The 144,179-nt window shown below is 43.3% G+C and overlaps 2 protein-coding genes and 1 long non-coding RNA gene across 10 annotated transcripts in view; 2 read left to right on the top strand and 1 right to left on the bottom strand.

Moving 5' to 3' along the window:
- The first annotated feature begins 18,012 nt into the window (after positions 1 to 18,012).
- On the top strand, positions 18,013 to 73,118 carry KLHL6 (kelch like family member 6). The gene is made up of 7 exons (XM_080655614.1): positions 18,013 to 18,306; positions 40,433 to 40,598; positions 58,524 to 58,973; positions 63,219 to 63,456; positions 68,577 to 68,779; positions 70,298 to 70,511; positions 72,014 to 73,118. Exons 1-7 carry the CDS (start codon positions 18,014 to 18,016, stop codon positions 72,313 to 72,315), a joined length of 1,866 nt encoding a protein of 621 aa, XP_080511740.1. The 5' UTR covers position 18,013; the 3' UTR covers positions 72,316 to 73,118.
- A 28,193-nt stretch (positions 73,119 to 101,311) lies between these two features.
- LOC308240680 lies at positions 101,312 to 120,359 on the bottom strand. 2 transcript variants are annotated; one of them, XR_013959822.1, is made up of 5 exons: positions 119,863 to 120,359; positions 111,525 to 112,031; positions 105,017 to 105,116; positions 101,849 to 102,092; positions 101,312 to 101,746 (listed from the first exon to the last, which is right to left on the bottom strand). It is a non-coding gene; the product is annotated as an uncharacterized lncRNA (long non-coding RNA). The 2 variants fall into 2 exon arrangements; XR_013959823.1 differs by having other exon boundaries at positions 104,986 to 105,116.
- Positions 120,344 to 144,179, top strand: part of MCF2L2 (MCF.2 cell line derived transforming sequence-like 2) — a 204,964-nt gene continuing 181,128 nt past the window's right edge. For 6 of the 7 annotated variants that reach the window (XM_080653993.1, XM_080653995.1, XM_080653996.1 and 3 more), the window contains exon 1: positions 120,344 to 120,715. In XM_080653993.1, coding sequence (XP_080510119.1) covers positions 120,640 to 120,715 — 76 coding nt within the window. In that variant the 5' untranslated portion in view covers positions 120,344 to 120,639. The remainder of the gene's footprint in view (positions 120,716 to 144,179) is intronic. The other variant, XM_080653998.1, reaches the window with a different exon arrangement.

Raw genomic sequence — 144,179 nt, forward strand, 5'->3', positions numbered from 1 at the left:
TTCTTCTGGCACCCCCATAATTCAGATGTTGATACGCTTGAAGTTGTTCCAGAGGCTCCTTACACTATCTTCAAATTTTTGGATTCTTTTTTCTTTTTGCTTTTCCGGCTGAGTGTTTTTGCTTCTTTGTATTTCAACTCTTTGACTTGATTCTTGCGGTCCTCTAGTCTGCTGTTAGGTCTCTGTATAATATTTTTTATTTCAGTTAGTGTATGTTTAATTTCTAGTTGATCCTTTTTCATATCCTCGAGGGTCTCGCTAAATTTATCGGCCTTTTCTAGAAAATTCTTGAAAAACCTTATAACTGTGGTTTTGAACTCTATATCCAGTCATTTGTTTTCCTCCATTTCTTTCATTTGTGACCTGTTTCTTTGTGTCCACATTTTGGCTGCTTCCCTGAGTTGATAGAGTAGCTTTGTGTGCTAGGTGTCCTCTAGGGCACAGTGGCACAGCCTCCCCAGTTACCTGAGGTGGACACTCTTGGTGCACCCCTTTGTGGGCTGTATGCTCAGCCTTGTTGTAGTTAAGTCTTGATTGTTGTTGGTATTACTGGGAGGAATTGACCTCCAGGCCAATTGGCTGTGAGGATCAGCTGTGTCTACGATGGGAGAACTTCTGTTCTGGAGACACTCTTATGAGACAAGACTTGCAAAATTGCAAAAGCCTCTGTGCTTAGCTTAGATGTGGCAGAGTCTCAGGGCGGAGCAGACAGCCTTGGTTTCTCGTCAGCCCTGCCTTATGAGGCCCATGTATCTCAGTGTCCCATGGTAATCGCTGCAAGCACCTCTGAGAGAAAGCTGCCCTCGAGTTTCGCTTGCTGCCAGACAGTCCAGTTTCTCCCCGAATGAGTCGGGGTTCCCAGAAACTCACCCCGAACTTGAGTTCAGCACAGTCGGGAGCTTCCGTCTCTCTCCCGCTTTAGAAAGCCAGCCGTGCACTCAGCCTCCTGTGCATTCAACAGTCAGTCCTACTGCACGCGCGCGCCTCCGGACCTCTGCCTTCCGCAGCTCCCGAGTCTCAGTGTGCTTTCTTTTTTCCTGAAAGTCCAGATTCCCCCCCAAATGAGTCTGGTTTCCCAGCGTCTTGCCCAGAACTGGAGTTCAGTGCAGTTGGGAGTTTCCTTCTTCCTCCCACTTTAGAAAGCCAGCCGCACACTCAGCCGCCCATGCACACAGCCGCCCGTCCTCTCGGCATGCGAGTCTCCGTACCTCAGCCTTTTGCAGCTCCTCTGAGTCTCAATTTGCTTTCCTCTTTTCTTCTAGTTGTAGAATTTCCACTCAACCAGCTTTCCTGTGGTTCTGGATGGTGTCCGTTTTGTCTTTTAGTTGTAGTTTTGATATTGTGTGAGACAGCAGTTTAGGTGTTTACCTATGCCGCCATCTTGGTTTCTCCTCTAGTTGACCATTTTTAAAAATTATCTAGTTAAACATTCTCTATATTAAATTCTCTGTTAAAATAATTGGAGCCTTAAGGGCAGATTTGCTGCTTGCAGAGCCTTGGGGTTGACCCTGGCCTGGCAGAGCTGCACAACGAGATAGCTCTGGGTCTGGAAGGTGGGGCATTAACCAAAAAGGATTATTCTCAAACCTTAAGATCTTTGGAGTTTGTCTTGCTAGGTTTTGGACTTGCTTGGGACCTATCACCCTTTCCTTCTTTTCCATTTTTTCCCTCATGGAATGGGAATGTCCCTCTTATGCCTGTCCTACCATTGTATTTTAGCAACATATGACTTGTCTGGTTTCATAGTTCACAGCTGGAGAGGAATTTTGCCTCAGAATGAATCATACTTCTAGTCTCACCTACATGTGATTTAGATGTTAGATGACAGTTTGGACTTCAGACTTTAGAGTTGATGCTGGATTGAGTTAAGATTTGGGGCTGTTGGGATGAAATGAATATATTTTATATGCAATAAGGACATGGATTTTGGGGGGCCAGGGGCAGAATGCTATGGATGAATTGTGTCTTCACAAAATTCATTTGTTGAAGACCTTAGTCCCCAATGTGACAGAGAGATCCTATCCAGCATAGCCTGTCCAGACTGTATTAGGTATCCTTCCTCTGATGGACAAGAACCACAAAATCCCAAACTCAGCACAATGGGGACAAAGACGGCAACTTGTAAGCAAACTGAGAGAGGTGGATTTTGTTTTCTCACTTGGCTGTATGTTGGACTTAAGCCTGTTTGCTGACTGTTCAATTGTTAAGGAAAATAACTCACCTGAAGAACAGAATAAAATGTTGAAAACATATGAAGAGTGGGTCTAAAAGGCTCCATATAATTCCAGGAGCCTTATTTTCTCACTAGAGACCCAGTGCATGAATTCGTGCATGGGTGGGGTCCCTCGGCCTGGCAGGTGATCAGGGCCAATTGGGGCCCTCTCGCCCAGTTCCGATTGGGGCCGATCGGGGCTGGCCAGCCAGGGGGAGGGACCATGAGAAGTGGTCGGACATGGGAGGTTGGCTGTGGGAGTGCACTGACCACCAGGGAGCAGCGCCTGCATTGAACATCTGCCCCCTGGTGGTCAGTGCGTGTCATAGCTACCAGATGGTCGTCCGGTTATCTGGTCATAACAGTTGCTTAGGCTTTTATATATCTATAGATAGTAGCCTGCATGCTCCACATTCTGTTCAGAGTTTTTCTGTTCACTTGTTGGCCTCGTTAGGTCGGGAGTTCCCTGAGGGCAGGGCTGGGGGTGCATTTCGTCACCTTGTATCTCCTAGTGTCCAGAACTGTGGCTGGCCCATGCTTGGCATTTAATAATACTTATTAAATTTAAACAAATTTTGGAAAAGGGCTTGTTTCAATTCCCCATCATCAGTTTCATCTTGAACCGGTCAATGGCCCAAGACAGAGCTCGCAGAGAAAGGGGCAACCTGATGAAAGGGTGAATTATGGCCAATTTAGACATAGAAATGACTTTCCATTAGGGTGGGTTATTTTGAGAGGGTTAGACATGATTTACATGTCAGTCAGTCAGTGGCCAAAATGGTTCTCACGTCTAGAGGGAATTTATGTCTGGTTTTTGTTTTTTTTTTCAGTAGAGTTTGAAACTTTCGTTATTTAATAATAGTTGCTTTTTTATTTTTTCCACTTCTGTAAGTCAGGTGTGGTGCTAAGGACTTTACATAATGAGTTCTCATTTAATAACTGTAGCAATGCCATGAAATGGATAATCGATCTTGTAGAGGAAGAGACTGAGGATCGGCAAAGTTAAGCAAATTGCCCAAAATTGTGGGAACTGCAATAACTGGGGTTAAAATTCAGCTCTCTCTGACTCTGGAGTTTGGCCCTTTCTGATGGTCTTCTGCTTTCCTGCTCAAGCAGAGCCCTAGACCCTGAGAATAGGGTGATGGACTTCCTGACTCTCTCCATTCTCTAGGTATAAGCATTCAAACCTCAATTATTCCTCTGAGAAAGCATGGCTAAGTTTTTCAGCTCCCAGTTTGAATTAGCTAATACACCTTCACCTTCTCACACACCATGCTGAAGGAGGCAATTTACATAGTGGCAATGCAATTCAGAAGTAAGCAAGGAATTTTATTTTGAAGTGCCGGCCCCTTCAACATCGCTTGCCATATTTGGACCTGGAAGGGTTAATGTGATGAACTATGTTATGAGTAGACTATTGGTTACATAGGGTATCTCTTAACACTATTTTCTCTTGTCATTTATGTACATCCTCAATGCTGAGCAGCAGTGTTGTTAACCCAAACAAGAGATCATCTGAAAGTCCTTCTTAAATGGCTTTGAAATGTGCAAAATGTTTCTACATATTTTTAAGGAATCATAAACGATCAGAGCTATTGGATTATATTTATTGTATCAAGTTTCTAGCATGTTAGTCTAGAACAGTGGTTGGCAAACTCATTAGTCAACAGAGCCAAATATCAACAGTGCAACGATTGAAATTTCTTTTGAGAGCCAAATTTTTTAAACTTAAACTTCTTCTAACGCCACTTCTTCAAAATAGACTCGCCCAGGCCGTGGTATTTTGTGGAAGAGCCACATTCAAGGGGCCAAAGAGCTGCATGTGGCTCGCGAGCCACGGTTTGCCGACCACTGGTCTAGAAGAACTCAGGTTAATTTAGGAATCTCTGCATAATTTGGGCGATACACCCATGGATATACAGAAAAGCTTCTCTGGAAACGGTGATGAAGAAAAAGTAGATTTTTTTTAAACCCAATATTTTTATGTTTTTCAGTTCTCATCTAAAGATGTATTGATGCCTAGCTGGCATGGCTCAGTGGTTGACCTATGAACCAGGAGGTCATAGTTTGATTCCTGGTCAGGGCATAAGTCTGGGTTGTGGGCTTGATCCCCAGTATGGGGTGTGTAGGAAGCAGGTGATCATGATTCTCTCTCATCATTGATGATTCTATCTCTCTCTGCCTCTCCCTTCCTCTCTGAAATCAATAAAAAATATATTAAAAAAAATAAAGGTGTATTGAAATTCTATAGCTTGAAATTTCAAACAGACTTGATCACATCTCTTTACTCTGAATGAAGTGTCTTAAGGGTAAGAAGGCCACCTGGCTGTTTCAGAATGAGATTGATTGGAAGTCCCCGTCTTGGTCTTATCCTCAGCTGATCAAGTTTCACACTTTAATTCTAATGGGTCACACAGAGGTGACCACCTCTATTGGACTTATGTACTCAACTGGAGGTTGTTATAAGATTGAGGCCCCGGGGAAGGGGCGGCAATGGCACGGGTGTTGCAGTGGCCTGTACTAGCAATGCCAGCGGTGCAAGCTGCAGCATCTTCTACTCAGGAAAGTGGCATCCTGACCAGGCTGATCCTTCACACTGATTTTCAGCCTGTTCTTGGCTTCATCTTCCAAGCCTTGTTCTCTGTCCAAGCTAGAGAGTTTGTGCTCCCCATAAATCCCCCAGCATTTTAAATTTAAAACATAAAAGAATATGCCTCGCTGGAGTGGCTCAGTGGTTGAGTGTCGACCAATGAATCAGGAGGTCATGGTTTGATTCCTGGTCAGGGCACATGCCAGGGTTGCGAGCTCAATCTCAGTGTGGGGCATGTGGGAGGCAGCCGATCAATGATTCTCTCTCTCATTGATGTTTCTATCTCTCTATCCCTCTCCCTTGCTCTCTCTGTAAATATAAATGAAAACATATTTAAGGAATTAATATCTCCAACACAAACTTCTTTGAGCTCCAGACTGTGTACAAATATCTCACCTGCGAGCACCTATATCTTGAATGTTTCAGACTCCAGAGTCAGCATGACCAAGAATAAACCCATCCTCTTCTCCCCCTAACCTGCTTCCTTTCTAGTGTTCCCTATATTAGCATGTTGATACCTCCATTCATCCAGCTGTTCACACTAGAAACCTAGACCATTCTTGAAAATTCCTTTTCCTTTATGAAGAAATGGAATGAAAACTCATTTAATGTGCAACCCATCACCAAATCCTATTGATTTTAACTTTCACATATGCTTCAAATTCATCTGCTTGATTCTGTTCCCAGCACTACTCCCTAGTCCATGCTGCCACCATATGCCATCTGGATTACTGTGACAGATTCCACACTGGCCCCCTTCTCTTCTAGCTCATTTGTGCTGGTCCCTAGTGATCTGTTCTGCATGCAGAGACAGATATGTTCAAAGTGCAAATCTATTTATATCTTCCAAACCCCACCCTCACTTGCTCCCCCAGCCTCTCAGTGGTAAAGACAAAACTCCTTAACCTGGTTTGTAAGGCCCTGGGTGATCTGGCCCTGCCTACCTCTCCAGCCCCAACCCACACCAATCTCTGCCCAACTTTCTTTACTCCAACCACATGGCCTTCTTTCAATTCCTTATACGTGCTGTAGTCCCTCCTACACTGGGCTTTGCCCCTGCGGCAGCCTCTGCCTGGATGTCTTCTAACTGTACCATGTGATCTTTTGAGCCAGCTGTACGTGTCCTTGAATTAATCTCTCTCTCTATGCTTGACTGTCCTTGGCTGGGAGCACTCATTCTAGTCCATTTAACAAGGGGGGAGCAGCAGAGTCATGAAGTACCAAAAATGGCTCCCTGAGGGACAGGGGATGTGGGCTGGGAACTTATCATTAGAATAGGGCATGGGCAAATCAAATACTATAACTGACGTATCCAATATAGCCAGTGTGACCTGGCACAAAGCACCCAACTTCAGCTTTGAGTCTTGGTTTCCTCAATTGTAAAAACAGAAAAGTAATCAATTTTCCAAGTTATCAGGATAAAAGGAAATAGGATGGGATAGAGCACATAGCATTTAATGATACTCTTTATAATAATCATATATATATATATATATATATATATACAACATATTAATATATTTTTCAAATTGCCTCTCTAATCTGGTTACTTTTGGGGAGATTTTCTCAGATAGATAAATTCTTCTATGAACTGTTGTGACTCTGAGTAGAATAATATTTCTGATGCACAAGGTGGGGTGATGGGAATGTTCATTTCTCTGGGGACATGGTGGTCTGTGGGCCCCTCTACACTAACTATTTTGAAAGGATTCAAGATAACATGGAACAATTGACAGCTTGTTGATACTAACAAAGGCCATTGTAATGAAGGAGTTTTTGGTCTGAAGCCAGAAGCCAGATTTAGACTGAAATACACATACTTTCTTTTTTACAGAAAGGTTTGAATAATAATAGCTAATGCTTACATAGGGCTTAATATATGCCAAGCATTGTCCTAGAGGCTTCACATATATTCACTCATTTCCTCCCTCTTTACAATAGATTGAGGTAGATAGTATTATTACATTCTAATTTACAGATAAAGAAACGGAGGCATTGACCTGTTTGTAAAATCCTTTCAATAAACCACAATCAATTAACCTGATGCCCATCTCTGGTCCTTGGTCCTCTGGGTACCATGGTTGATATTACTGTTCCTCTAGGCCTGGAGTTTTGCCTTGCACCTCCAACTTCTTCACACACTAACATTCTTCTCTGAAGACCAAACCTGAGGGCTGCCACCAGAGCCCTTAATAGCCAGGTGCAAACATTTTACAGTTTAACCAAATGTCTGTGAAGCATTTTCACGTGCCTCATCTCATCCTCACAGAAGTCCTGGGGTAGGTAGATAGGAGACTTGGTAGAATCGTATTTTCTTTTCATTAGCTGGAAAACGGAGATTTAGAAAGTTTAGAAACTTGACCCAACTGAAAAGAAGAAATGGTGGAACTTGAAAATGACTTCAGGTTTTCTCATTGCACAGAATAGTCAAACACTGCTACAGTTAAATATTTCACCCTTTCTTCTCCCTGAGTGATCTACAATAATAATCTGCTTCATGTTGATATTTACTGCTGTGTTGCTGACAATTACCTGAAAGAGAAGTTGGGGTGCTTCACTGGGCTGGAAAAAGTTTAGCTAAATCAGAAAGCAGGTCTAATTAAGCAAGTTTATACGCGTGTGTTTCCATCTGCCATTGTCGATTGTGAATTTGGTTGACACTTCTATTATAGGGAAAGGATGAATAGTGATATTAAAATATTTCTTCTAATTAATTTCCTTTTAATGTGCACGAATTTGTGCTTTGAGCCTCTAGTTGTTTATAATCATAGAAACATAACAAAAGTTATTTTAAAAAGGAAATATAAATAAATATATGGGTGAGGTGTAGTGCATTAAGGATGAGATTCCCTGACTTCTCCATTTGTTGGGGGTCAGTCTTAGCTTTTGTTAGTGGTTACCTCCATTGGCCCTCGAGACCACCTGAGGGCTTGAATCAGGTTTGGTTGGCTGCCTCCCAGAAGGCACTTCCAAATTTTGACTCCCTGTTTTGTGGACATTATTTCAGAGAGAGATTGCTCAGAACCATCTGGCAGAGATCTGGGAACACCTGGCTTCCCTAAAATTCAGATCTGTAGACTTGCTGCCTCGCACAACAACTTCAAAACTACAACTAAAAGACAAAACGGACATCATCCAGAACCACAGGAAGGCTGGCTAAGTGGAAATTCTACAACTAGAAGGGAAGAGAAAAGCACACTTAGACTCAGAGGAGCTGCAGAAATAAAGTGCAGAGGTATGGAGGCACGCCCACGTGGAGAGGGCTGGCAACTGAGTACGCGGATGTCTTCTTCTTTTTTTTTTTTTTTAAATATATTTTATTGATTTTCCACAGAGAGGAAGAGAGAGGGATAGAAAGTTAGAAATATTGATGAGAGAGAGAGACATCGATCAGCTGCCTCCTGCACGCCCCCTACTGGGGATGTGCCCGCAACCCAGGTACATGCCCTTGACCAGAATCGAACCTGGGGCCCTTCAGTCCATAGGCCGACGCTCTATCCACTGAGCCAAACCAGTTAGGGCACGGCTGTCTTCTTTAATCCACAGGGAGACACAAACTCTCGACTGCTCTGAACTCCAGTTCCGGGCGAGACTCTGGGGACCCAGACTCATATGGGGAGAAACTGGACTGTCTGGCTGCGGGCCGAACTCAAGGGCGGCTTTCTCTCAGAGGTGCTCACAGCAATTACCAAGGGACACTGAGACCTGGGGGCTTCTTAGGGCAGGGCTGATGGGAAGCCATTGCTGTTTGCTCTGCCCTGAGACTCCACCCCATCCAAGCTGTGCGCAGAGGCTTTTGCATATGAATGGCCTGGTCCTTTGAAATCTAAACTTACCTAACAAACTGCAGCTGAGTCAGAGAGACCCAGAACATCAAAAGAAGGCCCAAGGCCCCACAGCAGCTTGCATTGCTTCACAGCTGGGCCTCATCTGGGCATCTCCAAAACCCAAATAAGAAGAGGAATCTGCAGATCTCTCTGTAGCTCCTGCTGGGTGGCCTCAGGCAGAGGCTAAATTAGTACCTCCTTGGAGATCCAAGAGCCAGTGTACCCAGGGGTCAGAGTGGGACCATCCAGATTACAACTCCTCAGATCCATAAGGGACACACTCAGGGGGCAGACTCAGTGAGCATTAAAGCCCCACTGAAGCAAGTCTTATCTCATAAGGGTGTCTCCAGCACAGAAGTTCTCCCATTGTAGACACAGCTGATCCTCACAGCCAATTGGCCTGGAGGTCAATTCCTCCCAGTGATACCAACAACAATCAAGGCTTAACTACAACAAGATTGTGCACACAGCCCACAAAGGGGTTCACCAAGAGTGTTCACCTCAGGTAACTGGGGAGGCTGAGCCACTGGGCCCTATAGGACACCTAGCACACAAAGCCAGTCTATCAACTCAGGGAAGTAGCCAAAATGCGGAGACAAAGAAACAGGTCAGAAATGAAAGAAATGGAGGAAAGCAAACGACTGGATATAGAGTTCAAAACCACGGTTATAAGGTTTTTCAAGAATTTCCTAGAAAAGGCTGATAAATTTAGAGAGACCCTCGAGGATATGAAAAAGGACCAACTAGAAATTAAGCATACACTGACTGAAATAAAAAATAATATACAGAGATCCAACAGCAGACTAGAGGAGTGCAAGAATCAAGTCAAAGATGTGAAATACAAAGAAGCAAAAAACACTCAACCGGAAAAGCAAAAAGCAAAAAGAATCCAAAAATATGAAGATAGTGTAAGGAGCCTCTGGGACAACTTCAAGTGTACCAACATCCGAATTATGGGGGTGCCAGAAGAAGAGAGAGCAAGATATTGAAAACCTATTTGAAGAAATAATGACCGAAAACTTCTCGCACCTGGTGAAAGAAATAGACTTACAAGTTCAGGAAGTGCACAGAACCCCAAACAAAAGGAATCCAAAGAGGACCACACCAAGACACATCATAATTAAAATGCCAAGAGCAAAAGACAAACAGAGAATATTAAAAGCAGCAAGAGAAAAACAGTTAGTTACCTACAAGGGAGCACCCATACGATTGTCAGCTGATTTCTCAACAGAAACTATGCAGGCCAGATGGGAGTGGCAAGAAATATTCAAAGTGATGAATAGCAAGAACCTACAACCAAGATTACTCTACCCAGCAAAGCTAACATTCAGAATTGAAGGGCAGATAAAGAGCTTCACAGATAAGAAAAAGCTAAAGCAGTTCATCAACACCAAACCAGTATTATATGAAATGCTGAAAGGTATTCTTTAAGAAGAGGAAGAAGAAGAAAAAGGTAAAGATAAAAATTATGAACAACAAATACATGTCTATCAACAAGTGAATCTAAAAATCAAGTGAATACAAAATCTGATGAACAGAATAAACTGGTGAATATAATAGAATCAGGGTCATAGAAAGGGAGTGGACTGACAATTCTCGGGGAGAAAGGGGTGTGGGGGGTGTGGGAAGTGACTGGACAAAAATCGTACACCTATGGATGAGGATAGTGGGGAGGGGGTAAGGGCAGAGGGTGGGGTGGGAACCTGGTGGAGGGGAGCTATGGGGGGAAAAAAGAGGAACAATTGTAATAATCTGAACAATAAAGATTTATTAAAAAAAGAAAAAAGAAAAAAAATTCAGATCTGTAGAGGACATTCCAGGGGGTGCTCAGGGACCAGGCTAGCTGACCCTGAATAGAAAGTTTTGAAAAACTATAACCCATATATGATAAGCCTTTTGTTATGTGGACTAAAAATGAAAAGAGTGTGTTGTATGTGGAATTTATTAGAGAAAACAAAGCCTTGGCACAGATCTTTTAAAATTAATAGCCTCTACATTAACTAATGAAATGGGTGGCCTGGATTTAGCCCTGCACTCAGGTTTTGGTGTCCGGTCTTCCCACTTAGATCAGCATGTGCTCCTTTTTAAAATCCTTACCAGAGGATATTTTTTCCATTGATTTTTTTTAAATTTATTTTTTATTTTTTTTTTTAGAGAGAGTGAAAGGGAGAGAGAGGCACACCTTTATTCTGGAATGTAAACAAATCCTCACTAGGGAAAGGAGTGGACAATCTCTAATCTCTACTTTTCCTTTATTACCATGCAATGCAAGCAAATAGCTTCAGGGAGAAGTAAGTTCCTAAATGTCATTGGAGCAATACACTATCTCTGGCTTCTGAGGCATGTTTTTTTAATTTAATCTCCCTTTAGCCAAGTGTGCCAGTGCTCTTTGATCAGAAAGCCCCAAAACATGCAGAAACATGAAAACATTCTTGGGTAATTATCTTCCAGAACTGTGAGGGTTGAAACCACAAATGCCAACTTGTGACCTGTTCATAGCTCCCAATATACCCAGAATTTAGCTCAGAGGATGCTGAGTAAGTACTCAAGAAATGGAAATGTAGGTGTGAAAAGATGGGGTGGGAATGAGATGAGGGGAAGACAGGACTATTCCTTCCCATCAAAGAACATCGTTACTAATTTCTCTTTTCTAACACTAATTGGGCAAATGTTATTTAATACCTATGATAGGCAAGGTGTTTGGCACATGGAGGACATAGAAATAGGGTGGCCAAATTGTCTGAATCCCAGTTTTAGCCCAGAAAGTTCAGCATCATGGGAAACCCCCCAATCTGGGCAAAGCAGGATGGTTGGTCACCCTGCACGTGGGAGGCACCTTCCTTCTCTAAAGAACTTTATGATCTAAAAAGAAATCAGCTCCACATCATCAAGAAATATATATTCATGCCTTAAGAGAGGTGAGAATATAGGGAAATGAGAGAGAATATACAGCTGGGATGTCAGGAAAAGTTTCATGGCATTAGTGCGGTTGAAGATGACTAATAGTGTTTTTACAAATCCCAACACTAGGTATTTCTGGGAGATGGCAGTCTGGACTCTTCTTTTTGCTTTGTATTTTCTAAATCTTCAGTAAGCATCATTACTTATGTAATAAGAAAAACATAACATTACCCACCACCCCCACCACAAACAATTTAAATGGCTTAAAAATATACATTAAAGCAAAAAAGGATATAAGAGCATTGCTAATGTTCCTACCAAGAGATAACTACAATTTAACCATTTTCATAGATATATATCTAGGACAGTGTTTCTCAACCAGGGTGATTTTGCCACCTGGGGGACATTTGGCAATGTCTGGTGACATTTTTGATGAACACAACTGAGGGAAGATGCTACTTGGATCTGGTGGATAGTGGCTAAAGATGCTGCTAAACATCCTACAATGTACAGGACAGCCCCCTCTTCCCCAACAAAGAATTATTTAGTCCAAAATGTTAGTAGTGCCCATCAAATTTACTAAAGTGGTACCATACCTATGTATTGTTCTGTAATCTGAATGTGTAGTATTTCCTCAGGCGAGAAGGGGACAGACAATAGGCAAAGGGAATAAACACGTCTCAAAGACAATAAAACTTTGAGCATATTTAGAGACAAAATATGTAGTTATAACATCACGGTGACAGAATACAACATTGCAGTTAAGAACCAGGCTTTGGAGAGAGCAAATGGGATTTGAACGCTACTTCATCTCATTGGATGAAGGAGCTGAGTGAGAGCAAAGGAAAGATCATATGTGAGCTGTGTGACCTTAACAAGCCTTGAGCCCTCCATTAGCCTCAGTTCCCATAGGCTTAAGTTGAAGAACAATGATACCTACTTCAAAGGATTATTGTAAGTATTAAAAGAGCTAATGATTGGCAAAGCCCTTGCTTCTTGCTTCTGGTAGATGTTCAATAAATGGTGACTATTGTTACTATTATTACTGTTACCTTTCTTTGTTAAAGCATAGATATAGGAAATGATAAATAAAAATCTATAGCTTAATGAATTATTATAAGGCACACACACCCTTATAAACAACGTACAGCTTAACTCATGCATGTAATATATACTACACTTTTATTTTAAATATATTTGGTGGAAGACTGGTGATAGTTTGGGATGGAGAGAAAGTGTGTCACAGTAGAGGTTTTATTCTTTTGTTTCCATTTGCATATTCCCATTTGGTATATTTATTTAATTTTTCTTTTAAATCTCTTAGTAAAGTTTGTTAGTTTTATCTTACATTCCTTGTTGAGGCTATTCCTAGGCATTTGTATATGCTTTATTACCATTGTGAATAGCATTATTTTTCCATTATATTTTTAACTGGCTATTGTTGGTATACTGGGAAACATTTATTAATATTTTTATCTTATATCCAGCCACTTTCCTGAATTATTTTGTAAATCTTTCAGAAGTATCTCTCACTGCCCCCTTATTTACAGACTGTGAATCAGGAAAGAGAGGTTTCTGTGTAGGGGAACAGAGGACTTGTTTGGCTTGTATAGGGCAATAGAGGGCTCCCATACAGTGTGTTAATTCCATATGTAGTGATAGCCCCCATATGGGGGCGTGGAAGAGCAGCAACCCAAAGATTCTGAGAAGCAGAAAATAAAGGATGTCAAGATGAGCCCCTTTGACCTTTCTACTAACATCAGAAAAGGAAAAGGGGGTTCCTCTGCTTCTCTGGGAGAGAGGAAATGGTGGTGCTTAAGGCAGAGTGCCCTGGCAAATGTGGCAGGCAGAGGCCCAGAGGCACTGCAGGGGCAGCTAGTGATGCTTTGGTGCCAATGAAATTGTGACTAGAAAGGCAGGCAATGGTCTAGTTGGCTTTGTGAAGTCCTTATGTCAGTGATGAATCCAGCCTTGGGCAAACTATGGCCCGCGGGCCAGATCTGGCTGTTCTATCCTGTTCTCTTGCTCTCCCCTCCGCTCCTTTACTTTAAATTTATATTAGTTCACACAAACACTCCATCCATGCTTTTGTTCCGGCCCTCCGGTCCAGTTTAAGAACCCATTGTGGCCCTCGAGTCAAAAAGTCTGCCCACCCCTGAATTAGCCCCTTGAGAATCACGGTGTGTAGCAAAGAGCAGTAGCCAGAGCTGACTGGACATTGTTAGGTTGGTGGAAAGAGATAAATCCCGACTGTGATGGCTCAAAGTCACAGTAGCCTTAGAGTGTTTCTGGGAAAGCCTCTCCTTGGGACTGGGATTCTGTTGGGGTCTGAAAAGCATGGGTTTTAGAATTAGCCAGATCTGAGTTCAAATCTTGATTCTGCCACTGAGTAGCTATGTGCCTTAATTTGCACCCTCATCCTCCACCCCCAAGCAGGCCTTAAGACAAGGATTGGATGCAAGTAGTTTATTTGGGAAGCCCAGTGATGGGGTGGGGAAGTGAGATGGAAAGGTTGGGAAGCCCTGAGAGCATGAGTGGATCACTACTATGGGCAACTGGAGCTCAGCATTCTGGGAGTCCTCTGATAGACAGTGTAGAACACACTTCATGGTCCCACCTAGAGACAAGGAAGCTAGCCTACTTATCTACCAACTCCTGGCCCGCAGTTGAAGGTCACTGTTGGGGCATTAACTCTTCAGCACTTCTGGTGAACTGACATTTTCTTGTAGCCAGAGAATGCTCTCAGGCAGAGTGATGCTTTTGGAACGTATGCTTTTGAATTCCAGGGTGGGCTAAGGGGATATGGATGTGACACTGATATTTTGTGCTACAATTATGTGATTTGATCTGCTTTCCTGTCTCTGAAATAGAGATCATAGCACTCAATTGCACTGGATGAGTGGGAAGACTAAGTGCATTAGTGTTCCTAAAGTGACTCTCATAGTTCCTGGAACACAGCTGATGCTCAATAGATAATCATTGTAGCAATAAGTTAACATGAGGCAACAGCGGCTCTTCCTCTGTGGCTGACTTAAGGCTTGTTTCTATCATTGTAATTTGTATTAGAGAAGACAGTTGACTGGAGTTAGAGGGAGCAATCCATGGCCTTAGAAATTAAGATTTTCCTTGAGTAAAGCTATCCACTTGTATGGGGACAGAATCTACAGCTTATAAGCATCATAAAGCTAATTAACTTAGTAAGATATAATTAAATAGTTTTCTCATTAATAAAGCTTTTTGCCAATGGCTTGTACATTTTGTTGCCTAGCAGGGAAAATAAAGCTTTCACAGAGCAGTTATTTTGCCTGTAGCTATAGAGAATATTTACCAGTTCATGCCGAATTTTAGAGCATATCCAGGTTGACATAAATGCCCATCCAATTGTGTTTTTTACCTTTGCACTAAAATATATTTGTGAATATCTTATACCACAGGTGTGTGCTTGCTTACTAGGAAATGGGAGGTTGTGGGGAAGGTAACAGTTATCTGTTTGTATCAGGGGATGGGATGGGTGGGCTTGGGAAGTATATGGAAAATAAGAAGGGAACGGATTCATCATGAATAAAGAATTGAAGTTTTATTTTTAAATTTGCTTTATTTTGGGTGATTGGGGTGGAGCTGAATATGGCCAATGTTGTTTACAATTTGAGTTCCTCCCAGCCAAGACCTGCAGGGAGAGTTAAGGTTATGCATGTCTTTGTGGCAGGCACAGGAGGTTAACTGCACACCAGCCTTTTCCCCTCTTCTGTGCTAAGAGACCCTAATTTTATTCAGCTATTAGATCTTAGGGAAGGTGCACTAGTCTCAGTGGACAAATCAAGTTTGGTTCAAGCCAATCATGGTATTGCATTTATATTTCCAGGTGTTTGGTGTGAGGTGGACAAGTAGCCTAGAAATCTGATGAGGATTTAAGGACATATTTTCTCTCTGGTAAAAAGAGAGTGATGGAGGAGAAGAGGCCTGCTCTTGATATTGGATTGGATTGGTTGTATGAAAACATGGTGTTTGGTACTGATCTCACCCAGCATCTATTGGTCATACATCTAGTAGTGGATCACATTGAGGGTGATAGAATGGAAAGATGAAAAAATCTTGTGTCCTTGATGCATTACTAGGCTTCTGGATCAACTTGGGACTCCAAACGTCTGGCTTCCTGTAATGTGAGACCCACTTTAAAAATATCTATACTAATAAAAGGGTAATATGCTATTTAGACCGGATGTCCTTCTGGACAAAGCCACAGTGGTGGGGGCCAAGGCAGAGGTAGTCAGGGGCAATCAGGCCAGCAGGGGAGAGCAGTTAGGGGCGATCAGGCAGGCAGGCAGAGTGGTTAGGAACGATCAGGAAGGCAGGCAGGTGAGCGGTAAGGAGCCAGCGGTCCCGGATTGCAAGAGGGATGTCCAACTGCCGGTTTAGGCCCGATCCCTAAATCTGCAGACGGACATCCCCCAAGGGGTCATGGATTGGAGAGGGTGCAGGCCAGGCTGAGGGACCCCCCGCCCCCATGCACGAATTGTGCACCGGGCCTCTAGTGTGTATATATACACATACATACATATATATGTATATGTCCAGAAGGACGTCTGGTCTAATTAGCATATTTTATATATATACATATATATATAATTGATTTCAGAGAGGAAGGGAGAGGGAAAGAAAGACACATCAATGATGAGAAAGAATCATTGATTGGCTGCCTCCTGCATGACTCACACTGGGGATCAAGCCTGCAACGCAGGCATATGCCCTGACCTGGAATCAAACTGTGACCTCCTGGTTGATAGGTTGATACTCAACTATTGAGCCATGCTGGCCTGGCATGAACCCACTTTTGATGGGATACTCTATTATTGAAGTCCAAATCATCTTGATTGTCAGAGCTCTAAATAAAGAGCAAGTTTGGTGGAATATCAAAGACCCTGATTTTTTAAAATATATATTAATGGGAATGTGTGCCTTTAAAAAATATATTTTTATTGATTTCAGAGAGGAAGGAAGAGGGAGAGAGAGATAGAAACATCAATGATGAGAGAGAATCATTGATCTGTTGCCACCTGCACGCCCCCTACTGGGGATTGAACCCACAAACCAGGCATGTGCCCTTGACCAGAATTGAACCTGGGACCCTTCAGTCCACAGGCCAAAGCTCTATCCACTGAGCCAAACCAGGTAGGGCCAAAAATCATGATTTTAAGAGTAACTATCTATGGGAGAGAAGAGCTGAGGCACAATCACGACTCCTGGAGCAGGCTCAGGCACCACTGAGCAGGACAGTGAGAGGACTGAACTCCTGTGGATCAGGAGGCCTGGTAGTGCTCCCCACATCTAGAAGGCTAGTGAGAGCAGGAGTGAGACAGTAAGGCCACTTTGGCAAGGCACCCGGATAGTGCAGCCATGGCAGGCAGGCCTTGCAGTTCTCTCTGTGGGACACTCAGGAGTTAGGGTCAACATGATGTTGCAGCTCTGAGAGCCTTATGGTGGTGGAGAAAAGAGTGGCCTTGGAGCCCAATGAAACGGGGCCCTGCCACTCACTGGAGCAGAGCTTCAGTTTCCTTAGCTGTAGAATGAGGAAAGTCATATCTACCCCCAGTGGGTTGTTACAAAGATTAAAATACACTAACTTCTAAAACTGTCCTAGGATATAGTGGAAGTTGAATAATAAGATAGTATTAGTATTCAATGGAGACCTACAGAGGTAATGGAAATGCTTCATGATCCACAGCTAGATGCATGACCAATAGATGCTGGGTGAGATCAAGCTGATTAGAGACTTGCTAAGGCAATCCAAAGACTTACCCTGATTGGTCTTCTATGAGAGAAGACCCTGGGGATGGAGTTTCTGGAGACGACTCCTCGGCCCTGCATATCTGAAACAACAGATATTTTGGAAAGGGGGGTGGGGAATGTTAATATTTGTCATGACATTGTTTTCCCCTGAGCAGGGAGGAAGGCAAAGACTGAAGATGTGCAGAGCTGATAGAAATGAGAATGCCAGAGATAAGCATGCTTTCCAAGGTTCCCAAGAGACTCTGTGGGGCTCACCGTGGGGTCTTAGACTCCTGGGAGGATGGCGAGGGAGAACTGTAGAGCTCCCCCTGCCCATCTCCTCATGGACAGCTTCAGTTATAGAAGCACCAGGAGCACAAACGTAATAACCAGAACCAGAGGCTTCCTGCTTACGGATATGAGGGGGGAGGTGGACCAAAATAACTGCACAACACTAATAGCTGACTTTAAGAAGCCACCCCTCCTCTCCCGGAGCCCCTTCCTACACACTCCATTCTAAGTAACGTCTAACCTTGTGAATATTCACAGAAAGAAGAAGAATAGACTTATTGGCGTTTGTAGTAACAGGATGAGAAAGTGCGAGACTTCCTGTTATGCGTGTGTGACAGCTGGTGATAAGTGCAGGGCCCTACACAGGAAATCCGCTCAGCTTCTGCAATGTGACCTGCCTGAAACTTGGGCACTTCTCCAGTCTGGATGTTGATGGCAGGACAAAGGCGCATCTGGACTATGGGAGACGTGGTAGAGAAAAGTTTGGAAGAGCCACTGGCACCTCCTACAGATGAACCCTCCCAGAAAAGGGGAGACCTGGTAGAAATCTTAAATGGTGGTAAGGCAAAATTTGACGACACGGGACTCTCCTTAATTCTGCAGAATGGCCTGGAAACCCTCCGAGTGGAAAATGCTCTGACAGATGTCATCTTGTGTGTGGACATTCAGGAATTCTCCTGCCACCGCGTGGTGCTTGCAGCAGCCAGCAACTATTTCAGGTCAGCACGCCTCAGACCAGGATCAAATTGGGGTGCAAGTTATCAGGAATCTCTGTATTCATGTGAGAGCCCAATCTAACGAGTTGGCTGTTGAATTTATGGTTTGTATATCTATTTAGGCTTGTGTGTCTATTCAAGATACAAGAAAGAAAGCTATTCAACCTTAGATTTTAGAATTTAAGCCATATTAAGAGATTAGTATTACTTAAAAGCAATGTTTATATATTTTGGTAAATCTTCTGTGTGATATGTCCTTGTTCCAAAGGATGGAAAATTACTGAAGTCATGGGGATTTTCCCTCCTTTGGTCTGACTAGTATGTTGGAAACATGATGTTTATTTTTCACCAATAGAGGTAGAGAAAAGGATATGGCCCCTCTTTTGCAGTTTTCAAATGACTTGCTGAAAATTAGGGATTTCTGTTTGTGCTGAGGGGGTGGGTGAGAAGGGAAAGCTGTTACAAAGGTGCTTTAGAAGAGAGAGGCTCCTAGTTACAACAAACTCGGAGGCCTGGGCTTCATGCCACTCTGCCCCTTCCTGACTATGGGACTTTATGCAAGTCACTCAGTGCTCTAAGTTTCTGTGTTGTTGTCTGTCAGATGGGATTGTTGTGATAATGAAATCTGAGACACACACGCCTAGTATATAGCAGATGCTCACAGTGGAAATTTGTCACCTCATTCTGCTTGGTGAAACTAAGAACCAATTATTGAATGGTTACCATGAGCAAATGCCTAGGGTAGGAATGTGGGAGAATCAGGAACCCAGTGAATACAGCTGGATCCAGATTAATGTAGACATGGTGGGAACCAGTCCCCAAAGGAAATATGGATGAAGAGATATTTGGGGAATTTGAAAAAGAAATACCCTTATAATTCTTCTCAAAGAGATTGTTCTTAACTCTTGTTTCTGGCTGAGGAAATGAAAAACTATTTACATATCATCAAAGTGTTTCTTTAAAAAATTTTTTTTTGAGATGCTTATGGGAATATTTTTCTTTGGAATTCAAAGAACAGGGTCAGGAGGTTGTTGTTGAACTGATTAAACCCCATATGTAGACAAGGCAAGGGGAGGGCTGGGCTTGTGGGAAGTGGTGCTTGCTAAGTGCCAGACAGACAGTTACCTGATTTTATTTTTGCAACAACGCAATGAAGGTGGCTGATATGCCCTTTTACCGAGGAGGAAATGGCAACCCAATATTACATGTCTGGTCATTGTTGGAGCAGGGATTGGGCACATTCTGGAAATACTTGTTTTTACTGCAGTACAAACTGCTACTAAATTTTGGGCTTCATTCCACAGGAAGCATATAAAAGGTAAAGCATGGGTCCAGCTATAACGATGGGTTGATATGATAAACACATTACTTACTCCACCAATATGGACCATATGCTTTCACATTGATCACAACCCCGTTGAGAAGTAAATGAAAGATAACTTAGCTCTGTGGCCTGAGTACTCACTTTTAGAATTAGTCTTTTTCTTTTGAATCACTGGAAAACGCTATCATAAAATGTATACCCGATTAGCGGTTCCTCTTGGCTGTGGAACAGGACTGCGGGCTGTGTGCTCTCGAGTACATCAGTGGCTTCTCTGATCCTTGGGATTCTCATCCTAAACAGAAGGTGTGTGTGCTCAGTCCTCCCCATCCTGCTGTGTAGGCTTCTTAGGGAAGGAAAGACTTCGCCAGTCCCCTGAGGAGGTGGAGGCAATGAGAAGCTGGAGGTGCCCACATGGTGCACGTTTCTGCCTGTGGTTGAAGAGTCTCTTCCCAAACTGCCTGGTCATGAAGGGAAATTCCTTCTATTCTTTTCTTCAGCGCAGTGCCTTGACTCTTATCTTGGTATTTCCAAGATGATTGTCCTCTTCTCCTGAGCACATTAATCCTGGAGACAGGACTCCTTTTTCTGGTACTATTATTAATAACAACTTCTTGAGTTGTTGAGCACTCATTGTGGGCGAGGCCCCGGTGTCCCATACACTGTCCCACAACAACCCTGGGAGGGAGAGAATGTCGCCCTCGTTTACAGATGAGGAACCAAGGCCCGAGTGTCTCAGCTAACAAAGTGCCAAGAGGGATTTGAACCTGGACCGACGTTAACTCTGACATTGCCTCACTGCCCGTTTTGCTTTGTTTCTAAGATTTTGAAAGGGGTTGAGAGCCAAGTTCCCTTTATGCTCAGCCTTTGAAAGGGCAGAGAGTTTGCTTTGTCTGAGAGGCACTGACAGCCCTCGGAGCTGAGGTGGGCCTGGAAGCTGCTTGTAAAATTATGTAGGTTTTTAAAATAAATCTTTATTCATTGAGAACATAAATATGTTCCACTAAGTGATGGAACCATACTTTATTTAGCCAGTCACCTACTGACAGGCATTTGGGTTGTTTTCAATCCTTTGCTTTTACAAACAGTGTTGTAATGAATAACCTTACACACATGTCATTTCATAGGCACTCAAGAGTGTCTGGGGTACGTTTCTAGAAGAGGGTTTGCTGAATCAAAGAGAAATGCATCTGCAGTTTTAGTGGCTATTGCCTGATTCTATCATTTTATACTCCCCACAGCCTTGCCAAAAAAGGATGGCCTCAAACTTGGATTTTTTTTCCCCAATTTGGTTGATGAGAAACAGTACTTCAATTTAGTTTTAATTTGCATTTCTCTTATTTTAAAGAAGTTCTTTTTCTGTGAATTATTTCTTCACTAGAGCCCGGTGCACGAAATTCGTGCACGGGTGTGTGTGTCCCTCAGCCCAGCTTGCACCTTCTCCAATCTGGGACCCCTCGAGGGATGTCCAACTGCTCATTTAGGCCCGATCCTACTGGGATCGGGCCTAAACGGGCAGTCAGACATCCCTCTCACAATCCAGGACTGCTCACCTGCCTGCCTTCCTGATTGCCCCTAACCGCTTCTGCCTGCCAGCCTGATCACCCCCAAACCACTCCCCTGCCAGCCTGATTGATGCCTAACTGCTCCCCTGCCAGCCTGATTGCCCCTAACTGCCCTCCCCTGCAGGCTTGGTCACCCCTAACTAACCTCCCCTGCAGGCTTGATCACCCCCAACTGCCCTCCCTTGCAAGCCTGGTCCCTCCCAATTGCCCTTCCCTGCTGGCCATCTTGTGTCCACATGGGGGCAGCCATCTTTGACCACATGTGGGCAGCCATCTTGTGTGTTGGAGTGATGGTCAATTTGCATATTACTCTTTTATTAGATAGGATAGAGGCCTGGTGCATGGGTGGGGGCCAGCTGGTTTGCCCTGAAGGGTGTCCCGGATCCAGGTGGGGGTTCCCTTGGGGCATGGGGCGGCCTGGGTGAGGGGCCTGTGGTGGTATGCAGGCCGGCCATGCCTCCTGGTGACCCAAGCGGAGGCCCTGGTATCTGGGGTTTATTTATCTTCTATAATTGAAACTTTGTAGCCTTGAGCAGAGCCAAGCCTCCTGCTTGCTCGGTGGCTGCAGCCATTTTGTTGTGATTTATTTATCTTCCATAATTGAAACTTTGTAGCCTTGAGTGGAGGCCTAGGCTGGCCAGGGTGTACTGAAAGCTTGGCTTCCTCCATTACCGGGGAAACCCAAGCCTCCTGCTTACTCCGTGGTCGCAGGCATCTTGGTTGGGGTTAATTTGCATACTTGCTCCTGATTGGCTGGTGGGCATGGCTTGTGGGTGTAGCAGAGTGATGGTTAATTTGCATATTACTCTTTTATTAGGTGAGATAGCCTTTCAAATTTTCACATATTTTTTAAAATTAAAATTTATTTTTATCAAAGTATTGTATGCAAATAGTTATCAGAGTCAAATAGTATTTAAAGGCTTATAATAAAAAACAAAAATTTATCTTTACCTCCTCTACTTCAGTCTTGCCCACCACACCCCACCATTTTCAACATTTATCTGTTTATTTTGATATTAAATTTACATTTCTACCAAATATGCTTATATTGCTCTTTCTTGATTTCTCAGTGTTAGATGTTTATGAATTCCTAGTATGTCTAATAAGGACTTAGCACTTATACTTAATTCTTTTACCATATACTTTTCTTCTTTATAATCTCTCAATATAATGTTATCACCTTTTTTGATAAATTTGTATTAAGAGTTTACATTATGTCCTTAAAAACATTCTTTCCTGTTGAGCCAAATTGTGTGATATGATTACATTTCCTTTCTTGTAAATCTTTTGCTTTTCCTGAAATTAGCAATTCACTTTTTCCATTTGCTTTGGGGATGTCATTTGTTCATAGCCTCTCCATAATAATCTTTCACGTGGTCCAATGCACCAGAAAATCCAATCTTCCTCACTTCCATCATCCTATACATGTTCTCTGGGCCTGCTGCCCAACTATTATCTAGTGGCATATGAAAACCATGGTGGCAGTAAACAAAGACGATGTAGTTCCCTTTGAGAGCCTATTTAAAAGTTTCAAGTGGAATGAGGAAGTTGGGAAAATATGTAGAGTTGAGACTGAGAAAAGGGTGAGGGTGAATAAAGCTTCGAAAGTAGCTCATAACATACCTTAAATGTCAAAGAGCCAAATGCCAAGGAGTCCAAATATGTTCATGGCAGAAAAATTGAGGGAAGCATAGATTTATCACTCATTAATGTTTTAAAATGTTTTATAAGACTACTAATAAAGCTGTCATTTGTGCTATGTTGAACAGGTCCCCACATCAAAGTCATTGGAGGGGGCCACCTTCCAAAGGATGTCAGTTTAAACCAGTGGTTCTCTCCATTTGGTGGGGGAGCAACTCACTGATGACTATGACACACTCCATAAATGATGTTGACCTGTGAGAGCAACCATGTTATGATTCCCAGAGTGGACAGAAGGAGAGGAGTCCTGGTGATAAAAAGAGGGGTTCTGAGGCTTCTCTCAGTCTTACTGAAGACTGGCTTCTCTTATATAAATATAAAAGCTTCTAGGCTGAGTCTGAGTCAATAGTAAGCTCCTTTGTTGAGGCCAATGTTGAAATCCCTGCCTGGTCTTGGTCCCTGCCTTGTACCTCAGTACCTGTCTCTGGGTCTGGTTTCCTGAGGATATGATGAGGGGACTTTGACTACTTGCTACAAAAATCAAACATGAGGCTAGGAATGGGGAGGGTATTGTGGACACAATCTATTAATCATTATTATATATTAACCAACTACTGGATGGCAGGAATGTGGCTGAGAGGTTATTCTTAAGCTGTGTTTAGATGTTGTAATCCTTTGGTTTTTCCTCCATAATGTGTAAGGTGTCTAAAAAGGAGCCAGCAAGTGTAGGTGATAGAATTAATGTAAAGGAAAACAAGAATGGGTTAAGGCCATCTGGGTCTGGATTAAAAACCTCAATAATGGCAAAAGTGTTGAGAATTGCTACTGCCACAATTGGTATGCCTGGTAAACTCCAGTGAACTATTGTTTGTACTTCTAGCATTGGGCTCTGTATTTTATACTTTTAATATTTTCCTTTTGGCAGAATCACTAAGGTGGTTATATGTAAGTACTATAGATCTATGACCCTTGATCTGCCTTCCAATCCTAAAAAAGGTCTTCTCAGTGGGGGTTGCAGCCCCAGGGTAGAAGTGCAATCAGGTCCTTTGAATTTTCAATAAAATGTCATCTCTGTCGTCTCCATCCCTGGTGTATAGGGCATGTGAATCTTCTTTCAATTAAGACCAAAAAATCTAGTCTTCTCTCTTTTTTTTTTTCCCCTCAAAATTTTTTATTGATTTCAGAGAAGAAGGGAGAGGGAGAGAGAGATAGAAACATCAATGATGAGAGAGTATCATTGATCAGCTGCTTCCCGTACACTCCCCACTGGGGATCGAGCCCACAACCCAGGCATGTGCCCTTGACCAGAATTGAACCCTGGACCCTTCAGTCTGTAGGCCGATGCTCTACCCACTGAACAAAACCAGCCAGGGCAGTCTTCTCCTCTTTTGAATAATGTTCCATGCAGCTCTCAACTACAACACAACAGAGAAATACTTTTGTCATTAATATATCAAGTTCTGAGCTTTATCCCTGCATCAAGGGCATGGATATGTACCGTCCCTACATGAAAATGCCTTTACAGAACTAGATTCTAATATAGTAAACATCAAACAGTCCCTGGGAAAAGCTGGCCAATGCAGAACATCTGTGCTTTTGGTAAAACTGCCTTGGAGCTCACCATGATCACATTGTTCAATACTCTATATTAGTCAGCATTCTTTTGGTTGTAAGGGATAGGAACTCAACTTAAATCAGCTCAGGCAAAAGAGGAAGATATCTGGTCACATAACCAAACCATAGGAAGGGCCAGGATGCAGCAGAGCCCAGGGGGAAGAGGAACTAGGGCCTTGAATGCAGTCAGGGGCTTTCTCTCCACCTTCACTCAGCTTTTCTTTCAGGTGGCATTTCTCAGATGGATCTGCCACATGTTTGGGAGTTTGCCTGTTGGCAGCTCTGAGACTTTGATTCCAGAGAGAAACTGGAGGGCTAGCTTCAGTTTGAAACCCCTGGGAAAGACTCTGATTGGCCCAGCTCCTAGACCCAATTACCCAATCCTAGACCAATCACTGTACCAGGGAGGTGGGGCATAATGATCAGTCCAGCTTGATTCAAGAGTCCACCTTTGGTCAAAGACTTGAGGGTGTGTGTGTACGCCATTTGAACCAGAACGTTACCCAGAAGGGGAAGGCACTGGACAAAAGGAAAACAAATGTTCTTTAAAGAGGGATAGCAAATCCTGATTTATTTTCTTTTATTAGTCGACTTACTGTATTTCTGTTTTGCTTTGGCTATCAGGAAGCTCATTGCATTGGCTTTTTTTTTTTTTTTTAGCCTAGGTTTCAGTGTTATATTCTCCTCTTACTTTAATTACTTATTTCTTATGTTTTAAAAATATCTTTATTGATTTCAGAGAGGAAGGGAGAGGGAGAGAGAGATAGAAACATCAATGATGAGAGAAAATCATTGATAGGCTGCCTCCTGCATGACTGGGGATCAGACCTGCAACCTGGGTATATGCCCTGATTGGGAACTGAACTGTGACCTCCTGGTTCATAGATCAGTGCTCGACCACTAAGCCACCATGGCTGGGCCTTATTTCTTTTTTTTCTAAAATATATTTTATTGATTTTTTACAGAGAGGAAGGGAGAGGGATAGAGAGTTAAAAACATCGATGTGAGAGAAACATCGATCAGCTGCCTCCTGCACACCTACTGGGGATGTGCCCATAACCAAGGTACATGCCCTTAACTGGAATGGAACCTGGGACCCATTAGTCCGCAGGCCGACGCTCTATCTACTGAGCCAAACCAGTTAGGGCTGGGCCTTATTTCTTATCTTATTGTTTTGTATTTTATCATACCTCTGCTGCTTTAGTATAAGCCATCTTAAATTCTTTTGGAGAAGCTATTTCTGTATACAGATAAGTCTCCCTTACTTTGAAGGAATATTACTTAGGCAACCTATATGTTCTATACCAGCTAAGGGTAAGCATTCTTTTATTACATTAAACTTTTTTATGGAAACCTTTAAAGCCACAATAATTAAAGGAGTGTTTATACTCTATGACTTTAAAACACAATCAACCCTAGTGAAGATCTGGGGAGGTGGGTGGGCATGGACTGGAAGGAGTTGAGGTAAAGGGGGAAATGGGAGATAATCTGTAATACTATCAACAATAAAAATATATTAAAAAAAACCCCACAATCAACCCAAAAATTGCATCATAGCTCTTTCTGGTGGGCTATAAGATTAACTACCAGCAGGTTTACATATAATGATTTAGGTTCAGGGACAAGTAAGAGCTGACTGGCATTCTAGAGATCATGATGGCCCTAGCTGGTCTGGCTCAGTAGATAGAGCATTGGCCTGTGGACTGAAGAGTCCCGGGCTCGATTCTGGTCAAGGGCACATGCTTGGGTTGTGGGCTTGATCCCCAGTAGGGGGCGTGCAGGAGGCAGCTGACTGATAATTCTCGCTCATCATTGATGTTTCTATCTCTTTCTCCCCTCCCCTCTGAAATCAATAAAAATGTATTTTTTAAAAAAAGAGATCATGGGGAGGATCCAAGATGGCGACGTAGGTAAACACCTAAACTGCTGCCTGGCACAACAATTTCAAAACTACAACTAAAAGACAAAACGTCTATCACCCAGAACCACGGGAAAGCTGGCTGAGTGGAAGTTCTACAACTAGAAGGAAAGAGCAAACAGCATTGAGGGGTGCACAAGCGCGGAAAAGCTGAGGTACGGAGACGTGCGAATCGGGAGCACTGCTGTTTTCAACCCGAAGGGAGATAAGCTCCCGATTACTCCGAACTCCAGTTTCTGGGGAGACGCGGGGGACCCAAACTCCTATGGGGAGAAGCTGGACTGTCTGCCGTGGGGTCGGAAAGTGAGGGAGGCTTGCTTTCAGGGCTGCGCTCAGGAATAATTGTTTACTGTGCTGGGGCGCGGGACGTGGGAACAGGGTTGGAGACGCAGAGCCTACTTCTGGCAGCCATAGGTGTTTGCCACGCCCTAGCCCAGTGACGCCCTGAGACCCCGCCCCGCACAACCTACAAACCCACCCAAGCTCTAAGCAGCGGCTTTAGCATATGAATGGTCTGCCCTATTGCAGCTTAACCTAGCAAACCTGCAGCCAGGGTCAGACAGCTCCAAAACCTCCAAACCCCAAGCAAAGAGGAGAAAACTGCAGTTCTCGCTATAGCTCTTGCTGGGTGGCCTCAGACAGTAGCTGACCTGCACCCCATTGGAAATCCAGAAGCCAGTGTACCTAGTGGTCAGAGTGAGACACCAGATTTCAACTCCTCACATCCATAAGTGACACATTCAAGAGGCAGACTCAGTGAGCACCAAAGCCCCACTGAAACAAGTCCTGCCCCATAAGCGTGTCTCCAGCACAGCAGTTCTTCCATTATAGACACAGCGGGTCCTCACAGACAATTAGCCTGGAGGTCAATTCCTCCCAGTGTACCAAAGGCAATCAAGGCTTAACTACACCAAGACTTTGCACTCAGCCCACAAAGGGGTGTACCAAAGGCGTCCACCTCAAGTGATTGGGGAGGCTGAGCTACTGGCCCCTATAGGTCACCTACCACACAAAGCCACTCCATCAACACAAGGAAGCAGCAAAATGCGGAGACCAAGAAACATGTCACAAATGAGAGAAATGGAAGAAAGCAAACTACTGGACGACATAGAGTTCAGAACCACATTTATAAGGTTACTCAAGAATCTTCTAAAAACCGCTGAGGAACTTAGTGAGACCTTTAAGGATCTTAATGAGAATGCCAAAAAAATGGAAAAGGACCAGTCAGAAATTAAGCATACACTGTCTGAAATAAAGAATATACAGAAACTCAACTGTAGATCAACGTACCCCAAGAATCAAACCAAAGATCTGAAATATGAGGAAACAAAAAACACCCAACCAGAAAAACAAAAAGAAAAAATCCAAAAATATGAAGATAGTGTAAAGAGCCTCTGGGACAACTTTAAGCGTACCAACATCCGAATTTTTGGGGTGCCAGAAGAAGAGAAAGAGCAAAATATTGAAAACCTATTAGAAGAAATAATGACAGAAAACTTTCCCTACCTGGTGAAAGAAATAGACTTACAAGTTCAGGAAGCACACAGAACCCCATACAAGAGGAATCCAAAGAGGACCACACCAAGACACATCATAATTAAAATGCCAAGGGCAAAAGACAAAGAGAGAATCTTGAAAGCAGCAAGAGAAAAACGGTTAGTTACCTACAAGGGAGCACCCATACGACTGTCAGCTGATTTCTCGGCAGAAACTATGCAGGCCAGAAGGGAGTGGCAAGAAATATTCAAAGCGATGAACAGCAAGAACCTACAACCAAGATTACTCTACCCAGCAAAGCTAACATTCAGAGTTGAAGGTCAGATAAAGAGCTTCACAGACAAGAAAAAGCTAAAGGAGTTCATCACCACCAAACCAGGATTACATGAAATGCTGAAGGGTGTTCTTTAAGAAGAGGAAGAAGAAGAAAAAGGTAAAGATAAAAATTATGAACAACAAAGTGACATCAAATGCATACCTACCAACAAGTGAATCTAAAAATCAAGTGAATAAAAAATCTGAAGAACAGAATGGACTGGTGAATATAATAGAATCAGGGACATAGATAGGGAGTGGACTGACAATTCTCAGGGGGAAGGGGGTGTGAGGGGTGCGGGAAGAGATTGGACAAAAAGTTTACACCTATGGATGAAGACAGTGGCGGGGGTTAAGGGCATGGGGTGGGGTGGGGAATCAGGTGGAGGGAAGCTATGGGGGGAAAAAAAGAGGAACACCTGTAATAATCTGAACAATAAAGATTTATTTAAAAAAAAAAGAGAGATCATGATGTGTTTTATGTAGAGTAAGTTCAGGTTTATAAAGAGCTGGATATCAAGGGCATTTTGGTGTCAGGGAATTAAGGGAGGGACAGATGTCCAGTGAATAATTCCTGGAAGGTGTGGTTAATGAATACAACACACACACACACACACAAGACAAAGAGAATGGAGATTAGAAAATTTAGCAAAGTTCTAGGTGACTGGCAGTATCCTCAAAGCCCAGGATAGCAGGCTGGGTTGGCAAAATATGTCTATCTCATTAATAAATTAACTGGAGATGGAGGGGAAGAGGATTCTTAGTAATTGCTATGAAAACCAGACTTCTTCAGTATACCACCAGTGATTTGACCTTTAATTGAGGAATAATGGGTCATTTACACTGAGTGGACAGATTATTATGATCTCTGAACACATAATAATCTGGCCACTCAGTGTATATCCTATATAATAAAAGGCTAATAAGCAAATTGTTCCCTCAACCAGGAGTTTGACCAGCAGGCAGGCCGGCCAACTGCCCATGTCCCCTCCCCATGACCAGGCTGGCCAGACCCCACCCATGCACGAATTCATGCATGGGGCCTCTAATATATATATATATATATATATTATATATATTTGTATTTATATATAATATATATATTTGTATTTATATAATATATATATAATATATATATTTGTATTTATATAATATATATATAATATATATATTTGTATTTATATATAATATAAATGTATTTTTTTAAAAAAAGAGATCATGATGTGTTTTATGTAGAGTAAGTTCAGGTTTATAAAGAGCTGGATATCAAGGGCATTTTGGTGTCAGGGAATTAAGGGAGGGACAGATGTCCAGTGAATAATTCCTGGAAGGTGTGGTTAATGAATACAACACACACACACACACACACACACAAGACAAAGAGAATGGAGATTAGGAAATTTGTCTCTTTGTCTTGTGTGTGTGTGTGTTGTATTCATTAACCACACCTTCCCGGAATTATTTACTGGACATCTGTCCCTCCCTTAATTCCCTGACACCAAAATGCCCTTGATATCCAGCTCTTTATAAACCTGAACTTACTCTACATAAAACACATCATGATCTCTTTTTTAAAAAAATACATTTGTATTATATATAAATACAAATACACACACACACACACACACACACACACACTGAGTGGCCAGATTATTATCCGTTCAGAGATCATAATAATCTGGCCACTCAGTGTATATAACCTCTCTTAAGGTGAAAATGTCTGGGTGGAGGGAGTGGCACAAAATATTAAGCTTTCAGTACTGTAGTGCTGAGTGGGGTTAGTGAAATTCCATTTATCTATCCATTCATGTATTCATTCAATTGACATGAATTTATTAAGTGCCTACTCTATGCCAGGTAATGAGTCTACAAAGATGAATGAGTTATGGCTTCTGCTTGACCTTGAAATCACAGACACTTAGTGGAGAAGGACAGGTATAAATCAATGTTTCAGTCAAAGGTGATAAGTGCTATGATGGAGCTTTGCTTATTAAATCAGACTGGAGAGAAAGCAGTCAGAGAAGACTTCCTGAAAGCGGTAATAGCTGAGCGGAGTTTTAAGGGATGAATAGGCATTGGCCAGAAGAGACCAAATGAGGTAGAGAAGGCAGGCAGCATTCCAGGCAAAAGAATACACATCTGGGAAGGCATCATGCAACATAAACATGGGAACCAGAAGCAGAAGAGTAGGGTTGGAGTAAAGGACATGTCTGGACCAATAAAGCTGAAGAATGGGCAGGGTCAGACCTTGAAAGATTTTGTTGGGTCAAGATGAAGTGTTTGAAATGTATCTTATAGGCAGTGGGAAGCCATGGAAGAGTTTATAAGCAGGAAAGTGATCTGAGATCTTGGTTAAAATTATTGAAAGTTCTGTCTGGTAGGACCAATTAGAAATAGAGACATTATGGTGCAAGGCTTAGTGAGTGTAGCAGGCCCTGGCCTGGGCAGCTCTGAATGTAGGCCAACCTTGGTGGCTGCTTCTTCACCTCTGACTTTAAAATTCCTCCCTGGCTGGAGGATCTCCTGTCTCCCTCCCCTTTCCCTCTGGATGAAAAACAGGCCTGCCAGTCCAGACTCCTCTGTGGCAGCTGGCAGAGGGATAAGTCTGGAACACATGTATCACAATAGGGATAACATCTATGCCTGAGGAAGTGTCAACATTTGAATACTTGGGGGAGAGGATTGGGACTAGTGTAGGTTCACGCGTTCCTAAGTGGTCAGAATCAGGGAATGCTCATAAAAATCTTTAAGCAGAGGCTGGTCTTTGACTTCTGGATAATGAATGACCGAGAGGTCATAAGGAAGCCAGCGTGGGGGCGTGGCTGGGGTGAAAAAGACGGTGATAAGGAGCCTCCGGGGCAACAGCCTGGCCAGGATGTGGCAGTGGACAGTAAGCACAGTGCTGACCCAGCTCCCTGCCTAGTGGGAAGTGAGAATCAGACCAGACATCACTGAAGAGGCTGTGAGGGAAGTGGCGTTTTGTTAGGGGAAGCCAGGTTTCATCTCCAGCAAGGAGGTGGAAGATGCACAAAAGCAAATTAAGGTGAAGAACAACCCCATGTTTTATAATGTAAAATCTCAGGCAGGAGGGCTTGGGATAAACATCCTGGGCCTGGGGTTCCAGTTTTGAGAATCACTAGATAATACAGTTCTCCACACATATGCTTCGCTCCAGGTCACTCAGTCTTGGAGCTCCTCATTACTTATTCTCATGGTAGTTAGAGGAGAAATGTGTGGATGGAGAGTGTGGGGTAAAATAAACAAATCCGCTTGGCCTACTTGAAGTACAGGACTGCACTGCATGTGTAGTTACCTATCCATCCATCAATCCATCCATCCATCCATCCATCCATCCATCCATCCAACAAACATTAAGTGTATACTGTGGCCCAGTAAATAAGAATTAAGAGAGAAATAAAATACAACCCTTGCCCTTCAGATGCTTTATAATCGAATAGAAGAGGAGACATTAAAAAATAGACTCAAGAGAACGTACATGGAAAAACCTATCTGGAGCCCAATGGTGTTGATGTAAACAGAGGCACACGATGGAAACTGCTAGTCATTCAGTGTAGCTACTCATGGGAGGGGAAGGGGACAGACAAGACTGTGGAGGGCCTTATATGTCAACACTGAGAGTATTTTAACATTTCCTTTCCTGGCACTTTTTAGACCATCTTCTTGGCATTTAGGCCCATTTGTTGTTCAGGGTTTCTCTTGTCAGTTGTGCCAGTCAGGATTCTGCATTGCAAATGGCAGATATTCAGATCAAACTGGTTTAAGAATTAAAACAATTATTTGCTCACCTAATTTAAATGTCCAGGAGTATTGGTTTCAGGCCTAATTGGATCCTTGTACTCAAATAATGTCACCAGGACTCAGTTTGTCTCTTCATATCTTGACTCTACTTTCCTCTGTGTTGATATCTCTCCCAGGGAGGGTCCTCACACATGGAGGCAGGAAGAGATTCAGCAGCTCTAGACTTTTATTTCTCCCAGCTCAGCGATTCCAGTGGGAAGAGACCTTCTCTTTCCCAATAATTCCAGAGAAAGTTCTAAAATTGGCCTCACTTGGACCAGCTTTTTCCTGTGCCAAAACATGACTCAATCACTTTGGCTTGGGAGGCATAATATGTGACTTGGACCATGCTCATCCATGGTCTAAGAAATGGGGCCAGCTCCATCTAAACTCCCCAGACTGATATTGGAGGAGGGATACTTCCCAAAGGAAAATCTGAGTGCTCCTACTAAACAATGAGGAAAAATGTTGGGCAGGCAAAACAAGAGGTGCCCATTTATCTTTGTGGCTGAATCATTGTGGAATCCTAACCACAAGCTTTGTTGTGATTGATGTTCTATCCTAGGCTTGCAGGATAGAACAAGCCCTGCTTTCTCTCATAAACTTGGATGGGCTGAGTTACATGGCATGCTGAAGCTTCAGCAATGGGCCAGTGGGTGAGAGGGACTCTGGTTCTAGAGAAACATGGCTAGAGTTCTGGTCCCCACAGGTGCATGAGCAGTGTCCTTAAAGGATGGTGAAGTTGGGCAAGGAGTTTGGCAGAAGGCAGTTCTTTGGAGGTCTAATGGTGTTTAGAGTCAGATGGGGGCAGCTCTGGAGTTCCAGCTCCTCTCTCAGTTTGGAGCAAAGACTCAGCCAGCAGCAGGGGTTCAAGGAGCTGCCTCCAGACCCTGGAGAGAGATGGCAGAGTGCTGTTAGTCATGTCTCTGGTGTATGAAAGAGAGATGGCCATGAACCCTTAAATGCTTTTCTGAAGGCACCCTCCAAGGGTGTGGAATTTGCATGTGCACAGGCAGTAAGAACAGAGAATTGCACATTATTACTAATAAGGCTTTGGCATGTCATCCTGTTTCAGAACTAGCTCTAATGAACTATGTTACTTGAATATAAGCTGCAGGGGTTCTGTTTATGCAGCCAAACTAGAGAAAGACTTAAGAGGCCAGGACAAGGTCTGCTTCCATCTGAACCCCTTTGCTCCCCGCTCCCTACAATTTGTGATGCAGCCCTAGGCCTGGTGAAATTTTAGGAGTGAATCTCAGAAGACAAAAGGGACAATCCACAGGGAGGCAGGGCTTTCAAGGGCATGTCTGTTCCCTGTCCGTTGTTCCCTTGAACCTGGACCTTTGTCTAATTCCCTCATTCTCAGGGTGAGCCAAGGGGCCCTTGTGTTGGGAAGTGAGGTGATCTCTCTGTAGGGCAATGGTTCTTAAATTTTGGTTTGCAAACAAATTATGAGTGGGGTTTTGGTGAGCTTAATAAAATTCATAGTCCTAGCTTTCAGATTAGAGGTGCTGAGATCATAGACAATGATGTCAATCCATGGTAGGTCACCCTTGCATCTGCTGACTCCTTGCTTTCTTTGCAGTGAAAACCCTTTTGATCCGTTTTTCACATTAGGTTTATATCCAATAATCCTTTCTTAACGATAGTGTTCATTAAGCAGCACATTAATTAAAAAATTTTAACCATTTGTATACATAAGGACACATATTCTTAAGTAGAATTTGTCTCAGTTTGCAAACAATGGTACAGCCACTCCAACCCAGGATATGTCCCTGATGCAGAGGAGTTATTTCCCCTGGGATGGTAAAGGGCTTGGAAGAAGAACAGAGCAGGGGGCAACGCGGGTGGAGCCAGTCTAGGAATGAGATAGTGGGGGTGGTGGAGGTGGGTATTGGTTTTTAGGACTGTGGTGGGGTTAGAGGTACAGGAGGCAGAGAGTTCAGAGGCAGGTGTGGAGGCCTGGGGAGGGTGAGCCATAGGGCATTTGGGCTGGGTGAAAAATTCTGAACTGGTGACATTTAGGAACTGCAGGAGCATGGAGAGCTCATCAAAGTTGTAAGTGGAATGTTCCAGTGTGGGCGTGTCTTCTTCAAGATCCAGGCCTTGGACCTGAGGGTATGATGCAAGTTCTCTGTGGGGGTGGAGAGCACAGAAGGCAGGCCCCCTCAGTCTCATCCTTCAAAGGGTGTTTGCTCATTTTTGGAGGTGCAGATTCCTGGCACAATCAAACACCGGGGGCTAGGAAAGACAAGTTCATTCATTTAATCATTCATTTTTTTAAAAAAAAGATTTTTATTGATTTCAGAGAGGAAGGGAGAGGAAGAGAGAGATAGAAACATCAATGATGAGAGAGAATAATTGATCGGCTGCCTACGGCACGCCCCATACTGGCGATCGAGCTTGCAACGCCAGCACGTGCCCTTGACCGGAATCGAACCCGGGACCCTTCAGTCTGCAGGCTGATGCTCTATCCACTGAGCCAAACCAGCTAGGGCAGTGGTCAGCAAACTCATTAGTCAACAGAGCCAAATATCAACAGTACAACGATTGAATTTTCTTTTGAGAGCCAAATTTTTTAAACTTAAACTTCTTCTAACGCCACTTCTTCAAAATAGACTCACCCAGGCCGTGGTATTTTGTGGAAGAGCCATACTCAAGGGGCCAATTCACTTATTAATTTATTTATTCAGTTATTCATTTTCCCCCTGAATATTTACTGAATTTCTACTAGGTTACAGGCACTGTTCTAACCCTAGGGATACAGTAGTGAGCATGGCACCCATGTCTTCACTCAGCTTACATTCTACTGGGAGACAATAATTAAACTAGTTAACAAACAGATATGTAATATAACTTCAAGTTATGACAAAGTTATGAAGAAAAGCAAAAGAGATAAAGATGTTAGGGAGTGACTCTTTAGATGGGGTCAGTGTCAGTGAGGGCTACTCTGAGGAGGTGATATCTGGATGAGATAAGAAGTGAGGCCTGCAGAGGTCAGAGGGGAGTGTGACCCAGGCAGTGTTTGGGGCCCTGGGATGGCCCTGGGGCCATGGCTGTTGTGGGAGATAAGCTCACTCACCCAAGCTCTATTTTGGGGTCCGAGCTGACTCAAGTATTGGGCAACTGGCTTCCTACTACAAGACTGTTTCTACTGTAAAATGAGGATTTTAATAGCTACCTCTGTTTTACAAGAGTCTCATGATAATTGGTCATTGTCTGGCTAGAAAGTATTTTTATTGCACAAATTTTTTATTTATATCCTGTATAAGCTAAGGGGAAAATGGTCAGCAACTAACTCAGCTGTGTTCTCAGAGAGCAAAGCTTGGTCTGGTTCACTCAGTGCTGAAACTCGGTTGACCCCTAAAGATGACCTTGAACTCCTGCTGATTTTCTTGGTTTCATGCCCTGTTGAGCTCCAGACGAAGAGCCCAGAGTCCTAGGTTCTGACCCCCATTTTATTGCTGACAACCTATAATGTCTTGGGCAATTTACGTAACTTCTACCTCAGTCTATCACCTATAAAATGGGTGTAATATTCAAAGAAAATAATGTTGTTTGCCCTACAAAGTGCTATAAACGTAAATGTAAAAGATTATTGTTATTAAAGGGAAACTTAGGGGTGGCCCACCTTACCCAGGTTATGCACATTTCATGGGGTCCCAACTTTGCCCAAGTGTTTCCATGGATCTCCTGGGAGAGCAGCAGAGGCCACAGAGTTTGGTCCATGAGAAATACATAAATTTTTCCTTAGTTTGGCCTTATCTATGTTCGGCCTGATGCTTGTGGCCCAGGAGAATGTATTTAAGTGGCAGAAAATCAGTGAAAAAGTCTCAGAGGAGAGCAGAGAAATGCTCCTTGGGAGCTAGAGCAGGCAAGAGAGGGACTATTTTTAGGGCACTTCCTTCCTCTCTCTTCTAGGAACATCTATTGAGATTCTATGTGCCTGACACCAAGCTTATGTTTCTAGACCAGTTTGTGTGCAGCCTGTACCAAACTCTACTCTGGATGGGTGGTGGGCAGCAGTGCAATGACTGACACCCACTTACTGGCCTGGACTTGGGCATCGAGGGCTGTAAGCCAGAATGTGATTGACCCACCTACCCCAAGAATCCCTCACCAGCCTGCCAAGAATCCTCTCATCTGGTCCAAAATGCTTTCCCTTAGTGAGTGTTGGTTACTTTGTGTACATTATCTTACTTATTCTTTCTAACAAGTCTCTGGCATAGGGACTATTTGTAACCACTAGAGGCCCGGTGCACGAAATTCGTGCATGGGGGGGGGGTGTCCCTCAGCCCAGCCTGCACCCTCTCCAATCTGGGACCCCTCGAGGGATGTCCGACTGCCTGTTTAGGCCCGATCCCACCCTAAACGGGCAGTCGGACATCCCTCTCACAATCCAGGACTGCTGGCTCCCAACTGCTCACCTGCCTGCCTTCCTGATTGCCCCTAAACCACTTTTGCCTGCCAGCCTGATCACCCCCTAACCACTCCCCTTCCAGCCTGATTGATGTCTAACTGCTCCCCTGCCAGCCTGTTTGCCCCCAACTTCCCTCCTCTCCTGGCCTGGTCACCCCTAACTGCCCTCCCCTGCAGGCTTGATCACCCCCAACTGCCCTCCCTTGCATGCCTGGTCCCTCCCAACTGTCCTCCCCTGCTGGCCATCTTGTGGTGGCCATCTTGTGTCCACATGGGGGCAGGATCTTTGACCACATGGGGGCAGCCATCTTGTGTGTTGGAGTGATGGTCAATCTGCATATTACTCTTTTACTAGATAGGATAGAGGCCTGGTGCATGGGTGGTGGCCAGCTGGTTTGCCCTGAAGGGTGTCCAGTTGTAGAGGTGTTCTCTCTTTTCCGCGTCCAGCACGGAAAAGGAACAGGTCTGGTTCCTGAGTGGAGGAGCTGGGGATTAAGAAATAAAAGAAAGAAAGAGACCAGATAGAAAGATAGAAACAAAGCTGGGAGCCAGGTGGGACGCCATCCTCTCTGATGGAGAGGCAGGGACCCCGGAGCCCACGCAGCACATTTATTTTATACCCCCAAATACCAGGAAGTATCACCAAAACTTAGGATCAAAGGAGCTTATTTGCATTCTTGAATAGGCCCTAGTATTCCTGGTGCTTGCCTGGATTTACATATCAAAGCCCGCTCCCTGGCACCTGGACAAAGGTAAAAAGTCAGTACTAATAACGCCCCCCACCTTCTTGGGGAGGGCGTAACCTAGACGCAGCTCTGCCAGTCGCCTCGGGCTCAGCTGACAACAACTTAAAGAAATGCCCATGTGCCTTCCCAGGCAGCCCTCTACATCCAGTATCAGGGTGGGGGTTTCCTTGGGGTATGGGGCGGCCTGGGCGAGGGGCCTGTGGTGGTTTGCAGGCCAGCCACGCCCCTGGGCGACCCAAGCGGAGGCCCTGGTATCTGGGATTTATTTATCTCCTACAATTGAAACTTTGTAGCCTGGAGCGGAGCCAAGCCTTCTGCTCCCTCCGTGGCGGCAGCCATTTCTGTTGGGATTTATTTACCTTCTATAATTGAAACTTTGTAGCCTTATGCAGAGGCCTGGGCCAGCCAGGGTGTGTGGAAAGCTTGGCTTCCTCCATCGCTGGGGAAACCCAAGCCTCCCTCCTTTTCTCTCGGTGGCTGCAGCCATCTTGGTTTGGGTTAATTTGCATACTCACTCCTGACTGGCTAGTGGTCATGGCTAGTGGGCGTGGCTTGTGGGTGTAGCAGAGTGATGGTTAATTTGCATAGTACTCTTTTATTAGATAGGATGTCACAGAGGAGGAAACTGAGGTTGGCTCACTTGTACAAAGTCGCACAGTGAGTTAGCATTAGAGCCTGGACCAGACCACAGCCCCCTCTCCACCTGCTAACAGCCACTACTGCAGTCTTCTCTCCACCCTCCCAAGGCTCCCAGAGCCCCTTTGCTTGTGCACATGAACACTCAGCCACTGAAAACCAGAAGTGCTGAGAATTTACCTCCTCAATTGAGACTGCCAGCAGGTGCTGGTATAGCACAGTTCATCCAGCTTCTCTGCCTCTTGTTGGAACAGCTCTGGAGAGTATTCTTCAGTGGTTCCCTGCAGAATAAAATGACTTTCTAGCCCAGCTGGTGTGGCTCAGTAGTTGAGTGTCAACCCATGAACCAAGAGGTCCCCAGTTCGATTCTCAGTCAGGGCACATGCGCAGGTTTCAGGCTCAATCTGTAATTGGGGGGAAGGGGGACTTGTAGGAAGCAGCTGATCGACACCTCTCTCATTGATGTTTCTATCTCTCTATCCCTCTCCCTTCCTCTCTCTCTAAAATCAATAAAAACATATTAAAAAATAAGATGACTTTCTATACAACGTTTGTCTTGCTTGTTCTCCTCCTCTCCCCAGTCCTACTCCCCTCATGCCCCTAAAACATCACTAGTTCACAAAGGTTGGCTCCTGGGGGACCCAGTTAGGTATGGGCTGAGCTGGGGCAAAATATTATTTAGTGACTGAGTCCAAGAGAGAATTCAGAAGCTGGGTCTGGGTGACAGCCAGATCAAGAGTCCAGATGACCCCAGTAATTGTGTCACATGGGAAAGGCTTCCTTTAAGAGCCCTTCAGAGTGCAAGGCACTGAATTAGATAATTTTCATATCTACCTCATTTAATATTAAAACATCGCCCTATTAGACTTTTCCAGTTTTCATTGAATTTTTTGAGATTATACAGATTCAATGAAATTCAACTTTCACTAATCTTAAAACCACATTCTAGGTGAAGTAGCATTTCTAAATTTCACCTTGGTGGGACTCTGGCAATATGTTGCCTCAGTGATAAGACCCTTCATTTGACCTCATCATCACTGCCCACCCTTTCCTGTTAAATGTCCTGTTTCTCACATATTCATGTACATGGCACTCATGTGGGTGACACTCACTTTGCCCTCTGACATGATTGCAGATCTGGGTGTCTCAACCCTAGAGTTCATGATTGATGCTCTATAGCTGCACCATCTAATACTGTAGCCACTAGTCACATGTGGCCACTAAGCATTTGTATCATGGCTGGTCTGAATTGAGATGTATTATAAATATAAAATATACAGGAAGGATTTTGAAGACTTAATATGAAAAAAAAAGAATGTAAATTATCTCATTAATAATTTAAAAATATTTATTGCATGTTGAAATGATAATATTTGAGGTATATTAAATAAAGGATATTAAAATTAATGTTACTTCTTTTTACTTTAAAAAATAAAATTACTGGAAAATTTAAAATGGCACATATGGTTCTCATTATGTTTCTATTGGGCTGTGCTGCTCTACAAACTCAAATAGAGGAGGCTTGGGGAGTGAGCTTGTCCAATGCCTCTGGGGAAGACAGGCTGAGCTGGGAAGGAATTGTGTGGTTGCTTTGATGGCAGGGTTCTTTATGGAATCAGGAGGCAGCAAGGTAAGTCCTACGTGACATCACTTTAAAAGGTGTCTGCTTCTGTAGACAGCTCTGTGCCCCTCTGGCCAAGAGGATTTATGGCTGAAGAGAGTGGCCATCGGTCCAAATGACATCACTGCACCTCTGGTTCCAGGCTGGGGTTTGTTAACATTTCAGAATTCACATCTGCTCTTTTTTTCATATGATCATATTCTGTGAGGAGAAAGAGGAAAGGAAAGCCCTAGCTGCTTTGGCTCAGTGGATAGAGCATCCGCCTGCGGACCAAAGGGTCCTTGGTTCGATTCCCATCAAGGGCACGTACCTCGGTTGTAGGCTCCTCCCTGGCCCGGGCCCTGGTCGGGGCTCGTGCAGGAAGCAACCAACCAATGTGTTTCTCTCACATCAATGTTTCTCTTTGTCTTCCACTCTCTCTAAAAATCAATGGAAAAATCCTTGGGTGAAGATTAACAAAAAAATAAAAAATAATAAAAGGGGGGAAAAGAAAGAAAGAGGGAAGGAAAGAGAGAAGAGGAGGGAGGAGAGAAGGGTAGGGGATTATTATTGATAAGGATGGAGGAAGAAGGACAGAGGGAACCCGAGGGAGAAGATCTCATTAACTAAAATAAAAGGTTCAAAAGTAGGCTAGTCAAGTAATTTGAGCTGATGAGTGATTTCCAGTTTTGGGATGCACATTCCATCACCAGGGCTCCACTTTGGGACCTTTCCATTTCAGTGATGTGGCTGGAAGATAGTGGTACCTGTTCTCATAACTTAGAGGCTAGGAGTCCAAGATCATGGTGCCAGCCAGCATGGTCTGTTTCTGTGAAGACTCCCATCCAGGCTTATGGATGCCCACTGTGTGCTCACATGGCAGAGAGAGAGTTTTGGTCTCTCTTCCTCTTTTGATAATGACACCAATCCTATTAGATTAGGATCCCATCCGCATGACTTTGTTTATCTGTTCCAGGGGCAGACAGGTCTGAAGGGGGTCTTTAAAGTCCTGGAACCAAGGGTCACAGTGGGACTCACATTCTCATGTCCCTCCTTCAGGGCCATGTTCTGCAATGACTTAAAGGAAAAGTATGAGAAGAGGATCATTATCAAAGGAGTTGATGCTGAGACCATGCACACTCTCCTGGACTACACCTACACCAGCAAGGCACTGATCACCAAGCAGAACGTCCAGCGGGTCCTGGAAGCTGCTAACCTCTTCCAGGTGAGTGAACAAACAGGCTCAGTGCTCTCTTCTGCATGGTTCCCCAGAGACCTGCCTGGACTGGCTCCCAGGCCTGTACCTGGGACACACACGCATAATTAGCTGGGCCTGTGCTTACTTGAAAGTCAGAAGATGCTTCTTTGGTGAGATGAGGCAGTGACTCCTTAATGCGATGAAACCAAGGTGCCTAATACCTACACTTGGTTCCTGACTCCAGGATCAATGACTATAATTTACAGAAGCCCAGTTGGAGCCAGGGCCTGAAGTCACCAGTTCATATACTTAACTTCTAAGCCTTAGCACAACTTTTTGTGTGGGGAAAGTAAGGCAAATTGCGGATAATAAGACAAGTCTAGGATTTGAGCCCTGGGCTCTCTGAGTCCATAGGCCAACATGCTTGCCACCAAACCATGCAGCCTCTTGAGGAGGGGTGTGTAGATTCTGGGGAAAGCAGAACCTTGACTGGTCAGCACTTTGTGGTGGGTGTGAAAGAAGAGCACCTCTCATGAGGGGTATAAAAGAAGATGAGATAGAGAACCCTTAGAATTAAGTTTCATTGTTGGCATTTGGCTATGTTTGTTTCAATCCATTTGGCTATGTTTGTTTCTATGTTTAATTCATAGAATAATTAGATCTATAGATGATGTCAATTGTATCCACAATTATCACAGGGTTCCTATCCCCAGGTAACCAACTTTGCCTAGGTCTAAGATTACACTTTGAACTTGGTTCCATTGGATTACAGCAGAGTTCATCTCACTGAAGATGATTTTTTTTCTTTTTTCTTTTTTTAGAGCCTCACCCAAGGATATTTTTCCATTGATTTTTAGAGGGAATGGAAGAGAGAGGGAAAGACAGAGAGAAACATTGATGTGAGAGAAACACGTTGCTTGGTTGCTTCCTGCACCCAGGGCCTGGGCAGGGGAGGAGCCTGCAACCGTGGTACATGCCCTTGACTGGAATCAAACCCGGGACCCTTTGGCCCGCAGGTCGACGCTCTATCCACTGAGCCAAACCGGCTAGGGCTGAAGATGATTTTTATGATAAATCCAGGGACAGGCCAGGTCAGATCTTGTCCATGGTTTGGGACTTTAGGTGGTGACATCCTTTTGGATCATCACTAGGTCAGCAATTGAGAGGAACAGAAAACAAAGTCTGGGAAGGGAAGGAATGAGGAGTCCAGGGTCAAGAACATGGGTAGTGGAATTATCTTGGCTGAGGCTGGGAACTGTGCAGGGTTTATGAAACCAGCAAGGAAGAAAGAGGGGAAAGAGGGAGCAAAATCAGCCACGAAACAGCACTGATGAATTCTGAGGAATGGCTTGCTGCAGTGCAGCCAATTTTATTGTCTCATTTACCTCAGAGAACTTTAAAGATACAGAGAAAAATACTTCCAACAAGTATTTTTGGAGATACCTCACCTGGTGGTATCTCCAAGTTAGTTACTACCCACACCCCCAGTCCCTCACCTGCTCTCTGTCCTTACCTGCTTACACACCCAGGCTTCTGATTGTTAGGAAAACACCTCTCGTTATGTGGAGGAGGAGTTCAGCAACTTGATGCTCAGTACCCTCACCTCATCGCCTCCACCCAGCACTCCAACAATCTGACTGGGGGGAAAGTTCCTCCCATGTCATGAAGAGGCCTCTATCTAGTACAGCTTTTATGCTCTTTCTGAGCCTTCTATTAAAAGGTAGCACATGCCCCCGCTGCAGCACCTCCCCGCAAATGGCCAAGAACCTTGAGCAGAATCACCCCATTCACCATTATTCAATCCAGCCACAGCTGCCATTGCCATCTTCATGCTAACCTCCTTTCCTAGGGCCCAGAGAGGATTGCTGACATCTAAAGATGGACAGGTAACACTGACAATAATATAGTAATAGCATTCATGGCTTCAAGTATAGCATCTGACACCAAAATAGATGCTCAATGAATACAAATTTTTGACCACTTACTATGTGCCGTGAGTGACAAAGTTGGGGCTAGTAACCACACCCCCTGGTTTCCCACTGGTTGAAGGGAGTTCCTGTATGATGATAGGCTAAGGAGATAGATTTTACTTTATTTTAAAATGCAGTTTTTAATAATCTTAAATTGCAATAACATTAAAATTCATTTCAGAAAAATCAGAAATGCATACAAACAAAAGGAATGTAAAATTACCTACAATCCCCTCCTATTTTGAGACAATATAGCAGCTTGCTTGCTTAGGTCTCCAACTTTTATCTTAGAGGGTATATCAATTTTCTGTTATGTTGCTACCATAACAAATTACCACAAACTGGGTGCCTTAAAACAATAGAAATTTATTCTCTCACAATTCTGGAGGCCAGACGTTCAAAATCAAAGGGTCAGCAGGGCTATCCTCCTTTTGGAGACTCTAGAGGAAGAATCTGTTCTTTGCCTCTTCCAGTTTCTGCTGGCTGCTGGCATCCCTTCATTGTGGCCACACCACTCTAATCTCTGCATTCATGGTCCCATTGCCTTCCCCTCTTCTGTGTGTCTTCTCTTTTGTGTGTCTGTATTTTATAAAGACACACGTGATTGCATTTAGAAGCCACCAGATAAGCTCCTCCTAAGTTCTTCAACTTAATCATACTATTTTGTCATATAAGGCAATATTTATAGGTTTTGGGGATTATGACATGCACATATCTTTTTTGAGGGGGCACCATCCAACCACAAGAGAGGGTTTCTTCAAATATCCTTTTGATGATTTGATCCTTGGCTGTTCATCTTTAAGATTGAAGCCTTAACATGCTTTGTGGTTTGAAGCTCAGTGCACATGAAGAAGGATGGGACGATAGAAGACTAAAGAGTTTTACCAGGGTTATCAGGTGACCTGCCAGTTTTTTAAATTGGAGATCACTAAATGTCAATATCTGTTGGACTGTTCCTAGGATTGTTCATTTTCCCCAGATAAGGATCTTCATTCTCCTGCCTAGGCGATAAATGATAGCTACATGTGTTCTTGACTGGGTGTGTAAGTGTGGCTGTATGTGCAAATCTTTACTTAACCTCCTTATGTTAAGTCATGTTTCTGTATTCCTGAGTCTAGAACCTCTCTGATGTGGTTTTTCCTGAGGATAAGTCTTCTTGTCCAGGGGGAGTGAGAGTGGGAGTTGTTAGGTGAGGAGAAAAACCAGGAGGCTTAACTTCTTAAACTGACATCATTTTATCAGCCCCCACCTACCCTTTCTGGCTCCTTGGGTCTTTAATATTCCTGCTTTTTTGGGTTCTGAGGGACAAATTGGTTCCTCTATAGGTCCTCTCAGCAAAGTCACTCACCAGTCTTCATAGTTTGTGGTTTGGGGTTACTGTGTCTACTGGTTTCATTGAGGATGGAGTTTATGCTTCTGTTTCTTGTTCTCCTTTCAGTTTTGGATAGTTTTTCAAGAAGCTATGAGAACTCTTTAGATAGTAAACACTTTAATCTTTCATAATAACATTGCAAATATTTCCCATTGGTCATTTAACTCATAATTTTAGTTATAGCTTTTTATGTAGAAAAGTTTAAAACTGGTGTTGAGTTGAACCTATTGATCATTTACTTGATGATTTGTGCCATTGGTGTGCATGTTTAAAAAGATCTTTCCCTTGCCAAAACCGGTTTGGCTCAGTGGATAGAGCGTCAGCCTGCGGACTGAAAGGTCCCAGGTTCGATTCCGGTCAAGGGCACGTAACTTGGTTGTGGGCATATCCCCAGTGGGAGGTGTGCAGGAGGCAGCTGATCGATGTTTCTCTCTCATCGATGTTTCTAACTCTCTATCCCTCTTCCTTCCTCTCTGTAAAAAATCAATAAAATATATTAAAAAAAAAAAGAAAAAAAAAAAAGATCTTTCCCGTTGTGTGATTATATACTTAATCACTTATAATTTCATTTAGTTTTGTTTCATTTACAGCTTTGATATTTAAATCTTTTATATATCTGGAAATTATTTCGGTATAAAGTTGTTTTTTTCTTCTTTGTCTTCTTCCTCTTCTTTTCATTTTCTCCCAAGTGGTGAGCTTCAGTGGAGAGTTTAGATTTAATGAGCAAGGTGGGAGAGGAGGTCAGAGACAAATGAGAGAGAGGGCAAGCTCTGTTTATTGTTGATTCCCCTTTTCTGGTAATCCTTCCCCTCAGATCTTTCCAAATCTTGTTCACTTTTCAGGCAAAAAAAAAAAAATGATAAATTTCTCTCTGCGGCCATTTTCCTATAAGTGTTAATTTTTATGAAAATACAAGAAGAGTGCTGTGGGCTTCTGGATATCTAGTTAACCCACTTTCTGATTTCTCTTGCTTCTAGACTTTGCTTTGAAGTCTCAGCCATAGAAAACTGGGAATATTTTCATACTTGAAGGTACCATAAGGGATAGAAGTTCCTAGGTTGTTGAAATGACTTTGTGGTTTTAAAAATTTATTAATTTTTGGATGGATAAAACATATCTCTGTTCCAGATTCAGAAACACAAAAGGGGAGACAGTGAAACATTTCTTTGCTGTTTGCAGTCTCACTGTCCTTTTTATTCCACGCACATACCAGTGTATATGTGCGGATCACTCTCACTCATGGCCTCCATTTTTGAAATACAAATGTTAGCAGACTATATACGTGGTTTTGCATCTTGGTTTTTTTTTTTTTCTTTCTTTCTTTTTTTGGCTTCACAGTATATTTTGGAGATTGTTACAGGTCAGTATGTATAGAGCTGCCTGTTCTTGCAATGGCTGTATAATGCTGGTGGGGTCTCTTTAGACATGAAATATACTATTATCTATAATGGTTTCTTATAAGACAGAGTGGCAGAGTGGAAAGAACATGGGCTTTGATGATAAGAACCTGGGTTTAAATTCCTATTTAGTCACTTATTTGCTGTGTGGCTGTGGACAAGTTACTTAGATTTTTTAAGCCTCTTTTTCTCATTTGTAAAATTAGGATGATAAGAATAGCTGCCTTACCAGGGAGAGTTATTATGAGGATTAAATGAGGTGATATTTGTAAAGTACCTGATATGTAATAGATATTAAATAGAGGTTTCTTCCCATCATGTGTGTTACTTTTACCTTATTTTGGACAGTTTTTTTTTTTTATTTTGTTTTTTTGCCTTGGATAAAATAAGCTGACACTGAACTATGGAAACATTTCCCGAAACCATCCCTAGATCTTTTTTTTTTTTCCTGAATTAGGATGATAAGAAACCATTATTTAAAGTTTTATTTTATCACATTCATCTGATACATGAATAGTACAATGAACTGGACTGTGCTGTAGTTTCAGTAACTCAGAATTACAGATAGAGAAAAGTGTGTTAGAGTTGGCATTTTATCTTGTCATTTTAGAACATCCACCGAAGCTGAAATCAATGGGAGTCCAATTATCTTGGTGTTCTTCACCCATCCAGTAGTAAAGGTTTCTTAACTTTCATACCTTTATTTTTTTAATATATTTTATTGATTTTTTTACAGAGAGGAAGGAAGAGGGATAGAGAGTTAGAAATATCGATGAGAGAGAAACATTGATCAGCTGCCTCCTGCACACCCCCTACTGGGGATGTGCCCGCAACCAAGGTACATGCCCTTGACTGGAATCGAACCTGGGACCCTTCAATTTGCAGGCTGACGCTCTATCCACTGAGCCAAACGGGTTAAGGCTTAACTTTCATACCTTTGATGTGACTCAGCCTCTCCCTCATTTTCTGCTTCTCTTTTCAGGCGTCTTTCTGTTATGTATTGATTGCTTCTCTCCCATACAGAAAGAGAGAAGTCTGTTGACCCAGACGATCACCACGTTTGCTGTTTGAAAAGAGCTTTTCATATGAGACAACTTCATGAGTTGCTGGCCTGTTAACAGACTGATGGTCCTTGGATCAGGGGCCCATTGGTCCAATCAGCTATGGCAGGGGTGGGATAGTATCTTTCTTTTAGGAGGAATCTTTGAGTGTGGCAGGTACTGAATGATCTGCCCACTAGAGGAATTTTTCAGTAATCTGACCATAATGTATTGGCCAGCTATGGGGAGAAATTATTTTCTCTAAGTAGCTTTGGGGAAGGTGAAAGTAAGAGAAGCCCTAAGGGGAAAGGACAAAGTGCCCTGTTCACATTTGAGGCAGGGATTGTGAGATAAACATCACCCAACTAGGCTTCAGAGAAGCAAAGGGCCTCCTTGCCTTAACTGGACCTTCAGGCTTATGAGTCCCAAATAAGCAAGGTAGTCAGAAACTATAGACCTGGGACAATGACTATAAGAACTTGGTAAAAACATTTTCAATCTTGGGGAACTTTGCCAAGTTTACTATTTAAAAGTCATTAATAAAAGAGCCCTGGCTGGTGTAGCTCAGTTGGTTGGAATGTCTGTCCCATACACCAAAAAGCTGTGGGTTCAATTTCAGGCCAGGGCACTTACCAGGGTTTCGGGTTCGATCCCTGGCTGGGGCACATGCGGGAGGCAGCCGATCCATGTTTCTCTCTCACAATGATGTCTCTCTCTCTCTCTCTCCCTGCCTTCCTCTCTCTAAAATAAATTTGCCCTAACCAGTTTGGCTCAGTGGATAGAGCGTCAGCCTGTACACTGAAAGGTCCCAGATTCGATTCCGGTCAAGGGCATGTACCTTGGTTTCGGGCACATACCCAGTAAGGGGTGTGCAGGAGGCAGCTGATAGATGTTTCTCTTTCATTGATGTTTCTAACTCTCTATCCCTCTCCCTTCCTCTCTGTAAAAAGTCAATAAAATATATTTTAAAATAAATAAATAAAATAAATTAAAAATATTATAAAAACACTAAAAAAATAATAAGGGCGTTTGTATTGCTTCTCAGCCTTTTGGCTAAGATCAAGTGTAAAATAATAAGGGCGTTTGAGCTTATTTGCAGGGCAGCAAGAAGATGTGATGTCAGGGAGACCATACTCAGCTTCCATTTAGTTTTGATCCCTAAGATACAGAGCAGCTGGTTAGAAGAAGGAGCTTAGAAGAAAAAAGGAGATCAGGCTGAGTCCCAAGGGCCATGAGAAAAGAAAGAGGGATGCTGGAGTGGGAGCCTGGTCACCTGGCCTGGGCCTGAGAAGCCCCATGCAGTGCCTCCACAACGCCCTCTGAAGTGGTGACATAATTTTCATCATGGTAGCTGTTTGTGGAGACTTTGGTGAAGGTCCTGGCATTGCTTATTTTCATATTTCTTTTGCTGATGACAGGATCAATGATGGTGAAACCTATATGGATGAGGAAGCCATGTGGTCAGTGGCCGATGGGCTGTGTTGACTTCTTGGCTTCCTCGATACCGAGAATACAGTACATAAATATTTGTTGAGTCAATGAATACATGTGTTGCTCTTATTCATTACTAGCTGAAGACGACCTCAGAAACTAATCAAGACCCCAACAAAAATTACCTTACCTCCTTTAAGAGGACGCTAAGAAGCCAATCCTGGCTCTTGGAAATGTTGTGGGTGAGTAGAGGAGGAAGTAGTCCACAGGCTAATACTATTAATTGCTTCATTTTTAAGTACCAGCTAAGTGCCAAGCACCTAGCAAAAAGTAGGTCCCATTACTGTAAGATACAGATGAACTTCTCTTGTCATTGACAGGGACACCTAGATTTATTAACATTGGAATAGCCAGTTAATTTAGGCAAGAAACCAGCCCAACTATTTCTTAACCATCATCAAGATAGAATCAACCTGTTACCTATCCGATACACCCTCTCCCACACACACTTTGTCAACCAACGTTGCCATGTGGCTACTGTGAGTGTTGAGCAATCAGGGTTAATCTCCTCAGTCCACATAGCAGTGACAGTTGCCCTTTTTAGAGCATTCACTGTGACAACTCTTTTGCCTATACTATCTTATTTAACCCGAGATAAGTGTTTTTACCTCCAACCTATGGATGAGGGAAATAAGATTCAGCAATATTAAGTAAATGCTCCAGGTTTCATGGCCGGTGAGATAAGAGCCTGAGTGAACTCCTGTCTGCTGATGTGTAGCCTGTGTGTTCTCCACTACGCAAACCACCCCTCAGGGCGAGGCCTGAGAGAAGCCATGATCCTGAAGGCAGTGGGGCCTTCAGAGAGGGCTGCCCAATGGGAACCAGTGGTGCTCGGTGGGAGTGTGTCAGGAGGCACAACTGGCACAGCTGCTACCCTTCAGGCCCGATTCCCTCTGGGGAACCTTGGACTCTTGGGCTGTCCAGGTGTCCCCACAGTGAGCCTACTGCTGCCCACAATGTCTCTGTTAACTTTACATTTCTGTGTTTGATCTCAATGTTTGCTTCTTTTTATTTTTAGGTATAACTTACATTAAATAAAAAACAGAAATCTAAGAGTACAGTTTGATGATTTTTTTACATGTGTGTACAATCATGTAACCACCACCCTGATCTAGAACATTCTGGCCTCCCAGATAGCTTTCTTGTTCCTTCCCCCCAAGCAGGACTCCCCAAGGGGAACTACTGCTCTAGCCTCTGTCGCCATGGATGAACTTAGCCTGTTTTCGAATTTCATATTGTTCTTGAGTTCTAATTAGTACAGAGGGTCCAACTCTTAGGCTACAAAACTCAGGTATGCAAAAAATGTGTGATTTAACCTATTATTTTTCTAACATTGAATTTAATCATTATCCTGAGCTTCCCCTTGTACCAGCAGCAGAAATTGTAGTTAACTTAATTACATCTCACTTCTGGAAAACTCAATCAATTCAGGATTCGGGTCACTTCTATATTTCCGGGGGCATTTACATAGTGCCAGGACAGCATAGAAAGAGGCATTTGGCCCAGGCTTACCATGGTCATTTCTATTATTGGTCCATGCTGGAGTATCTGTGTTCCCATCAGTCTCTGGTCATTGACCCCTTCCCCATTGGCATCAATGAAAAGTCCTTAGTCCCACCTGGTTCTGGCCATCAGTTCTTATTGATCACTTGGTATTCTCTTTGTCCTTTTGTAAGGCTTCTTTGGGTCTGCCAATCCTCTCAGCTACTTCTGAGCCCTTCTCAGGGACACCCAAGGAACTTCCATTTATTCTCCTGTGCTAATCTGGAGCGACTACCATAGGCCTTTTTCGTCTAGAAACAGCACACTCCAGTTTCTCTTCTGCTGCAGCTATGTGGTACTGCTGCATTTCTGATTTCATCTCAGCAGTGGAGATGTACATTCTTTTATCCTAAGATCCACAACCTTTAGGGGGCTTTCAGCATCCCCCTAACTCTGGAATTTTGGCCTGAGTTGGGAGACAGGACATCATGTCAGGGACCCACACCTGTTTCTCACTCTATTACTAGACTCTTTCTCCCCTCTCATCTGGGTCTGGGAATTGTTAACTCCTCCCACGTGGGAAAAGCTGACTTACATTATCTTCCACACTTCTACTTCTACTGTTTTGGCATAAACTTTATAACTTAGGATTCTGGCTTTTGAAACTCAAAGGACCCAGATATTACCACTAATTGATGTTTCAAACTATTTTTATAGTTTAAGTTCTGAAAGTGTATTAGAAACTCAAAGTTGAAGTTGTCTTCTGTTGTCTACCCCACCATCCTTCCCGGGTAAGTAAGCCTGGGATGCCTGGTTGCTGCCCATTGGTTGTGGAATTCAGGAAGTGGGATGGGGGAGTTTTAGTTGTAATGAAAATCCATGTTGCTACAACCTTGGGCACTGCCCCCTTTTCTTTTTCTCTGATTCCTATTCTGGGTCAAGTCACCTCTGTAGTTGCCTCAGTCCCTTGGCACCAGCCCCACCTTAGTGAGTGGACCATTTGCAAGTCTTAGCTTCTGTCTTTCCTACCTACCCTATACAGCTTCCAGGAACCACAGACCTCTCAGCCAAGTCTAGACAAAGGATTGAAAGTCTTAAGGGAGCAAAGGGCATCTATGGTGTTGGGGAGCACATTCTGACAGAGGCTGAGGTGGGTGCACCACCTGAGAGAGAGGGAGAGGTAAAGATAAAGGATGGAAGATAGGATAAGTGGTATTTTATAATTTTTAAATATGAAGATCCCTCTTTAACACCAACACAGAACTGACAGGAGATTAGCTTTACTTTTAGTATCTATTGTCTGAGAAGAAAAATGGTGACAAAAATTTACAATGAATTCAGAAACACTTTCAAGTACATTTGAATTTTATTAAAATTCAGCTTATAAAGTCTTCACATACACTGATTTGTTGGGGCTTAAGGGTAAGAATATCAATGTCTTTACACATCCTTTGGACCAGAAGAGGACTTCAGTTATTCTGGAGTGGATTTGAAGGAACCTCTTTGTGGTGAGCATGAAGGGAAGCAGAGGAGGGGTGGTGAAGAGGGCAGGGGTGCATTCTCTTTGAGGCAGACACTTCTCATGGGAACTGCAGCCATATCTCAAGTGGTTTTCTTTGATTGTATTTTTAGTCTCCTTGTTTGAGCGTCAGGTGCCTGGCTGTAACTTATGCTCACATGTTCCCCAAACAGGAAGTTGGTTGTCTGTTGCCATTAGCTGTCATTGCTCAGCTTTAATAAACAAGTTCATGTGCCACTGGGACAGGCTGAGATAGAAAATATGCCCTAATGTCTTAAACAATCTTGAATATGAAAAAGAAAAAAAATATTATTTTTAAACAAACCAATTTCTTGTCCCCTTGACTGCCCTGTGCATCAGCAGCTTCCCAGCCATTGGTTAGGATCACACGATGCTGCCTTACACCCCGAACATTTAAAAGTGCTTATGGAGGCACATTTTGGGGGGGAATGTAGGCAATTTGGAGATCCCCACTCATCCTTGTCCTCATAAGGCCTCTTCAGACTCTCCTGAAATTGTGTTAGCTCAACAATGCAACAGTCACAGGCAGTGTAATGCCCCGTGTGAAGTTAGCTAGCTGATCTCAGTATTATCTCTACCACCCACCAGCTGTGTGAACTTGGGCAACACACTTAACTCTGAATCCTCTATTTCAGTCTCTGTACAAATGGTAATACTAATATCTATCTCATTATTACTTGCTAAAATATATTAGGTAAGAAATACAATTTATTCGTTAAGTAAAATAATGGGTGGGAAAGTCTCTACCACAGATCTTTGTACATATTAGGCATCTGCAAAGTATTTTCTTTCTCTCTCTCTCTCTCCTTCCCTCCTTTTGCAAGATTTTGTGCTAGGTGATGCTGGAAGTAAAAACATAAGTATAGCCTAGTACCTTCCCTTGAGATGCTTGACCACAGTACAGGCAGAAACGTAATTGGTGCTCCCCAAGAGGGTAGGTGAGTGCCCAGTGGAGCACAGAGGAGGGAGGAATTGACTCCAGATTGGGAGAAACAATGAAGGAAGAGTGGCTTCTGAGAAGGAACTTCATAAATAGGTGGGATTTCTCCTCACTACCCCCCGCCACTTCCCTTTTCTTCTATTCTCCTTCTTTCTTCTTAAACAAGTATTGACCCAGCATTAAAAATGTCCAGAGGCAGGGAAGGCTTCAAGCACAGTCTGTGTAAGACTCTGGTCCTCTCAGCCTGGCTCTCCCTCTTGTGTCGGCTTTGTGCTCAGGTGGATGGATACTAGAGAAAGAAAGGTGAGAAGGTGTCTCTTGCAAACTCAGTTCCCAGAAAAAATGGCACATGTGCAAACAAATGTTTGTGAGGGGTTCAGAGACTCGCTGGAGCCCGCCCACTGGTCCTGGATTTAACCCTGAATGAAGAAAACTCTCTGTGTAGATAAGGTGATGGTTATGCTACTCACTTCTTCCTTCTTGAGGTAATCTTAAAGGTTCCCTCCTTGTAAGAAGGGAGCTATTTTGAGTTCTTTTTTGTATGTGTGGGACCCTGGAATCAAACTTGCCCAGTTGAGGAGAACAGGATTTTAGCAACTAGTGATGAGAGAGAAGCTGGTTGGGGCTGGGGAATGGCAAAGGCACTGGGATAGGTAAGCTTAGGGATGTTTGAAGAAGTGAGTAGACAGGTCTGAGTGTGGAGGGGTTCCAGCAGGGAAAGTCTAGGTGACAGCTTAGAGCCAGATTGTGTACGGCTGGAGAGGTAGAAGTAGGACTTGCTTCAGTTTCAGGCAGTGGGATCACTGGACATTTATCACAGCAGTAACTTTACACCTGTGTGATGATTTGATTACTGCTCACGTCTCCCACTGGTTTGACAGCTTCGGTGAGCACTGGTGTCTCCTTCCGCTCACCGCTGTAGCCCCAGCACTAGCTGAGAGCCTAGCACGTAGATGCTCAGTACACATTTGGGAAATGGACACGTGGATGAATGATGCATGCATGGTTCTGAGTGGGGGGAGACACATTTAGATCAAAGCTTCTTACAAATGTGAACTTTGGTACTTGATTCGATTCTCCTTCCTGGTCTACTTCTTTGCTCATCAATAGTCATCAAGCATGGGCAGGAATTGGCATCTTGCTGGCCAGCCCTTCCCCAATCTGGGCAGATTAGATCAGTTTAGCTCTCCGGAGAGGTGTGCAAATTGATGATGTTTGGCATCTGCAAAGCTGCCGTCCTGTGCACACACTAGTTGACTGGAGGCAGCTTGAAATAATGTAAAAACATGCATTTCTGGAACCAGATAAGACAGTTTCAAATTTTAGCTCTACTTGTTATTATTTACAAATCTCTCAGGAAATGACTTAACTTCTCTGAGTCTGTTTTCCTCATCTATAAAAACAGGAATGGTAATAACTATCTACTTTATAGTGTTGTGAGGGTGAATGATTTAGTTACTATAAAGGGGTTGGCACATTGTAGGTTCTCTTTATGTTTTTTTTTTGTTTTGTTTTTGTTTTTAGATTTTATTATCTCAATGTGTACTTGAGAATTGCAAGACAGTATTTATTTCTGATTTTAAAAGCAACTTCATGCTCAATGTAGAAAACTTGGTCTATACAGAAAAGTCTAAAAAACAAATTGATAACTTCCCAAAGCTGCATTTGCAATAACCACTGTTAGCATTTTGATGTGTTCCCTTCCAGTGTTTCCTCTACTCATGAGAAAGTTACTTTATTTTAAATAGCGAATTCCTCCTCATGGCACATAATTTGAGGGGGTACAGAAAGGTAAACAGTGAAAAGTAATTCTTCCTCTTTACCCTGAACCCAGCCACCAGGTCCCCTCCCCAGAGGCAATCGCTGTTACCAGGTTCTTAGGAGGCCTCTCAGAGATAGTCTACATATTTAGAAAACCGATTTGGTTTTCACATCATCTTCTTCTCACGCAAACTCTGGCATGGCGTACCTGCTGTTTTGCTCTGGAGGCTACCACATAAGTGAGTTCCCTTTCAGCCCCCAGCGACATCTCTGTGGGCAGGGCTACAAAGCGCTCTGGTTACATGTTCTGAGGGCTCGGTGAGGCTTGGTCTCAGTTGTGTATTTTTACTCTTTGAACTGAAAATCTGCGAACAACTGAACAGGTGTTAGAATTCTCAGTCTCAACTGTTTCCACAGTTGCTCATGCGAGGAGCAGATCTGCAGGTGGTTGGGACCAGCAGACAGGGTGGTTTGAAGCAGAATTCAGGCTTTCTTCAACGTTGCATTGACCCTCAGTCAGTGCTTTCTAAACTGACAATTGGAAGGTGTGATGTGATATGGAAAGACAATATTTTGTAATTAGAAATGATCCAAACAGCCAGGGATGTGTATCCTTAGATTGCTCTGGAGTGAAAGGCAAAACCTAAGTCAACATGGTCCACTCTAAGTCCTTTGCCCACCCCCACCCTTCTGGCCCACAACCCTGCCACCCCCAGGTCCTGCAACTAGAGCTGTCTTCTCAGCAGGCCTGCCCGTCTATACTCTCACCTATCTTCAGACCAGCCCTCCCTGGGTGCTTCCCTTTTTCCAATCTTCTGCTACTTAATCAACTCAAGAACATTGAAAACTTGACCTTATAAGGGGCCCAGTGGACAGGAGGGGAGATAGGAGATTGGACTTGTTCAAAGTAAGCTACAGAGAACAATGAATAGGAATGAACTGATGCATTTGAGACACCTCATTTGTAAAATGAATATTAAAATAACAACACATATGACAGTGCTCTGTAAGCTGTAAAAGGCTATATATACACAGGGGGCTCATATTATGAGGATGACGATAATTGAAAAATAAGACACAAAAGCCAATCAATTTTACAAATTAATTTTCATTGCAATGGTGTTACTTATTCATGTTGGAAGATTTCAAAAGTACATAAATAGCCTTGGCCAGCATTGCTTAGTGGTTAGAGTGCTGGCCTGCAGACCAGAGGGTTGAGGGTTCAATTCCTAATTAAGGGCACGTACCTGGGTTGCAGGTTCAATCCCTGCCCCGAGTCGGGGTGAGTGTGGGAGGCAACCAATTGATGTGTCTCTCACACATCGATGTTTCTCTCTCTCTCTCTCCCTCCCCAACTTCCACTCTAAAAATCAATGGAAAAAATATCCTCACTCTTTGGGTAAGGATTAAAAAAATAAAATATAAAGTATATAAATAAACAAAATTTAAAAATTATCATAGTCTTATTAGCAAGTAGGGTGCCTTATATTATTTATATAGCACATTTGCTGTCCATTGCTATGGGACCATTTTTCTGTGGGAGGATTACTGTTTCCTTGACAACAAATTTTGCCACAAGACTTACCCTGGTCAGCTCAGTGTGAGTGGGTATGAATGGCATGCACCACCTCTGAGCAAAAGTGCTAAGAGTCATCCTTTTTCTCCTGTCACAAGACTGGCATACTTTAGTTAAGGACTTTTCCAAGTCCTGGGTCTTGGAATGAAGAGCCCAGTGAAGGACATGTAATATGAGTGAGAAATAACATGTATTGTTGTAAGTCCCTGATATTTGGGGGTCATTTGTTACTGTAGCATAATATCTGATACACAGAGAGATTGACAACTGTTAATATTATCTTTCACTCTTTTTTTCTAGGCCTATATTCTATACATCTTTTCTTGATCAGAGTTAGGATCATACTGTACATGTGATTTTGTGAAGTGCTTTTTAATTTTATCTGCAAGAATTTCAGTAATTATCTCTAAAAGGAAAGATGCTTCTTTAAACATAGCCATGCCATTATCACACTTAAAATTATAATAATTGCTTCATATTACCAAATATTAGTCACTGCACAATTTCTGACTTTTAAAATTATTTTGTTTAAAATCAGGGGTCCAAATAAGGTCCCTACTTTGCCAAAGTTGGATGTGTTTCTTAGATCTCTTTTCATCCTTAGGCTCTTCCTCCCCGCCCCACTTTCCCCTTGTGATATATTTGATGAAGAAACTGTAGAGTTTCCCACGGTCTGGATTTTGCTGATCTTCCCATGGTGTCATTTGACATGTTCCTCTTTCCCCTGTATGTTAGTTGTACATGGATTTTCATTTATGTGGGAGGTCAGCACCCCACCTCCCTGCATTGTTCAAGGGTCAACTGTATTTCCTTTTTTTAAGAAAATATATTTTTATTGATTTCAGAGAAGAAGGAAGAGGGAGAGAGAGATGGAAACATCAATGATGAGAGAGAATCATCGACCGGCTGCCTCCTGCACGCCCCCCACTGGGGACCAAGCCCACTACCGGGGCATGTGCCCTTGACCGGAATCGATCCTGGAACCCCCCAGTCTGCAGGCCGACACTCCATCCATCGAGCCAAACCGGCCAAGGCTGTATTTCCTTTTTTAAAAATATTTTTTTATTGATTTCAGAGAGGAAGGGAGAGAGAGAGAGAGAGAGAGAGAGAGAGAGAGAGAGAAACATCAATGAAGAGAAAGAATCACTGATTGGCTGCCACCTGTACAACCTCAACTAAGGATCAAGCCCACAACCCAGGCATGAGCCCTGACTGGGAATCGAATGGTAACCTCCTGGTCCATAGGTCGATGCGCAACCACTGAGCCACCCCGGCCAGGCAGTATTTCCTTTATTTTTTTTTTAAATTAAAGTCTTTATTATTGAAAGTATTACATATGGCTCCTTTTTCTCCCATTGACCTCTCCCCGTCCGCTCCCGCCCGCAGCACATGCCCTCACCCCCCTAGTGTCTATGACCATTGGTTATGCTTATCTGGATGCATACAAGTTCTTTGGTTGATTATTTACCCTCCCCACTTCCACCCCCCCTGCCTTCCCTCTGAGGTTTGGTGGTCTGTTCAATGCTTCTATGTCTCCAGATCTATTTTTGTTCATCAGTTTATGTTGTTCATTATATTCCACAAATGAGTGAGATCATGTGATATTTATCTTTCTCCGACTGGCTTATTTTGCTTAGCATAATGCTCTCCAGGTCCATCCATGCTGTTGTAAATGGTAAGAGTTATTTCTTTTTTACAGCAGCATAGTATTCCATTGTGTAGATGTGCCATAGTTTTTTAATCCACTCATCTGCTGATGGGCATTTAGGCTGTTTCCGAATCTTAGCTATGGTGAATTGTGCTGCTATGAACATAGGGTTGCATATATCCTTTCTGATAGGTGTTTTGGTTTCTTGGGATATATTCCTAAAAGTGGGATTATTGGGTCAAATGGGTGTTCCATTTTTAATTTTTTGAGGAAACTTCATACTGTTCTCTACAGTGGCTGCACCAGTCTGCATTCCCACCAGCAGTGCACAAGGGTTCCTTTTTCTCTGCATCCTTGCCAGCACTTTTGTTGTTTGTTGATTTGTTGATGTTAGCCATTCTGACAGGTGTGAGATGGTACCTCATTGTTGTTTTGATTTGCATCTCTTGGATAATTAACGACTTTAAGCATTTTTTCATATACCTCTTGGCCTTCTGTATATCCACTTTCAAAAAGTGTCTATTTAGGTCCTTTGCCCATTTTTTGATTGGATTATCTTCCTTTTGTTAAGTTGTATGAGTTCCCTATCAATTTTGGAGATTAAACCCTTATTGGATGTAACATTGGCAAATATGTTCTCCCATGCAGTGGGCTTTCTTATTGTTTTGTTGATGGTTTCTTTCGCTGTGCAGAAGCTTTTTATTTTGATGTATTTCCATTTGTTTATTTTCCCCTTAGTTTCCATTAACCTAGGAGATGTATCAGTAAAGATATTGCTACGACATATGTCTGATATTTTACTGCCTATGGATTTTCTAAGATTTTTATGGTTTCCTGTCTTACATTTAAGTCCTTTATCCATTTTTAGTTTATTTTTGTGAATGGTGTAAGTTGGTGGTCTAGTTTCATTTTTTTTGCATATATCTGTCCAATTTTCCCAGCACCATTTATTGAAGAGACTGTCTTGACTCATTGTATTCTCTTGCCTCCTTTGTCCAAATATTAATTGAGCATAATGGCTTGGGTCGATTTCTGGGTTCTGTTCTATTGGTCTATATGTGTGTTCTTATGCCAGTACCAGGCAGTTTTGAGATCAGTGGCTTTGTAATATAGCTTGATATCTGGTATTGTGATTCCTCCAACATTGTTCTTCTTTCTCAGGATTGCTGCAGCTATTCCGGGTCTTTTTTTTTTATTTTATTCCATGTAAATTTTTGGAGAGTTTGTCCTAGGTCTGTGAAATATGCTGTTGGCATTTTAATAGGGATTGTATCGCTTTGGGTAGTATGAACATTTTAATGATGTTGATTTTAATGATGTTGAATTCATGAACAGGGTATATACTTCCACTTGATTTTAGAGAAAGAGGAAGGGAGAGGGAGATAGAGAGAAGGAAACATTAATCAGTTTGCCTCTTGCACGCACCCGGACCAGGACCAAAACTGCAACCCGGCATGTGCCCTAACCCGGAACCAACCAGTGACCTTTAGGCGCACAGGGCGATCCTCAACCAACTGAGCCACACCGGCCAGGGCTCACCTCTATTTCCTGTAGTTGCTGATTAAAACTAGAGGCTCGATCAGATTCCATGAACAGATTTTAAAACTTAGAGCACTATAAAAATGTTCTACGCCATTTAATATTCTTCTACAACATGTTTTCTTAATGACTATAGAGCTGTCAAAAATAGGAATGTATTCTTACCTATTTAGCTAGTCCCTTATTGTTCTCTTAGTTCCTGCGGATGGTGGATGCCTGCGCCAGCTTCCTCACCGAAGCCTTGAACCCAGAAAACTGTGTTGGGATCCTGAGGCTGGCAGACACGCACTCCTTGGACAGTCTAAAGAAGCAGGTTCAAAGTTACATCATCCAGAACTTTGTGCAGATTCTGAACGCCGAGGAGTTCCTTGAACTTCCTGTGGACACTCTGTATCACATCTTGAAGAGTGATGACCTTTATGTGACGGAGGAAGCTCAGGTGTTTGAGACGGTGATGAGCTGGGTCAGGCACAAGCAGTCGGAGCGGCTCTGCTTGCTCCCCTACATCCTGGAGTATGTGCGCCTGCCGCTTCTGGACCCGTGGTACTTTGTGGAGACGGTGGAGGCAGATCCTCTCATCAGGCAGTGCCCGGAGGTCTTCCCGCTGCTCCAGGAAGCCAGGATGTACCACCTTTCTGGCAATGAGGTGAGATGAGAGGTGCTGCCGTTAACCAGCTAAGTAAAGGAGTTAGCAGGCCTCATAGAGATCAGGTGAGGCTGGCTGGCAGATCCTTAGAGCAAGAAGATGCTACATTACAGTTTGAGTCAGGCAGTTCCAGAAGCCCTGGATCTCTGATCTGTAAAATGGGGATGATAATGCCTCATGGGCAGCTTCTGAGAGGATTAGGTGAGATACAGAAATCACCCAGCACCAAGCCTGGCACGTCCCTTCTCTTGCCAGCTGTGGAAGGGTGGGAGGGTAGTGGGGGTGACACATACATGGACAGAATGTGCCCTGTCCAGTCGCCCTTCCACCGGGTGCTGCTTTCTTCCTGCCCACTCTGGGGAACCTGATGTTCCCTTAGTTCAGACTCTCATTATTTCCTTCCCGAATTTCTGAAAGTTCCTCAAAACTCACCTTCCTGCTCCAGTTTGGCCTTTCTCCAGTTCATTCATCAGCCGGATGATCTAAAACTCGAGCCTAATCATTTCTCTCTAGGCTTACCCTCTTCACTGGTCCCTCGCCCCTTTTGGGATAAAGCCCACACTTCCTGCCCCCTTCACCTCCTGCCTGCTTCTCTAGTGCCATCTCCAGCCCCTTTCTTCTGCTACAGCCCAAAGACACTGCTAATTTGGGGAATTAGAAATTCCCAGAGTGGACCTGTTTTTCCGCCTCCAGCTAATGAAGGCACTGTTCAGATGCCTTTTCCCTCTTCTTCTTCTAGTCAACTTCTGCTCCTGCTTCAAAATTCGGTTCAAGCATTCAGTTCTCCAAAGCTTCTCCCATTCTCAGCCCCTGATGCATTGCAGTATTTTAACACTGACTGCTACATGTCAACCATTGAATTCCTCATCTGTAAATATCTCGAGGTTGGGAGCTTGTTATGGTAGAAAGTATGTTGTATTGGAATTTTCATCTCCAGACTTTAGGAGATTCCCTGGTATATAGTAAGTGATTGATAAAGGTTTGGTGAATGAATAAACGGAGACCAAAACATTGAATGTGCATATCATTTGAATCTACCTGATTCTCCTTAACAATTGAAGAAATATTTTATTCATTACTGTATAAAGACAATACTAAATTTAGTGGAGGCGGATAAGCAGTCAGGAAGTAATGAAATAGGGACTAAGTTTATATACATGAAACCCACACATATATCCAGGGGGCCTCAAACTTTTTAAACAGGGGGCCAGTTCACTGTCTCTCAGACCGTAGGAGGGCTGGACTATAGTTTAAAAAAAAAACTATGAACAAATTCCTATGCGCACTGCGGGCCCAGGACGAGTCGGCTGCTAAGCAGGACAGGCAGTGGCAACCGGCGGGCCAGATAAATGTCCTCGACGGGCCGCATGTGGCCTGCGGGCCGTAGTTTGAGGACGCCTGCATATATCCCACTATACAATACTTCTGGGTTTGGCTACCAAACCTTCTTCATTAGGCCATTGGTAGATATCTGAGTAAAGGGTGGCTTAGGGATGACCTGTGTGAAGCCCCCCAGGAGCCTCCTCCTTTCCCCATGTGTCCTTTCTAGTTCTGTGTTGTCCTCAGATTCATTGTCACTCATTTACTCTGCAAATATATCTTTAAATGTTTGGTAGTTTTACCAGTGATGTTATTAGAACCAGGAGGGGTTTTGTGTGTGTGTGTGTGTGTGTGTGGTCTTTAGTTATAAATTGTATTTCTTTAATAGAGGTTGGGCTATTCAGGTTATCTATTTCTTCTAGAATGAGCTTTAATAGTTTGTATTTTTCAAAGAACTTTCCCATTTCATAGAAGTTACTGAATATGTTGGTTTAATGTTGTTCACAATATTCCCTTATTATCTGTAGAATCTGTAGTGATGTCACTCACATCTCCCATTCCAGATAGTGGTGATTTGTGTCTCCTTTTTTTTTTCTGATCAGTTTGGCTTGAGGTTTGTCAATTGTATTGATTTTCTCAAAGAACAAGCTTCTGGTTTAATTTTATTTTTCTCTATTGCTTTTATGTTTTCTATTTAACTTATTTCTAATCTAATCTTGATTATTTCATGACTTCTGCTTCCTTTGGGTTTTTCTTTTTTTAGTTTCTTAGGTAGATTTGGAGGTTATTGATTTGAGACCTTTCCCCCCTAATATTGTCATTAGTACTATAAAATTTCCCCCAAGTACTACTTTAACAGCATCCCATATATTTTAATATGCTATGCCTTCATTTTTTACAAATAAACCCTCAACAGTAACACTATGCCAGAAATGGCACCAGGCACTATAAAGAAAATCTCTGCCTTGCTAAATGTCTGTCTTTCAGAGAACAGAGGACAGTAAGCAAATGAAGGGTGGTGAGTAGACCGATGGAGGGAGTGTAGGCAATCACATGGGTCATATCCCATGCTGGGTATGTGGGTCGCTGGCAGGTGGCTCAGCACTGGGAATCAAAACCCTCATACACTTGGACAAGTGTCAGTTTCTGCAGCTGTATTCAGTGAAGCATTTAAAGTTCAGAGTCTTGATCAACTGTATTTCCAAAATTCTGGCTATTTCTGTCTCTGCTTCCCATTTGTTTAGTCTCTGAAATGCAGGTGATGAAGGCATTCTTTTGATATAAAATATCTCTACTATGTCTTCTGCAAAATTGCTGCTATAAAACATCTGCTCTGCCTTTTGTATTTGAAATCGGGTGGGGGTGGGGAGTGGGAGCATAAACTTTGGATTTAGGAGGAGAGAGAATTCTGATATCTGGAAAAGTCTCCAGTGGCAGAAATTTGGGCTTGCAGTCAGGAGAATCTTGGCTTTAACTTTGCACAATTTACCTACAGTGTGACCTTGGGCTACTTAACTGCTCTAGAGCTCAGACCCAATCTGCAACATGGAGATAATAATGCCTACCAGCTGCTAGAATTGTTCTGAGATATAATCAGATAATGAATTAGATGTGCTTAGCACAGTGTCTGGCACATGGTAAATGCCCCACAAATGAAGACTGTTCTTATTCTCACTCAGTTTGTTTATGGTGCCCTATCTCCCACAATCAGACATTTTCTTTGTCTTAGGCTAAAATCTCTCTTTTCACTGTGTCCTAGGTTTTTGCTGCTTTTATTGCCCCCAATCCAGCTCAAAGCACTTTCCCATTTCCATTGCAGGCTGGGTAACTGAACCAACCCACCACTGTGATCCCTGGCTTGCGGTCTCGTTGTTAGTTGATTTATGAAACTCCCTGTCTGCTCACTGCTTGAATGATCTTGGGTTTGTTCCTGGTGACAGTAGTGTAAGTGTGGAGGCTACTCCTGGAACTCACTTCACCTTCCTTTCCCAAACGTTAACCCTTCTTGTCCTATCATTATCTCTCCTTCTTAATCTTGTCCCTCCTCCAAGTTCATGAAGTTGATGACAGTGGGACATTTTAAAACCCTAAAAGCAAATGTCAATCTGTATTTAACTTAGAAATGGTAGCTGGTACCTTCATTGGGAAAGGTCTTTTGGGACAGAAAAGTTGCCCCTCTGTTTCACTTCCTCCTAAATTTCCACCTTGATCTATACCAAGGTCTGATGGCATAGAAATGATTATAGGCATTTACAGAGATTGTGTTGCTTCTCCATGGTCACAAGGCCATAGGTTGGTGGACCCAAACTCTGGTGTATTTGACTCCAGACGTCTGCTCTTTCAGCTGGGTTCAAATATCCATGGTGTGGCTCTCTTTGCTTGTTCAAGGTTCTGAAGGGTCATATGCTTGAGGTTGAGACTCAGTCCCCCAACCTGCTTGGCCACACCCTTCTCCCACTGTCAGGACCTCTCTTTTAGAAGAAGTGTGGTAGTGAACAAAAGTCTGGGATGTCATCAAGATATTGGAACAAGGCAGGAGTGGAAGGTGGCCAAAAATGGAATTCTAGGATTCAAGGCTTCATATCAGGTAGGAAGGGAGAAGCAAGAAGTGCATTTGATGGTAAACAGACCTGGAGTTCTTAAAATGGCAGCAAAAGCAATAAAAGATAACCTTTATTGAGTACCTATTATATACCAGGCTCTGGGCCAAACACACTATGTATATGATCTCAATGAATCCTCACAGCAAACCTGTGAGGTAGTTACCACTATAATCTCTAATAGACAGATGATAAAACTGAGGCTCAGGGAGGTGATGTAACCTGGTCACACAATGGCAGAGTTGGGAACTGGGCCCTGGTCTGCTGGCTCCATAACCTGAGCTCTGAAACCCTGTGTCATCCTGTACTCCCATTGGTTTTCCAGATAATATCAGAGCGCACCAAGCCCAGGATGCATGAGTTCCAGTCTGAGGTGTTCATGATCATCGGTGGCTGCACGAAGGATGAGCGGTTTGTGGCGGAGGTAACCTGCCTGGACCCCCTGAGGCGCAGCCGCCTGGAGGTGGCCAAGCTCCCAATGACGGAGCATGAGCTGGAGAGTGAGAATAAGAAGTGGGTGGAGTTTGCATGCGTGACATTAAAAAATGAGGTCTACATCTCAGGTAAGCAGGAGCCACGTGATGCCAAAGCAAGTCCACATTGGCACTACATATTTTCCTGAGTAAGGGCAGGCAGCCATCCTAGAAGAATTACTGTAAATGGCAACAATCTAGCTCTGACTGGGTCAGGATATGGAAAGCAGAAGCTCAGGTGGCCTTATCTTGGAAAGCACATTTTTACTTGATGAGCACTAACCTGTGAGCAATATTGTGCTAGGATCTGGGGAGCAGGAAGAGAAACAGGAAAGAGATACTAGAATTTATTTGGTGTCTGTTATAGGCATAGTACACGAAGCTTGGCCCTGGGAATACAGTAATGAATAAAAATGTCTGCTCTTCTCCAAGAACTGATCCTTCAAGTTTATTAGGTCATACTTTTAGACACTCCCAAAGCATCCAGAATTTTTTTCATTTCTTACTTCTAAGTAGTTTGATCAATTATTTACAATGATTTATGCCTATCAACCATTAATCCTTAAATTATCTGACAGTCAGCACTATTCCCAACACCTAGCACTGTGCCTGGCCACCATAGTAAATGCTCAATGAATATTTATTGAAAGACATATTTTCTACCATCTCTGCAGCATAGTAGATGAATTTATAATTTGGTAGCATTTAATCATATGCCTCTCACATCAACTCTATAAGATAGGTGACTTAAATCTCCAGGTTACAGATGGAGAAAATGGAAGCTCAGAAAGGTTATGGAATGCACCTATGGCCACACACTGGTAAATGTCAGGCAAGATTCCAACCCAGGTTCTCTGAGTCCCATGCTTTCCCCAAAAGTGACCCAGCTCTTCTTGGGGCCCCAAGGGAGGAGACAAGTATCCCTTCTCTTCTCTAGAAGGTGCTCTCTAATCTGTACTTATTTGGGGGGAAAGCTGCTTCCTAGAGCTGGCTTCCTCCAAAATCAAGGTCAAGTCAGTTCTTCTTGGGATATATTAATATCATAGATGAGGTTATAGCGTTCTTTTATCTTGTAGAAATATGTTTTAATTGTTGTAGAAGATTCAAATAATATAGAGTATGAAGTAAAATATGTCAGTTTCTCTGTGTCATTACAATCCTATATTTTAAGTTAAAAATAGTTTTATATTGCTTTAGAGTAAATAATGCCAACTTTAGTAACTAATTCTAAATCTCAGTGAATTACCATAACAGTATATGGGGTTGCTCTGCTCAGTCACTCAGGGACCTAGGCTCCTCCCATCTTGTGATGCTGCTGTTTTCAATATGTGGTCTTCATTTCAAGAGGAGAGAGAAAATGAATGAGTTGAGTGTGAACGAGCTGAGAACAGCCTTAGTCTGCATTCACAATTCTACTCACAGTCTATTGCAGGGGTGGGCAAACTTTTTGACTCGAGGGCCACAATGGGTTCTTAAACTGGACCAGAGGGCCGGAACAAAAGCATGGATGGAGTGTTTGTGTGAACTAATATAAATTCAAAGTAAAGGAGCGGAGGGGAGAGCAAGAGAACCCTCCGCTCTTTCGGCTCCGCGGGCTGGATAGGACAGCCGAACGGGCCGGATCCAGCCCGCGGGCCATAGTTTGCCCACGGCTGGTCTATTGGCAAGAATGAGCCACATGCCCTCCCTGCCCCCCCCCCCCACCCCCTGCAGGTGGGCTGGGAAATGCAGTTTAACTGTGTGTCCAGGCGGAAAAGATGGGGTTTGTAATTATAGTCAGTCTTTGCCACATCTACTGCATGTTATTCTATAACTTGTCCTTCTCTTAAATGTGTCGTTGTCTTTTTAAAAAATGATACAAGCAATACATGAAAGCATGCTTGTTATCCTAATATATAAAAAGTCAGGGGCTGTCATGACTGAAACAACCAGATGGATGATCGAACAGCAGGCTGTGTGGGGTGACAAGGCCGGCAGGGGGGTTAGTGAGGGACGACCAAACAACTGAACAAGCAGGCTGTGTGGGGCAACCAGGCCGGCAGAGAAGTTAGTGAGAGACGACCAAACAACTGAACAGCAGGCTGCATGGGGCGACCAGGCCGGCAGGGGGGGCAGTTAGTGGTGATCAGGTCAGCAGAGGGGGCAGTTAGGGGTGATCAGGCCGGCAGGCAGAAGCAGTTAGGGGTGATCTGGCTGGCAGGGGGGGGCAGTGAGGGGCAATCAGGCAGGCAGGCAGGTGAGCAGTTAGGAGCCAGCAGTCCTGGATTGTGAGGGGGATGTCCGACTGCCGGTTTAGGTCTGATCCCTAGGATCGGCAGTCGGACATCCCCTGAGGGGTCCCAGATTGGAGAGTGTGCAGGCTGGGCTGAGGGGATCCCCCCTCCCATGCACGAATTTTGTGCACTGGACCTCTAGTACACAATAAAATCAACAGAAATTTGCACTTCAATTCACAATACATTTTCCACATCATTGCAGTTGGTGTAATGGATTTATCATATGTTTTAAGTGATATAATACATGTGAAGCACAGCATGATCCCAAGCACACAGTGAGACCTCAACAGTGTTAGCCATCATTAGCATCATTTCATTATCATTATTCCTTTTACCAGCTGCAGGACAGTTTATTGAATAAATGAACCATGATTGTTTTTCAGCTTTTATTTTTCCACTAAAAAAAATTGCACATATGTTTATGAACTTGTGCTGCTATTTGGAGAGATTCCTAGAAGTGGTCATAAGATGTGAGGATTTAGAATTCTTGTAAATATTGCTAAATTGTCCTCCAGAAAGTTTGTACCAATTTACAGTTCAACCAATGATGAATAACAGTGGCCATTTTCAACATCCATTTTATGTTATTTTTTATTATCAGTCAATTACACTTTTAATAGTCTAGAATGCTTAAATTTATACACTTGGATCATTAATGAGGTCGAGTATATTTCTGTATATTTAATAGCTAACTGTATTGATTTTACAAATTATCTATTCACACTGTTTTTCTATTGGTTGTTTGTCTTTTTTTTTTTAAATTAAGTTTTTGGAGTTCTTATCATATACCTTTTGTTATTTGTATTGCAAGTACTTTCTCCCAGGCTGTGTTGTTTTCTAACATTGATTTAGATTTTATATAGTAACTTTCTTACATGATTCTGGGTTTCAAATCCCACCTGAAGATCCTTAACATCTTCTATATTTTCTTCAGTTACGTTTAAAGCATTTACATTTGAGGTTTATTTTAAGGTAATGTGGAATAGGGATCTATCTTAATTTTTCTCTAAAAGTGTTCTAAGACCATTTATTGAATGATAAAATGATCTCTACATCTTTTAGTCTGTTCTGTACTCTGGCTGTTATTGATCAGTGTGTGTGGTCTGATGCAGCACCACGTTGTTTGTATAATAGCTGTGTAGTATAGTTTGATATTTGCTGTGGAAAGCCCCCTCTTCATTTTTCTTTGTCACAAGTTCCTTAGAAATCTTTCCAAATTTACTCTTCCAAGTGAAATTTAGAATGATCTTTTCAAGATCCCTGAAAATTCCTGAAGGCGCTGGATAAGTGGATATATCTGGAGAAGGTTGATGTCTTCTTATCTATGCACACGATACGCCTGCCCAGTTAATCAGGTCTTCTTTTATGAAGTAAAATTCATAGAGTTCTTTTTCTTTTTAAATAAAATTTGCATGCATTTCTTTGAAAGTTTATAGTTATTTAGTAAGTTTTGACACTACCTACATGGGACCAATATCATAGAGTTTTAAGTAAATAGAGATCTCTAAAAGGCACACAACCAAAAGAAAAATGATTAAACTAAATGAACTAAAAATTCACAGAAGGGGAAAAAGCTCAGTATCCCTAATAGCCAGGGAGAACCAAAGTGGCATTATTTTTCTCCATTAGGCTATAAAACAACAACAAAGAAAACACCCCAAAACAACCCCCAACCCCCCTCCTTACATCCACTGTGGGTGGGGCATGGGGAAAGGACAACCAGCAGCTTTAGAGGGCTCTTTGGCAGCACCTATAAAAATTCAAGGTATGTACACCCTTGACTTAGGAAACCCTCTTTTGGGCTCCATCCTAGAGAAACACTTATCCATGACACGGAGCATCATCAGTGACATTCATTGCCGCACTAGGGCAGTAGGGCAGGTTAACAAGTCTGAAAAGTACGTATTTTTCATTAGGTAGCTGAGTTGGCACTCGGTGCTGATGGGGAATTGGAAATAAAAATTTGTTAAAATATTTGATTAAAGTCACCAAAAAGGACAGTTCTCCTCTGTTTTGTTCTCTCTTCCGAATTAAACTATGTATTTTCTGTTTAATAAGAGAGTTGTTTTGAAAAAATGATTTACCAGCTCACTCTCACATTTTCTAATGGGAGCATCTCATTCTTTTATAGTAAAAATTGTTTAAAAACAGGTCAACCCCACTTGTATTTTTTGTACAGTTATAAACCCAGATAATTTTTTAAAATATGTTTTTATTGATTTGTTTAGAGAGAGAGGGAGGGAGAGGGAGAGATAGAAACATCAATGGATGAGAGAGAAACATTGCAGGTGGGCTGGGAAATGCAGTTTAACGGTGTGTCCAGGAGGCTGCCTCCTGCATGCACCTTACTAGGGATCGAGACTGCAACCCAGGCGTGTGCCCTGACCGGGAATCAACCAGTGATTTCTTGGTTCATCGGTCGATGGTCAACCACTGAGCCAACCAGCTAGGCAACTCCGGGGACTTTAAAATATTTATTGGTTTGCATTTTTAAAAATAAATAAGCAAACAGAACATAAGCTGCTTTTTAATTTGCCTGCTGGTCAAGGAAGGCCCTGCACAGTCCAGACTTATCTGTCCTGCTTTACAGCTTGCTTCTTAGCTTCACAAACATGGAGTCCAGGCTCCTGCTGTGGGTGGAGGAGAATATGGTCCTGCCTCCCTGAAGCCCACCTCTTCCCTGAGCTCTCACGGCACAGAGATGCCACATGACACGTCTGGAGAATTATTCACCCCAGTTCACACTGTCCCTTTTCGTTCCTCTGTGTTGGTTCTGTCCCCCAAATAGGCCACACACACCTTCAGGATTTCTTTTCTCTTTTCTTAGAAGGGCTGGCCTGGGGATTCAGCACTTATGGATCTGTGGGAAATTATGGGAGAAGCTGTATTTCTGACACATCCGGTGGTTTCTTAAACGCTCTGCATCTCTTCTAGGTGGCAAAGAAACACAGCACGATGTTTGGAAATATAATTCTTCAATCAACAAATGGATCCAAATAGAGTATTTGAACATAGGCCGCTGGAGGCATAAGATGGTGGTGTTGGGTGGCAAGGTCTATGTGATTGGAGGTTTTGATGGCTTGCAGAGGATCAACAACGTGGAGACCTACGACCCCTTCCACAATTGCTGGTCAGAGGTATCAGAGATTATTTATATGGGTAACTCTGTTTGTATTATTACTTCAAAGCCTAAAAAAGGGTATATGCCAGTGTGGTTATATGGCTTTCTGATCACTTGGCTCCCACTGAGAACATTTTTGGTGGCTGTGAGCTTCCCGCATCATAGAAATCATTGCTTTAGCACTGCTGATCAGGTCACAGCTTTGTGTACACCTGCCCTATCCTAGCCAGAACCCCAGATGTGGGGAGTGGGGGGAGGCTGGATCCTACTCTGGGTGCATATCTTGGCCCATAGTCTCCGTATCCTCAGATGCCATCTATCCTTGTCTTCTCCACACGGGACACGCAAGGATCCCTTTAACACAGTGTTTGTTGAATGCAGTCATTTGGTAGTGCTTAGAAATCAGCCCTTGTTTATTTGCTTATTAGTGAATCATATTTTATATACTTGCATGCAAGAGTTTAACAAGTTTCACAATGCAAACTCAGGTATATATCACACTCAGGCAAAGGTAAGGCATTGCTAATCAATGGGTGCAAAGGATACGCTCTGGAGATCTGCTGTACAACATTGTGCTATAGATAACAATGCTTACTGTACTTTCAAAAATGTGTTAAGAGGGTAGACCCCATGTTAAGTGTTCTTACCACAATAATTAAAAAAAAAAAAGTCAAGTGATCTCACTTCCTGGTATTTCCAGGTTATTCCCACTTTCATATTTTCTTTCTCTCCTTGTCTTATCATATGTCAGAGCATGTTTCAGTTTTGATGAGTGTAAAGCATGGTTATTGTAGGCACAGCACAGGTAGCCAGGTCCTCCTGGCACCCAGACCTGTCAACCTGAGGAGTTCCAAATAGGGAGCCCTTAATGTTTAATGGGGGAGGGGGTATACTAAGATCTTCTCAGTTTGGTAAGTCCCATTACTTGGCACTTGTGGGTTGGTCCATGGCCCAAGAGGACCATGTCAATGAGCAAGAAGCTCTTGGAGGACCCCTTTAGTGCCTTGGGGTTCACAGAGTGGAAGCACAAGTCTGGCTTAATCCCCAAATCTGCATGTTGCCCCAGAGTGGTAGAGTCTGTTTACCTGTGGCCACCTGAAACCCGTTTACCATTTTTTCTTCCTGGATATTATAAACACCAAGGACAATGCCTGGCATATCGTGAATAATTTTAAGTGAATAAACACATGAATGAATATGACTATGCACGTTTGAAAAAGCATTTCTCTCCAATACTGGCTGGTTTCATCTGTGGAAACATTTATTCCTGTCACTCCCCCTCCTCACCTGAGAACCGAACTCTGGGAGAAACAGGCTGGAAACACCCAGCGCCTGCTAGAGTCTGGAGGGAGGGTGGGATATATGTGCTCTGATCCTCTCTGTGTTTCAAGGGGAGTCAAGGCTACAGGCCTTGTGACTTCAGGCAAAGGATGCCCAGGCTTGTGTGCCCTGGCTCCTGGCCTGTGTCCTGTGAGCCACTGCAGCAAGCTGGGCAATGTGACTGACAGCTTCTCCTGGGCCTGCGTCTCTACAGGCCGCGCCCCTCCTCGTCCATGTCAGTTCCTTTGCAGCCACCAGTCATAAGAAGAAGCTCTATGTGATTGGGGGAGGGCCCAATGGAAAACTGGCCACGGACAAGACTCAGTGTTACGACCCTTCAACCAATAAGTGGAGTTTAAAGTCGCCCATGCCAGTGGAGGCTAAATGCATCAACGCAGTGAGTTTCCGGGACCGCATCTATGTCGTTGGTAAGTGAGCAAATGGCTTCTTATGTATCCAAGGTTCCCCACCCATGAAGCCATGCAGGTAGATCAGACGAAGCCCTCCTGGGAACTCACAAATTCCTGGTTGAAAAGGAAGAGAAGATAGGATTGGACCAGGCTTTGGTGGGATTTCCCTTGAAGTCCTCGAGGCAGAAAACTGCCCACATTTAGGAGACATACAAAGCAAATCATCCCTGGGACTCAGGGAGGAGTTAGAAGTTGCTGCAGGAACATGTGCAGATATTGAAATGTGCACAGTATGATAAGTGCCCAATAAATAGTAGCTATCATTATTTCTTCTTTTGTGTTCATGGGGATTTTACTCTCCCTACTTGCTTTGGGGGCTCTGAAAAGTTGCAAGTTTGCCCAAAGGAAAGCCTGGCCAGCCAGACCACAGTTGGCATGTAATGTTAAGGATGATGGATCTCAATCTTGACTACTCATTAGAATCACCTTGGAGCTTATTACAAAAGTATGGGCAGCTGGGCCTCACTTCGGACCAATGAAATCAGAATGGGAAAGAGGATGCTGGCCAACAGTTGCTAGTGTTTTTTGTTGTTGTTGTTGTTTTTTTAAATATATTTTTATTGATTTCAGAGAGGAAGGAAGAGGGAGAGAGAGATAGAAACATCCACAATGAGAGAGAATCATGGATTGGCTGCCTCCTGCAAGTCCCCCACTGGGGATTGAGCCCACAACCTGGGCATGTGCCCTTGACCGGAATCAAACCTGGGACCTTTCAGTTCCCAGGCTGATGCTCTATCAGCCAAACCGGCTAGGGCAGTTGCAAGTGTTTTTAAGGTACAGGTGACTTTAATGTGCAGCAAGGATTGAGAACTACCGATAAAGGGGATGCCAAAAATAAATAACGTAAGCAAATAAGAGATAATCGGACAAGTAAATATGGAAAGAGATGAAGGAAAAACCCCTCTCTTACATGGTTGAGGTTTCATTTGTGTTTATGGTCAGGCTCATGACTGCTTAAAGGTCTAATCTGGAGATGAGTACCTTGAATGGTGTCCCAGGCCGTGCTCGTTTTAAAGAGGGGCTATCGCCTGTGGTTACTGTCACGTACTGACGGCTTCTATGCACCAGGCCTTCTGCCAGTTACTTCGTGCTCATGGTCCTTCTGACGTCTTACTATCACGTGCTTGTGGTTACAGATCAAAAGGGGCAGAGCTGGAATTATGAGCAGAGTCTGCCTGATGCACCACGTGGTATTTCTTCCAGGGAGCAGTCTCGGGGTGCATTTTGGCCGCTAGGTGAAGCCAGGTGCCCCTTGGGACCTGATTAGCACTGGCTGCAGAATTTAAAGGACGGTGGGAAGTGTCTGTCTCCAGCACTTAGGAAGTTTTTAGAAAGCCGTAAATCTCCTTTCTCTAGGCAAGATGGTAGACTTACCTAGTCAGAAGGATGGTTTTGTGGTTAAAGGAGAAGAAAACCAGAACAAATGGTGCGAGGCCCACCGTGTTTCCCTTGGTCTGCAGGTGGGGCCATGAGAGCGCTGTACGCCTACAGCCCCCTGGAGGACACCTGGAGCCTGGTGACCCAGCTCAGCCACGAGAGGGCCAGCTGCGGCATCGCGCCCTGCAACAACCGGCTCTACATCACAGGGGGGCGCGACGAGAAGAACGAGGTCATCGCCACGGTGCTGTGCTGGGACCCGGAGGCCCAGAAACTGACCGAGGAGTGCGTCCTGCCCCGGGGGGTGTCGCACCACGGCAGCGTCACCATCAGGAAGTCCTACACCCACATCCGGAGGATCGTGCCCGGCGCGGTGTCGGTCTGACTGCGGGAGACGGAGTCACCCCAGGAGCTGGGCGGCGCCTCCTGAAGACCCTCCGCACCCCTCACCCAGGCCCCGCCCACTTCAGACAGTAGGCGGGGCTTGCGTTTTAGGTCAGACCTCAGGGAATCCCCGTGGCTCCCCCTGGGGGCTCCTTGGAAGTCACAGCTTTGGGACCCTTGAGAGCAACCAGGAATGTTTGCGTGACCTACCTCAGGAGAGAAGAAGAGCAATATGTAACATTCAGGACACACCTGCCCGTGCCAGGGTCTGTGCCGGGCGCTTTTGTATATCAAGTCACTGAACCATCATAAAGACCTGGTGGCTGGTTTTTTGATTTTTTTTAAATCACTCTTTTACAAGCAAGGAACCCGAGTTTCAGGGAGGCGAAGTGACTTGCCCCAGATCACTCAAATTGCAAGTAGCAAAACCAGGAGTCTAAACCCAGGTCTTTCAATGTCAAAGTCAGTGCCCTTTCTGCCATACTGGCTCTCTCAGAGCAGGAAACTAGAAACAAAAACAAGGTGCCCCAAACTGGCTTGTTTTTTGTTCTGACAAGTTTGCAAAAGGATTCACTAATCAAGGCAGGGAAATAAGGGTATTTCTCTTTTATTTTTCCTTTCCTTTCCTATTATTTTCTCCCGCTTCTAACCCCCTCCCCCCCCCCCCCCAAACCAGCTGGAATTCCTGGTGTTGGAGCCTTGGGCTCCTTGTCAGGAGCATCTCAGAGGCTGTTTCATCTGACAGGTCTGGGGAGGTGGGTCTGGGAAGGCTTGTTTGCTTTGAAAGATATATAACAAAAATTGTGTTCTATTCTCCCATCAAGAGCCTCTATTTTTTTTATGATCATAGGAGGCCCATTTTGGACTAGAACTGTCATCACCAGACAGAATTGTACCTTTAGCACAGTCCAGTGCACTGGCCCCTTAATGTCTAACTGTTGTATTGCTATGGAGAAAAGAGGTTCCCAGAGACTCAGAGCTCTGTTTTAAAAAGATGTGAATATCCTAATAGACTGCTGGCCACTGCAGGAATCAGGAATCACCAGCCTCTTCTTCTTCCTTCTTCCTTCTTCCTTCTTCCTTCTTCCTTCTTCCTTCTTCCTTCTTCCTTCTTCCTTCTTCCTTCTTCCTTCTTCCTTCTTCCTTCTTCCTTCTTCCTTCTTCCCCTTCCCCTTCCCCTTCCCCTTCCCCTTCCCCTTCCCCTTCCCCTTCCCCTTCCCCTTCCCCTTCCCCTTCCCCTTCCCCTTCTCCTTCTCCTTCTCCTTCTCCTTCTCCTTCTCCTTCTTCTTCTTCTTCTGCTTTATCCTCACCTGAAGGTATGCTTTGACTGATTTTAGAGAGAGAGGAAGGAAGAGAGAAACATCAACCAGTTGCTTCCCGTATGCACCCCAATCTGGAATCGAACATGAAACCTCAGTATGTACCCTATACCTTTTGTGTATGAATCAACAACCTTTTTGATGTATGGGATGACACTCCAACCTACGGAGCAACCCTGCCAGGACTGACCGACTTTTCTTAATGGCATACACTCCATTTTTTAGACAGTGATTTGGGTCCATGTCCCTGAGATCCCACCCTCCTGGAACCTTAGTTTTCAGGGTCCTTTTAAACCCTTCTGTTTGCTTTTTGGATCTGCTTGGCACAATTTTGATTCAAAGAACAGAGTCAATCCTTCACTCTAAGCCAGCCTTGGGCAAACTACGGCCCACGGGCCGGATCCGGCTGTTCTATCTGGTTCTCTTGCTCTCCCCTCCGCTCCTTTACTTTGAATTTATATTAGTTCACACAAACACTCCATCCATGCTTTTGTTCCGGCCCTCCGGTCCAGTTTAAGAACCCATTGTGGCCCTTGAGTCAAAAAGTTTGCCCACCCCTGCTCTAAGCACTAGAACTTTCAAATGAGCTCACTGGAAATTCATTCTAATCCCCAAGTTGGGGGAACAGATTAAGAGATCCTGTTTCATATGCTGTATTTAAGCAACAACAATGGTAACAACATAGTAACTGCATTACCCAATGTGCTTTATTTTCATCATATGATCTCAAATCTCTTTATAGAGTTTTATTTCATGTCAGATGCAGCACACATATTGTGCTTGTACTTCTCGGCAGTTTGAAATTTGATAGTGGATTTAATTTTCATAGAAAAGTTATGGCTAGAAGGAGCTAAAATTCAAAGCAGGTAAAAAAGACTTGGAAAATTACAAGATTTGTTTCTGCTTAGATTATTGAAGATAAATATAAATGCATGTTGGTGTGTGCAAAGCTCTGTGCCTTAGGATCACATGTGATAGTTCAGCTCCCTACTATGAAAGTAAGATGAGAAAATACAAGCATATTTGTGGAAATTTAGAACACATGTATCACTTACTCATGAGCACTAATAACCTTAACAAAGGTCTCAATTTAATTTAGTTCAATTCAGCAAACACTCAAGGAGTTCTTTATGTTTGTCAAGCCTTGAGGACACCAATGAATAAGACAAATCCCTACCATGAAGACACTGAATAAACAGGTAAATAGGCCACTTGAAAATATTATAATTTTTTTCATCAAGTTAGCAGAAAGAGAGAGAGAGAGAGAGAGAGAGAGAGAGAGAGAGAGAGAGAGAGAGAGAGAGACATGTATGTAAAGCTATGAGGCTACATCCAAGTCTTTATTGTCCTTCCGAGTGGTCTCTCTGAAAAGCTGTGCACTTCAGTCAATGATGAGGCCACTGCTTACGTGTTTGTCTTTCTTTGACATTGTCTTCGGAAACTATTTCTGAGCTATAATCATATTCCAAAAATGGTTTCAGGGAAGAACTTCCAAAGAGGATATCCAATGGCAGCATCACAGCCATACATGAAGAGCCACCTCAGAAAGAGGACAGTCCTTGTCTTGGCAGTCCTTTAAGAAGAGAAGCCAGCAAATTTTGAGCCTACCAGTGCAAGGAAAGTGAAGATTTAGGATCTCTGTGTTATAAACCTGGTTCTAAATGCAGGACCCAAGTTTCAGGACTAGTTCAGAACACCCAAATGAAGACAAGGAAAGAATTCTATATAATGTTTATATCATCAGGTACGCAGGTGGCTTGGGGTAGAAATCTCAGGTGCCTGACTCTCAAGAAATAGGGATTCTCGATAGTGGCATGGGTCAGTGGGCAGATATATCCATTAAGATGACCCAGAGTTCTGCACTTGAAGCTGCCCGTCTGTAGCTTTTAGGGAAAGGAAAAAGTTCAAGTCGTTTTTGAGAAACTTGGTAAGTATAAATGTCTAGGCACTAGCCAGGGATAGAAGCTCTTAAGATCTAATTTTCATTCTCAAATAAACAAATGTCTAGCAGTTAACTGTCATAATCCATACCACCAGCAGGGGAATGAGGCAGATTGGTGCCCTGTGAGCCACAGCAGACTGGATCTTGAGGCAGGTCCTGTGTGTGGACAGAGCACCTCTGGATGGGAGGAAGAGGATGAGGGAGGTAGGAGGAGTCAGGTCTGAGAAAAATGATATGAGGATCCCTGGAGTTTGTGAGCATGACTCCATTCTCAAGAAGGGAAAGAGGTGAATAAGGAGGGGTTCTAGCCAAGGGGGTTCCAGGAAGGAATCCACTTCTTAGAAATGAGTCACAAGTTAAAGCAGGACTAGCAATCAGACCCATGGGCTCTGAGGCCTCTGAGCGGCTTGGCTGGGTCTCCTACCTAATTGGACCTAGAGAGAATGAGGCCCAGAAGCTCGGGTGGGACTCGAAGGGCAGGTTAATGGACCCCAGTTGACAAGGCTGGTCTAAAATGGGCATGGAGCTAAGCTCACCCAATCATCAACAGGTAACTGTTCTCTTAGCTTTCATCACATTCTGCTGTCAATGACTTCACCACCACCCCTCCCTCCCCCCGCCACACATACACACACACACACACACACACACACACACACACACACACACACACACACCTTGAACCCAAAGCAAACTATGCTCTCAGGGAAATACAAATACCCTTTGCTTATAGCTGTGAAAAGTGTAGCTTTCCTATTTATAAAAGTCTTCGAGGTACTGTTGTTATTTACTTATCCTACTTGATTTTGAAACAGAAAAATACTCAATAGAATTTTCAAAGTGATTAAATACCACTGGGATTTCTTGTATAAAGTTCTAACTTGGGCTTGCAAAATAATTTTGTCCCTTAATATCTGACCTAGATGTTGTAATAAATCTCATAACATGCAGAGTCAATCTTCATGAAAATTCACAAATATTTCAAACATGTCTCTGCAAAACCAGTTTTGAAAAGTTGGATTTTCATATTCATAGGTAAAAATAGCCCACACTTAGTTAACCGAATCCTTTAAGTATTTTGGTTACATAGGTTTGTATTTTTTTTAAAAAATGATCAAATTAAGGATATTGTTTTTGGTAAATATACAAATAAAGTTTTTATTTATTCAATAAATGTGTGTGGAATGGATAAGAATATGTTGTACACAATTACGAGGTGATTTTGGGGGCGTGTTTTGGTTGACATGAATAAGTGGTATCTGAATAGAAATTAATTTAGAAGATGGAAATTTAAAACATTTCAGTTGGTTCAAGAGGATTTAAATAAATTCATAGGATAAGCTCAATCAGATTTGGTTTATAGAATGGCAAAAAGTAGACAGCATTTCTCCCCTGAGCCTTTCATTGCTTCTCTGAACAAGCTTTACCAATCCATGCAAACTGTGATTCTCAGTCTGCCCGGTCTTTGCTCTTGTTACAGGAGGCTCCCCTCTGGCTTTCTCATTTTTGGTCTGTAGGAAGCGGCTATAGGGTCAAGCCTCGGACTGACCTGTGGCAGAGCCACATACAAGTCCCAGCTTGGAGGGCAGAGCCCTCCTAGCACAATTAAGCTTGACCCTATAGTCCTCCCTTGTTCCTAGGTAGCTAATGGGAGGTGCAGCAAGTGCTGCCAAAACAAGGCTTGAGTGACGAAATAGATTTGAAATTTGCAAGGACATTGTAAACATGTTGACCACTCTCCTTGTTTTGCTTTGTGTGCTCTGACTATAAAAAAAAGCTTCGGCTTACAGGCTGTGTCACTGTTTCCTCATCCAAGCACAGTGATCCTACCTAGCCCCCGCTGTATTCTCTTGTCTGTCTTCTTTAATCCTTCACTGCCCCTCCTCAGGTTCATCCATGGCTGTGCTGGACACGGTTCACTGGTCTGACCGCTCAGCCTGTGTCAGCCAACCAGTGTTGTCTCTGCAGCCTTATACGACCTGTGCTTCTCAGATCAGAGCCCTGGAACTTGGCATAAGAGACAGAGCTGTGGTTCTCAACCACTGGAAACTTGTCATCAATTTACCTTGTTTTGGATTATGATGAAAAGGTCCTATGCAATTGAAAAAGAAAATCCGAGGCTTTAAGGAAATGTGGGGTCACATCAATAGCTTTAGACCATTCCACCTGGGCCTCCTTAGAATAGAGGTTACTTGCTCCTTCTGGGTGGAAGCCCTTGGGAAGCAGCGCCCCGTCCCACAGTGGGTGCATTCTGGAGTTCATCTTGGGCCATAGATCAGGCAGCCAGTATACCCGCCATGGTGAGTCAAATGGAGTTTTGACCTAGTTTCACTGCTGAGATCCTCCAATTTCCCTGCTGGATCTAAGTGGTAACCTGATGCCTGGTTAGCTGTGCTGGGGCCTGGCACCTGCCCAGTTTTTTTTGGCTCCTTCCCTGTTCCTGGTGCTCTCTGCTGGTGTGTGGTATCCCAGACCAGCCTAGCCTCCCTTTCACTGGAGATTGGACCTCCTGTAGGATCTCAGTCCTCTCCTACCTCCTGTGGGCCCATGCCTCCTTTTCTGTTCCTGTATGCCACCACGATTAAAGATGCTTGGTGCTGGAGACTAATTCAGGTCAGGCCCACCCATCCCCATGCTGCCCAGCATCAGGCCGCCCGCTTACCCACTACTCTGGTTTCACTTCCATGTTTGTTTCTAGCACCGAGGATTTGTCTTTTATTCTGTACACTCAGATGTCACCTATCTTATGGATTCCTCATGCCAGGCTACCTTGACATCCATGCCTGCCCCATCTCTGGTCTTCTGCCTGGTTCCCTCGCCTGCTGCCTCCCTTGGGGTCTCTGAACACAGAAACCTCATTGCCCTCCTTGTCTTGACCTCTAGCATCATAGTGTCTCTAGGGTGTCCTAATTTCTGAGGTTTAGAGAAAGAACAAAGAAGGATATAGGTCTTCCTGGCTACACACACACACACACACACACACACACACACACACACACCATATATATCCTATCTAATAAAATAGTAATATGCAAATTAACCATCACTCTGCTTCACCCACAAAGCCACGCCCACTAGCCAATCAGGAGTGAGTATGCAAATGAACCCAACCAAGATGGCTACGGCTATGGAGAGAGCAGGAGGGAGGCTTGGGTTTCCCCAGCGATGGAGGAAGCCAAGCTTTCTGCACACCTTGGCCGGCCCAGGCCTCCGCTTAAGGCTACAAAGTTTCAATTATAGGAGATAAATAAATCCCAACAAAAATGGCAGCAGCCACGGAGCTGGAGAGAGCAGGAGGCTAGGGTTGCCCCCGGTGATGGAGGAAGCCAAGCTTCTGCAGCCCTGGCCTGCTTTGGCCTCCACTTAAGGCTACAAAGTTTTAATTATAGAAGATAAATAAATCCCAACAGAAATGGCTGCCACTACGGAGGGAGCAGGAGGCTTGGCTCCACTCCAGGCTACAAAGTTTCAATTGTAGAAGATAAATAAATCCCAGATACCAGGGCCTCTGCTTGAGTCGCCGGGGGGCGTGGCCGGCCTGCAAACCACCACAGGCCCCTTGCTCAGGCCTCCCCACGCCCCAAGGGAACCCCCACCCTGATCCAGGACACCCTTCAGGGAAAACCAGCTGGCCCCCACCCGTGCACCAGGCCTCTATCCTATCTAATAAAAGAGTAATATGCAGATTGACCATCACTCCAACACACAAGATGGCTGCCCCCATGTGGTCAAAGATCCTGCCCCCATGTGGACACAAGATGGCCACCACAAGATGGCCAGCAGGGGAGGGCAGTTGGGAGGGACCAGGCCTGCGAGGGAGGGCAATTGTGGGCAATCAGGCCAGCCGGGGAGGGCAGTTGGGAGGGACCAGGATGCAAGGGAGGGCAGTTAGGGGTGACCAGGCCTGTAGGGGAGGGCAGTTAGGAGAAAACAGGCTGGCAGGGGAGCAGTTAGACATCAATCAGGCTGGCAGGGGAGTGGTTAGGGGGTGATCAGGTTGGAAGGCAGAAGCAGTTAGGGGCAATCAGGAAGGCAGGCAGGCGAGCAGTTGGGAGCCAGCAGTCCTGGATTGTGAGAGGGAACCCAGATTGGAGAGGGTACAGGCTGGGCTGAGGGACACCCCCCCCCTGTGCACGAATTTCGTGCACCGGGCCTCTAGTATATATATAAATATACATATCTCCTGTATAATAAAAGCCTACTATGCTAAGTGTCCAGTTGTCCGTTCAACCAATCAAAGCATAATATGCTAATGATATGCTAAGGCCACTCAACCACTTGCTATGACATGCACTGACCACCAGGGGGCAGATGCTCTGACAGGTAGGTTAGCTTGCTGCTGGGGTCCGGCTGATCGGGACTGAGCAAGTTGGGCCAGACAAGCCCTGGAGCTCTCCTTGGTCCCTCCCCAGCTGGCCAATGTCTGGTGTCCCTCCCCAGCCCCGATTGTGCACCGGTGGGGTCTCTTGGCCTGGCCTGCACCCTCTCGCAATCTGGGACCCCTCAGGGGATGTCAGAGAGCTGGTTTTGGCCCAATCCTGCAGGCCAGGCTGAGGAACCCCACTGGTGCATGAATTCGTGCACCGGGCCTCTAGTATATATATATAGATTGATTGATTTCAGAGAGAAAGGGAGAGGAAGAGATAAATAGAAACATCAATGATGAGAGAGAATCATTGATTTGCTGCCTCCTGCACACCCCACGCTGCGGATCGAGCCCACAACCCAGGAATGTGTCCTGACCAGGAATCAAACAATGATCTCCTGGTTCATAGGTCAATGCTCAACCACTGAGCCATGCCATCTGAGCCTGGTTATGTATTCTTTAGGAAGGTTTGTGTGTAAGGAAATTTTTCTGCTCCCTTAGTCAAACTAGCCCAGTTCCTCCAAGCTTGGCAGTAGAAGGAGAAGCTCCCAATAGGGACAGAGTTGGATCTCATCGTCCCAACTCTTGTCCCTGGAAGGAAAGAGTCCTGTACATGACTCTTCACTTAATTTCACAACGGATGTCACAGACCAGGCTGGATCAGCTAAGTGAGACTTTTCTGGGGACTTAGAGATGATACAGGGAAATAGCCCAGGAAGGAACAATCTGGACAATGAGGATGACACAATTCCTCCATCCCTGAGAAGCAGTGTTTGTCCTGAGGAGGGGTGAGTGCGTGTGTGTGTGTGTGTGTGTGTGTGTGTGTGTGTGTGCACGCGCATGCGCATTTTGTCACAGATAAGTAATGCTGGACATTAAAGTGGTGAAAACAGATTCTATTCAGAAACTGCTGGCAGTAGGGAAGCTGAGTCCCATTCTGATTTGTGCAGAGCTGACAGGGTGCTTGGAAGGGAAAATGAAGGACAAGTGAAGGGAGTGAGCTGGGGCTCAAGAAGAGTCAGGGAAGTGCCCAAATGACAAAGGGTTGGTCAGTAAATGGGATTAGGCAAGCTGTGAAGTTGGGATTCTGTCCTCCCACAGAGACTGGGTGACAGAGGCCCTGTTCTTCTTGATGATGACACTGCAAAGGAATGGCTTTCAGGACCTTGAGAAAGACTCCTGGAGTGTAGGAGAGACATACATATATAGCTCAAAGGGCAGAGGTGGGTGTTACAATTTTCAGACCTTAGTAAATGCTTGAAGAAAGGGCGTCAGAGGCCTATCATCAGGTCTTGCCCAAAACAAATGGTAAATTCTCTTTACAGCCTTGAGCTTTTCCAGACAGGAACTCAAAGGGGGCCTGGGTCCCAGGGATGTGGCCTGGGGCTGCCAGCAGCCATGCTAGGCATGGTCAAGTTTCTTAGTGCAGGGGCCTGGATGGAGTGTTTGTACAAAGAATTTTTGCAGCTCTCAGTGCTCCACATGACAGATACAGTTAAAGAGACAAGTGTGCCCACTGCTGCTGGGGATATCTTAACAGAGAAATAACAATTTCCTACAACCCAACACAAGCTCACTGTGAGATCAAGAGTGCCAACACCCCACCTTCTAGAATATTCTGAAGACAGCTAAAGAGAAAAATAATACTAAAAACTTCTTTCAACCTTTATAGACATTTTGGATTATGTCCCGCTATTTCAAAATAAAATTATTTTCAATTCTATTTTTTTCTTAAAATGCTGTTCACGACCCATTATATTAATTTCATCACCCGCCAATGGGTCACAAGTCACAGTCCACATCCGAAGAACAGAAATTTGGGGCCGCAGATCTGGGCAAAGGTAGATCAGGGCGAAGGGGCGAGGAGGTTGGTTTCCAACATAGCAGAAACCCCAGGGTAGAATCACAGACTGATTTTTTTGTGTGTGTGGATGAAATTCTATTCTTTCACAATAAAGATATAGTAACAGGAGCAGATGGTCCTACTAGTATTGAGTAATTTCCCAGAAATGTGGGCCAGAGCAGGAAATGTTCAAAGAGCCTGGGACAGCGATGAAAACAGTCTAGGTACAAGTGCTTCCTGGTAGTAGATTGTTGCATTCCCAGAAACGGTCACTGGAGAAAAAGACCATGTGTTTGACTTTGTTCTGCGGAGTCATGGACATTAATGAAGAAGGTAATGGGGTGGGTATTTGTGCAACAAAGACTTACTGAGCCCTCTTCCAGATGTGACTTGGGGGCATCTGCTGTGACCCCAAGAGATGCCTCCTAGGGTGATTGTCCAGCCCGGGACCCCTATGCCAGGAGCAGACAGTGAGGATGAGGAGTGGTGGTTCTGCAGGAAGCCATAGGGGAGGATGGGAGCAGCCATGCCTTTGACCACCCACCCCTCCCTGTGTGAATGCAAGGGCTGGGTCTCTAGGGTCTGAAGCCACAGTGCCCCAGAGAATGCCAGGGCCAGGGGCCCCAGAGCCACTGCTAGAAGGGTGGGACTGGGACCCGGCTCTGGCCTCAGTCATTCACAGAACATCCACAGCCTAGGGTAGGCAGGACTGCAGGCAGCTCTGAAATGAAGGCCCCTCCCAACAAGTTCTAGCTACTCTGCAGGGTAAGTGGCACCTGGGGTAAAGTGATGACCTGGCGCTGTAGGCTGCTGCCTCCTCTGTCCTGTGGGCCCTGCAGGAGGAGGAGGGGGCTGCAGCCTGGCACAGGGGGCTGACTGCATTATTTCAGGGTCATCTGGGACATTCCCTGCCTCCAGGTGAGGATTTTCCTGAGCCTGGAAAGAGGAAGGATCCTTCCAGCACTGCCAAGACTCAGATGCCACCTCCCTGCTGGGACTGTCAGCGCCCATGGCTTCCTTGGCTCATGGTGTCACAGGTGAGGGTGAGGGACACCTGGGGCCTCGTAGGGCCCCCAGTGTGGTCTAGAGCAGAATTTTCCATACTTCTTAGAGTGCAACCAAAGAGAGATGCAAATTTTACATCTCAACACAGTGTGCCCACATAAATACATTCATAAAATTAAAACACAGCTTAATACTTTCAACAATAAAGATATATTAAAACAAAACAAAACATGTTTATGGACCAATATTACCCTCACTGTATCTATTCTATTCTACTATTTTATTCTGTTCTATTCTATACTATTCTTCCCTACTCTGGGAGATAGAGGAGGAAAAGGGCTGTGTTAGGGGCTGGAACACCCAATCACCTTGAAAGACCTTTTGAAGGAGAGTTTAATTTTTTATTTTTTAAAAAATATGTTTTTATTGATTTCAGAGAGGGGAAGGAAGAGGGAGTGAGAGATAGAAACATCAATGATGAGAGAGATCGGCTGCCTCCTGCTCACCCCCTACTGGGGATGAAGCCTGCAACCTGGGCATGTGCAATGACCGGGAATGGAACTGTGACCTCCTGGTTCATAGGTTGACGCTCAACCACTGACCCACACAGGCCAGACAAGAGTTCTTCTGAGACCAACTGCAGATGCTCTGTGTGTTCCCCCAGGTGTCTCCCCCAAGGGCCCTGGGCTCTGGGCAGCAGAGACAAAGCCCTATTCACCCCGTATCCCCCATGACTCCTGGGAGAAACCAGACTTGGTAGAACCTGGCAAACCTTGGAGAAAGCCCCTCCGTCAAAGCCCCTGGTTTTACAGGGAGGAAAGTGCAGCTCGTGGGCTGCCATTGCTGTACCTCTGTCACGACCACATTTAATCCCTTCCTCCTGGGCTCCCTGGCCATGGGCTCTGTGGCACTAAGAGTCTTAGGTACTAAGCCTTCGGTACTGCGGAGGTGGCAGCACTGAGGGGACCCCAGGATCTTGGGTCCAGGGTCTGGCAGGTCACAGGCACATGACTGAACAGGTGAGACCCCCATTACCCAGTGGGAGGAGCAGGGGCTTTGGAGTCAGACCTGAGTACAATTCTGACTTTGCCAAGCGCTCACGACTGTGTGATCGCGGTAAGCCACTTCACTTCTCTGAGCATCAGCTCCTTGTCTCTAAAATGGGGATGAGTTTCTATTCTGAAGGGTTGGTGTGAGAATTAGCAAAAATGTGTATAATGTAGAGTGCCTGGAAACTCAAAGTGGGCACGTGCTGTGATTATGGTAGTAATTATGACATTAGCTAAAGGATCTAAGAGCAACTCTGGGTACTTCAGGTGTGCTGCTATTACTTAATTTGGGGGAGACTGGGCTGCTGTTGTTTTCATTCTAGACAAAAAGGGAAATCCTCAGAAACACCTAGAGGAAGAATGTTAATGTAAGAAACATTCAAACCTGTAAAGAATTTTTGTGAGTTTATTTGAGCCAAACTGTCGACAATTGCCGGGAAGCAGAGTCTCAACTACTGAGATAATGTTCCAGAGAGTGGCAGTTTTTCACCTTGTTTTATACATTACAATCCAAAGAGGAGAGGTGAGTGGGTTACATGAAATCCATTGGTGATAGGTTAGGGAGGCAGGAGAAAGCAAAGTAGGGAGGCGGGGAAACCTCTGGGATTGGATAAAAAGTAAAATGATAAAATGATAGACACATGCTTCTTTTACATAGATGGGTACAGGATAATTAACAGTAAAAAATTAACACAATAACAATAAGTGAGGGAATTTGTGGTCTGGTGCATTGGTTGTGCCCTGAGAGGTCCGGAAAAAGGGAGGTTACCCTGACATTCCAAAGGTATGTTATCATAGATGCAAAAAGACAATAGGCTCAGTTAAGATCAAAGTTGATCTTTGTCAGAGAAGATACTGGCCTGGGACATGACTACCCACCACAGACTGCTTTTAGTTAAAGTTCTAATTTCAGACCATCCTTTGTGGTTACTTTAGGCCTCTGAGTTTGCAAGGCCACCACGCAGGCCTTCCCTGAGCTTGTCAGGTTAGCATGTGGCCCCTTTTCGTCCACAGTCATTAGCAGCCTTAATAATAAAAGGAGAGGAAAAACACACCCTCACCCACCCTGACACCCGCTCCCCCCCCCCCCACCTACCCCACCAACCAAACCAGGGACATAGGCCCTTGCCAAGTATTCAACCAGGCTACAAAGGATAGTTGCATTCTTGGAAAATGAACGGAATGACTCTGGTCCCAGACAGTGTCCAACAAGGACTGTCTGGAGCGGTCCTTGTCCACAGCCAGAATAAACACAGAGTGTGTTGACAGAGAAGGACCACATGAATGAGAATGTGGACCATGCAAATTCATGCTCCTATGACCTGGGGAGCATTCCCCCTTCCCTCAGCCGACCTTCTTCATCACTATGTGATTTAGGAAATTTAGTTTCAGGGCTTAGTGTTTAAATACTAGTATTGTCTTTTTGCTTTACTAACACAATGAAATATTTTCACTAGCAAATATAATAGGGAGTTTAAAATTAAATTATGCTGATTAGAAAACATTTTCCACGAATTACAGACTTTGAAAACCAAATCCTGACCATCACTTCTTTTGCTCTATATTTGGCTTTTCCCTTGCTGTCCACTAGATGGCAGGATGGGACCACTCTAGATCCCACTAGTTCAGCGGCAACTCCTCCCACACAGATTTAAATTGAGGACACTATTTTTGTTTTGTTCCATCTAATTTTTCGTTCAGAAAAGACAGGTAAACAATTTAAGCACAACTTTTTAAGGACCCTCTCTTGCACATAAATGGAGCTTCGCCGTTTCCCTGTCTCCCATATTCACTCTGCACAGGGAGTCTAGAGGTTGTTGTTCCCATTTTGTTAGAAAAAAAAGCTATCATTTTGTTGCATGGACAATCTGTAGGTAAGAGCTCTGACATGTGAATTTCACATGTGACTACACAGGCCAAAGGAAGAATCTGGCTGAGAGAGAATCTAGGGAAGCTAGCCTCCAGAAAGAGACCTCTTTGGGGTGCCCAGGTGTTCATGCCTGGCTGTGATGGCTACTGTGACAGAGCTATATGCTTCTTGCACAAAGAAGCAGGAAACATCTGGATAAATAAATCAGCACAAAGCCTGGCCCAGAAATGAAAAGCAGAAGCTGTGGGATGGAGAAGCCGAGATTACAATCGCCAGAAGCAAAGGGGTTCTTCCTTCCCAGTCTGATCAAGGACCCAAATAAAGTCAGCCCTGGGCCCCTGAATTCAGCATCTACCAGCTATCTGGCCCTTTCCAGAAAAAGCTTGCCAACCCCTGAGTCAGACCAGTGTTATGTCACTGTTTTCCACATCTCTCGTATTCTAATCATGCTCTAGTGTTCAGTTCCAATCCCACCCTTCGGTAAACCTCTCATGAATTCAGCCAAAATCAGAACCACAGCTTTGGTCTTGTTTCCCTATCAAAATAATTAATGCATTCACCAAATATTTATTGACTTCCTGCTATGAGCCTATAGTTATAGGTAGTTAGGATAGAAAAATGAACCAGATACACTACCAGTTTAATTCATAATAATAGACAAGATAAGAAAAAAAAATAGTACAATAGAGAGTGAGAAGGTAATAATGCTGTGTACACAAGACTTGACATAAACTGGAGGGACATCTAATTTAGCCTGGAGTGGGGAAAGACACTGGAAATATTTAGTGACTGAAGTTTGAACGGAGTCTTGGAAAAAGCAAGTGAGGGGAACAGGAGTGGTATGTGTGTCCCAGGGGAGGAGAAGAGCGTGGAGGAGGGATCAGAGATGTATGTTCTCCTGGTACTTGTAAGTTCTGTGGTGGTGAATATACCTATTGGTAAATATCTAAAATCTTACTTGCTGGCAATGAAAGAAAAGCCAAAATAAAACCAGCAGGGTGTTATAAAAATACTGGGATTCAACAGACCACAGTTCCAAGTCTATTTCTACAATTAAATGCTGGATAGCCTTGAGCAAGTCACTTCCTTTCTCAGGGTCTCAGTTTCTTTATGTATGAAAGAGCTGGACTAGACCCTCTTTACTACTCTTCCTTGCTCTATAATTATTCTCTCTCTCTAGTTCTATTTCTAAAAAAGTTACAATGTGATCTTTGGTCTAATAGCGCCTTGCTTTTCTTTATTTAAAACAATACATTTTTATTGATTTCAGAGAGAAAGGGAGAGGGAGACAGAAACATCAATGATGAGAGAGAATCATTGATAAGCTGCCTTCCACACACCCCACTGGGGATCGAGCCCGCAACCCCGGCAACCCGGAATCGAACACGGGACCCTTAAGTCCGCAGGCTGACACTCTCCAGCCGTGGGCAAACAACGGCCCGCGGGCCGGATCCGGCCGTTCGGCTGTTCTATCTGGCCCGCGGAGCCGAAAGAGTGGAGGGTTCTCTTGCTCTCCCCTCCGCTCCTTCACCAGCAGCAGTGTTAACATGGCAAGGTCGGGAAACACGGCCGCAGCTCCTTCTTCTGAGTGGGCGGATTTATATCCGCCCATTCAGTAGAAGGAACAACCTCTCAATCTTCCAGAGGCTCCTTGTAATGCCCACGGACGCGTCCCCCGACATCACCCTGGGAATGTGTAGACACGTTATCCTGGTGATGTAGGGAGACACGCCCCTGGAGAGCACAGTATCAGAGCATTAGCTAAAAAGGAGACCAACAACACTGTTCCCACTGAAGTTGATGTTTTAAAGACCAAAAACCTTTCAACCCAGTCTACATTGCCATCTACATCTATGTCCCGGGCATAATTTGCAAGTTGCACTAAAGAAAATGTTTAATTTACTGTTTACACATTTTGTTCTTTTCTATTTGTTTTAGTTTTAAATTATTTTATTATATTTAAGTTTAATTTGAAAGGCTTTTGTACCTTTCCTTTGTTAGGCAATTTTATTTTGCCTTTGCCATCTTCAATATAAGGTATGTTATTGTGCTATGATTCCTCCATTTTTTGAAGTTTCAAATTATAATAATTAGTGTTTACATTCTTCTTGTTAAAATGTTTGAAATGAATAAAACTATTGAAATAAAAAAAAAAAAGACCGTACCCTTTTATATAATGATGTTTACTTTGAATTTATATTAGTTCACACAAACACTCCATCCATGCTTTTGTTCTGTCCCTCCAGTTCAGTTTAAGAACCCATTGTGGCCCTCGAGTCAAAAAGTTTGCCCACCCCTGCTCTAGCCACTGAGGCAAACCAGCCAGGGCGTGCCTTGCTTTTCATTCCCATAAGAAATGAAACATTCCTGGCCATATGGCTCAGTTGGTTTCATGTTGTCCAGTGGACCGAGGGGTTGTTTGTTCAATTCCCAGTCGGGGCACATGCCTGGGTTATAGGCTCAATTCCCAGTAGGGAGAGTGCAGGAGGTAGTCCATGGATGTTTAGCTCTCACATCAATGTTTCTCTCTCTCTCCCCCTCTCCTTTCCTCTCTCTAAAAATCAATAAAAATATTTTTAAAAGAAAGGGATAAAAAAATGAAACAGGTCATAAGACTTTCTATTCATTTACAAACTCAATTAACTAGTTAATGTGGAACGGAAACGTGCAACTGGACAGCAAGGGCCATCAACCTGGCTGGAGAGGTCTCAGAGAAGGTGAAATCTGAACTGTCCTCAGTAAGAGGTGAGGACTTGGCCAGGAAGACAGGAGGGTGTTCCAGGAAGGACTCCATGTGTAGGAGTCCTGACTACACAGGGGCCTTGTGGGAACCAGGCTGCTGGGACAGGGTCTGCAGGGGGAGCATGAGAGGCAGGGGGAGCCCAGATGGAGGAGATGCTGTCATGCCAGGCTACCGTGCAGACTTGCTGTAGGAGCCCAGGAAGGCATAAGCGGTTGATTTGGCCAAATGGGCACATATCTCTCCCAAGAGCTGTTTCATTAAGCACAGACTAGGTCCTGAGGGCTCAGACTTAGGAAAACATGATCTTAGATTTACATCCTTATGTTTCAAGTAGGTGTTCTGTAATTACATTAATAAATTCCCAAAACTGTACACGGTAACAACACAAAACACGGTAGATCCACCCAATGATCATGTTGAAATCAATGTGTGTGGTTTTTTTTTTAAAGAATTGACTTAAAATCTGAGAACTATAAACACTTCCCTTAGTTCTTAGGAGTCTAACAGTTGAGAATTCTTCTCAGTAACTCCTCTGCTATCTGTTCCTTCCTCTCTCCTTTTGTGTCTCAGTTTCTACCTTTGTGATCGTTGGACTTGGTCTTATATTTCTTTTTTTTAAACACAATAAACTACTTCAAATGCTTTTTGGAAGTGGATGGGATATAAATAAATTAGTATTGAAGTTTCTTTAGATACATGTTCTCCAATATCTCATTATACTAAATAATGACACATATGTGCAGTCATTGTGGACCGAGGACCCAAAGTGCTTCGTGCACCTATCCTATTAAACTTAATTCAAGTTAATTTGTATTTTAAGAATTAAAAAGGTGGACTTTTTTGTTAATGTGTATTATTTTATTTGAGTCACAACTCCCCTGACAGTGAGCTCTTTCATCCCCAGTACTTGGCCTTTGACCTACATTGATTCTCCACAAATGCTTATTGAAAGAATGAATGATCAAAGTAGGTCAGAAATAACAATTCCGGGAGCAAGATGTACTCACCATCATTCCCATTTCACCGAAGAGGAAGCAGTGGAGTCCAGAGGACCATCTCAAGAAGCCAATAGCTCACGTTTCTTCCCAGCTCCACTTCCTTAAATAACTTCACCTTGTCAGCTTTAAAGTGGCCACAGTGAAAGTATTTATACCAAAGGATCAGCAAATACTATAAATCAGCCTCCCTTTCTCTCTATCCCTTGAGAGTCAGGTTTTTAAACATTTGCCAGCATACCACTGAAATTAGGATTCAGACTTACTATTCAGTTAACTAGACTGAGTTAACTGAAATTTGCTGGCTAAGAGGTCTCTGCACAGCAAGGACACAGGTGAGCAGGTTAGAGACAGGAGGCTGCCCAAGCCCTCATCAGTTTATGGGTAGGATTGAAGGAACCTGGCTTGCACCACAGAGCCACGATGTGGCGCACACCATCACCCAAACACAGCAAGACATTGAATGAGGGTTTCTGGTGCGCCACGGAGATTCCTGGGATAATGCAGATGGAAAAGACTGAGAAAACATAACCGCTTCAACAGGAGAGGGAGAATTGTGCAGGCCAGATTCCAGCAGGCGCATCCAAATAACTACATAATGTTCAATAAAGAAAAATATCCCGAAATGATAAATGTGCTTTCACCTGGGTTACATTGAAATACAGGCGGGTCTAGTGCAAAAGCCCAGAGGGTGAAAAACATGAATATTTAATATTCAAAGAGCCAAAAATGTTTAGAAGAGCCCACCCCTTCCCTAGGCCCGTTTTCATCTTTACGAGCCCTGCAGATACTCATTATCATACTAATGTCTCTACTCCCAGGAGGAATGTATTCAACTCAATGTGAGTGCACCTCTATGGGATATTGTTCAATTTTCCTAACAATCTTTCCCTGTAAATCTTCAGGGTCAATAACGTGTTATTATTGTGCTTTAGACCATTTGACCAACCAGGATTTAAAAAAAAAATTACACTATTTTATGTCCCCTGCATGTCACAAGGGCTTTAGTTATTGGCTCTTAGGAAGTTTTAGCATAAGAAAATTCTCAATGTGGAAAAATATTTCTAATACTCAACCAACAATCCACTTAAGAAAAATGCTTATTATGAATCCCTGGAAGGCTTATAACTGCCTTTGAAATTGGTTTGAGTAGGATTTGAGTCACATATGCTCCATAAAGGAGGCAATAAGCAGTTAGCAATTGTTAACCAGCCTAATAATTACTAACTACAAAATTAGTAATTGTTAACTTAGTAATTGTTAAGCTGAATAACTAAAGCAGGCAATGAGCACTTAGAAATTATTAACTAACTAGTGGCCTGGTGCACAAAATTCATGCATATTAAAAGGGGATTAATTAGAGAAAATATTTTAATATTGCTATTTGCCCTTTCTCTATAATAGAAGTGTCAGAGATGAAAGAAAATTAGTAAGATGTATATGAAAATCTTCCTCCTGTCAGAGTCTGGGGTGCACCACAGGACCCAGAGTCAAGTCTCTGCCCACCCATGTGCACCTCAAAACCACACAAGACCCAGACCTGGCCAGCCCCCCTGCCCCCAATTGGGCTAGATCCAGACCCAGCCGGTCCCACACTTGTCAAGCCCTGCCAGGTGGGGGGCGCAGCCTCAGGTCCCCCAGCCCAGCACTGGGTGGGGGGTGCAGCCTCAGGTTCCCTGTCAAGCCCCACCAAAAGGGGGGCACAACCTCAGGTCCCCCGTCAAGCCCCGCTGGGCAGGAGGTGCAGCCTCAGGTCCCCCAGCCCAGCGCCAGGGTGGGGGGTGCAGCCTCAGGTCCCCTGGCCCGGTGCCGGGGTGGGGGGCGCGGCCTGAGGTCCCCTATCAAGTCCCATGGGGTGGTGGGGTGCAGCCTCAGGTCCCTGCTGATTGCTCGTTAAGGCTCGTTATGGGAACTCAGCCTCCACTGTGGGTGCAGCCATCTTGTGTTATGGAAACCCCCGCCTCCGCTGTGGGCGCCACCATCTTTGTGGTGGAGTGATGGTCAATTTGCATATCCCCTCTGTATTATATAGGATAAGAAAAGGAAAATAGAGAATTCTATTCCAATTGTCCTTAAAATATCAGCACAACCAAACTTGAGTGTAAAATTCCAAACACAAATGGTTGCATCTGGGCCAGGTCTGCAGTCCCCTTATCATAGTCAGTAACTATTTTCTGGGCACCTCCTGTAATTTTCTTGTTTTCTTGGTTCTGCCCCATTACAGGACCCAAATTGTTTTACACAATTTAGAGAGCTGTAGCAAGGATGGTACTAATTCTTTTATTTATTTTTACTAGAAGCCTAGTGCATGAAATTCGTGCACAGGGGTGTGTGTCCCTCAGCCCAGCCTGCACCCTCTCCAATCTGGGACCCCTTGAGGGATGTCCGACTGCCCGTTTAGGCCCAGTCGGACATCCCTCTCACAATCCAGGACTGCTGGCTCCCAACTGCTCTCCTGCCTGCCTCCCTGATTGCCCCTAAACACTTCTGCCTGCCAGCCTAATCACCCCCTAACCACTCCCCTGCCAGCCTGATTGATGACTAACTGCTCCCCTGCCAGCCTGTTTGCCCCTAACTGCCCTCCCCTGCAGGCCTGGTCCCTCCCAACTGCCCTCCCCTGCTGGCCTGATCACCCACAACTGTCCTCCCTTGTAGGCCTGGTCCCTCCCAACTGCCCTCTCCTGCTGGCCATCTTGTGGCAGCCATCTTGTGTCCAAATGGGGCAGCCATCTTGTGTGTTGGAGTGATGGTCAATTTGCATATTACTCTTTTATTAGATAAGCTAGAGGCCTGGTGCATGGCTGGTTTGCCCTGAAGGGTGTCCTGGATCAGGGTGGGGGTTTCCTTGGGTCGTGGGGCGGCCTGGGCGAGGGGCCTATGGTGGTTTGCAGGCCGGCCATGCCCCCAGCGACCCAAGCGGAGGCCCTGGGATCTGGGATTTATTTATCTTCTATAATTGAAACTTTGTAGCCTTGAGTGGAGACCAGGGCCGGCCAGAGTGGGTGGAAAGCCTGGCTCCCTCCATCGCTGGGGAAACCCAAGCCTCCTGCTGGCTCTGTGGCCAGCCACCATCTTAGTTGGGTTAATTTGTATACTCACGCCTGATTGGCTGGTGGGCGTGACTTGTGGATGTAGCGGAGTGATGGTTAATTTGCATGTTTCTCTTTTATTAGTGTAGATTAATTTCAGAGAGGAAGGGAAAAGGAGGGATAGAAACATTAATGATGAGAGAGAATCATTGATTGGCTGCCTCCTGCATGCCTCCAACTGAGGATCAAGCCCACAACTCGGGCATATGCCCTGACTGGAATTGAACCGTGACCTCCTGGCTCATAGGTCAATGCTCAACTACTGAGCCATGCTGGCTGGGCCCAATTGTCTTTTAAAATATAAGCGTTAGTCAGACAACAGTCAAGATCGTCCCTGCACAGATGTCATTGTTCACTCAAGTTGGCCGTGCCCTCCTGAGTAGGAGGCGGGAGATGGAGTTAGAGGCAGCCCCTGGAAACTTTCCCAGAACCCTGATGGCCCTGAAAGTGTGAAGTGTGTGTCTGATCTGCACGTGGGGAGGGGAGAGAAATGCTGGCAGAACCACTGTCAGGGAGTGGGCCCAGGCCACTGCCACTGGGGCTGCCTGGGCATGTGCAGCCTGGAGGGAGACCTGTGCCAGCCTCGCTCCACCCCAGTCCTCTCTCCCCACCCCTCCCCCAGCGAGGCCGCCCCATCCACAGCACAGCTCTACTGGACCAAAGAGGGACCCAGCCTCCAGGACCTGCCTCTCCGAAGCTGCCCCTGTCCATGCGGGGCCCCCGCTGAGGTTAGATGGGCACATAGAGAGGCCCTGGGTGTGATTAGATGATCGGTGCAGCAGGCCCCTGCCCCGTGCAGAGGAGAGAAAGGAAGACAGTGGGGTCTGAGAATGGCCTGCAGGGAGTGCCTCTGTGTGTCCTGGGCTCCCTGCATCTTCCCGTTCCAGGTGTACCTGTGTGGCTTCATCCAGCGGCCAAGCCCTGGGATGGAGGGAGGATGCGGAATGTGCCAAACCACAGGAGCAGAGGCAAGACTGTGGGGGGGGGAGGGGCGAATGCCTCGGTGTCAGCGTTGGGGCTGCTGGCATCAGGGAGGAGCACACTGGGGCCATTGTCCTGTGGACGGGCTTCCTGGAAGGGAAGTTTGAATATGTGATGACTGTTGGAGCGTTCAGCACACATTCAACTCAACCAACCGTCAGTACATATGTGTCCACCCTGTGCAGAACCTGTGAGGGATTCTTTGTGGGAACTGGAGACGAGCAGGACGTGGGCTCCCCCCTCAAGAGGTCTGAGGCCTCTCAGAAGAGCAGGGAACGGATCCACAGACAATTTACACAGCGACACAGTGCCAACTGTTATTGACACGCAACGCCCTGGGCTGGGCCCGCTGGTGAGAAGAGGATTCTGGCCCTTGGGACAGTCAAGTCCCATCCAGTCAGCGTTTCACAAACACATGTTCAGTTCATGCATTTTAGACGTGTCAAGATAGGACTTTTGTGACACATGTAAGTGAAGACATTCACGTGTGGAGCTCAGAATCTATAGAAAAACAAGTCATGGATAAAGGTCACGGACGAGACCACCAAGGAGCAGGTGTGGGAGGAAAGCCCAGCCAGAAGGACTGGGTGGAGTGGCTGGCGGGCAGCACAGGAGGAGGCAGCCAGAGATGGTGCGTTATGTGAAGGGGCGATGCTGCATTAACAGAGACGTGAAACACAGCAGGTCCTTCTGCAGCCATGATGATGGGCTGCAGCATGAAGGCGCCTCTGCCAGCTCACCAGTGAGAGGCGTTTTCTGCGGCTGAGGTGGCAGAAAACGGTGTCCACACAGCCCCTGAGGATTGCCGTGCTCGGCCCTTCACGCACATCATTGTTGTTGCAGTCAGTCCTCACTGCACCCTTCCAGGCAGGAATGGCCGTGCGGTGTACAGAGGTGGGTCACTTGCCCAGATCCTGTGGCCAGCAGGAAGGTCAGGATTCCAGCCCATCCCTCTCGCAGCTCAGGCCTTGCATGAACACTCACCATTTTAGAACACAGCCTGTGGTGTGTCTGAGTAGGTCAGGGCCTGTGAGGACATCTCCTACGTAACAGAGTCCAGAAAGTGCAAATTACCCGAACCCGTCAAGCCTGGCTCTGTGCTCCCGTGGGGTTAGGTGCTAAGCGGATCAGCTATCAACCCTGGTATGATGTTTACTCCTGTGTTCTCTTGGTTTCAGGTCTTGGTCATCTCTTTTCAGAGCTAATGAAACACCCTATTTACTGAATTTCCCCCCTATGTCTGCTTCTCTCCACCACTTCTCAGCCTTATCTATCCCTCCTAACTCTGACATGCAAATCACAGCTCCTCTCATCCTGAAGCCATCACCTTGGTGTTACAAAGTTCTTTTCTAATAGTTTCTGTGGTTCCCTTCTGTTCTGCATCAAAGTCTTACCTTCCTTCCTTTAAAGCAGCCATTGTGCCATCTTCTATCCTCATTTTAGTCAAGTTACCATCATCACTGTTCTGTTTATTTCCAACTGTATTTCAAAATCTTTGTGTACTCTCTCCCAGTAGAAGTAACGGTACTTTGTTCTGAATCATGAAGCCTTCTGCTCTTTTTTTCATCTTTCAGGGGCTTCCTTGAGGACACAGGCTGCTGCAGGAAGTCCTCCCAGACTGCTGCCCCCTTCCCTGTGTGGTGTGTATACATGGGCACCAGGGCCGGCGTTCTGGGCCACTCTTAATCCTCCTCTCATCCACGCCCTCTCCCCTCCTCCCAATAGAAGCTCCACATCCTCGCACCAATGCCCTGACTTACTTTTCAGAGAATGTTTATTTATGTGGGGTTTTTATCTGGGTATAAGACTACATGAAGTTTTTGTTTGTGTGAATGTCACTTTGGGGGTAGGGTATAGTTCTATATGGTCTTTTGAGCGCAAGTCTGAGATGGGGACCTGAACTATAGACTTGTGTGGGCATTTGCACATACACAGAGTATCTAATAGAGGGGGTAGAGCCAAGGCACAGATGTATTTGTTCTCTCACAATGAATCAGCTTATTTGTGGGTTTTAAACAAAATACAGCTATAAATTATTACTCTCTGTGGTTTGATGGGCAAATAGCATCTTACACTGAGGCAAAAAAACCTGTATATTTTGTACTGGGACCAAATAATATGAGTACTAATTCATGGGATCTACAGAAAGAATGGAAGGATTGAAATATATGATGCAATTGTAGAGAAAAATAAAAGAAAAAAATAAAGCAATCATAGATTTAAAAGCAGTTTTCACTTTGCTTGCTAGTAACTGAATGAATTGGTGGGGGGGGGGGGAGGGAGAGCGATCAGCAAATAAGGTTATGTAGATAAAGTTCCTCTTGAGACATACTCCATTACTGTATCCCTTTCTCTCCTCCTCTCTCCTCTCCCAGTTCTCTCTCTCTGTCTCTCTGTCCCTCAGCAGCATTTGCCACTTCAGGTTCCCATCCCCACATGGACCATTTCTCTTTCTGGGGGAAACCCTGTGTGTACACAGTGGAGGACAGCTTTGCCCCTTATCTAGTGAAGCAATGCTATTTAGCAAAGTAGAGATGGAGGGTCAGGAAAGGGGTATGTTACAAAGGAAGTGAGAACAAGCTCGGACAAGATGCAGGCGGGAGGGAGCAAAACATAAGTGACTCCGAACTTCAGACAGTGAAGCAGGTTCTTTGCCTTCTTGGGTCACTTCTCTGGGAGCTCCCAGAAGGGCAGCCTTGCCAGGGCCGGGAAGGAAGAGCAGGGGAGGAGCTCAGGGAGGGACCAGGACCTCAGCTGGAATTTATGAGGTTACATGGTGAACCCCAAGTCTTGGGACTTCAGTTCCTTCTGCAAAATGTGGAGATGATTTCTCCCTCATAGGTTGTTGTGAGAGGTAAAGGGTTAGTACATGTGTAAGGCATTCCAAACGTGCCTGCTGTACAGTAAACACACCCATGTTAGCGACTGTTGCTAGAGTGGGCAACGGAGAAGTCTGCTCCTTAAGTGGGCAAGCACAAAACAAGAATCGTGTCTAAAAGAGCAGGCAGCCCTGTCAACCAACAACTGTGCTTAACAATGAATACAGAAGGCAAAGCCTAGAAAAGCAAATGTTTGACCTTTACGAGGCCGACTTTACATTTCAGCTTCTTTGTTTCAAAATCGGCATAATCAAGCTCGTTAATGGAAAATTTTAATGATTTTTAGCATAATGTCTTTAAAATATAACAGTACTCTATAATCCCCATGCAACCAGTATCCTTGGCAAAGACTCAGGACTTGTCTTTGTGTGTTTGTTCATTCAGCTTTTCTGCCTTTAGTTTTCCACACCAGTGAACAGAAATCCACCCCCACGTGTAACTGGTGAGGAAAAGTAAACACTTAGTTTATGTCCGTGAGCACACACAGCAGATCTCAGGTGGCCAACAGTGAGAAATGGTAATGTAACCCATTTCCCCTGTGCCCACCTCCATGCTAAGTTGGAATTTAAAGTCTTTGGACTAACACTGAATCAAGAACTAACTTATTCAGGAGAAACCAAGATGGCGGTATAGGTAAACACATAAACTGCTGCCTCGCACAACGATTTCAAAACTACAACTGAAAGACAAAATGGACACCATCCAGAACCACAGGAAAGCTGGCTGAGTGGAAATACTACAACTAGAAGGAAAGAGGAAAGCACATTGAGACTCAGAGGAGCTGCAAAAGGCTGAGGTACGGAGATGTGTGTGCGGAGAGGAGGGTTGGCTGAATGCACGGGCGGCTGAGTGCAAGGCTGGCTTTCTAAAGCGGGAGGGAGACAGAAGCTCCCAACTGCACTGAACTCCAATCCTGGGTGAGACTCTGGGAAACCAGATTCATTTTGGGGAAATCTGGACTGTCAGGAAAAGAGAAAGTACACTGAGACTTGGGAGCTGCGGAAGGCAGAGGTCCGGAGGCGCGTGTGCGCAGAGAGGACTGACTGCTGAATGCACGGGTGGCTGAGTGCGTGACTGGCTTTCTAAAGTGGGAGGGAGACGGAAGCTCCCGACTGCACTGAACTCCAGTTCCGGCCAAGTTTCTGGGAATCCAGACTCATTCAGGGAGAAACTGGACTGTCTGGCAGTGGGCAAAACTTGAGGGCAGCTTTCTCTCAGAGGTGTTTGCAGTGATTACCGAGGGACACTGAGACCCAGGGGCCTCATAGGGCAGGGCTGACGGGAAGCCAAGGCTGTCAGCTCCACCCTGAAACTCCGCCCCACCCAAGCTGAGCACAGAGGCTTTTGCAATTTTGCAAGACTTGTCCCATAAGGGTGTCTCCAGCACAGAAGTTCTCCCATCATAGACACAGCTGATCCTCACAGCCAATTGGCCTGGAGGTCAATTCCTCCCAGTGATACCAACAACAATCAAGACTTAACTACAACAAGGCTGAGCACACAGTCCACAAAGGGGTGCACCAAAAGTGTCCACCTCAGGTAACTGGGGAGGCTGAGCCACTGGGCCCTATAGGACACCTACCACACAAAGCTACTCCACCAACTCAGGGAAGCAGCAAAAATGCGGAGACAAAGAAACAGATCACAAATGAAAGAAATGGAGGAAAGCAAACGACTGGATATAGAGTTCAAAACCACGGTTATAAGGTTTTTCAAGAATTTCATAGAAAAGGCTGATAAATTTAGCGAGACCCTCAAGAATATGAAAAAAGACCAACTAGAAATTAAACATACACTGACTGAAATAAAAAATATACAGAGACCCAACAGCAGACTAGAGGACCGCAAGAATCAAGTCAAAGATTTGAAATACAAAGAAGCAAAAAACACTCAACTGGAAAAGCAAAAAGAAAAAAGAACCCAAAAATTTGAAGATAGTGTAAGGAGCCTCTAGGACAACCTCAAGCATACCAACATCCAAATTATGGGGGTGCCAGAAGAAGAAAGAGAGCAAGATACTGAAAACCTATTTGAAGAAATAATGACCAAAAACTCCCCCCACCTGGTGAAAGAAATAGACTAACAAGTCCAAGAAGCACAGACAACCACAAACAAAAGGAATCCAAAGAGGACCACACCAAGACACATCATAATTAAAATGCTAAGAGCAAAAGACAAAGAGAGAATATTAAAAGCAGCAAGAGAAAAACAGTTAATTACCTACAAGGGAGCACCCATACGACTGTCAGCTGATTTCTCAACAGAAACTATGCAGGCCAGAAGTGAGTGGCAAAAAATATTCAAAGTGATGAAGAGCAAGAACCTACAACCAAGATTACTCTACCCAGCAAAGCTATCATTCAGAATTGAAGGGCAGATAAAGAGCTTCACAGGTAAGAAAAAGCTAAAGGAGTTCATCACCACCAAACCAGTATTATATGAAATGCTGAAAGGTATTCTTTAAGAAGAGGAAGAAGAAGAAAAAGGTAAAGATAAAAATTATGAACAACAAATACATATCTATCAACAAGTGAATCTAAAAATCAAGTGAATAAAAAATCTGATGAACAGAATAAACTGGTGAATATAATAGAATCAGGGGCATAGGAAGGGAGTGGACTGACAATTCTCAGGGGGAAATGGGTGTGGGGGGTGCAGGAAGAGATTGGACAAAAAGCGTACACCTATGGATGAGGACAGTGGGGGGGAGGTAAGGGCAGAGGGTGGGGTGGGAACTGGGTGGAGGGGAGCTATGGGGGAAAAAAAGAGGAACAGTTGTAATAATCTGAACAAAATTAAAAAAAAAAAAAGAACTTATTCTTTGTGGAGGCATAACCCCAAAATGGCCCTAATCACGGCGTAAGCTAACATTTCATAGCTAAAGTCATAATCACAAAATACCCAGGACGGTTACTGAGTAGAAATTTGTCTTTTCTAGAAGTCATACTATTGAAACTCCCTCAAATTTGAATAAGTGATATAACAACTAAGAGCAACCTTAATTTCCCATACTTAAAAAAATGAGTTATAAATTCAACTTCAGGTTGTTCCCTTCCTACGGAGGCAGATAGGATAAGCAATCACTACTACACAGCAACCATTTGTGCTTTTCAGCACCAGCACTGAGGATTTACTGAGACAACCTACCAAGTCGAAACGCAAGCTTTCCAGTGAATTCTGAATGATTTTTCATTTCTTTAAACATGCCCATTTGGCTCCTGGACTGGTTTTAGCAGGGGCACATTTGTGTAATGGGGAGTAATAGTTATCCAAAACAGGCTAGGAAAAGAAATTTATAGAATGTAGAAACTGATGTAGCTAGCGTAAAGAATTTACAGATGATTTATTCTCTTTCCTTCGCCAACCTTGGGAAAGACCGAAGAATTATCCTACCATGGGACTTGAAAGATTAAAAGTAAAAGGTACAAAATAGTAAAATGGACTCTTACTGTAACTGCCTAGAAATCCTCATCATGGGGTATTTTGAATATGAGACCACAATTCCTATGAAACTAATCAGACTAGAATAAGAGAACTAAAATTTGAATGTATCTCCATACAGAAAATATAGGGATATCCAGAGGGGCAGGTTTCATTATAATACTTGATTTCCCCAATAAGGAGGAGCCTGAAGTCAGAATGGAATAATTAAATGACTTAGTTATTTTTTTTTTTTTTCTGATAGTCCTACTCCTCTAGTCTTCCCTTTGGATTACATCATCTACTCCTATGAACATTGGGGTTTGTTTTTGTTATGGCAATGCTCAGAGGGAAGATGGTCCTTTTACAGTAGGAGAGGATTTCGGATCCCTCTACTGGTTGTTTCTTCAAATTGCAAGTCTGCACTCAATGGTTCAGAATTTTTTTTTTTTAAGTGAAAATCTGTATTGGATATAGTAAATGTAAGTGTTTTTCAGTGAAACCTGTTTCCATTATGTATAGATGAATGCAGAATAGAGATTACTTGCCTGTCTGAAACATTCAGCACCCGTGGGCTGCATACAGTCAGCCGCAGGACTAGGGTGAGGCGAGTGAGGCAGGTTAAGTAAATGTTGGGTAGGATCCTGTCTCTATTTAAATTCTGATATTTTGTTTATTGTGGATTTTTGCATTAATTTTGATTTTTAAAAAGAACTTTACATTTAAATGGGATTTTTATTACTACACTTTTTTATGTCCCCTTAAACGTTGCGCCTCAAGTGAGCGCCTCGCCCTGACCTTCAGTATGCCTCAGAGAGGGAATGGAGAGGGTGGGAGTCTGGGAATCCGAGACACACATGGGAATGAGAAGCTGACAATGTGTGACTCTTCTCCTTTCTCAATGAGGCAGCAAGTAAATGCATCAGCTGAGTGAGGAAGACAGACCTCGGAGAGGGGGAGACTTAGCATGTCTGGTGAGGAGACTGGGAGAGGGAGGTCGGGATAGGTGAAGGACAGCCACACAGCATGGAGTGCCCTGTCCACAGCTGGGTATGGCCATTGGCAGGGATGCTGCCTGCCTGGGTGTCACACCTTCCCCAGCAGCCTGGCAGGTGTAGGAGCAGAGAAGACAAGGGTGACCTGAGGTCTGGGGCTGTTGGGGTGGAAGGACGGGAACCGAGGAGAGGAGGGTGAAGGTGCCAGATGGTTACTCATCCAAGACAGGGAGGTGGGTCAGGAGCTTGCTGGGTGGGGTGAAGAGGCTGGGGGCAGGGAGAGGTGGGCAGAGTGTTCTAAATGAATATATAGAGGTTGTGGTTGAAGATGAGTGTACTGGAGAGTATGTGTACTAGAATTTAGAATTTAGAGGGAATGAAGTTCCAAGCGAAGCCACATAAAGGACTTTCTTGCTGATAAGTTGTCTTGTGTGTAGCAGGGAGGAAATGTGAACACACTGGTGTATACATCATAAAATAAGGGTTCCTTAAACTTCCGAGTGCCTTTTAAAAAAAATATGTATTTTTATTGATTTCAGAGAGGAAGGGAGAGGGATAGAGAGATAGAAACATCAATGATGAGAGAGAATCATTGACTAACTGCCTCCTGCATGCCCTCTACTGGGGATCAAGCCCGCAACCAGGGCATGTGCCCTTGATCGGAATTGAACCTGGGACCCTTCAGTTCACAGGCTGACACTCTATCCACTGAACCAAACCAGCTAGGGCATAACGCAATATTCTGATGATATATCATAGACTTGTACACTTGAAATCTACATAATTTTATTAGCCAATGTCACTCCAATAAATTTAATTTAAAAAAATTTCCTCCACTACAGTGTGGTGGAAAGTCTGAGTGTCGTGAAGAATGCTCGTCTTCTTCAATACTTATGGCCATAGCTTTCCTCCCAAGTATTCCTCCTCCTGCCAACTCTGAACAGAAGAAAAGTTATTCATGTGAATATTATTACCAAATCCTACGTGAACTACTAACAATATGAGCTACTTGTTAACCTTCAATGGCTATTTACTTACCAAGATTATACAGAGTACTTGTACTTGGAGCACTAGATGCTCATCACAATATCTAGGGAAAAATAAAAGTCTTCTTTTGTAGTTAGTACCAAAGAATTCATCTGGCTGCAAGAGCAGATTCTATCAGGCATCTTGAATATTATTATTTATAAAACAGATGACAGTATTGTGTTCGGGGCAGTGAAATTAAATCCCACACCAAAGTGTGCCAAGAGCAGGTGTCAGCCTGGGACAGATGTCAACACTAGGGACAAAACAAAAAGAACAGTCATGTAACCCTTTGAACATATTTGGGACTATAATAAACTGCAAATATAAATTCTGGATTGTTAACTATCATTTAGGACTATGCTGTCCAATATAATAATCACTAGCCACATATGGCTATTTAAGTTTAATTAAAATTAAAAAATTAAAAAGTAAATAAAATTTAGGTCCTCAGTTGAATTAACCACATTTCAATAGCCACATGTGGCCCATCACTGCTGTGTTGGGCAGCACAGACAGAGAACATTTCCATCACTGCAGAAAGTCCTATTGGACAGACTTGATACAGCCCTTAAAACTTTTCCAGTATATGTGGGTTTTTTTGGAGGGGAGAGGGGGACTCCAAAAATTTTCTATGGTAACCCAAATTTATCAGTGTTTTCTGATCACCTCATACACTATAACACAAATGATTGAAATATGTTTACCATCACAGCTCTCCACTCTACTGATACACATAATACAACCAATTAAAATGTATTGGCTGGATCAAATAACCAGGACAAGAGAAAAACAAATATGGAAACATTAACTCTTTATCCAAACATATTGTTTCACTTATGAATGCATGCCCAAAATCAGGCCAACGCCCTTTCTGAGCCCCACCTTGTCACCTATTCTCATCAACTATTATATTTTTTTAAACAAAGTTAGTTTTACATTAGTAGCAAGATATAATTAAATTTATGTAATGACTCTGAACTGTGCCAGAGTCAATAAAATTGCTACCAGAAATGCTGAGAAAATCCCAGTTATAGAGTAATCACCAAGAAAGCACAAGACTTGAGCAACATGACTAAATGATGATGATGATGATGATGATATATAAAAAGACTTGTGCAAGTTAAGACAACCAGATCTAATAACATTATTGATTTTTTAAAAAAATATCAACTGTATAAAGTCCACAATCTGGACTTTTTATTTCACATTTGCTTTCCCTCTGTGTTCTGATCAACCATGAATCTTCCAAAAGTACCATTTTAAATACATCTTTCACATTACTAGGTGATATGATTATTTTCTTGATTCTTTATCTGATTTTCGAGGTTGTATGCCTAACAAATCACACTTAAAAAGCGATACATGATGGCAATTCACCGGAATAAAAACAAGTAATTCAATGAAGATGGCAAATACTTAACTAAGAATATAGTTTTCACAAGTAGTGGGCAGATCATAGTTTATAACCATACATACTAGTTGTACATAAAAATCACGAGCCTGAGACATGATAGCATATATACACATTCTGATTAAAAATCAACTGCTGAGCACTCTTCTGGGCCATGGAAGAGTCATGAACTACGCAGCCGGCATAAAGCTCGCTGTGGAGTGCGGTCTTTATCCTCCCTACATAGCTTGAGCTGACAAAGGTGACTTAAAATTTTCCCCTCAAAACCAACTGTTGGGAGATAAATATTATAATTAAATAAGGAATTGCACTCCCAATAAGTCATAGTAATTAAAATGTGGTTTGTCCCTTATCTCAATTCCCTCTTGAAAATGTCTCTTTCTGTTACCACCTGCAAAGTATTAACAGACTTAATGCTCAAGAGTCATTGGTTAAACAGACAAGAATGGTGAAGACCTGGGAGGGGCGGGTGCGTGGAGAAGGGGTCAATGGGGGAAAAACAAACAAAAAAACAAACAAACAGGACATCTGTAATACTTTCAACAATAAAGACAAATTAAAAAAAAAAAAAGAGTCCTTAGTCCACTCAGCATTTAAGCTGGGAAACATGTGTGAGACCACACATCCCTGGCGGCTACAGCACCACGGCCACAGGGCTTGGAAGGAAACAGTTTTATTTTGAGCAGAGTGCAAAGACAATGCAGCACTTCGCAGCTACATTGTAACTAGATCCTGCTTCTATTTATTAAGGAAATAATTAGATATTAACAGTGTCTTAATTAGCAATACTGGGGAATAGCCCTCTTATCACATCAGAAACTGAAATTCCTGGCACATATTTTTCTCAGAAGCCAGTCTAGCCCTAACCAATTTGGCTCAGTGGACAGAGCACTGGCCCGAGGATTGAAGGGTCCTGGGTTCGATTCTGGACAAGGGCCTTTACCTGGATTGCAAGCTTGATCCCTGGCCCTGGTGGGGGAGTGGGTGGCAACCAATTGATGTCTCTTTCTCCCTTCCATTCTCTCTAAAATCAATGAAAAAATATCCTCTGGTGAGGATTAACAAAACAAAACAAAACGAAATGAAACAAAAAAGAAGCCCATCTACCTTTGCCCCATGTTCTGAAAATGAACAGCCTATGTACTTGCTGGTCTCTCATAACTCACAAAGAACATGCAATTTCCTTCCCTACAGTATTTTAGAGGAAAATCTCAGAGTCACAATAAAAAGCCATTTGATTTCTCTCATCCCTACCATTGGAAGAGACCAGTTAGAAATTCAGTCTATTAATTTTGCCTAAATACAGATATTATTGTACCTAATCTAAGAATAAAATACCCTGGACTTAAAAAAAAAAAAAGTTAATCTTAGTTTTTCTACTACCTGGTACCATTATTTTCCTTCTTATGTTTACTCTGCTAGCTTTATTACAAATACTATACATAGACACGATAGTAGGTTCTGCTATTTTAGCACAGAGCTTAAATAAGAAGGTTAAAAAAAAAAATCCTGGCTAGGCCGGGAGGTCATGGTTTGATTCCCAGTCAGGGCACATGCCTGGGTTGTGGCTTGATCTCCAATGGGGGGCGTGCAGGAAGCAGCTGATCAATTATTCTCTCTCATCATTGATGTTCTATCTCCCCCTCTCATTCTCCCTTCCTCTCTGAAATCAATACAAATATATTTAAAAAATCCTGGCTATAATTTTTAAATATATCAATTAGAATAACATTACCCTCTTTCAAAATTATTATAAAATGTTGAACCTTTCAAGGGTCAATTCTTCCTTCTTCACCAGAATTTGAAATGGATCTCATGAACTGATGACTTGCAACAGATCGACTGGCATCAGGCAGAAAGCAGCACCTTAAAAAGAGACAATAACTAATTATGTTGACACATTAATTAAGCAGCTATAATAGTTTTCATAAATAATACTTGGAGAAAAAAATGTTTGAGACCAAGCGTCCCTGTCTTACTACGGAAATGAGTGAGACAGAGATTGTAGGAAACACTTACTCTCAGCAGGGGAAGGGACAATATAGCACTTCACAGCTATATTGTAACAATTAACCCAACCTGCCAGCTACAGAAAAATCATGTCATACCTCAATACTTGTATTTAATTTCTGGTAAATCTCATGGATTTGATCTTTTATCTCTTGGCTCAACATATTTATTTGCTTCATCCAAAAACAAGCATCTTGATCCATTTTGGAAAATTAAAAAATAAGTCTTACTTAAGTGTGGGTTGTGCATAGAGCCTTCCTTCCAAATATTATGGTATGGAACAGGCAGGGAAGAGGAACTTTACAGTGGAGAAACCTCACAAATACTACCTCAGCCAGGTGATCAAGGTCAATACCAAATCAAACCCTTGATGTAATGAGAAAATGGCACTTTAACTCTGTGGTCTTCCTCTCTAAAATCCCTAACCCAAGTCTAACCTTAAGAAAAACATCAGGCCCTAACCGGTTTGGCTCAGTGGATAGAGCGTCAGCCTGCAGACTGAAGGGTCCCAGGTTCGATTCCGGTCAAGGGCATGTACCTTGGTTGCTGGCACATCCCCAGTAGGGTGTGTGCAGGAGGCAGCTGAATCGATGTTTCTCTCTCATCAATGTTTCTAACTCTCTATCCCTCTCCTTCTCCCTTCCTCTCTGTAAAAAATCAATAAAATATATACATATATATATATATATATATATATATATATATAAAAGAAAAATATCAGACAAATTTCAAATGTAGGGCATTCTAAAACTATCAGACCAATACTCCTCAAAACTGTCAAGGTAATCAACCCAGGTGGGATCTTGGAACAGAAAGACATTAGGTAAAAATCAAGGAAATCTGAATAAACTCTGGACTTTGGTTCAAGTTAATGTACCAATGTTGGTTCATTAATTTTAACAAATGTACCCTACTAATGTAAGATGTTAATAATATGCATAACTGGGTGCAGGGTATCTGGGAACTCTCCGTACTGTCGTCTCAATGTGTCTGCAACTCTAACACCATTCTGAAAAAATAAAATCTATTAAAGAAAAGTCTTGCCACATGGCGTGGCTCAGTGGTTGAGCACTGACCTATGAACCAGGAGGTCACAGTTTGATTCCCGGTAAGGGCATATGCTCGGGTTGCGGGCTCAATTCCCAGGGTAGGGCATGCAGGAGGCATCCAAGCAATGATTCTCTCTCATCATTGACGTTTCTCTCTCTCTCTCCCTTCCTCTCTGAAATCCTATCTAATAAAAGAATATGTAAATTGACTGTACCTCCGTTACAACCACAAGCCACGCCCACCAGCCAATCAGGAGCGAGTATGCAAATTAACCCAACCAAGATGGCTGTGGCCACAGAGCAAGCAGGAGGCTTGGGTTTTCCCACAAAGCTTTCCGCACACCCTGGCTGGCCCTGGACTCCACTCAAGGCTACAAAGTTTCAATTATAGAAGATAAATAAATCCCAACAAAAATGGCTGCGGCCACTGAGCAAGCAGGAGGCTTGGCTCCGCTCAAGGCTACAAAGTTTCAATTGTAGAAGATAAATAAATCCCAGGTCCCAGGGCCTCCGCTTGGGTCGCTGGGGGGCGTGGCCGGCCTGCAAATCACCACAGGTCCCTTGCCCAGGCCGCCCCATGCCCCAAGGGAACCCCCACCCTTCAGGGCAAACCAGCCGGCCCCCACCCATGAACCAGGGCTCTAGCCTATCTAATAAAAGAGTAATATGCAAATTGACCATCACTCCAACACACAAGATGGCTGCCCCCATGTGGACACAAGATGGCCACCACAAGATGAGCAGCAGGGGAGGGCATTTGGGAGGGACCAGGCCTGCAAGGGAGGGCAGTTGGGGGGGGGGGGGACCAGGCCTGCAGGGAAGGGCAGTTAGGGGTGACCAGGCTGGCAGAAGAGGGAAGTTGAGGGGGACCCAGGCCTGCAGGGGAGGGCAGTTAGGGGCAATCAGGCTGGCAGGGGAGCAGTTAGGCATCAATCAGGCTGTCAGGGAAGTGGTTAGGGGGTGATCAGGCTTGCAGGCAGAAGCGGTTAGGGGCAATCAGGAAGGCAGGCAGGTGAGCAGTTGGGAGCCAACAGTCCTGGATTGTGAGAGGGATGTCCGACTGCCCGTTTAGGCCCGATTCTACCGGGATCGGGCCTAAAAGAGCAGTCGGACATCCCTCGAGGGGTCCCAGATTGGAGAGGGTGCAGGCTGGGCTGAGGGACACAACCCCCGTGCACAAATTTCGTGCACTGGGCCTCTAGTCAATTATAATATATTTAAAAAAAGTCTTAGTATCACCTCTAGATATTCATGCATGGCAATTGGCTTAAACAATTAGGCTATTTTTCTTTACCATATCCCACATGTTATGGTTAAAAAGTGCCCTAGGAAAAACATGGTAATACTTACAAAGATATCCTCTATTTAAAGTCTCCTGTTCTCCCTGGAGTTCCAATAACCAGTATGTGCTGGGACAGTCTGCATTTTTGCATTTCATTTTTTTTTAAATATATTTTTTATTGATTTCAGAGAGGAAGGGAGAGGGAGAGAGAGATAGAAACATCAATGATGAGAATCATTGATTGGCTGCCTCCTGCACGCCCCCCACTGGGGATCGAGCCCACAACCTGGGCATATGCCCCAACCGGGAATTGAACTGGTGACCTCTTGGTTCCTGGGTCGACGCTCAACCGCTGAGCTACACCCGGCTGGGCTGCATTTCATTTTTGAACACCAATTCCACAAAGCAGGCATGACAAGTTATTCCCAGACAGTATTCAAGAGCCAGAGTTACCTTTTAGATCTAAAAGTCAAAAGTTTTAAGTTATTATGTTGCAGAAATAAAGGCTCCATCAAATGATTTCTGAAGCACATGGTTAAATGCCGAACTGTTCATATTTAGTTTAAAATTCTGGTCTGCAAACAGCTTTTATACAGCCCAACACAGAATCACTTCCAAATTTACAACTAATCAAACTGCTTCATGATAGAATCCTTTTAAGTGTCTCATTTTTAATGAGATTTTTGTGCCTTTTCAAACTTGGGATCCTGTTTCTTAAAGATAATTAAAGTATCCAAACGAACATTTCCTATATTATTCTTCTATGTGTAAGACATGTAAATAAATAGTGAACAAGCTCTGTTTACAGCTCCAAGGCAAGATGTTCTATATGTATTCACTGATTACCATTCACTTTAAAAATAAGTACCTTTTCAATAGGAAACTGGGACTAAAGAGTCTTGATCTAAATAAAGCCTACAACTTTGTTGGGGCCCAGGGCAGGACACCCCAAAATATTCCACATGGCATATTGATTACTTTGAATTAAAGTTACTTGACAAGCAGCTGGTGCAAGAAGGGCCCACTGACCCTGGCTTGTTGCCTTGAATGCAGGAAATACACATCCGCAGTTAGAGGTGCACTCCTTGCTGCAGGGAAGCTGAGGGAGACACCCTCATCACTAGAGGTAAGGAATCCAGGGCCAGAAAGCTTACATAAACAAACCATGTTACTCCTTCATTAACTTACTACCCAAGCCCAAACTCACTAATGAGCACCCTAACCTAAGTGTATTTATCTTGTCACTTCTTAAAAAATATATTGTTTGTCTAAAAAAGTAAAAAAAGCTGGCTGGTTCATCATTTCTTAGAGCAACTTTACAGTGGAGAGTCCTCACAAATATTCTCTCAGACAGGTGATCAAAGTCAATACCAACAGTCAAACCCTGGATGTAATGAAATCCCTGTGATGGGGAGAGGGAAAGGAATCAGAGCATAGACTTTGATGGAAGTTGGATGGGCGCAGATGAAGGTGGATGGGCAGATTTTCTGGCAGGAAGCTTAGCTCAGGTATTCTATTTTTCTCAATAACATTGAGATCAATTGTTGAGAATGGCTTGTAGGAGATATCAGGGTTTTGAAAAGAGTGAAGAGGATTTGATACAGCAGTTGCATAAAATGGAAGAATGAAAGCCCAGGTGAAGTTGACTATCATGAACTAATTTTTTTTTTTTTTTTTTTACCAAATCTTCCCAGTGTACAAGTTTCTCTAGCTCTTCTAGGAGGTTTGCTGTAGGCACAAAGACATATAGTTGGATTCATCCATGGTTGAAGTTTTCTCTGGTGGATAATATCTAATAATCACTGATAGCATTTATAAATCTTGGGGGTGAGGGAACAGGTTTTTGTTATGGTATTACAAATAAACCAAGGGCCAAATATGTTAAGGGACTTGTTTATGATCACTTCGGTAATAAAGAGTAGTTGCAAAAATTAGAACTTGAATCTTCAAAATTACATATTCTTTTCTAGGTGGTGAAAATGTTTTGTAGTTTTTTGGAGAAAAAAAATGAGAAAAGTTCCCAAGAGGAATTTCAGGGAATAGTTTATTTAAGTAAACTACTTTAACACTGTACACACTGAGGATATAAAACAATATACAAAAACATAAAAATTCTAAAAGCTTGGCCTCTAGTTTGTAAAATATACTCAGTATACCTCACTAAAAACAGCCACTGACTATACACCCATTTTCTGACTTCATCCATAACCCTGTTGTCATTTTTGATGCTGGTAATGTTTCTTCCTATTTACATAAAACACAATAAAAATGAAACTATATAAAATTATACATGAGGAGCAATGAAAGATACAGATATATAAATATTTTTTATATTAGCCCAGCTTACAGATATTTGATCTGGTAAAATTGTTATATTATAGACTAAAATATCTGCTTTAATTATTATTAAACAGTATGTTTCTTTTCACTGAAGTTCAAGATATCCATAATAATATCCTTAATTGCTTGGCTTTTTTCAACTTAAAATTTAAAAATGTAATGATTATCTAATGATTTATGCCAAAGACGCACACTTATTAAAAGTCCAATTACAATGGCTAATAACAAGTAAAATTACTTTTAATGTCCCAGACAACGGACAAGGATTTAATACAACAATCCCATGAAGTGGAAATTATAATCTCTATTGCAAAGAGGCGGTAACTAAGGCCCCGTGAGATTATATAATTTGCCTACTGCCTTCAAAGTGCTGGAGCTGGGCTTTGAACCCAGGTGTGTCCCATTCCACAATTTGAGCTTCAGCTTCTATCCAGGGGTGGGCAAACTTTTTGACTCGAGGGCCACAATGGGTTCTTAAACTGGACCGGAGGGCCGGAACAAAAGCATGGATGGAGTGTTTGTGTGAACTAATATAAATTCAAAGTAAAGGAGCGGAGGGGAGAGCAAGAGAACCGGATAGAACAGCCGGATCCGGCCAGCGGGCCGTAGTTTGCCCACGGCTGTTACACTATGCTACTTTAACCCTCCCTTTACAGTGATGTATGGATCTCTTGCAACACATATGAATATAACCTTCTCCACTGACATCAAAGCCAAATGATATGCCATTGTGATTTAATATATAAAATATATTTTCAAAATCACATAGTAAATAACTATTCTTTGACAGTTTAATACAGTTACTTCTTCCCAAAAATATAAAGTAAATGCCACAGCAGGGAACTTGAATATAAAACAACTCTTCAGCCCTTCTGAACGATAAATTCGCTTTTGTTACCTAGATTCATTCCAACAATGAGAAAGAATTCCCCAGGAGTCTTTCTTTGAACTGCACACTGATGAAGGACAGCAGAACTGAAGTGGGCTTTTAAGGCGTCCTGGCCCCGCTTCAGGTTTTATCAGAGCATGGATGAGCACCGCACTCGCCACACAGGGAATGCACTCTGCAAATGGTTAGGATGTGTCCAAGTGTCATTCTTGCCTGAGGTAGCCAGGTACAAAAGAGGACGCCCAGTTAAATTTCCGACAAATAACACTGTTTTATATTTTACTTTTATTTTATATCGGGGACATATTTATGCTAAAAGATAATTTGTTGTTCATCTGAAATGTAAATTTAAAGAGCATCCTGTATTTTTATTGCTAAAGTTGGCAACCAACCCATGGCGAGGTGCGCATAAAAGATGGCAGGCCCAGCGCCATTCCCCCCACCTCGTAAATGAAGAAACTGAGGCCAACGGCAGCTGAAGGGTGGCGGGTGGGAAGGGGAAGAAAGGGAAGGGCTGGTTGTAGGAGGACTCCCTCCCGCAGGTGGAATTGGAAGCAGACTTCCCTGACTTGCAGATTCTTTCCTCTCGTCCTCCTCCTCTCCCACCCTCGGGTACCCGCGCATCTTTCATTGCTAAAGGGGGCCAAACAGCACAGGCCCGGTCCCTGGGCAGGAATCCTACCCCCCGCCCCCCGCCCCGTTACCTCGGGCGCAGCAGCAGCCGCGGGCTCGGGACACGCTGCCGCCGGGTCCGCTCAGTCGCCACAATAGCACCGACATCACATAGGTGGCCGCCATACCCCTGGATCCCAGCCGCTGGTAGATGTGCAGCTCAGACGCCCTCCCAAGTCGTCCCTCCATCCCGCACAGAAGTCTCTTGTCCTCTTCTGGCCACCGTCCAGGTCTGGGCCGAGAAACAGGCCAATCCGAGTGAGGCATTCGAGAGGGCGCGTCGCCGCTCAAACCAATCAAAGGACCGAGCAGGTTCAGTGGCGCTCGGCCAATCGGACCGCGCGCCCGTCGCGTGTGGTCCCCGCCTCCTCAGCTGGGCTCCTGCTCCGAGGGGTTTACTCCTGCTTCAGCCTCCTTAGCACCCTGGGTGCTGGTCCGTCTGTCCTCCTGCGGTCTGTGGGTTCTTGCTCTCTCTTGGGCTCTAGGGCGAGGAACCCTCATGACCTTTCATTTTTAGAGCCGCTAAGCACAGAGGGTAGCTGTCGTAGGATATAAAAGAGTGTGGGATAAGAATACAAACTTTTGTATTTTCAAGAATGTGAAAAACATTATTTTTAAAAATTCTCTTTTTAATCATCTCAAAAACAAAAATTACAGAATTTTAAGACAATTTTTCTATAATGCTATTTAAAAAAAACTGGGATATAATTGGCATATAATATTGTGTAAGTTTAAGGTGTACATATATAATGGATTTATTTGATTTATGTATAGCAGCAAGATTACCAGCATAGCCATAGCTAACACCTCTATCGTGTCACAGATTTATTCTTTTTTTTGTGGTAAGAATATTCAAGATCTAATCTCTTAGCAACTTTGAAGTATATAATACAGTGTTGTTGACTATAATCCCTATGCAGTACATTAGATCTCCAGAACTTATTCAACTTCTAGTTGCAAGTTTGTGGACTTCGTTTTTTTTAACCTTTTTTGTAGAAAGTATTACATATTGGACTTAATTTTTTTTAATAGAAGTTTTAGGTTCACAGCAAAATTGACCAAAGATACAGAGATTTCCCATATACTACTTGCCACCACACATGCATAGCCTCCCCCATTACCAACATCCCTCACCAGCGTGGTGCGTTATGATTAATGAACCCACATTGATACATTACAATCACTGAAAGTTATAGTTTATATTAAAGTTCACTCTTGCTATTGTACTTTTATGGGTTTGGACAAAAATGTATAACCCTCTGAAGAGTAGTTTTACTGCACTAAAAATGGGATCTAAAAGTCCTGTGTCTGACTATTCTTTCCTCCCTCCCCCCATATCCTCTGGCAATCACTAATCTTTTTACTGTCCCTATAGTTTTACCTTTCCAAAATGTCATATAGCAGGAATCATATAGTAAGCAGCCTCTCAGATTGTCTTCTTTCACTTAATATTTATGCATTTAAGTTTATTCCATGCCTTTTCATGACTTTTTTCATTATTATTTTATTTAATTTTCATATACAAAAAGATAAAACTTGAAATACTTCTAGTTTTCCTCCTATTCTGTTGAGGTGTGGCTGCTTCTTCACACATCAGAGGGGGAAGAGGAACTACATTCACATCAGTTTATTTGAGGACCTAGTGCAGAGTTCAAGCAGCAAAACCCCAACTTAGCAGAGCTAATTTCAAATTTGACACTCATTTCTAAAATTACCACCGGAAAGAGGAACAAAGAGTCACTGCAAATGAATGAACTATGATACAATGTTCTTCCCAAAATGTCTTTTTGCAACTGTAATTACATGGATGTCTGCTTTAGGCCATTTTTGATGTGTTCGTGTATATAATCTATGATATAATATATCACATAGTTCACATATATGTGATATACATATATATGTGTGTGTATATATATATATGTGTGTGTGTGTGTGTGTGTGTGTGTGTGTGTGTGTATATATATATATATATATATATATATATATATATATATATATATCAGCACACATTTCCAATCCAGACGGGGTAACAGCAACCATGAGCCTTTTCATGACTTGATAGCTCATTTCTTTCTAATGCTGAATGCTCTTCCATTGGCTGGATGTACCAGTTTATTTATCCATTCACTTACTGAAGGACATCTTGGTTGCTTCCAACTTTTTGCAGTTATGCATAAAACGCCTGTAAACATCCATGTGCAGGTTTTTGTGTGCACATAATATCAAGGAGCACAATTTTTTTTATCATATAAGGGTATGTTTAATTTTGTGAAAAACCGGCCAAAGTGGCTGTACCATTTTGCATCCCCGCCAGCAATGAATGAGTGCTCTTGCTGCTCCCCATCTTCACCAGCATTTGTGGATGTCAGTGTTTTGGATTTTGGCCATTCTAGCAAGTGTGTAGTGGCATGTCGTTGTCATTTCAGTTTACAAGTTCCCTGATGACATGATGTGGAGCATCTTTTATTTTTATATTTTTCTTTTTGGAGCATTTTTTCACATGTTTATTTGCCATCTGGTATATCTTCTTTGGTGAGATGTATGTAGTCTTTGGTTCATTTTTACAATCAGGTTGTTGGTTTTCTTACTGTTGAGTTTTAAGAGTTTGTGTATTTTAGATAACATCCCTTCAGCAGATTTCCCTATCGCCACACTAGTTCCTGCAGAGATTGTTGCTTATGGGCTTCTGTAAGTTGTGATTCTCTGTATTTGCCTGTCAGTGTCTCCAATTTGGGAGCAGTGATTTGCCCTGTGACCTCATGTCTCTTATGGAGCTAAGAAAGCATTGATTTTTCAGTTTGTTCCGTTTTTTTCTTGTTGTTAAAATAGAGTGGCGACTTCCAGACTTTTTTTCATTCTGGAAGTCCCAGAATATTTTAAAAATAAAAATAGGTAAAGCACTGAATATTAGTCTCTATGGGATACTCAAAATCAGTGCTCAAAAGTAAATTGCCATACAAAAGTAAATTAAATATCCACCCAATAAGAAATTTCTAATTTTAAATTAGGAAACCATGAACAAAGGCATCCTAAGGAAAGCAGAAGAAAGGAGTTAGAAAGGATAAAAAAAGAAACTAATAATTTGAAAAATAGAAATAGGAATACTAATATATATAAGATTTGAAAAAATAATAGGCTAGATAGTTGGCTAACTATTTAAGAAAGACAGGAAGCACAATCAAAATATAAAAATGGTATGAGGAAATAACTACAGATACATAAAAGATTAATATAATTGTATGGGATTACTTTACTCAACTCTATGAAATAAATTTGTAAACCTGGATGATATTACAAGAAAATATAAATTATCAAAACATCCTGGTAGAAATTCTAAGTAGACCAGTTACCATAGAAGAAATAGAGTTGATAGAGAACTGCCTTTCCCCACACCTCCAGGACAAAAGCACCAGGTCTGTATTATTTCACAGAAGAATTCTACTGATAAACTTTATAGAACAGATGAGTCCGTTGCTATTGTTCTGTCCTGAGCACAGAAAAAGAAGGGAACCTTCCAAATTCTGTTTATGAAGTGAGTAAAACACTGATAAAATATAACGAAACACACATATATCAGACACATAGACCCTAACCATAGAAATTCTTAAACAGTAATCAAGTCAGTATGTTTCGGTGAAAGAATAGACAAAAAGGTCAAGTAAACAGAATAAAGTGCCCAGATATAGACCTACACAAATATAGTCAACTAATCTTTGAGCAAAGGAGCAAAGGCAATTCAGGCTGATTTTAGGAGACAGAAGATGAGTGGAATGACTGTCAGAATGGTGTGAGCTCAGGTGACTTTTTTTTTATTGTTTAAAGTTTTACATATGTCTCCTTTCCCCCTCCCCACCATTGACACCCTCCCACCCCACCCCCCACTTCCAGGGCAAGCCCCCACTGCCCCAGTGTTTGTGTCCATTGGTTATTAGCATATGCATGCATACAAGTCCTTTGGTTGATCTCTAACCGTCCCCCCGCCCACCTCCCCTGCCATTTGTCTCTGGATCTATTTTTGTTCATCAGTTTATGTTGTTCATTATATCCCACATATGAGTGAGATCATGTGATATTTATCTTTCTCCGACTGGCTTATTTCGCTTAGCATAATGCTCTCCAGTTCCATCCATGCTCTTGCAAATGGTAAAAGTTCCTTCTTTTTTATAGCAGTATAGTATTCCATTGTGTAGATGTACCACAGTTTTTTAATCCACTCATCTGTTGGTGGGCACTTAGGTTGTTTCCAAATCTTAGCTATTTTAAATTGTGCTATGAACATAGGGGTGCATATGTCCTTTCTGATTGGTGTTTCTGGTTTCTTGGGATATAGTACTGGAAGTGGGATTACTGGATCAAATGGGAGTTCCATTTTTAACTTTTTGAGGAAACTTCATACAGTTTTCCACAGTGGCTGCACCAGTCTGCATTCCCACCAGCAGTGCATGAGGGTTCCTTTTTCTCCACATCCTCGCCAGCACTTGCCATTTGTTGATTTGATGATAGCCATTCTGACAGGTGTGAGATGGTATCTCATTGTCGTTTTGATTCAGGTGACTTTTTCACTTATTGGGTTCACCTATCCAGTTATTTGTGTAGTAGGTGGCATGTGGTGTGACCCTCTCAGACAAGGGTCACTGTCTTGTCCTGCATATTAATTAGAACAGTTGGGCTCACAACTCAGGGTTATCCTACCAGTATTTATCTCATTTATTCTTTTTGGTAGTTGAAATTACAGACAATGGCATCTCATCTCTAAAACTTCAGTATATATCTCTAAGAGAATAAGGACATTTTCTTACATAACTACTATACCATACTTTCCAAATACAAATCTCCCCAATTTGGACCAGTTTTGGGAAAAAAAAAAAGAGAGAAAGAAATAGAATAGGAAGTATTTCAGGGTTTCAGATGTAGTAAGGAAAAACTGTTCCATTCAGCTTTTCTTTTAATTACATATATGTATGTCTACTGTGTCATGGTATAAAAGTGGTATCACACTGTGGTGTGCAGTCTAAGAAGTTTGAAGAGCCCCGCTGTAGGCCAGTGGTGCCCAAACTGTGGTCCTAGGACCAGCAGCATCAGTATTCCTGGGACTTGTTAGACATGCAGATTCTCAGGTCCCATCCCGCACTACTGAATCAGAATCTCTGGAAATGGGATTAGGAACCTGGATTTTAAAAAAATCACCTGGACAGTGATTCTGCTAGTTTGAGAACCACTGACCTAGACTAAACTAGGTGGCCCCGGTGGTGCCTCAGGCATCCCTCATTCTCACATGTGGCACCCAAGGGGGGTCCTTTGTCTTTTTCTTCATTGTCAGAGGCAGTACTGATAGTCCACTAACAGGGAGGTGGAATCTACCTTGGCAGTGTTTGGAGGATGGTTTCTTTTTGCAAACTCAGGTGAACCCTTACCTGAAAGAAGAGAATGGTCTAGATTCATAAGATTAGTAATATGCAGTTTGTACCAGCAGCATCTGTAAAATGAGACTAAATCCCTTACAGGGTTATTGTGAGGCTTAAATGATGTTTGTGAAATACCTACCATTACAATAAGCACAGAGCCGTCCCTTGTCATATAGCGGTGGTAGTTGCTGTACTTGACGCTGCCTATCACAACTCTGGGCATATAACTGATGTTCAATAGATGTGGCTGATTGTTGGTAATTAATTAATTGGAGAGGGAGGCAGTCTATTCTGGCTTGTTCCTTAATTTTGCCATATTTTAGAGGAGGGATATAGATCACAAGTAGGAAGGAGAAAAGGAAGCAAGGAAGGCAGGTGGGCGGGGAAGAAGGAGAGACCAGGGGCATGTCCATATTTGTAAGAGCAATGGAGATAATGACCATTTTCTTGGAGGAACGAGTTATGAGCTATTGAAAGCTATGAGCTCATTTCTTTTTACAGGACCTCAGAACTGGAGAAGGGAACTTTTATATCACAGACGACATCCCCCGCACACACAGCCCCCATGACCGAGGTGAAGCAGTTCAGGCCCTGGGAGAGCATGTGTTAGAGATGTGGGACAGAACTGGTTTCTTTCTTTTTTAAAATAGGTTTTTATTGATTTCAGAGAGGAAGGGAAAGGGAGAGATAGAAACATCAGTGATGAGAAAATCATTGGTCAACTGTTTCCTGTACGCCCCACACTGGGGATTGAGACTGCAACCTGGGCATGTGCCCTGTCCGGGAGTTGAACTGTGACCTCCTGGTTCATAGGTCCATGCTCAACCACTGAGCCATGCTAGCCAGGCCAGAATTGGTTTCTGAGGATAGGCACTGCCTACTACAGCTTGCCATAAATTCAGCCAATTCATTTCCATGGGAACCTTTGAAGAGTGTGAAGGTACAGGTGTGGGAAAGGACAGCAGCACTCTGCGTGTGATTTATTCTCTTGCTGTCTTTTTTTGCTTTCATTCCCATTCATAAGCTTCTCCTGCCTCTCTTTCCTCTCTCCATTCCCCCTCTCCCTTCTTTTCATGATTCTCACCCTAAAGGCATGACCTAATCCAGGAAGCTGAGGATCTGCAAAGTCCAGAATGTTCCACATCATCAGTCTCCTAGGCAATGTGCTGGTTTCTAGTGATCTAAACTCACAATTGGCTTTGACTGGGTACCAGGGTTCTGATTACTATCAATAGGAAACACCTCCTTTGTTTCCTCAAAAATACTTGTGACCCTTGAATAGGGTCAGAAACAACCATGGAAACGCAATCCAGAGCTGTTTTACACCTTTGGGTCTTTAACCCCTTTCTGAATTTCTTGCAAGAGGCTGCTATTTAAAAATGGTTGTTTTACTTGTGCAGGCAGAGTGCAAACCTCCTAGAAGGGAGAAGGGCAGAACCTCTGCACACATCTCATGTTACAGGTGGACTAACATCATTTCTTAACCACAGCCCACAGTTGTTGCAGAAAGCATTTAAAAATGTCCCCAAACCCCTGGGATGAGTGGCAACTACTAGAAAGAAACTGGATCCATGGTGTTTGGAGTTGGGATTTACTTATTTAACTAGAGGCCCGGTGCACAAAATTCATGCGCTGGCGGGGGGTGTCCCTCAGCCCAGCCTGCATCCTCTCCAATCTGGGACCCCTTGGGGGATGTCCGACTGCTGGTTTAGGCCCAATCCCTAAAGTGGCAGTCGGACATCCCTCTCACAATCTGGGACTGCTGGCTCCCAACCGCTCGCCTGCCTGCCTTCCTTCCTGATTGCCCCTAACTGCTTCTGCCTGCCAGCCTGATCACCCCTAACCACTCCCCTGCCAGCCTGATTGACGCCTAACTGCTCCCCTGCCAGCCCAGTGGCCCCCAACTGCTCCCCCCCCGCCCCCCCCGCTGGCTCGGTTGCCCCCAACTGTCCTCCCCTGCCGGCCTGGTCGCCCCTAACTGCCCTCCCCTGCCGGCCTGATTGCCCCTAACTGCCCTCCCTCCCCTGCAGGCCCAAATGCCCCCAACTGTCCTCCCCTGCCGGCCCTGTTGCCCCCAACTGCCCTCCCCTGCTGGCCAATTTGTGGTGGCCATCTGTGACCACATGGGGGTGGCCATCTTGTGTGAGGGCGTGATGGTCAATTTGCATATTACCTATTTATTATATAGGATACTAGAGTCCCAGTGCATGAAATTTGTGCACAAGTAGGGCCCCTAGGCCTGGGCAGCCATCAGGGTGGATCTGGGCCTTCTTTCCCCTGGCTGCTGGCTGGGGCCTTCCTTCATTCTGCCCCGCCCCCTGGTGGTCACCGCACCACATAGTACGAAGTCAAACTCCGGGTTGGTCAAACTCCAGAGGGGACAATTTGCATATTAGCCTTTTATTATATAGGATGTATATTATTTAGTATGAAGTGGAGAGCTGAGTTTTCTGGCATTTTCAGAACACGTGGGTGGCCCCAGTACTCTGGCAACCGGATATTCAGGGTCCCCAGTTGTTGGGTATTGAGGGACCACCATCTGACCAGATTGGGTTGCGTAGGTTCCCTCTCCCCCCAGCGACACCTGCTCCTGGAGTGATGGGGGAGGAGGGTCGCATGGGTGCGGTGCCAGGCCTTTGCCGGACAGAGCGCTGGCGCGCCTGACAGCCGGCAGATGAAGCGGCGGCGCACGGCACAGCCGCACGAAGGGAAAGGCCCGCGCGGTAGAGACGGGTACCCACCCGCGTGCACAGCCCTGTCCGGGCTCCAAGTACGGGGTGTCCAGTGGACGCTATGACTGCGTGAGAAAACCTCTAACTGACGGGGGAGAACAAACGCCAACCGCTCCCACCCCTCCGCAACAGCCCCGAGCAGGAGAAAAGAGCCGGCTGCAGGCCACCCCCAGCCCTCCTTCCCGAATCCTGGGGGGGGGGCTGGCCCGCCTCTCCAGTCAGCCCCTTCTCACCTCGGCTTCTCCGCAGACAGTGGAGGGAAGGAGGGGCGAGCCAGGATGGCGCACAGCTGGCGCTCAGAAGCCGGTGCTGGCGCAAGCGCCCAAGTTGTCGTCTCCTCTCCCCCACTCTGGGTCGCAGCCCCACGCGAGAACGGGCTGCGCTCCGGCGCGTGCGCGCCTCCCCCGGCGCCCACCGTGCCGCCCGCGAGGGAAAAGGTGGGCGCCGAGGCGGGAAGAGCCGGGCGCGCGGCCGGGCGTGGGGTGGGCGGCGCGGAGCAGCGGGTCCCGCGGCCACCTCGGCCCTCCGCCCTCCCAGACTCCGCGCTGCCCTGAGAGCGGACCGAGCATCCCCACCTCGACCCTCAGGAGGGGGCGCCGGCGGCCCGACGGCCCAGGACCGCAAATCCAGAACCCGCCTCGCTCCCTCGGCCCGGGAGGCCCGTTGCGCAGTTACAGGGAGATTGGGGCGACTTGCTTTTCTCAGCTCCGGAGCTGCCATTCCCTCTCTCAAGGCCAGACGTCACGTTGGGAAAGCTGCCCGACTTAACCTTCAAAATAATCCCCTGGAGGGCATGGCTGGCATCGCCTGGCCCCGCCCTGGAGAGTTGCCCTGGCTGGCGGTGACGCTGGTTGTGCCTGAAGAGAGCGAGGAAGAGGGTGAGGGCAGAGCATCCTCCGAAGGAGATGCCCTTTGAAAACCATCCAGAGCAGCAGTAGAAACAGTTTGTGTTGCTTTGTTTTGTTTATATACTGACCGCCCCCGCTGCCTCTCCCCCACCCCTCGGCGAAATGTTATTTGGGTTAAAAGAAGAAATGGCTCCCCAAGAGCTCACACGGCGACTGGCCACAGTGACCACTCACATCGGTAAGTGAAGTTTTTTTTTCTTTCTTGCATTTTATTAATGAAGGGTGGGGGCGGAGTAGGCTGGGGTCTCTTCTCCCCCTTCCCTCACCCGCAGCCCAGGGGCGGCGCCCTCCCTTGGAAGGCCGTGGGGCCCGTGCCCTGCGCCTGGGCCTCGCTGCTGCGTGGGGCGGACGGTAACAGGCATCCCTGGGGGTTGTCAAGTCTGTTGGGTCTTAAACCGCGAGGTCTACTGAGCTGTTGAGTATCCATTACCTGCTTCTGACCAGGGGCGGGGGTGGGGATTTGTGTCGTAGTTTACCAGGTAATGGGAACAGGAGGGAGGAATGCAGGTGTTTCCAGCAGAAACTACTGCCAAACCACTGGAGGCTTGTAGTGAAATGTGGGTTCTTCCCCCACCCTTTCCCTGGACACATCCAGGGTGAGAGCCTTTGGATGGGTGTGCCTAGAATATATCGGGTCATTTTCTCTGGTGCTCACTTCACTTTGAGACCCTTCCGTGAATGCCAATCAGTTTTCACTGTAGCGGCTGGAAGTTTTTACCGGTGTTCCACCCATTTGTTAGAACTGCCTTCTTGGTGATTATATGTGAAATCTTAATTGAATGATTGAGTCATCATTGCTCTTTGAGGGCCCAGACCAGTGTGTTTAAGTACAAGAATGATGTACATCTTGAATGACACACATGTGGGGATATACTCTGTGAAGATGATTTATATGGAAAGGCCCAGTTTTGATGATTCTGTTTTCAAAGATGTGTCTGGTGCCAAATGTGGCCACTGAACTGTTTTGTTTTTTTCTTTAAGAGAAAAGGTCAGTAGAGTCCTGACAAGGAGGGCTGAATGTGAAATAGTGCTGAAGGCAGGATGAAATAAGGAGAAAAATACCTTCTAATAAAAGAGAATTTGTCATTTGCAAGATATTGAGTGCTGAAATGACTGTGCCAAATACTAGCCCATGCATGAAATTGTGGTGTAGAGAAAGATCAGTGGTTTGGGGGTATGACCTGTTGGATTTGAGTCCTTCCCTGGATAAGCAATTGAATGTCAGGCTGAAAAATGGGAGGTTTAATAATTCTTCCTTACTCACTCCAAGGCTATTTGTAAGATAATGTGGGTAAAAATACCATCTACATTGTGAATGTATTATTGATCATTTCTCTGAGCCCTGTGCCACTAACGGTCTTGGGCAGGTCACTGGGCCTGGAGGGAGACCTGGATGATAGATCTCGAAAATCTGGTAGGCAGTATTCCTTGGCTAACACTAGGCTGCCTGTGGGGTCCAGGCTATGGTATATTTTGCTCATTTTGCTACCTCCCTCCTCCCATAGTCAGCTCCGTATAGGATACAAACATGAATTTGTGTAGTTTCTGCCCACAAAGAACGACTCCTGACCCCTGGCATTTGTGCCCTTTGCAGCATTTGGTCTCCTGTGTAATCTCACAGACCTGTGAAATAGGTGGAGTGTCCATTATCCCCAACTTACAAATGAAGGGATTGGGATTTTAGGGGTTCATATTTTATGGTTTCAGGGGTAACACATGATAGGCTTGGGACCAAAAGGCAGCTCTTCTGATGCTCTGTCTGGTGCTCTCATTGAGGGGGTCTCTAATCCAGCAAGAGCCCCTGTCTTCATGGGGAGTTGCAATAAGTAGCCAGTAGAACTTCTGCTAGGATAGATGGGCTCTGCATTTGAGGTGTGTGATCCCTTTGAGGGGAAGGGTTGGGAAGTGCTTAGAGTAAGGTTGTGGGGAAGAACATTCTCCTGGTCCTATCCTACTCGACTGCATAACAGTATGAAAGCACCATGTGACTATGGTGTTCTGCCGTGTCGGGGTTACCGTCCTCTCCATCTACCACAGCACCGAGGGCAAGTGCCTGGTGGCTTGGAGATCTCCATCTTGGCTTCAAGTGCTGGATTACTAGGCTGCCTTTTTACCCCAAAGTACTGTATTATTCTGATAAAACCTGGTAATAACTCTTCAAAAGGTTTAAGGAATAAAATAGGTCCCAGGAGAAACAGGCATTCAAGTTTTATCTCCTAAGTCTATCACATTTTTAGACTTTTGAAAAACAAACCACTGAAATGTTATATCTCAGTTATATATTTAAAAAAATGTGCTTCCGTTTTCATTGTCCACCTCTGTCTCTCAGCCAGTTCCTCCTCCAGTTGGGATTTCTGCTCTTTCCATGATCCCTGAGATTTGAAGATTCAGGTCTGGGTCCTGTTGATTCAGTTTCTGAAATATCTAATGAGTCTCTTTCCTCATGTCCATTTCACTGCTACCTGCCTCTGACCTGCTTCAGAACCTCATTTCCTGCTGACAAACCATTGTGCAAGCCTCTTGCCCCTCCTGTGTTTGCCTCTAACCTATACCAGGAATTACTGGTATGAAAACAACAACACGGCACTTGTGTATTACAAAAATGTTCATGATACTCTTACAAAGTCATTCTCCGTAGCTTGGAGTACAAACTCTTTATTGTTTGGCACCTTTTAGTCTTCTCTCCTAATACTTGCTATCTCTCTATCTATGGTTGGTCAACTTGGGCTGAGTCCTTCAGCTTTGTTCCACTGTATTTTCTACTATTTGTGTTCCCACCTCCAAACATTTTCTTCTGCTTTCCCTCCATTTGGAATGACCCTTTAATATATTTCTCCTCACAGAAATAGTACAAACCTTACAAGTTCTGAAAATCAGTGTTCTTCAGGTACTTTCTTTCATCCTGTCAGTGGGATACAATGAGCCCCCTTTCTGATTTCCTAAGTAGGTTTTGTGCTATTCACATGACACCTCTCATACTCTTCCTTGTATTATGGTTAGTTGATTATTTGTGTGCTTGTCTCGGCTCCTAGACTCCTCATTACTTACCTGTGTGGCCTAGTTACCTAACACAGGGTCTCCCTCTATGAAGATGCAGAATAAATGTTTGCTGAATGTATGAAGGATTGGTTGTGCCTTGGACTGGACCTTGAGTATTCAGTAATGTCAGGCAACTTTTAGACTTTTAAGGACTGAAGTATTTGTGGATAATTCTTTTCCTTCTTAAGCTCCATTTTTCAAGTAAACATTAAGCCCTTCAGATGTTTTTTATGTGATGTGGTTCACTCCTTCTTTGGATTTTGTTAGTTTGTCAGGGACCCTCATAAAATATGCAGTTTACATGTGAACAGTGTCCAGATGTGTCTTTACCCATGCAGGACACAAGTGAGATTATCTTCTCCCATTTATTCTGGACTATAGAGTCACATTGGTTCAATTACAGAATTTCAGAATCAGAAAAGAGTTTGATTTTCCCCACCTCATCCTTTTCAATTCTTGAATCCTCTCTGCAAATTTTTGCTGTACTGCTATTTATATGCAGAGGTGCTGTCTAAGTACACATGAATTTTCTAATACATCTCAGATTGCTCTAGGATTTTGATAGACAGACTACGTATTGCTCACAGGGGGCTTCCAGTCAGTGGAAAACCTTAGTCATCTAGCTGACTGGTGTGAGTAATTCCCCATTCAGGTTTCAAATTTCAAGTCCAGTTCACTCTCTCAGATTATCATCTCATATTAGAAGTAATGATTTTGGTCTTACTCTATTATTGTTCTAAAATAATTTCATGTGTTTGGCTATACCCAAGTAAACTGTGAGGCAGAAAGGAATAGCCTTTGAGACATTCCTTATATAATTGGAGATTGGATTGGTGGCTGTTTTTGGTGACAAAGTCACTACTTTTAGGATGAGACTGGCATTGATAATATGCAACCAGAATAAGAACAAACTGAGATACTAAGCCCATGACTCATTATTCTACAATGGAATAATGACTGAAATGACTAGGATCCTCAGCTGTTGGTGCTGTAGGCAGGATCTAATTAGAGTATTTGCTGCTTAGATAGGAATGAGTCCAGTGGGGACAACTAGACATGCTGGAGTAATGACTTCATCTATCCCAAAAGTGAATTAACTGCATCTGAGTGATTTTTTTCTGTTGGGCTCTCTAGACATTGTGTCTAGGACTTTTGGATTCTTCAGGGTCTATTAAAATTTTTGGAACACAAAAATTGATTTGACAACTAAATTGCAAAGTGCAAAATAAAATTTAAGAAATGCTTAATTTAAAAATCTATGAAAGTTCTCTTACCCATAATAAAATAATATTTCATTGCATTAAAAAACAATACATAGTTACAATTCTAGTATAGATGTTCCTCAACTTATGATGGGGTTCTATCCTGATAAGCCTATTGTAAGTTGAAAATGCATTTAATACACCTAACCTACTGAACATCATAGCTTAGCTTAGCCTGCTTTAATGCTCACAGAGCATTTACACAGAGAAAAATTCAACATCAGATACCCTCTGTGGGGAACCCCTTTAACGTCCCGCGTGGTTCAGGGTTCAGGTTCAGGGTTCGGGTTCTGGAGAAGGCCGCACACAAATGAAGAGAGAGACTAGAAAAGATTTAATTTGGAAATATTGGGGGGCCAGGCGGAAGCCCACCTCTAGTGGGAGGACTACCCCTTGCTCTGGCCTTGCAATCCCTTTTATCGAGGTTATGGGATACACTCATATCCTTTAGGCAGGAAATTCCAATAATAGCCAATCAGCAAGAATTTACATAAGAGTAACAGGTGGAGGCTGCTTCAACTACCAATGTCTCAACTAAAGAATGAGTGTTTAGCTCCAACCTTTCAGAGCATTTCCACATCTATTAGTGGGACAATGATCGGTTTCCGGCAACCCTCACTGGTGAATTATACCAAACATTTAAAGAAGAATTAATACCAACTCTTCACAAACTCTTCAAAAAAGAAGAGGAGGGAATATTCCTCAGCTCATTTTATAAAGCCAGTATTATCCTAATACCAAAACCAGACAAAGACATTACAAGAAAAAACAAATGAAAAACTACAGGCCAATATCTCTTACGCATATAGATACAAAAAACCTCAACAAAATACTAGCACCAAATCTAGCAACATATGAAAAAGGATTATACACCATGATCAAGTGGGATTTATCTCAGGAAAGCAAGGTTGGTTTAACATCTGAAAATCAACTGATGTAATACACCATAATAGAATATAGGACAAAAACCACATACTAGTAAACATCTCAATAGAGGCAGAAAAATAATTTGACAAAATTTCATACCTATTTGTGATTAAAAAAACACACAACACACTCAACAAACTAGGAATAGAAGGGATTTTCCTCAGTTTGATAAATGGTATTTTAAAAAAAGCCCACAGCTATATCCTAATTAATACGAAATGACTGGAAGCTTTCCCATAAAGGTCAGGAACAAGGCAAGGATGTTTATCCTCACTACTTTCATTCAGCATTGTATTAGAGATTCTAGCCAGTACAATTAGGCAAGAAAATGAAATAATAGGCCTCCATATTTGAAAGAAAGAAGTAAAACTACTATCTGAATTTGCAGATGACATTTTGTGTACAGAAAATCCTAAGTAATGCACTAAAAAAAAAAAAATACTAGAATTAGTAAATGAGTTCAAGGTTTCAGGATACAGGGTCAATATTAAAAAACAAACTGCTTATAAACAGTAGCAATGAACAATATGAAATGAAATTAAAAAACAATTCAATTTACAATACCATCAAAAAGAACAAAATACTCAGGAATAAATTTGATAACAGAGGTGCAACACATGTACTTTAAGAACTATAAATCATTGTTAAGTGAAATTAAAGAAGTCCTAAATAAATAGAAAGGCATTCCATGTTCACAGATCAGAAAACTTAATTTGTTAAGATGGGTCTATTCTCTAAATTGTTCAACAAAGACTCCGGAGTGAAAGTATATACTGATTTCGTAAGTGAAAATTACTTTTCTTTAGGAAGGCTTACTTAAATGGGATGTATTCTTGTGATACAACATACCTAGTAGGCCATGAGCTTTTGTTGCTGTTGTTGGATAATGTTTTGGTGTTTTATTTGTTGTTGGGTAATAAACCATTCCCAAACAACTGTGTAATTATATCTCATGATTCCCTCAAGTGGTTGTAATCAGATGGCAACTGGGGCTGTATGGCTGTCACCTTGATATTCCCTCATGTGGCCTCTCTCTACATGGTGGTATCTCATCTTTCAGAGTCTCCCCATGTGGCCCTTTCTCCAGCAGGGTAGTCTGTACTTCTTACCTAGAAGCTCAGGTCTCTGATAGGTACAAAGCAGAAGCTGTTAGAACTTTTTTTTTGTTCGATTGTTTGTTTGTTTACTTTTGTTAATCCTCACCCATGGATATTTTTTCCATTGATTTGTTTAGAGAGAGTGGAAGGGAGGAGGAGAGACACAGAGAGAGAAACATTGATGTGAGAGAGACACATCAATTGGTTGTCTCCCACACACATCCCGACTGGGCCGGGGATCGAGCCTGCAGCTGAGCGAGGTATGTGCTCTTGACCGGAATCAAACCCATGACCCTGCAGTCCAGGGTCTAACACTCTAACCACTGAATAAAACCTCCTAGATCAAGGACTTCTTGATAATGGGCTTGAAGTCCCCTTAAGTTGCTTCCTCCAAAGTCTACTGGTCAAAGCAGTCCCAGGCTCAGCCCAGATATAAGGGAAGGGGCCATTCCTCCCGTTCTTACTGGGAGGATGAACATGCCTACCCAGGAAGGGGTGGAATTGTTGGTTTTTTAAAATATTTATTTTTTTCTTTCTTTTTTTTAATTGATTTTTTTATTGTTTAAAGTATTACATATAGTAGTACATATATCTCCATTTTTCCCCATTGACCTTCTCCCAGCCTCCCCTAACCCCTGTCCCATGCCTTCATCCCACACTCCCCAGTGTCTTGTGTGCATTGGTTGTGCTTATATGCATGCATACAAGTCCTTTGGTTGATCCTTTTCCCCCACCTCCCCAACACTCCCCAGCCTTCCCACTGTAATTTGACAGTCTGTTCGGTGCCTTACTGCCTCTGTATCTATCTTTTTGTTCATCAGGTTATAATGTTCTTTATTTTTCATAAATGAGTGAGATCATGTGGTATTTTTCTTTCATTGCCTGGCTTATTTCACTTAACATAATCCAGGTCCATCCATGCTGCTGCAAATGGTAAGAATTCCTTCTTTTTTATAGCAGTGTAGTATTCCATTGTGTGGATGTACCATAGTTTTCTAATCCACTCATCTGCTGATGGGCATTTAGGCCGTTTCCAAATCTTAGCTATGGTAAATTGTGCTGCTATGAACATAGGGGTGCATATATCCTTTCTGACTGGTGTTTCTAGTTTCTTGGGATATATTCCTAGAAGTGGTATTACTGGGTCAAATGAGAGTTCCATTTTTAGTTTTTTGAGGAAACTCCATACTGTTCTCCACAGTGGCTGCACCAGTCTGCATTCCCACCAGCAGTGCACGAGGGTTCCTTTTTCTCGGCATTCTCGCCAGCACTTGTTGTTTGTTGATTTGTTGACGATTGCCATTCTGACAGGTGTGAGATGGTTCTGCATTGTCGTTTTAATTTGCATCTCTTGGATAATTAGTGACTTTGAGCATGTTTTCATATGTCTCTTGGCCTTCCTCTGTCTTCTTTTGAAAAGATTATATTTAGGTCCGTTGCCCATTTTTTTTTATTGGATCATTTATCTTCCTTTTATTAAGTTGTATAAGTTCCCTGTAGATGTTGGAGATTAAACCTTTATCAGTAATAACATTTGCAAATATGTCCTCCCATACAGTGGGCTTTCTTATTGTTTTGTTGATGGTTTCTTTTGCTGTGCAAAAGCTTTTTATTTTGATGTAGTCCCATTTGTTAATTTTCTCTTTAGCTTCCATTGCCCTAGGAGCGGTATCAGTGAAGAAATTGCTTCGACATATGTCTGAGATTTCTCTGCCTGTGGATTCCTCTAGTATTTTTATGGTTTCCCGTCTTATGTTTAAGTCCTGTATCCATTTTTAGTTTATTTTTGTGTATGGTGTAAGTTGGTGATCTAGTTTCATTTTTTTTGCATGTATCTGTCCAATTTTCCCAACACCATTTATTGAAGAGACTGTCTGGACTCCATTGTATGTTCATGCCTCCTTTGTCAAATATTAATTGAGCATAGTGGTTTGAGTCGATATCTGGGTTCTCTATTCTTTTCCATTGGTCTATATGTCTGTTCTTGGCCAGTACCAGGCTGTTTTGAAAACAGTGGCCTTGTAATACAGCTTGAAATCTGGTACTGAGATACCACCTACTTGGTTCTTCTTTCTCAGGATTGCTGTGGCTATTCGGGGTCTTTTTTTATTCCAGATGAATTTTTGGAGAGTTCTTTCTAGGTCTGTGAAATATGCTGTTGGTATTTTAATGGGGAGTGCATTGAATCTATAGATTGCTTTGGGTAGTATGGACATTTTAATAATGTTGATTCTCCCAATCCATGAACATGGTATGTTCTTCCATCTGTTTACGTCTTCCTCTATCTCTTTTTTCAGTGTCCTGTAGTTTTCCGCATATAGGTCTTTTACCTCCTTAGTTAAGTTTATTCCTAGGTATCTTAATTTTTTTGGTGCCATGGTAAATGGGATTGCTTTTTTAGTCTCTCTTTCTGTAAGTTCACTATTGGTGTATAGAAATGCCATAGATTTGGCGTTAATTTTGTATCCTGCTACATTGCTGAATTCATTTATTACATCTAATAGTTTTTTGATGGAGTCTTTCAGGTTTTTTTGTACAATATCATGTCATCTGCATATAAGGACAGCTTTACTTCTTCTTTTCCAATTTGGATGCCTTTTATTTCTTCTTCTTGTCTAATTGCAATGGCTAATACTCCCAGTACTATGTCAAACAGGAGTGGTGAGAGTGGGCACCCTGTCTTGTTCCTGTTCTTAGGGGAAATGGTTTTAGTTTTTGCCCATTGAGTATGATGTTGGCTGTGGGTTTTTCATATATGGCTTTTATTATGTTGAGGTATGATCCTTCTATTCCCACCTTGTTGAGAGTCTTTATCAAGAAAGGGTGTTGGATTTTGTCAAATGCTTTTTCTGCATCAATTGATATGACTATGTGATTTTTATCTCTCAATTTGTTTATGTGATGTATCACGTTTATTGATTTGTGGATATTGTACCATCCTTGCATCCCTGGGATAAATCCTACTTGGTCATAGTGTATGATCTTTCTGATGTACTGCTGGATCCGATTTGCTAGAATTTTGTTGAGGATTTTGGCATCTATGTTCATGAGGGATATTGGCCTGTAATTCTCTTTCATTGTGTTGTCTTTATTTGGTTTTGGTATTAGGGTGATGCTGGCTTCATAGAAGGAGCTTGGAAGTGTTCCTTCCTCTTGAATTTTTTTGGAATAGTCTGAGGAGGATGGGTTTTAGTTCTTCTTTGAATGTTTGGTAAAACTCCCCTGTGAAGCCGTCTGGCCCTGGGCTTTTGTTTGCTGGAAGCTTTTTGATGACTGCTTCAATTTCTTCCATAGTTATTGGCCTATTTAGATGTTTAGATTCTTCCTGATTGAGTTTTGGAAGGTTGTATTTTTCTAGGAATATGTCCATTTTCTCCAGGTTGTCCATTTTGTTGGAATAGAGTTGTTCATAGTATTTTTTAACAATCCTTTGTATTTTTGGTGGGGTCTGTTGTTATTTCTCCTCTTTCATTTCTGATTTTGTTTATTTGGGTCCTCTCTCTTTGCTTCTTGGTGAGCCTGGCTAGAGGCTCATCAATCTTGTTTATCCTTTCAAAGAACCAGCTCTTGGTTTTGTTGATCTTTTGTATTTTTTTTTTTTTTGTCTCTATATTGTTTATCTGTGCTCTGATCTTTATTATTTCCTTCCTTCTGCTTACACTGTGCTTTTCTTGTTGCTCTCTTTCTAACTCTTTGAGTTGTAGGGTTAGGTAATTTATTACCATTGTTTCTTGTTTTTTGAAGTAGGCTTGTAGAGCTATGAACTTCCCTCTCAAGACTGCTTTCGCTGTGTCCCATAGATTTTGGATTGTTGTGTTTTCATTGTCGTTTGTTGCCATGATGTTTCTTATTTCTTCTTTGATCTCTCTGGTAACCCAGTCATTGTTTAATAGCATGCTGTTTAGTCTCCATGTGTTTGATTTTTTTGGATTGTTTTTATTGTAGTTGATTTCCAGTTTTATGCCTTTGTGATCTGAGAAGATGCTTGATATGATTTCTATCTTCTTGAATTTGAAGAGACTTTACCTGTGACCCAATATATGGTCTATCTTTGAAAATAACTCATGTGCACTTGAGAAGAATGTATATTCTGTGGCTTTGGGGTGAAATGTTCTGAAGATGTCAATTAATTCCATCTGGTCTAGTGAGTCATTTAGGATTGATGTTTCTTTGCTGATTTTTTGTTTAGAGGATTTGTCCAATGGTGATAGTGGGGTATTAAAGTCTCCTACTATGATTGTATTGCTGTCAATCTCTCCCTTGACATCCTCCAGGAGTTTTTTTTTATGTATTTGGGTGCTCCTGTATTTTTTTTTTTTATGTATTTGGCTGCTCCTGTATTTTTTTATGTATTTGGGTGCATATATGTTTACCACAGTTATTTCTTCTTGCTGGATTGTTCCCTTTAGTATTATGAAGTGGCCTTCCCTATCTCTTTTTATATCCTTCACTTTGAGATCTAATTTGTCAGATATAAGTATTGCTACCCCCGCTTTTTTTTCATTTCCATTTGCCTGAAAAACCTTTTTCCATCCCTTCACCCTCAGTCTGTGTGCGTCTTTTTTTCTGAGGTGGGTTTCTTGTAGATAGAAGATATATGGGTCATGTTTTCTTATCCAATCCATTACTCTATGTCTTTTGATTGGGGCATTTAATCCATTTACATTTAAAGTTATTATTGATAGGTACTTGTTTGTCACCATTTTTTTCTTTATCTTCGCATCCTATTTCTTTTTTTTTATAGCAGACCCTTTAGCATTTCTTGCATTGCTGGTTTGGTGGTAATAAACTCCCTTAGTCCTTTTTATCTGTGAAGCTCCTGATTTCACCCTCAATTTTGATTGATAGCCTTACTGAGTACAGTATTCTTGGATTCAGACCCTTCCTTTGCATGACTTTGTATATTTCATTCCATTCCCTTCTGGCCTGATGTGTTTCTGTTGAGAAGTCAGTCACTAGTCTGATGGGAGATCCTTTGTAGGTAACTTTCTGTCTCTCTCTGGCCACTTTTAAGATTCTTACTTTGTCGTTGGTGTTTGCCAATTTAATTATAATGTGCCTTGGCATCGGTCTTTTGGGGTTCATTTTGCTTGGGACTCTGTGGGCTTCTTGGATTTGTGTGGGTTTTTTCTTTCCTATATTAGGGAAGTTTTCTGTCATTATTTCTTCAAACACATTTTCTATTCCTTGCTCTGTTTCCTCTCCTTCTGGCACCGCTATTATGCGGATGTTGTTTTGTTTTGTGTTGTCTCAAAGTTCCCTTGGGCTTTCCTCCTGCTTTTTAATTTTTTTTTTCTAGAAGCTGCTCTATTTGGGTATTTTTTTCCTACCTTGTCTTCTAGCTCACTGATGTGGTCTTCTGCTTCTTCTAGTCTACTCTTGATGCTTTCTATTGAGTTCTTTACAGCAGCAATGTCATTTTTCATTTCTTCTTGGTTCTTCTTCATTTCCTCTTGGTTCTTACTCATATTGTTGAATTTATCTTCCATTCTTTTCATCCACCTTATGATCATTTCTCTGAATTCTTTCTCTGGCAGGTTGCTTGCCTCCATTTCGTTTACTTCCTTTTCTGGTGATGCCTGCTTTTCTTTCATATGCGGGCTGTTTCTTTGTCTCCCCATGGTCTCTCTTCTCCGGGTGTCTGGTTATGTAGTTCTCTCTCTCCTGTGTTGATTTAAAGGCACAAAATACAGCACAACAAGGTACAACACACAAGGCACTGAACACAAATGTATTCACGATATTAATAACCCCAAATAAAGGTGACCACCAGAGAAAGGCAAATGAGAGGATAGGAGGGAAAGGAGAAGAGAGAAAAAAAAAGAGTGCAAAAATGAAATTGGGAAAAGGAAAAAAAAATAAGAGAGAAAAGAGAGAGAATAAGAAAGAAGAGGGGAAAAAATTATATATATGGGGAGAAAACTCCAATAGAACAGACACTAATCCCAACACATGCCAGCAACAAGTACCTGGAGATGAATGCAAACTTCAAACAACATCTAATATCAAGTGAGGTGAGGGAAAACAGAAGCAAAAAACAAACAAAACAAAAACAAAAAGAAAAAGTGAAACAATCTCACAAACAAGCACAAAAAATCGATATAATGAATGATCAAGCAAACAACAACAAAAGGACAGAGAGAAAAAAATAATAAAAAATTTTGGATAGTGATGAAAGAGAAGAGAGAGGTGTGTATGGACTTGGAGCAGGGGATTGGAAATTAGACATATAAGTAGGGTGAAATTTTAACAGGGGGTAAAAAGTAGGAATAGGGAAAACCTAAAGCAGGAATAGGGTAAGAGAAACAGGACAACAAAAGAGGAAAAGTGAGGAAGAGAGTGTTGACATAAAGGTAAAGTTGATATAGAGTAAAATGATGCTAAAGGAAAGATGAAAATAGAATGTAGAACACTAATCCCAAAGTAAAATAAAGAGAAAATGAAATGACACTTTTTTTTTAAAAAAAGGTAAAATAGTAGCAGTAATAATACTGATTGAAAATAAAAATGTAATAATTAAAAAGGTAAAATGAAGTGAGGAAAAAAGAAAAAATTAGTTTCTTAAGTTAAAGATGAAAAAAATAAAAATAAAATGTGCAGTAGTGAAGGTCATTCACTTCCTCTACTGTTCTGTTTGGCATGCCTGTTTCCTAGTCAGGACAGTATTGAAGTTCCCTGCGTTCCACTGCTCCTCAGTGTTGTAAGCCAGTCCTGATTTTTAAGCAGGCAGTTTATTTGTGTGTACATTTACACAAGAGTCAATTTGTGATTCAACCCCTGGGTGGCAGTGTTTCTGGATTGACCGCCGGGTCTATAGGTCCTTCCTAGCTAGTGTTTAGATTTGTTTTCCCTGTGGCACCTAATACCGGTTTGGAGGAGTGGGTTGCCTCAGAGCTGGTTCTCTGATGGTTATTCTCCGCTCTGATCCCCAGGTTCCAGAAAAACAACTTTCCCCTGCAGTCTCTTAGAGTGTCCCCAATTGGGTGATCCTATATGTTGGGCCCAGCAATCAGAAGCAAGGATTCAAAGAGGAAAAAAAGAAAAAAAAAAAAGGGTCAGAGTAAGTGTGCGAACTCCGGGGCTGCGCACAAGTCTGTGCAGTCTTTTTTCCCCTTGGGTGTAAGCAGCCGGCACACTTAAATTTTTTAGGCTGTCCTTTTGCGTCAGATCAAAATGGGTTGCTTTTTAGAGTTCCCTTCTGTTAGCAGCTCTACAGACCCCCCTTCCACATTCACGGATCACGCCAGCCCCAACAGCCACGGATTTTTCTAGGTGCATACTTCGCCAGGTCTCCAGCTCCCACTGTGCGTGCCTTTCTCTCTCCTGCCGGGAACACAGACCTCACCCTATCCCAGGCAAAATCTGACCTTTTTGTGAGGGAGTGTAGAGCTTTTCTGAATCCGTGTGCTTGTGGCACTTGGGGACCGGTGTTCTCGGGTTCGCAGCTGTTCAGTGGGTGCCATAGTTGTAGATTCCATGGGCTTCTCAGGCGTCCAATAACATCCACTTTCCCCTGAATTCATGGCCCAGACCTTCAAGGGAGGACCCCTATTTCCATGGTGAGACTCAGACCTCCATCCGGGGCCTTCATCTACATCCGGGTATCTCTATTTTTTCCTATATTTATTTTCTATGGCCACTTTAACAAATACACAAACTTAATGGCTTAAAGCAGCACAAATTCATTTTCTGGCAGTTCTGTAGCTCAGAAATTAATACAGGTCTCAGTGGGCTAAAATCAAGGTGTCAGCATGGTGGCATTCCTTTCTGGAGGTTCTTTTTCTTGCTTTTTCCAGCTTTTGGAAGCTGTCTGCAGTCCTAAGCTTGTGGCCCTTTTCCTCCATCTTCAAAGGCAGCAACATCTGGTCTTTCTTGTGTTGCCATGTCTATGGCTTTCTCTTTTATTTTCCTCTTCCACTCTTTAGGACCCTTGTGATTATATTGGGTATTCCTTATTTTAAGGTCAGCTGATTAGCAGACTTAATTCCATCTGCAACCTTCATTCCTGTTGCCATGTAACCTGACCTACATAGTTTCTGGGTTTCAGGACACAGATATTTTGTGGATGGGGAGGAGGAAGGCATTTTTCTGCCTACCATAATTGCCACCTTGGAAACTAGCTATCTCATTGCTCCACTGAGCATTGGTGATGACTGTGACTTATGCCTTTGAATTGTCCATATTTGGATGTTGGCAGAGAAATGGAATTTCAGTATATTGGTAACCTGAGTTGGGTGTTGGATTTACTCAGATATAATGTGGTACTCTAAGGTCTGAGTAGATGCCACTGTACTTATGATGTGAAATGCCAGCTTTTGGTAAAGGGTACCAAACAAAAATTAACTCAAATGTTGTCATGATAATAACAGCTACCTATGATATAGATAATGGTCATTTATTAAGTCAGGATTCCTTAGAATCCGTGTAAATAATATTGATTCTAGAGGTGATCATTTTCTCTGCTGTGGAGAATATCAATGATAATTCCTGCCTTTCCAGAATGAAGTAAGGCTGTACCCAGGCTTTGCCAGCAAACAGCTGTGTAGCTTTTAGCACATCACTTTGCCTCTGAGTCTTGGTTCTCTTGTAAAGAAAAACTATCATTTAAAACTTGAGGATTTACTTCCTTGTCTTTAAAGTTGTAGACATAATAAATATATAACAATTAGGAACAATACTTTGTTAAGGAAGAATGTTTTAGGAGTCCTGTCTACTTGTACTTCCTTAGAAAAAAAAAGTCCGATAAAGTTACAATGGCAAGGTAACAGCACCACCATGCACTTAGTATAGAAGAGTACCTCTAATGTAGAGGACTTTACCATGAAGGAGAATCAGGTACAAAATATACATGTTTGGTCATGTTGGTCTTGTCCAGCTTAGAAGAGTTACTTCTGGATTTCTCTGTCCAGTTATCTGATCCCAAATCTTGTCCAGCCCAGGTTTGGTTTGTGAGTCTGTTTTCTGTTTATTTGTTTTTACCCATTATCCGATCAGTTTGAATTCATTTTAACTCTTTTTGTACCCAAGAAAGCTATAATTAATTCAATTACTGAGGAGATAGAGGTCTTCCTGCCTGTTTTTCCTTATTTACATAACCAATTTAAGACTAACCACATTTACTGAGGGCCTCCATAGTCTTGACATGGCCAGGTACCCGTGTCTTAACCTGGGGACAGGGTGTGAAGGAGTGGCCATGACCCCTGCCTGTGGCTATAGGCCCTGTGAGGGCCAGATCCAGGCCTCTTCCTCCACTGCTGCAGCCCTAGTGCCCTCTGCTGCTCTTCAGGTATCCTGGGGGCTTGGAATAATGAATGGATGTCCTCCTAGAACTGACAGTCTAGCGGGGGAGGTTGTTGTTAAGCAAACATAAGAAAACTTTAGGCAGAGTCAGCCATCTGTCCATCAGTTCCCAGTCCCTCCCTCATTTCATTGGGTCTCTGCTTTTCTGACTTCTGCATGTACTGCCTTGCTTTTGCATTGGGGTGACCCAATTGTGAAATTTAACTCTTTTCCCCAGTATCTCAAAACTTATGTGTATAGAAGATTGGGAGGTGGTGGGGTACAGGGGAGTCTTTCTTTCTTTCTTTCTTTCTTTCTTTCTTTCTTTCTTTCTTTCTTTCTTTCTTTCTTTCTTTCTTTCTTTCTTTCTTCTCTCTCTCTCTCTCTCTCTCTCTCTCTCTCTCTCTCTCTCTCTCTCTCTCTCTCTCTTTCTTTCGTGTTTTTATTGATTTCAGAGAAGGAGAAAGGGAGAGAGAGGTAGGAACGTTGATGAGAGAGAGACAATGATCGGCTGCCTCCTGCATGTTCCTTACTGGGGATTGAGCCCTCAATCCAAGCATGAGCCCCAACCGGGAATCGAACCAGTGACCTCTGGTGCATGGGTCGACACTCAAACACTGAGCCATACTGGCTGGGAGGGGAATTTTCTGAAGATGGGAGTGGAGATGTTTATGGTCTAACAAACATACTTTGAAATGAAGCTGGAGGCATCACTATTTTAAAATGTCCTCTGGCTACCCAGCTTCTGGGAGTTTCACAGGCTCTTCTGTTCACCATTTTACTGGCTGCTTCCTTCCCCAATGGCTCTCTTCTCTTTCCTCTCCCCCCCCCCCCACCCCCCGCCACATGTGAGGAAGATCTGGCACAGGCCTTAGACTAGAAAGGTGGGTCTCCTGGACCCACATCCCTCTACTTTTCACTCCACTTTGTTTCCATTGCAATATTTCTCTCTCCAGCAACCAACAGAACTTTTTGCTTGCAAAGGAGGAAAAATCCCTCAGGCCTTGAAATGGGATTTTAGACCTTGACATATGGTATAGAAACGAGAAGGAAAATTCCACTACTCAAATCTGGTTTGCCCTTCAGGTGTGGCGTGAGCATTTTTCCCCTTAGTCCTTTGGGAAAACTAACCCAGATTTTAAAGAGAAAGAACATGTTCATAATTTTCAGTGGCTTTGTGGTATAATCTTTTTTAAAACATGGTAGAAGAAATGAGAGCAGAATGAGCATTATATGGTGCTTCATAAGAATTTTAGAAACTATCCTTGTAAAAATAATACATGGTCTGTGTTTAAAGTTTGGAAGAATCAATATTAGATATCAACTCTCCCCAAATTGGTCTATAAATTAAATATAACTACAGTCAAAAGTTTATCAGGTTTTTTTGTAGCAATTAACCAGCTGGTTCTAAGATTTAGAATTAGCTAAAAGATACTATAATAGGTGAAAAGAACTATAATAGCTTAAAAAAAAAGAACAAAGTTGGAGGACTCACAGTACCTAATTTGAAGACTTACTATGAAGCAAAATAATCAAGACATTGTGGTCTTAGGGAAAGGACAGAAGCATAGATCAATGGAAAGGAATAGAGAATCCAAAAATAGTCCCACACAATATGATTAATTGATTTTTGACAAAGGTGTGAAGGCAGTTCAATGGAAAAAAGTGTAAATGCAATTTCAACAAAAGGTGCTTGAAAATTTAGACATCTGTATACAAAAAAAATGTACCTTGACCTGTGCCTCACCCCATATACAATTATTAACTCAAAGTGGATCACGGACCTAAATGTAAAACAGAATTAGAAATATTTTAGAAAAATAGGAGAAAGTCGGTGTGACCTTGGTTGGACAATGAGTTCTTAGGTTGACACCAAAAGTAATATTCATAAAAGAAAAATTTGTTGCCCTGGCCAGTGTGGCTCAGTTGGTTGAGTGTTGTCCCGTCCACCAAAAGATCACTAGTTTGATTCTTGGTCAGGGCACATACCCAGGTTGTGGGTTCGATCCCTGGTTGGGGGTATACATAAGAAAACAGGAGGCAACTAATTGATATTTCTCTCTCACATCAATGTTTCACTCTCTCCCTTCCTCTCTTTCTAAAATCAATTAAAAAACATAAAAAAGAGAAAAATTTGTTAATTAGACTTTAATAAAATTTTTGCTCCACAGAAGACACTGTTAAGAGAATGAAAACACAACCCGCCGACTGGGAAAAAATTGGGGAAATCACCTAATGACAAAGGACTTGTTTCCAGAATATAAAAAGAACTCTTAACAATAAATAAAAATGAACAGCATAATTTTACAATGGGCATAATTTTGAATGACTACTTTACCAAAGAAGATATACAGATGGAAAATAAGCACATGAAAATATGCTCAACATCAGCAGTCATCAGAGAAATTGCACACCTATCAGAGTGGTTAAAGAAAAAAAACAATAAAAAGTCATGGTGAAGAGGGAGGGACTGGATCTCACACAACTCTTGGTGGGAATGTAAAATGGTACAGCCACTTTGGAAAACATTGGGCAGTTGCTTACAAAGTTAAACACTTACTATACAACCCAGTAATCCCACCCTAAGAGAGATGAAAATTTACAGTCACATAAAAATCTGTATGTGAATATTTATAGAAGCTTTATTCTTTATCACTGAAAACTGGAAAGAACCCAAATGTCCCTCACTTGAGGAATAGATAACCTGTGGACCATTTGTACAATGGAATCCTATCTAATAGAAGAGTAATATGCAAATTAACAATCACTTTGCTATACCCACAAGCCACACCCACCAGCCAATCAGGAGTGAGTATGCAAATTAACCCAACCAAGATGGCTGCAGCCACGGAGAGCAGGAGGCTTGGGTTTCCTCGGCAATGGAGGAAGCCAAGCTTTCTGCACACCCTGGCAGGCCCAGGCCTCCACTCAAGGCTACAAAGTTTCAATTATAGAAGATAAATAAATCCCAACAAAAATGGCAACAGCCACGGAGCTGGAGAGAGCAGGAGGCTTGAGTTGCCCCCAGCGATGGAGGAAGCCAAGCTCCTGCAGCCCTGGCCTGCCTTGTCCTCCGCTACAAAGTTTCAATTATAGAAGATAAATAAATCCCAGATACCAGGGCCTCTGCTTGGGTCGCCGGGGGGCGTGGCCGGCCTGCATACCACCACAGGCCCCTTGCCCAGGCCACCCCATGCCCCAAGGGAACCCCCACCCTGATCCAAGACACCCTTCAGGGCAAACCAGCCGGCCCCCACCCGTGCACCAGGCCTCTATCCTATCTAATAAAAGAGTAATATGCAAATTGACCATCACTCCAACACACAAGATGGCTGCCCCCATGTGGTCAAAGATGGCTGCCTCCATGTGGACACAAGATGGCCACCACAAGATGGCCAGCAGGGGAGGGCAGTTGGGGGGGACCAGGCCTGCAAGGGAGGGCAGTTGGGGGCGATCAAGCCTGCAGGGGAGGGCAGTTAGGGATGACCAGGCTGGCAGAGGAGGGAAGTTGGGGGCGACCGGGCCTGCAGGGAAGGGCAGTTGGGGGGGACCCTGGCCTGCAGGGGAGAGCAGTTGGGGGGGACCAGGCCTGCAGGGGAGGGCAGTTAGGGGTGACCAGGCCTGCAGGGGAGGGCAGTTATGGGCAATCAGGCTGGCAGGGGAGTGGTTAGGGGGTGATCAGGCTGACAGGCAAAAGCGGTTAGGGGCAATCAGGAAGGCAGGCAGGCAAGCCATTGGGAGCCAGCAGTCCTGGATTGTGATAGGGATGTCCGACTGCCCGTTTAGGCCCGATCCTACTGGGATGGGTCCTAAACGGGCAGTCGGAAATCCCTCGAGGGGTCCCAGATTGGAGAGGGTGCAGGCTGGGCTGAGAGACATGCCCCGCCCCTGTGCACGAATTTCGTGCATGAATTTCATGCACCGGGCCTCTAGTACTTAACAATAAAATTATTGATGCACATGACAACATAAATAAATCTGAAATGCATGATGCTAAGGGGAAAGATGCCAGACTTAAAAGGTGCATACTAAATGATTCCCTTTATCTGACATTCAGGAAAGGCAAAATTATAGGGATGTGCCAAAACCGGTTTGGCTCAGTGGATAGAGCGTCAGCCTGTGGACTCAAGGGTCCCAGGTTCAATTCCGGTCAAGGGCATGTATCTTGGTTGCGGGCACATCCCCAGTAGGGGGCGTTCAGGAGGCAGCTGATCCATGTTTCTCTCTCATCAATGTTTCTAACTCTCTATCCCTCTCTCTTCCTCTCTGTAAAAAATCAATAAAATATATTAAAAAAAAATTATAGGGATGGAGTGGTTACCAGGGATTAATGGTGGGAAGGAGTGATTTGACTACAAAGGGATGATGGAACTATTTAGTATACTGATTGTAGTGATGGTTAAATGACTTCATGCATTTAAAATTGTACACCAAAAAAGAGTGAATTATTCTGTATATCAATTTAAAGACAAACTTTAAAAAGTACTATCAAAAAAAAAAACACAGAAATTTTTCTTAAAGTACTTTACATGCATTTAACACTAACAAAGAACTGACTCTGAGGCTTACTAAACAGAGCAGTCTATAATCTTCACAAGCCTTCTGATATAACCTATTTGAGAAAAGGTTTGGCAGTTTCTTACAAGTCAAATATACACCTCTCCTTTGCCTTAGCAATACTATTCCTAGGTGTTTATCCAAGAGAAATGCAAACATATCTCCACACAAAGACCTTTACATGAATGTTCACAGCAACATTATTCATAACAGCTTGAATAGGGGAGGGGAGTAAATCCCTGAATGTCTATGAGCAGGAGAATAGACAAACTGTACCATCCATATGATGGGATCCAACTCGGCAATAAAAAAAATGAACGAACTACTGATACCACATGGGTGAATCTCAAACATTATCCTGAGAGACAGAAGCTAGACACAAAATAATATATACTGTAAGATTATATTATATGAACTTTTTGAACAGACAAAACTAGTCTTTATTGAAAAACGAATACAACAGTGGTCAGTCGCTTAGGGGCTAGGTTTGCCCAGAAAAGAACATGTGAAGTCCTTTCTTTTCTATGGATCAAAATGCCTTCTATCTTGAAAGGGGTATGAGTTATATGGATGTATCCATTTGTCAAAATTCATTACAATGAATTTCACTTCAGATTTGAGTATTTCAACATATGTAAATTTTACCCTCTTCCTAAATTTTTATTTTTTAATAAAAAGGGTCTTCCACTTTCTTCTTGGCCAGCTACAAGCCTTACTCTGAACTTTAAGCTTGAATCATACGAATAAAAATTAGAAGTTTGTATGCAAAATTATTTATTACTTATCTGACATTTCACATTGTGCTCTTTCATTAAATATTAGAGTACAACATTAATAAGCAAAACCATTAAGCTTGAAGGACCAAAATAAAATGCATTATGAAAAAGTGGCCTCCCTCTGAATATACCACATTCTGCACAGCACAGTTCTGAAAGGTGAACTCACTTTTCCCCAAGAGGTAGTAAGTTGGGGAAAAGTTGTGGTCAGATCAAAGAACTTCCTTTACTACAGTCATGATAATGTATTCGCACCTGATCTAGAAGTAGTTCAGGAGATACTCTGCATCCCATTTTAGGATTTGAACCTTTACCATTGTTGTGCTAAACCGTGTTGCACAGATAGTACAACATATCAATGTTGCCTAGACAGTGATTTCTGTTGGCTGCATTATTAATTCTCTGGATTGTATTCCTTGGCTGCCTGAAGAGGTTGGAAGAGGGGAGAATTGTGGCCTGGAATAAATTTTCTTCAGAGCATTCTATAAAAAAATGTATCCCTGTCTATTATTTTATTTTATATATCCAGTATCCTGCTGTATGTCTCATGATGTGATCCCTCTAAAAAAAAATTCTGATTCTCATGGACTTTAGGATTTTCCTCTCTATCCCGACATCCTCATCCCCCAGTTTTCCTTTTATTTCCGAATGAGGAAATCTGGTAATCTCTTGGGCCTGTAATCCTGTGAGCACTCACCAATCCAAAGGATCAACTCTCAGCAATGAAATGACCTTGAGTGAACTTGAGAGAGATTAGCCAGGAGAAAGGATTGAACACATCTATGTGAGTGCAGTGCTGAGAGGAATGGAGGGAGAGTGCTTCTGGCACCATCCCCTGGAATCCAATGGCTTCCTGGTGTAAGAAGTGTGGGCAGCAGGACCCGAGACACTTACCTTATACCTCAGTGCGGATAACAGAAGCAGAGATGAGGGCTTACCACCATTTCCTAGAAAGCTGCACTAGGCTAGAATATATGGCAACAAAAGGTACTGTGAGAGCAATAGCGCTTTTCTTTTATGTACGTTTTGTTATTTAGCCTTATTCTCAATGGAACAATAGCTTAACTAACAAATTTTACATTAAAAAAATTTACTTTGCAATGTTGCCTCTGGTTTCCTAAGATTTTAAAAAGTACTTAAAAAAAAGCATTATTTTTTAAAGCTATTAACAATTTTGTAGATGGTCGTTTATTGAAAATTTATAATAAAAAGAGATGTCCAAATATTCTGGAAAAAATCAGTCTATAAGATGAAATGTGTAAGTCTGAACCAATTTCAAAAGCATATATGTCTGTATCTATACATATTGACTATTCTATAGACATTGACATAACTATTTAATTTTGGAGGAAGGAATGATATGGAGTTTTACTTTTCTTACTTTTGTTGTATTTTTACATTAAAACAACAATATATTCCTGTTATAAAATGAAAATAAGAATTCAGATTACAAAATACATGTTCCTGAAGAAAATGTGAAATCTGAAATGTCAAGTCTGAAATGCTAAGGCTTCATGTTAGACATATGAGCTGATAACAGCCTGGTGGTTTAAGAATAGAAAAAGGAGAAAACACTTCCCTGCAGTGGGCTGCGTGAGAAGAAACACATTTCTAAGTCTGCCTTACATGTATTGGGAAGCCAGTGCTCTAAGAGCTAAAGCAACGACTTTTTGTTTCCGAGACTGCTGCTTTTACGGATGGGCTTATTAATATACTCTCACTTTTTTTGCCCTGAAAATGTTAATAATTCATTCTCTTCCTTGCCCCACCACTCCCACCCCTGCCCTGGATCACAGGCTAGTAAAGGTGATTAAAGCCAATGTCTTTGTCCTTCTCATTACTCTTGCTTTATTCTTGGAACCTATTTCTTCAAGAGAAAAGAATTATTGAATGGAGAAATGTGCTTTTAAAATAAATTAACCATTCTTGCCACATACTCTCTTTTTAAAAAAAATATTTTTATGGTTGACAGTCCCCTTTCCCCCCCTGCACACACCTTTACCCCCCTCTACCCAGCTGCTGCCCCTGCCCGGCCTTCACCACACTATTGTCTGTGTCTATGTATTGCTGCTATATACTTTCTACTTGACACATGATTCATGTTTACACTACATTCTATACCATATAATTTTATTCTCAAAGGCGAGGGCTACTATGTATTGGCTACTTAAGAAAGAACAACTTGTTAATCAGATTTTGCTTTCCACACTTAAAATACATAGGTGCTCGCCTGTGCATGTGCATAAATCCTTACAGGGCTTGACTTCAGGTATAAATTATTGCCTTAATTTTCCTAAAGTTAAATCATAAGAGCTTTACAGCTTTGTTAATAGTAAGGAGAGGAAGTAATTTGAAAGAAGAATATGAAGAATTTCTGAATCCTAATCTCACCGCATTACATATACTATTGTTGCCTTTCTTTTTCTCCCCACTATAAAAGGTTGTGAAAGGTTCAACTACATGCTTTGGCTGTCAGTCATTTTATTCTGTCTGTGACTCAAGACAGTAATGAAAGTCTGAGTATCTTAATGCAAGTTTTATGAATATGTAAGTGGCCTTTCTGACATTACTGCAATCGTATCTTTATGGGGTGCTGTTAGTCAACTTCTTGGCATAATACTGCTATCTTGGGATTAAGGGAACGAAACTCAAGAGATGACACACTGATTGAGATGTGTGTTAATCGAGACCCATATTTCATTTAA

Source organism: Plecotus auritus (genome assembly GCF_963455305.1).
Source record: "Plecotus auritus genome assembly, chromosome: 2".
NCBI classification, from domain to species: Eukaryota; Metazoa; Chordata; class Mammalia; order Chiroptera; family Vespertilionidae; genus Plecotus; species Plecotus auritus.

Coding starts and splice junctions, on each gene's coding strand:
- KLHL6 (XM_080655614.1), top strand. CDS start 18,014: ATGTTGATGGCAGGACAAAGGCGCATCTGGACTATGGGAGACGTGGTA. Junction 18,307..40,432: donor GCAGCCAGCAACTATTTCAG/GTCAGCACGCCT, acceptor TCCCTCCTTCAG/GGCCATGTTCTGCAATGACT. Junction 58,974..63,218: donor ACCACCTTTCTGGCAATGAG/GTGAGATGAGAG, acceptor TTGGTTTTCCAG/ATAATATCAGAGCGCACCAA.